The following is a 142,472-nucleotide window of genomic DNA, read 5'->3' as shown; positions in this document are numbered from 1 at the left end:
GTCACTTGCCAGTCAGGACCCTGGACAGGGTCACAATGTCCCCAAGTCCTAGCCAGACTGCAGGGATCCTGATCAACACTCCTCTTCTGGAGCTTCTACAGTCTTTGCCAGGTTAAAACCAGCCCTGGGCTCTGCCTGCTGCACAGGTAATGGCAGCTGGGATGAAAACTGAGACTCAGAACCAATAGGATGAGACATTCTTACAAGAGAGATGTGAGGCCAGGGAGGGGCTCTTCCCTGAAGTCCTGAAGACGCCCCAACTTCTAGTTCTTAGACCCCCAAGTTTCTAGTTCATAGACTCCGAAGCTTATACTTCTTTCCTTCTTGGGAAATAGCTTGTGAAGGGGAAATAGCTCTGATAGGGAATTAAGTTTGCATGGATTGAATCGTCCAAGGAGAGTGAGTTACTTTAATTGCAAGTTGTTTTTTCCATCCCTTCCTCCCGACCTCCCCCACCTAATCATATAAATGACAAACTTTTGCAAGTTGTAGGACTGTCAGGTATTATTTTTTAAGGGGCATATGTTATACATATTATTCAGCAAGTTGATTTTTTAAAAACATCACTTTATTGAGGTGTGATTGTGCAAAGTGCACTTAACACTTCATACATTAGACATATTTTTATGATGGTATATTTTAGAGCTACCTTACTTCTTTTTAAATCCATATATTATAATTTATTTAACCAAACCCCTATGGTTAAATACATTTGGGTGGATTGTCGAGCCTCATTGAATTAAATAAGTCAAGTCAAGCAATGTGCAATATTGCCCATTCAGGCTGGAGTTGCAAAAATGCTCTATTTTCTTCCCTTTCTCCTAAGTCTATATAACTCTGACCCTCATTTTTCAACAAATGAAAAAGTAATTAATCCTGACTGTTGGTCAGAAAAATGCACCTTCTAGAATGCTCTGAGGAGTCAGGCAGAGGGCAGCTTGCCAGGACAGGTCTTCCAGTGGGAGTAGCATTCTGAACTCTTGAGTGTAAGCTGTGGGCAGTGTTTACTCCACTTTGAGCCAGTCAGTTGTCATTTGGCAAAGAAGGGCAGCAGACAGGGATCTTGGCCTCATTGCAACATTCCAATTGCAAAGGCCTTTTTTAAAGAACTCCATGCACATCTCTGAGATATGAAGGTGCAGAAGGGGCTTGGTTGTGTTCTCACCCAGCATTTTCATCAGATTCTTCCAGACTGCAAGCATCAGAAACCCTGGTGAAAGATAAATACAGCAGGAAATGTGTTGGCTCATGCAAATGAGGAGTCCAGGAACTTCAGACATGCTGCACCCAGGTGCTTAATTGACACCACAAAGACTCTCTCTCTCCATCTTCCAGCTAGGCCTGCCCTTTTTCTTTTTTTCTTTTTTTCTGGGCAGATTTTCTCTATCTCACAAGCTGTCCACCAGCTGTTCCCATCTCTTCTTTACAGCTGAGGATCTTAGCAAATGAGAGAGTTTCCAGACATCTCTAGTAAAAGTCTCAGGGGAGACTCCTATTGGCCTGGCTTGGGTCATGTGTTTATCCTTGAGTCAATCACAGCACCTGGGGGTGGGGACATGGTTGGCCAGGCATGGTTCACAAGTCCCCCCAACTGGGTGTGGGGAGACTGCCCCACCCAAGCCACATAGAGCAGGATTAGTAGGGGAGACATGACTTGCCAAAGTGTGGCTGGACTGACAAACAGATACTCATGATGCCTGGCCCCTGTCAGGTTACACTTCTGCAGATGAGATGCCTGTTCTTTGGATACAAAACTGGATGTGGCTAGACTCCAAACTGATAGCTCTGCAGAGCAGTCAGAGCCTGCTCAGACCTGTCTTAGGTTCCCACTTCCCAGTTCCCCTCAGGTCAAAATGGTGGTTAGGGGGTTCTCATCCAAGCCCACACCCCTGGGCCCCGCCTCTCCCTGACTCTCTGCCTTCCTGGTTTAGGCTCTGCAGATCCAGGTTCTTAGGAAATTTTGTGGAATGTTTAAGAGTTACTGAAATTCATTTTTGGAATATTTTCATGGAGAAGGAAATGGCAATCCACTCCAGTGTTCTTGCCTGGAGAATCCCAGGGACGGGGGAGCCTGGTGGGCTGCCGTCTATGGGGTCGCACAGAGTCAGACACGACTGAAGTGGCTTAGCTTAGCTTAGCTTAGCTTAGCTTAGATAGTGTAAACACGCACAGCTTTTCTGACCTGGGAGGACACTGTAGAGGATCAGCACTGTCTGAATTCGGCTTGCATGGGGGTAAGTATAAGTGGGCCTTTCTCGGGGCTTCAGGACCCCGTAGCTTAACTCAAGGTCCTTTGTTAACGTCGACCTTGAGATCTGCCTTGACTCCTCTGATTCCCATCCTGTGGCCTGGGTCTCTGTTGCCCTGGGAATGCTGGTCCCTTTGTCCTTGCTCCGGCCCTTACCTGGCTTTCAGCCTCTCCGCTGGGAACCTCATCTATGTCTCTGGCTGTGGGAGGCATTCTGGCATTCAGCGGTGCTTGCAGGGCATAGTCAGGATTTGGGAGACTCAGAGGACTGGGGGCCCTGGAAGACCGCATTCTGAGATGGTCTTCAGGACATGGCCCAGCTTGGGTGTCTGAGCAGATATGCATACGGATGCTGCCTCATCTCATTGGACCCTCAGGGTAGTTTCTGCTGACCCTGCCTCGGTCTCATCCCTCTCCCCTTCCCTGTACAGCCCCAGACTGGACAGCATGGTTTCTCTCCAGGCCTTTGTCCACAACGTTCCCTCTGCTGGAATGCTCTCACCTGCCTGGCCCATCAGTACACGTCCTTCAAAACTCAGCTTCAAAAGAGTAACCACTTCACTCAAGTGAGATTCGACCGTTACTAGCATGTGAAGACGTGCCGTAGCCTGTGTACCCGCAGCTCCGAGCCTCAGGGCTTCTGTGAGCCTGGAAGGCACCAGGGAGTTAACATCACTGCCCGCCCCCCCCGCACCCGCCCTGCAACCCATACCTTGAAATAGGCCTCAACCAATGACCGACAGGAGTTGATGTATAAAAGCCCACCTCCCCGGCGCCCTGAGTGGGATAACTCTTGAGGGCATGGTTTGTGTGGTTTCTCAGAATCTCCCCGTGGGATTCAACTCTAGATGCCCAGGGTGGCGACTTGCTCGTGGACATACACTTCAAGAGCCTCCTCCTGCACGCTGTCACTTCTTCACTCCCTTGTGAGTTTTCCTAGGATCGCCTGCTGTGATGGACTGAATCATGTCTCCCTACCTTCCCAAGTGACTGTATTTGGCGATCAGGCCTTGAGGGAGATAATTAAGATTTAAACGAAGTCATAAGCCTGGGGCCATGACGATGTCCTTACATTGAAGGGAAGAGGAAGACACACCAGAAATATTGCTCTGCGTTTCTACACACGCATGTGAGGTCTCGGTGAGAAGGTAACCACCCGCAAGGCAGGGAGAGAGGCCTCGCCAGAAACGAACGTGGATGGCACCTTGACCTGGACTTCTAGCCTCCAGAACCGGGAGAAAATAAAGGTCTGTTGTTATGACACCAGTCTATGGTATTTTGTTACAGCAGCCTTAGGAGATGAACACACCTGCCAACAAAACTACTTGCTCTCACATCCTTGTCTCAGGGTCGCCACCTAGGGAACCCAAACTAAAGACAGGTGCACAACTTCACTAGGCAGCAGGGAAGTGCAAATTATTCCACATCTGCCCGAATGGCCAAAAGACAAAGCGTGCTTGTGCTAGTGAGAATATGAGGCTGCCATATACAGCTGATGGAAGTCCAAAATGGTAAAACATTTTGGAACATCATTCAGTTCAGTTCAGTTCAGTCGCTCAGTCATGCCCGACTCTTTGCGACCCCATGCATTGCAGCACGCCAGGCCTCCCTGTCCATCACCAACTCCCAGAGTTCACTCAAACTCACGTCCATCGAGTCGGTGATGCCATCAAGCCATTTCATCTTCTGTCGTCCCCTTCTCCTCCTGCCCCCAATCCCTCCCAGCATCAGAGTCTTTTCCAATGAGTCAGCTCTTCTCATGAAGTGGCCAAAGTACTGGAGTTTCAGCTTTAGCATCATTCCTTCCAAAGCATTAGGGTCTAATAAAGCTGAAGATGTGTATATCCTACAACCTAGCCATCCCACCCCTAGATATACCCCCAGCAGAAATATGTACATTTGTTCATCAAAACTCAGGTGCAAAAAATGGTCAAAGCAGCACTAATTTGTAATAGCTCCTAGACCGTAAACAACCCACCTTCCATCAACAGTAGAATGGATGAACCCATTGTGGTCTATTCAGGTAATAGAACACTACACAGCAGTGAAAAAGAAGAAATCTTGTTACATGTCACAACATGGATGAATGTCAAAAATAACAATGTTGCACAAAGAGGCCATACACAGAAGAGGGCATATGGCTAAGATTCCAACACAAGATTCAAGAGCATAATATTCATATAGAAAAGTGTACAGATCATAAATGTACAACTTGAAGGATTTTCCCAAAACAAGAACACCCAGGCAGCCTGTAGCTATATCAAAAAAGGGAACATGACTGCTACTCCAGAGGCTCCCTTTTCAGTCACTGCCTGCCCTCATTCCCCCAAGGGAAACCACTTTGCTGAATTTTGGCACCACTAAAACTGGAGATATATAGATATATATGGATATAGATATAGACATATAGGATCTTGAAGGATGGAATCTTGTTTTGTACATTTTGTTTGTAAGATCATCCATATGATTTTATTTGTTGTAGTTCAATTTGAAGAAAGAAAGTGTTAGCTGCTCAGTTGTATCCAACTCTTTTTGACCCCCAAGGACCCCACCAGGCTCCTCTGTCCATGGAATTCTCCAGGCAAAAATACTGGAGTTTGTTGCCATTCCCCTCTCCAGGGGATCTTCCTGACCCAGGGATTGAACCCAGGTCTCCTGCATTGCAGGCAGATTCTTTACCATCTGAGCCACCAGGAATCAATTTACTCATTCATTCTACTGTTGATGCCCTTTTGCATAGTTTCCAGTGCTGCTATGAACATTCTAGTATATATTTAAATTTTAAAATTTTATATTGGAATATAGTTAATTATATTTACTTCTAATTAGTTAATTAACTTCTAGTTAAGGGAAGATCTCTTGGAGAAAGGAAAGGCTACCTACTCCAGTATTCTGGCCTGGAGAATTTCGATATGCAGAGTACATCATGAAAAACGCTGGGCTGGAAGAAGCACAAGCTGGAATCAAGATTGCCGGGAAAAATATTAACAACTTCAGATATGCAGATGACACCACCCTTATGGCAGAAAGTGAAGAGAAACTAAAAAGCCTCTTAATGAAAGTGAAAGAGGAGAGTGAAAAAGTTGCCTTAAAGCTCAACATTCATGAAACGAAGATCATGGCATCTGATCCCATCACTTCATGGCAAATAGACGGGGAAAGAGTGGAAACAGTGTCATACTTTATTTTGGGGGGCTCCAAAATCACTACAGATGGTAATTGCAGCCATGACATTAAAAGACGCTTACTCCTTGGAAGGAAAGTTATGACCAATCTAGATAGCATATTGAAAAGCAGAAACATTACTTTGCCAACAAAGGTCCATCTAGTCAAGGCTATGGTTTTTCCAGTAGTCATGTATGGATGTGAGAGTTGGACTGTGAAGAAAGCTGAGCGCCAAAGAATTGATGCTTTTGAACTGTGGTGTTGGAGAAGACTCTTGAGAGTCCTAGTCCATCCTAAAGGAGATCAGTCCTGAGTGTTCTTTGGAAGAAATGATGCTAAAGCTGAAACTCCAATACTTTGGCCACCTCATGAGAAGAGTTGACTCATTGGAAAAGACTCTGATGCTGGGAGGGATTGGGGGCAGGAGGAAAAGAGAACGACAGAGGATGAGATGGTTGGATGGCATCTCCGACTCGATGGATGTGGGTTTGAGTGAACTCTGGGAGTTGGTGATGGACAGGGAGGCCTGGCATGCTGCAATTCATGGGTTCGCAAAGAGTCAGACGTGACTGAGTGACTGAACTGAACTGAACTGATAGTCCATGGGGTGGCAAAGAGTCGGACATGACTGAGCGATTTTCACTTCACTCACTAATTGTGTTAACTATAGTTAATTACATTAATGAGTTTTCTTCCCTCATAGCGCAGTTGATAAAGAATCTGACTGCAGTGAAGGAGACTCAGGTTCAGTTCTTGGGTCGGGAAGATCCCCTGGAGAAGGAAATGGCAACCCACTCCAGTATTCTTGCCTGGAGAATCCCATGGACAGAGGAACCTGGCAGGCAAGATTTGGTCACGACTTAGCAACTAAGTCTACCTACCTACCTATAGTTAATTAACAATGTTGTGTTAGTTTGAAATGTAAAGCAAAGGGATTTAGTTGCCCATATACACATATCTACTCTTTCTCAAATTCTTTTCTCATTTAGGTTATTACTGTATTGAGCAGAATTCTTTGTGCTATACACAAGATCCCTGTTGGTTATCTATTTGAAATACAGCAGTGTGTACATGTTGATGTCAAACTCCCCCCACAAGTGATCATAGTTGGTTCTCTAAGTCTGTGAGTCTGTTTCAGTTTTGCAAATAAGTTCATTTGTATCATTGTTTTCTTCAAATAAGTTCATTTTTATCATTTGTATAAACAGTATATGGGGTATCCCTTATACCCCATATAAGGAATATCATACATTTGTCTTTCTGTTTGTGACTTACTTCACTTAGCATGAGACTATTATAAATAATGTTGCTATGAACAACCTTGTATATATCTTTACATGAACATATCTAGGCATTCCTTTGGGGTAAATACCCAGAAGTGGAATTGCCAGTCCATTGCTTGCTTTGAGTCCATTTTTTTCATCTTCTGCTGTCCTGATTCTTATGGAGGATAACCAAGGAGGCCCCTGGTTTCTTTTCCTGGATGAAATCAGTGGCTCTCAGTTTCTCTTTGTGGCTGGGCCATGCCTGCCTTGTCCAGGTGCTGTGAGGCTTTAAGAGCTTCTCAGGATAAAGTCCAGGCCCTTTGACCTCTTGGCCCAGTTCCCAGCATTCCTGAGGCCAAAGATATTTATCCCAGAGGAATGTTGATACTGAAGACCCAGCCCTGGCTAACTGTGGGCCAGGTGCAGAAACCGGGCAGTGGGTGAGTCTCGGGTCAGGGCTGGGCCACACAGGGCAAGGGTGAAGTGGACAGGGCACAGCCCAGCCTCAGAGGCCCCTGGCAGGGGGCAGCAGGCTTCTGAATCACTCTGGACCCACCTGAGCAGGAGCTGGCCTCCTTAGTGCCCATCTGCTCATCTCTGGAGTTACTTCCTCACCAGACTGAGGACTGAAGGAGATTGAAGATCCTTACCAGGGGCCAGTGAAAGCGAAAGTCACTCAACCGTGTCCAGCTCTTTGCAACCTCATGGACTATACAGTCCATGGAATTTTCCAGGCCAGACTACTGGAGTGGGTAGCCTTTTCCTTCTCCAGGGGATCTTCCAAACCCAGGCACTGAACGCAGGTCTCCCGCCAGTGGACACTGTCAACTTATTTCACAGCCAAGGAAGCCAAAGCTGAGGATGAGGGGCTTTTCTGTCTCCAAGGATTTGAGCCCAAGTCTGGCTCTACAGCCTGTGCTTAATCTGCTTCATGATGCTGCCTGTCTGAGAGCTGACATGGTGTGATTTGAGGGAAGGCCAACCCCTAAAATCAAGCCATGTCTTTTCCGATGCTTGAGTTCCCACCGTTAGAACTTGATTCCTCTGGGTTAAGTAATGTGTGTGCATATTAAGTCACTTCAGTCATGTACGACTCTTTGCGATGTCATGGACTCTAGCCCACCAGGCTCCCCTGTCCATGGGATTCTCCAGGCAAGAATGCTGGAGTGCCATGTCCTCCTCCAGGGGATCTTCCCGATCCAGGGATTGAACCCTCATCTCTTACATCTCCTGCACTGGCAGTCAGGTTCTTTAACACTAGTGCCATCAGGGAAGCCCACCTCTTCTGAAAGGCGTGGGGAAGCGAGATAGGCCACATCTAATGTTTTGTGTGCAAACGATTTCCTGGCAGAGTCAGAGAACAGGGGTCCTCTGAGATGCTGGGATCCCTCCATTCACTTCCTCAGCCCTACCAGGGCCCTGTGCCATTTCTTGAATGGGAAAGACAGAGAGGCACAGAACTGTACAGATGTGCCATCTAGGACCTTCCCCAGGCAGACTCCCTGCTCTGCCAGGGCCCAGGCCACAGGTGCTGAGCAGGAGAGGGCCAGCTGGGAGCCCTGTTGTTTTCCATCCAGGGTCTACCCTAGGGCTTGCCAGGGCACAGGTGTTCCAGGCCCACTTCTGCAGAAGGGAGGGAGGTGTGGGTGTGGTCTTGGGCCCTGAGATAAACCCTATTCCCATCAGCTGCTGTGCTCACACCCGTGCCCTCTTTACCCTGGGGCACCTGTGTCCTCATGTGCCAGCCTGACGCTGTGCACAGCACAGGAGCTGCAGTCAGGCTGGCCTCCCACCTGCCAGGGCTCCTCCCATGGGTCTGGACCTGCACGCGTCTCTGGGCCTCTGTGGCCGAGGCCTCTTTGCAAGAAGGTCCTCCTGGCTTTCCAGGACTCACAGTCCCCGTGGCTGCTGCCCTTTGGTCTTGGGTTGGGGTCCCCAGAGAAGACCTGGCCTAAGATTCGAGGGCATGGAGTTTATTTTCGAGGTGATTCTAGGAATCCATAAAAGATGTGGAAGGGAGACAGGAAGGGCAGCCAATACAGACAAGTTAATGAGCAGCAGGCGGAAACAGGGCTCAGTCCCTCCAGAGACCTCCGGGAGAGGGTGTGGAAGCAGCCTTGGAGTTGCCCCACCCATGGTGCAAGTGAGCTGGTGTGTCTACCCACCACCCCAATCCTTTCTGATTAAGGGCTGTTCCTGAGGGGGCTCCGAGGACATCTTCCAAGCCCTTGGGACAGAGCCACAGACTCCTAAGTGCCAAGAATGTGGGCAGGGCTTGTGACAGAGAGAAAGAACCTGGGGGGAAGAGCCTGTAAGAAGTGCTGAGTCAGGAAGGCTTGAGTCCCAGCTCTGCTGCTGACTCACCTTCTGTGAGGGTCAGTTGCTGCATCTATAAAATGGGAATAAAAATACTGATTACTTTTCAGCTGTGTGGTGGGGATCAAGTGCGTGGCTGATGCTGGCACCAGGTGGAGACTGATAAATGACGCTTTTCCTTCCTCCTCCAGGGCAAGGGTCAGGCTGACTCACCCAGTCTTGGGGCACCCAACGACCTGCCGTGTTTACCAAACGTTGCTGCGCCCAGGGGCTCTCCCTTCCTTCTCCTCTTATCTCAGTTTCTAAAATCAGATAGTGAGTGATATCTAAGCTGTGCCAGGTTGAGGTGGGCTCTGGGGACCCAAGAATGTCTGAGCCTTCCCTACCCCAGGAGTTCACAGTCCAGCTGGGATGACAATTGTATAGCTGGGTGGTGGCACAGTTGTGGATTTGGACCAATGGGTAGAAGTCTGTGGGTCAGGCCTGTGGCAAGGAGGCAGTGCAGGCTAAGAGAGAAGGAGAGGAGCTGGGGGTGGGAGGCAGAAATTGTTCTGCGAGGAGGAAGGAGGTAGGCACGTGTCGGAGGTTATATTTTGAGGTTCTGTGAGAAACCCCAGGTAGGTATGACTATCTTAGAGTTATAGGCCACGGAAGGGAGAATGAGAAGGGCCTTGCCTTGACTGGTTGCTGTCAGAGCTGGTCTGACATACTCACTCCCTGACTTCCACTCAGGCCAGAGTTGGGGCCCTCTGGGCCCAGAATGATGTCTTGCTGGATGGAGGTAGGGATGGAGGTCAGGTGTGGACAGCCTTGGAAATGGAGGCAGGGGCTCTCTGTTCTGGCCTCTCCCTCCCTTGCCTTCCTGAGCCCTGTGTGTACTTGGGATTCAAGCCCTCCCACCCAGATTGGGGTGGAAAATCCTGTACTCCCATGCTTCTTGTTCAGATTCCCTATGCATTTTGCATCTATGATATAGCCATTTTTGTTTTTAAAAGCAGTAAGCTTTATAATGACTTACTAATTACTAAAATAATTAGTCTTCCTGTAATTAAAGCAATGACACTGTCCTTCTGCTGGTTCTTCAGTGTGGGTTGAGGGGAGAGGTCCTGGCCAGGTGGGATGGGCCCTGAGGAGATGTCATGGTTTGCAGACGCTGAGGTGGCCCCTCCTGGGTGCAAATGCACTCTCGTGTGTATTCACTTCAACAGAGTTACACTGTGATAGTTCCGTACATACCTATGCCCACATGCACACTGAAGCCCTTCTAGACCCTTACATGTGGACGCACTCCATCCACACTATGGATACTCTATGCACGTGTTTCGACATGTGCTCAGACACAAATGCACACATCAGTGTGTATGCTTGTGTCACTTGTGCACCCACACACCTGTAATCTCTAATCATAGACTTGTGCGCACATCCTGCAGGCTCGCTTGCACCCTCACCCATGCACACGGGTTTAGGCACATGTGTGCACACACATCTAGGCTTCCCTGGTGGCTCAGATAGTAAAGAATCCACCCCCAATGCAGGAGACAAGGGTTCGATCCCTGGGTTGGGAAGATGCCCCAGAGAAGGAAATGGCAACCCACTCCAATACTCTTGCCTGGGAAATCCCACGGACAGACGAGCTGGGTAGGCTACAGTCCATGGGGTCGCAAAGAGTCAGACATGACTGAGCAACTAACACTTTCACAGGTTCATGCAGACACATCTAGGCAGCCACAACCAGGTGAAGATTTACAAGCTCAGGGGCACTCAGGCACACATGCTTGTATGTGTTGACATGCACAAGAATGTGCACACACATGGGTTGTGTATGGACACTCATCACCTGAGCTGCGAACCTGAATGCCCAGACTTGAGCAGGAGGATCCCCGGTCGGTATACAAGAATGCACTTCACACGTCGGTGTGCCCTGTGCCTGTGCTCACACAGCCTCACATTAGCCAGGCAGAACTCCACTGTGCCAAACTCACCATGTGGCATCAAAGTCGTCCCGAGGGAGCCTCCCTTTTCCTGCCTCCATGCCCCTCCCCTGCCCTCAGCCTGCCAACTTGGGGGTGACTCATGTTGGTGGTGTGGCAAGTGTGGAGTCTCCAGAGGGAGCAGACTCGGCATCTACCTTGTAAAGGGATTCCCCCAGCCTGGCAGCCGGGAGCCTGGAGTCCAGAAAGGACAGTGACCTGCCTGGGTCTACACAGCAAGGCCTGGCAGAGGCAAGACCCAGATCTAGTCTTTTCCAAAACGTGAGTTTGGATGGCAGGCTGAGAGGGAACCAGGATGTCCCAGGCTCCCCCATTTGGAACATCTGCAGGTTCAGGTGCCAGAGTCCCCCCCCACACACATGCTTTCCCATGATGACGCTGTCCCCAGGAACGCCTATTCAAAGACACATCGATTAGGGGAGGCTGGGGCCAACTGAGCAAGAAGACTGGCCAGCCCCTCCTCCATTCTTGGCTCCCTGAGGGCCAACCCCTGAGTTGGACTGAGAGACGGGGCCCTAGAGCCAAATAGAACCCTGGAGAGCCGTGCTGGAAGGCCCTAGAGGAGCTCTTTGCACCAGGGGGCAGAGTGAGACAGTGGAGCACCTCCAGGCCCCTCACCCTCTTCATCCTGGGTGGCATCAAGCAAAGCTCTTTCGCACATCGTATTCCTTATGAAGAAGTGGTTTTGCTATCAGGGCGGCAAACAGTAAGAGTCGGATAAAACCCAGTGCTGGAAGGCTTGTGAGGAAATCGGCACTCATACCCATTGGGAACAGGAATGCAAATTGGAATCTCATTCTTGGCAGAATACTTAAAATGTGCTCACCCTTTGACCTAGAAATTTCGTGTCTAAAAATCTGTCCTCTGCAGACAAAGATGTATGAACAAGGTGCTTACTGTAGTGTGTTCATGAAAATAAGAAATGGAAGCCATCCCAAAGGCTTCAGTGGGTGGATGGTCAAGTAACAACTGCCTGTCCATGACAAGGGCCACGTGGAGCTGTTAAAATTAAGAGGGGGGTAAAAGCCTTGTATTGGTCTGGAAAGATGCCTTTGATGTGAGAAAAAATGTAGTAAAATAGAGAAACTTATGTTGTTGCGCATAATTTTTAATACCTCTAAAACGTGAGATAGAAAACATATACCTGAATCCATAGAAGAAGCCTATTTACCCCACTCTCAGTTGCCTTGGAGTAGGGGCCCTAGAAGAGACACTTTATTTTAGATGTTCCTGCAGTCTTTTCATTATTTTAAAGCCACAAGCCTTTGTGTATATATTGTCCTATTTAAATTGCTTTGTAATTAAAAAGGAAGTGTTGAGATTTCTTGTCTAATTATTTAGTGGATGGAGGCCTGAGGAGACAGAGGCCCATTCAAGGTTCCCTGCAGCCTCCACGGCAGCTCTGACCTTGACCTCACCCAAGAATGCTGCCTCAGTTACTCAGTGTCAGCGCCTTGGGGCCAGGAGGGCAGCCACGATTCTGTAGGTGGGGGTGGGAGGAGAGATGGGCTCTGGGGTGCAGGCCAGAGATGTGCAGCAGAGGGGTCAGTGCCCACAGCCCCCCACCAGGTGTGGAGAGATGTCCCCATTGCTGGAAGAACCCCCCGTGTGCTGAGATAGTCACTTTTTATCGCTGGGTGTCCAGACACTCTTGATCTAGCTTCAGGCCCTGCCTGGCAGACCCTGGCTCTGACACTGTCAGAAATGCTGCTGAGGAAAGCCACCCTCTGTTAAGTGCCCTGTGGGTATCACCTTTGGCACAGTTGCTGTGGGCGCTGACCTACACTATCTTACTTTGACTGAAGAGGAAGTGATGCTCAGTGGTTAAGGCCATTGTTTCTGCAGCCAGACTCTTGGGCAAAGCCCACCACTGCCGCTCACTAGCTAAGTGACCTGCATGGGTTACTTGACCTCTCTGGATGTCAGTCTTTTTGTTTACATGATGATAAGAGAGCACCTCCCCATAGGGTCACTGAAGGCTAAAGTAAAGTGCTTAAGCCAAAAAGTGGAAACAACGCAGACAAATGGATAAACAAAATGTGATCTGTGTGTGTGTGTGTGTGTTCAGTTGCTAAGTCAGGTTCAACTCTTTGCAACCCCATGGACTGTAGCCTGCCAGGCTCCTCTGTTCATGAGATTTCCCAGGCAAGAATACTGGAGTGGGTTGCCATTTCCTTCTCCAGGGATTTTTCCCAACCCAGGGATTGAACCCACATCTCCTGTATCTCCTGCATTGCCAGGTGGATTCTCAACCACTAAGCCACCTGGGAAGCCTGATCTGTCTCTATTAGGGAATATTATTCAGTCATGGAAAAGCATGAACACCTGCTTCAACATAGACAGACCTTGAGGACATTGTGCTAAGTGAAAGAAGCCATACACAAAAGGCCACATATGTTATGATTCCATTGATAGAAAATGTCCAGAACAGGCAAATCCATAGTGACAGAAAGTAGATTCGTGGTGTACAGAGGCCGGGGAAGTGAGATCTGGGGAGCAACTGCTAAAGGGTGAGGTATTTCTTTTTGGGATGATGGAAATGTTCTGGAATTAGATAGTGGTGATGGTTGTATAACTGTGAATATATTTTTTAAAAAAACCCCACTGAATTGTACACTTTAAAAGAGTGAATTTTATGGGGTGTAAATTATGTCTCAATAAAAGATATGCAGCAGAAAAGAATTAGGAATGAATATAAAATTTGTATATAAATGTAGCACACAGTGTTTATTGCATTGGAGGGAAATGGGACAAACTAAAACACACACCTACGGAGTAACAGATGCATATGGTACAGCCTTATGGTGATATGTTATAAAGCCATGAATAAAACCTTGCTTTGGAAAATTTTTAAAAATTAAGTAAACTACTTTGGACAGCAAGTGACACATGAATGAACTCCAGGACACGACTATGGGGCTTCTCAGGTGGCCCTAGTGGTAGAGAACCTGCCTTCCAATGCAGGAGAGGCAAGAAACATATGTTCGATCCCCGGGTTGGGAAGACCCCCTGGAGAAGGAAATGGCAACCCACTCCAGTACTCTTGCCTGAAGAATCCCATGGACTGAGGCGCCTGGGGAGCTACAGTCCACGGGGTCGCACAGAGTCGGACAGACTGAAGCAACTTAGCCTGCATGAATGCAGGACAAGACCATACAGTTAGTGCTCTTAGGCCCATACAGCCGATGAGAAACCGAGGCCCAGAGAGGGGTGGGATGTGGCTGCACTGCCCTTCTCCCGCTCTGCTGCTGAGGAAGGGCAGAGTCTTGGCTTCGGGCCAGTCTGAGTGCCCATCTTGTCCTGGGTCTGCCACTTTCTAGCTGGAAGGCCCTGGTGCAGCCATCCCTGCACCATTCTGAGCCTGCCTTGGAGGGGATGTGCTTCCATGGAGTGGATGGATAGGGGGGCTAGGAGGAAGCTGAGAGCATGTCGCCCAGCTGCCAGTGCTGCAACACCACTGGGATGAAATGAGCAGAGACCCCAGGGAGACGGGATGCCTTCCTCCAGCCCCATCTGCCTGGAGTAGCGAGTCACATGTCTGCGAGGATGACCTATAGGCTGAGACAGGAAAAGCCCTATGAGAAACTTCAGGAGGAGGCAGTTCAAGCAGAGGACAGGGGTGTGGTCTTTCTTCCCTAGTCAATGTCCCAGGGCCTGTTTTCAGTCGGCTGTCCCCGGGAAAGGTATTGCTCCGCCCTGGGCCTCCATGTCCACGCTGGGCTGGCTCAGCAGTGCTTATGACAACATGCTTGCGGGGCCCAGGCTGCCTACATCCCAATCCTAGCTTCCCTGCTTGTGCTTTTTGATTGCAGGATCCCGGCCAGGGAAATTCACCCATCTGAGCCTCAGTTTCCTCATCTGCAAAATGGAGATCGTAACAGCTCCCCTGTCACTGGTCCTTTGTAACGAATAGATGAGAAGTGAGTATAACAGGCTTTGCACAGAGTCTGACACACAGCCTCAAGGGCTGTTGGCTATTATTACTATTATCTCACTATTTGCTGTGAAGGGGCTGGAGGACACGTGTGTACCTAGAGGCAAGGGGCTGGCCCCCTGGGCCCCTGTCTTCAGGCTTCCAGCCTGCTGTCCCCAAGCACTGAATGATAGACGGGCTAGGCCCGTGGCGTCCTGGCAGGCCTGTCCTGGCAGCTGCTCCCACAAGGCGAGGCCCTCTGAGCTTTGGAGAATTAATTAGGCCACATTCCTCTTCCAGGGTTCCTGGCGGGCCCGCACATGGCCCCCTTCCGAGCTGCTGAGGGCTCTTGGCTCCGGTCCCTGGCAGGCGGAGGCAAGGCCCACACTTTGTCTCTCCTGCGAGGGGCTGGGAGGCCCCCCTTGAGCTGGAAACCCTGTCCGGGGAGGCAGGAAGAGCCAAGGATAAGCCAGCTGCCCAAGGCCAGCTCCTGTCCTGGCTCTCCCCCCTGATCAGCCACCTTCGCTGGCTCCCCATCACTCAAGTTCAGATTCCTGGCACTGGATGCTGTTCCCAGCCTGGCCCTTGCCAATCAGGCTTGCTGCCTCTTTTCGGATTCTTCTATGCTCCGGCTGTTTCCCTCATCCCAGGGTGTGCAAACCCTACTCCTTCCCCAAGCTTTCCCTGTGAGCCCACAACGGCACTGGGATGAAATGAGCAGAGATCCCAGGGAGACAGGAAGGGCACACAGCTGGAAGGAGAGCCCGTAACCTACCCACCTCCTGTCCCTTCACTTTGCCTTGTCTGTCTTTCTTGCCAGCCTCGGGAAACCCCAAGGGGCACAAGCGCGGTTTGATCCAAAGGTGTGCTTCAGGCCTGGCGATATTCTCCAGGGGGACATTGTCTGAGGCTGTCACGGGACTGAGGGTGAGGTGACAGTGGCTGTGGGTTTCCCTGCTTGTAGCCACCCCCACCCCCGCCCTGCTAGCAACCCCTCTCCAGCCCTCCCCATGCCCCTCCTTCTTTTGTCCCTGATAGGGTCTGAGAATAGGCTTCCTGGGTAGCTCAGCTGGTAAAGAATCCACCTGCAATGCAGGAGACCTGGGTTCAATCGCTGGGTTGGGAAGATCCCCTGGAGGAGGGCATGGCTACCCACTCCAGTATTCTTGCCTGGAAAATCCCATGGGCAGAGGAGCCTGACGGACCATGAGGTCCCAAATAGACAGGATTGAACGACTAAGCACAGAGAATAGCTCCCTTCCTACACACTGTTCCCCCTGCCTGAACACCCTTGTCCACCCCCTCCTTCACTTGATCAACTGTCACTTCCTCCAGGAAGCCTCCCAGACTCCCCCACCCGAGGGGCTCAGTCATACTGTGGATCTATCTGCTTAGAGCAGCAGGACAGCATACAGGCCAAGAGCCTGAGATTTAAATCCAGCTCAGCCACATGCTAGCCATGAGACTGGGTGAGCTGCTTAACCTCCGTCATCTCTTTTCTCAATTGGGAGTAGCAGTGATAGAACCTGCTGTGTAAGCTTGCTGCAAGGATCCAAAGAATCCATGTGCAAGAAGAACTTGATGAGCACTCAGTAAATGTGCTTTCACTTCTGCCTTCATAGAAACAGTGCTTTATTGAAAGGTTCTCCTCTTGGCCTGTGAGGGCAGGGGCTGTGTCTGCCTTGTTTACAGGAGTCTCTGAACGGTGATTGTTCATAATTGTTGAACGCATGGATGGCCACACTCCAATGATTCATTGCCCTGATAGGCAAATGACTTTTCTCAATTGAAATCCCTGAGGTTCAGAGAGAGAGAGTGAGATGGCAAGAGTGAAACTAATTCCTTGGGGTTCTTTGTTGAGTGAGAGAGTGGAGGGAGAGGCAGTCCAGGACAGGAAAGGGCCAGTCTGTAGCCTGGATACGTATCAGGCTGCATAGTCCTGGACGTGGAACCCCACTCCCCTCTGACTCTGCTTCCATGCATGCACATAACCCGAATAAATCTGGGTCACCCTGTGCCCCCTTCTGGCCTATCTCTGCCTGGTGTTCCAGTTAAGAGGAACACAAGTTTAACTCAGAAAGCCTTAACCAAACCTGTAAGTATTTATGGAAAAGGCAGAAAAAGGCAGGCAAAAGGGACAATTTTGTCCCATAAAATCCAGATACACTTTCTAAAATGTTGACGCCTTTCTTCCCAGGATTCAGTTTGATTTGGCAACAGTTCTTCATAAAATTTCCTCTGCTCCTTCCAAACTCTATCTCACCTTCCCCCACACTTCTGAGGCCCCTGCTACGTGGAATGTGGTTTAGAAGCAGGCTCAGACTTTGGGTATTCATGACCCCTCACTCTGCAAACTTCTCATTTGGGGAGAAAGATATGGCTGGCAGAGGGCTGGAGTGCCGGGCCCAAGCCAGGGCCCCCATTTCCTGAGAATAAGGATCCTGGGGGTTATGGTACCGCCTTGCCTTTACCTGCCTTCCGGGCCTCCCTCTAATTGTCTCTTACTTAATCGCTTGGCTGCTTTATCTCTGAACCCTGGCCGGGACAGTGAATGCCTAATTCCCTGGGCCTCCGACACACCTTCAACCTACATTCCTCGACCTGGTCTCGATCACTCCTGCCAGGCTGGGGTTGCCCCACACCGCTGCCTCGCAGGACCACGGGCTGTAGCTTTGGGATTTCCATGGGGGCAGGGTTATTTTGAACAGGATGCTGGGGAGTGAGATTCACCTGGCATCAGGCTCAGTGAGATTTGAGAGGTGTGCTGGAATCCTGGGTAGGAAGTGACTGGGTAGCTCCATCGCCAACCCCAGCCACCCAGGCTGGATACATAAGGACCAGCGGTTGACTTGCTTCCTTGCCTTCTGTCTCCCTATTCAGGCTTCCCTTGTGTGGCCCTCTGGCATTTTTTCGAGGTCTGGCTTTACCAGGTCCCTGCTGCCCACAGAACTTTCGAGGGTCCCCATGGCCCATGAGAGAAAGGGCAGGCTCCCTACTTTGGCCTCCAGGGAGTCCCGGTTTCATCTCCTGTTGCTCTCCCCCGACCATGCACCAGCCACATGGGGTCCTCCGTGGGGAACGCCTTTGTCACTCCCATTGCCAAAATCTTCTACCCTTCCCATCTGCTCTGTCTGGAGCTCCCTCTCCACTTTCCTTCTATTGATGTGAGTCTCATTCTCCTTAGGCTATGGGAGTGGCATCTTAGTCATGCATCTTTCTCTGACCATGCCTCTTCACACCAGCCAGCCCCAATCTCCCCCCAACTCAGGTCCTGCAGCTTTGTGCCTGTCCCTCTTGTTACATCATCACTTCTAATGGCCTGGCTTTCAGCCTTTGCCTCTCATCAGGCCCAGGACTGAGCCCAGCACCATAACTCATCCATTTAGGGTTCACAACCAGCTCTACAAAGCGGAAACTACTGTTTTCCATTTTATAGGTTAAAAAACTGAGGCTCAGAAAGAGGAAGATTTGTTCAAGGTCATACTACAATGGTGATCCACGAATTCAATCAACAAATATTTAGTCAGTACATATAGACATGTGTATTATACACTCTGGGTTCAAATCCTGAGGCTGCCACTTACGTGCTGCGAGACCCCAGGAAAATTAGTTGCCTTCTCTGTGCGTTAGTTTCCTCATCTGTAAAATGGGAATAATAAAAGTACCCATATCGTGGGATTGTCATGAGGATGAAGTGAGTTTATCTGCATAAAATGCCAGCAAACAGTAGGAGTTCAATATGCGTCAACATGTTCTTCTCCCAGGAGGGAGTTGGGGCTGGCTCCACGGACAAGGCCGGCTTAGAGTAGCGTGTAAATAATTATTTTTCAATAACTGGCTCAGGCCACAGTGTACCATTCCCAGCAGAGGCCGGCCAGGGGAAAGGGAACAGCTTGTTCGCAGGGGTTTTTGGCAGCAGTGGAGGCTGTCGGTCTCAGGAGCTGCCAGCGGGGGTAGCTCTGGCTTCTGGCTGTCCCTGGGACTCAGGTGAGCAGCTTCCTGGGGTCTTGGCAGGATCGGCCAAGCCAGTGCTAGAGCCCTGGGCTTCTTTAGTGAGAGAAGTGTTGAGTGCCCCCAGCAGGGTCTGTCCAAGCCCGGGGTGAGGGACAAGGACCAGCCTGTGACTCCATCACAACAGCCATCCCTGGCCAGTAGGGCTGCACACAGCCTTGCAACAGCACACAGCCCTCACTGGACAGGTTTGCTCTGAATCTCAGGGGTGGCAACTAGAGCAGAAGTGGGTCCTCGTAGTCTTGGCTCCTATGAAACATGCTCTGGGGAAAGGCCTGGCCAACACTGACTGTCCTGATAGAAACACAGGTCCTAGAACCCTGGATATCAAAGCTGCAAATGGCTGTCTAGGCACATGATAGGCAAAAGTCCAGAGAGGGTGGGTCAGCAGCCAGTGATGCCCAGCCGGGGTACAGGGGTGTGGAACTCAGGGCTCCACACCTTCCTCAGGCTCTTTCCCCCCTGTCCCTTTGTTTCCTTCACTTCTAAGCAGCCCCTTCCTGAAAAGTGCCTCCCAGCTCCTGCTCAACCAAGACCAAATGCTAGAGCATTATTTTGTTGTTTATTACAAACATAAGTTCGCAGGTAAATAATTGAGAGTCTAAAAAAATACGTTAAAATAAATAATCGGAATCGTCAAATTTCTTAGAGCAAATAAGTTATATACAGACAGGTGAAGTAGCGCGGGCCCTTCTCACCAAGAGTGTCCCGAGGGTATGAGGGGAGAATAAGGACATTGGAGAGGGAGGGCTGGAGGGGACAGACCGGGGGCAGGGGGTAGGGGGTGGCCGGGACTTCAACCCTGGAAGGACTCATTCGGCCTCTGCGGCTGGCTTAGGTGTGAGTGCCCACCACTGCATATTGTTTCTGGTTCACAGCCACCAGACAGGACACCTCCAGGTTAGCACATTCCGCATGCCATTCCTTTCAGCAGGGCCTTGGAACTGGAGCCAGTGTGGGAGGCCACGCTGCAGCCTGGGGCCTGATGACTTTCCTGGTGTCACGGAGCTGCCTTGAGCGAGGCCCCCTCTCCAGGGTGAGGAGGCCAGAACTTGTGCCTGCTCCAGCAGCTGGGTTTTCTGGCCCAGGAAACAGGTCGGAAGGTCTCCCAGCTCTGGGATGCCCCTCTCCTCCTGTATCCACACAGGCTTCCTTCCCAAAGTTCTCCCAGAGTCGAGAGCTATCTCTTCCTCTGCCTGGAGTGTGTAGATCTGGTCTCCCTCGTCGTCTTCTGCTGTTGCCTAGCAAAGTGGATCTTGGTTCCAGAAATAACCCTGAAATGGAAAGAGGTCACTTGAGCATCTCTGGAGATACAGATCACTTGAGAGTTCCCCATGAGAGGCAGCAGTCATAGGGCTTGGATCCCTTATTCATGGCCAGGAGGTCAGAGGGTGGTCACAGCTGACCCTGAAAACAAGGCCTGAACATCAAGGAGAGGCCAGGGCAGGTTAGAAGCTTTTCTGCCCACAAGGAGCTTTGACAAAACTGATGTTCAACATCAAGTGCCACCAGGGTGACTGGACAGCCAAGAGTAGCCCAGTGGCTCTCCCCTAGTTGCCCTCTCACTTCCACACCTCTATTCCTGCGGCTCCTCAGGCTGTTGACCTTCCACTCACCCCATACTCCATGTCCTAAAATTCCCATTCTTCAAGGTCCAGCTCAAGGCAGTCCAATCCAGATACGTATGGGTCCTAACAGTCCTTTGAATCTGGCTGAGACCCTGGTGGGGACTCTGCCATCATCTAGGTGGCCTCACTCTGGCTTAAGGCATTCTAGCCTGGGAACTGGGAGGCTGGTTCCCAGCTTTGGGAACTTGGGCAAGGGTCTCAACCTCTCTGAACCCCTTCCTTGGTCTGTAAAATACATGCAGGCCTGAATTGGTGTGAGGGTGAGTACAGACTGGCAAAAACATGCTTTGCTGATTATGGAATGCCAAGTACTTGCAAAGTCTTATCTTGAAGTTTTTCATCGTAAGACATGTCCTGGGTTTCCCTAGTGGCTCAGATGATAAAGAATCTGCCTGCAATGCAGGGCATCCAGATTTGATCCCTCGGTTGGGAAGATTTTCTGGGGAAGGGAATGGCTACCCACTCCAGTACTCTTGCCTGGAGAATCCCATGGACAGAGGAGTCTGGCGGGCTACAGTCCACGGGGTCGCAAAGACTCAGACAGGACTGAGTGACTAACACCTTCACTTCATTAGTTTTTTAGAAGGCAGTTCCTCAGTGTATCCTGGGTCCTGCCCAGCTCGCCATCCTGTCTTTTTGCCTATGTTTCCGCCTCCTCACAGAGATGTGGACCCTTGAGGGGCTAGGCTGCACCCCGGCACTGGGCAGCCCTGAGGAACCCTCAGGGACAGAGGTTGGGGAGGGCTAAAACCTTCAGAGCTCCCGTAGGGCCTGGGCTTTCTTGAGGCTCTTCATGCATGTCAGCTGCTCTAACCTATAACGAGCCTGTGAGATGGATAGCACTGGTGTCCCTGCCTCACAGAAAAGAACCAGAAGCACAGAGAAGTTTAGTGAGCAGACCAAGGTCACAAAGCTTGCTCGTGGCAGGGCTGGGGCCTTCTAGCTCAGATGCTGCCCCTTCAGCCACCCTGCCACATGACTGGCTATTGGTTTCTGTTCTCAAGTCAGTTTGGTTGGACAAACGCTCATGGGCACCTCATGGGTGCCAAGACTTGAGCTGAGCCATGCTGTAGCTACCAGGGAGACAGTCCAGTCTGGGACCCAGGGAGGGAACAGGTTGGGTAGCATCTGTTTGGACCCCAGCATGTGGGAGATGCTTGATTCAGACACAGCCTGAATGAACACCTGGGGACCTTCCACAGTCACAAGCCCTGAAACCCTCAATGAAAGTCCACTTCCAGGCCTGGTGGTAACAAAGAGCATAGTGGTTAAGAACACAGGCTATTGAGTCAGCCAGACGCTGTAGCTTGCTGTGTGACCTTGGGTAAACACCTTCACCTCTCTGAGCTTCTATTGGGTGCCCCATAAGGACCCAAGGCGTCATATGGAGAATAAGGGAAATGTGCAAGGCATACAGAAGGCACTCAATCAGTGTAGGGGCCCCTCACCTCAGGCGCTGGAGGAGCTCTCCTGCCGTGGCCCGCGTCTTGCCATCCTGGAACGCAGCTGCAGGGGACCCACTGCGTGGGACTGCCACCGCATCCGTCCTGAGTGAACAGCGTTAGGGCCCAAGTGAGGGGCTGTCCAGGGCCCCAAGGCTGCCTGGCTGCAGGCCCAGCCCAGCCCCCCGCCCCAACCCGCCCTCAGGAGCAGATCCATTTCCACCCTGTGCACCTGGGATCCTGCTTTTCCCAGGTGGGGTGGAGCCTGAGGAAAACTGAGCCACGGAGAATGCGTTCTCAGCCTCAGAAAGAGGCAGCGGGGTGGCTGGCTTTCTCAGACTCTGGCCGCCTGCAGCCAAGCAGAGCCCTCGGCAGGGAAACTGAGGCAGGCTGCAGCCACGGCTGAGGTCTCAGGGGAGGAGTTTCCCATAGGCTGTCATAGGAATGGGAGGTAGGGGAGGGTGATGTCACCATTTGCTTTCCCAATGCTCTGTGTGGAGGGAGGGAGGTCCAGAGGGCTGAAAGGCTGGCAAGGCGCTTTGTGACAGCTCGGGGACGGTGCCATGGCCTCCTAACTCCAGCTATTGCTTCTCCACTGAGAAAGTTCCAGAGCTCCCTGAGCCTCAGCGACTAAGGCGGAAGGCCCAGCTTTCGTCTGACTGGCCGTGTAGCCTGACAGGACAAGTCCTGTTTCCTCTCTGGACCTTTGCTGCCACAGCCGTCACCTGGGAGGATTCCTCCTGCCCAGGAGTGGGGACCCAATGCTCTTAGAAGCCCCCAGAGCTGGGGGTAGTAGCAGGGGGAAGACTCAAGGGTGACTGGCTCCCTGCAGGAAGGGAGGCTGCCCCACAGCCCAGGGCAGCCTCTGGGCCCCCAGGACCCTGCTCCCCTCACCCCTTCTCCACCATTTAGCCATGCCTCTGCTGGCCTCCCAGACACTCTGGAAAAGGGAATGGTAACTCACTCCGGTATTCTTGCCTGGAGAATCCCAGAGACAGAGGAGCCTGGCAGGCTACAGTCCATGGGGTCACAAAGAGTCGGGCATGACTGAGTGACTAATAAATGCTACTGCTGGCCTTCCAGACACCCTGCCCTCCAGAGCAGGCCCAGGCCAGCAGCCACCTCTGGCCCCTTGCAGGCTGGGTGCCCACTTACCAGGGCCTTTGATGGCAGAAGGTGGCACAGGCGGGGTCCCTGGCACTGTAGCATTCACAGCGTCTTGGCAGAGAGCGGCGCCGGCGTCTTGGCGGGTTTCCCAGGCCGTAAGGAGCTGTCTGTCTGTGGGCGGGCCGCCAGCAAGGTAGTGGTGTAGGGTGGAGAGAGACAGAGAGAGGATTAGATAAACCAGGACCATTGGCAAGCTGGGACTATCCACACTGCACACTGGAATAGCCATCCATGCCGCCAGGGTGGCAGCAAAAGTAACCAGCTCCTGCCCTCAAGAATTCCCACTGCAGCTTCCTCCTTACATGCCAGGGAGCCTTGGGCAAGACCCTTACCCTCTCTGGGCCACTGTTCCCTCCCAACTCCCCTGGTCCTGCTCAGTAAGACACTCAGCATGGGGAGGAGGGGTGGAAGCTGTCCTCCCTGCCCCCTCCACTCCCAGACAGCAATTTGAGCTGATGGAGTCAGGCTGGTCCCCCTGTTCTCAAAGACGACCCCCAGCTAATCTGGAAGGAAGGGAGAGAGTACCCTCTCACAGAAGTGAACACTCAGGCTCACAGCTCAGCTGTCTCCATCCGGTCACCACTTGCCTGGAAGGGTGACCCAAGTGTTTCTTAGAGTTTTGACTTTAAAATGGTGAGTGTGCCTGACCTGCACGTGTGCGTGTGTGTGCATAGGTATGTTAGATTGAGCTGAGATCAATTTCAGATTCAGTCTGAGGCGGGCCAGGTGAAGGGCAGGGCCCTGTGCCCGGTCGGACCAGCACCTCGGACGCCCGAGCTAATTTTAGACATTGTGGTTGGAGCTGCAGAGACTCCAGGTAGACCCAGCACGCAGGGACTGGCAGGGTTCCCGCCCTGAGCCAGTGTTTGGATGCGGATTAGCTCCACACACGCTTACGTGCCGGGCTTCTCTTGTCTTTTGCAATTTGGAGAAGAAAAAAAAAAAAATACAAACACACAGAAACTTCAACTTGAAGTATGCAGTGGCCCGGAGGCAGTGCGGGTGCAGACAGAACAGACAGCCCTGGGACCCCACCCTGGCTCTGCCAGGTGACACGGGGCAGGTTTCTCGCCTGTCATTTGGGGACAGCAGCAGTCCCTGCTTCATTGGGGAGGATGGGGGTGCGTTCACGAGGTGATAACGCACCAGCAGCGCTTGGCATAGGGCCTGGCGCAGTCAAGACATGGGTGCTGTCATTAATCCTATTATTCTTGGAAGATTATACAGAGGCAGCATGGCAGAGCTGCTGTGCGCTCTGGCATCTGCAGACCTAGGCTGGAGCCTCCTACCGACCACTTGCTCCTTCCTGTGTGACCTTGGGAAAGGCACCCAACTTCTCTGAGCCTCAGTACCCTGATCTGGAAAATGGAGCCAACACTTTCTGACCAGGCTTTTTGTGAGGATTCTCATGAGACAGCCCTCTATCTGGCTCAGGTAGCCCCCACGTGGGAATTGAAGCAATAGCTGATTGCTATTGTTGTTAGCCCCACACTCCCAAGAGAGAGCTGCAGTGTGCCAGGGCTGCCCCAGCATGCCAGCATCCCCCACCCCTGCCCCCTGCAACCCCTCTTGGATCCCTCCAGCAGCTCACCCGGGAGTGTTCACCCAGATGATGTCCAGGTGGCAAAAGTAGACGCACTCCTTGTCGAGCCAGGAGCTGCAGGAGCAGCGTCGAGTCCGCAGGTGGGAGCCTCGGGCCCGGGGCAAGGGCGCTGGTTGCTCTGGGATGGGGGTGGTAGAGGCCTGGCTCTTGCCTGCATGCACAGGAGGGAGAGAAAGTGGAGAGGTGGGTCAGGGCGCCTGGCACAGCGGGGATGGGGGCTCTTCGTCTTGCATAATCGAGGAAGTTGGCATTCTCGGGGCTCAGGAGCCCTGGGCCAGCCTGGGGAAGCCCCAGCAGCTCTGGGTTGGAAGGACCGGCAGCTGCCCTGGGACGGCAGCACCTCTAGTAGCACAGCCTCCTGCAGCCCCCAAGCCTCCTGACTCCTGCTCCTGAAGGCTCCCAGCTGGCTTGGGGGGCACAGAGCCCCAGCAGGAGACACAAACAGCCTCGGGGCTGCTGCTGCTGCTGAGGCCGTGCGGGGTGCTCACCTTCGTGCAGGGCCACGAGCAGGGCTAGAGCGATGGAGCACAAGGCGGTAGGCATCGCGACCACGGCGGTAGAGGGGTGCTCAGGCTGGGCTGGAGTGCGGAGTGTGCCTGCTGCCAGCGTCCTGCTGCCAAGCTGAGCGATAGCTCATTGCCTCGGTGCCCTGGCTGCCTCTTATAACACCAGGCATGGCTCCGCCCCTGCCCGTCCAGCCCTGCACCGGTGGGCAGGGAGCCAGGGACACCGCCTCCTCCCAGGGCGCCCGGCCCGCCCCAGCCTCTGCGGTAGGGAGGAGGGCGGATGAGGGAGGAAAAAAGGGGGAGGGTGCTCCCTCTGAGCCTGGAGTACCTCCTGGAGCCCTGAGGCTCCCCTGCTGTCCCCAGGGACTCCTTTCAGTCCCACTGGATCCCCTCAAGTCATCCTCCAAATGCCCCGAGCCCCTCCCCCACTCTCCATGGCTCTTGCCCTGAGCTCAGAGTTGGGAGGGAGAGGTCCCATGGGCAAAACTCTCCCTTTCCTTGGAGGAGACCCTGCTTTCCTGTCTGCCTACTGCCAACCAGGTGGAGGGTGTCCCTTCTGCTGTGCGGGAGGTAAATGACCTACTTGAGGCTGTGCGGACTTGGGAGAGTCAGAGCCTTCTCTGGGCCTGCTTTCCTCAGAGAGGGACACAGTTTACCCCTGACCTCTGACCAGCCTGGAGCCGCCTCCTTCCCCCCTCTCCCAGGAAGTGCCCTTCTTTCCTTCTTCTTAACCTATGTGGTCCACAGATTTCCTTGATGCTAAGAAGGGGCCTTCAGAGCCCTTTCCAGAAGGGTAGCTTGTGGGTATGTACACCAAAAGCCCCTGGGAAGACCTCCCATCTTGGCCAGGACAGGATGTCTTGGCTCACCTCTGCGACTTTCTGCAAAAAAGGCATAGTGGTGGAAGGCCTCCCTGGGGGCCAGCATCCTGCCCCTCCCCCTCAGCTGGCTCAGAGTCCCTGCTTCTCAGGGACCCTGTCTCCAGGCACAAGAGGAAAGGCCCTCTCATTTCTCAGAACTCCCAGAACCCGTGCTCTCATGCCTGACTCATGACATTGGGCTTATCTCCCCAACAATCTCGAGGTCCAGAGCTCCAGAGAAGGCCAGCCCTGGAGCCCTTCTGGCACACAGTAGGAGACTCTGAGTGAGTGCTGTCCGAGGGAGGGGGCGGTGAATGAATGAAGGCCTGGATTTGAACTGGAGAAATTCAGGAGCCCACTAAAGCCCAAGTTTTCGTTCCTGTGTTCAGTTGGGATTTTATCATTAGACATTTAGGACGGGGGAAATATATGATGGTGAAGAAACAGCTTTGTTTCTTCCCAGGGCATGTGTGTGTGTGCGCGCATGTGTGTGTGTGCGATCCCTGTAGAGCACAGCAGAACCAAGGAGGGAGATACCAGTTAGCATCCCCTTCCTTCCCTCCGACTGGCTCAGGCTGCAGTGGAAGCAAGGAAAACATTTCAGAGCACCGACTGTGTGTGCAGGGCACCAGCATCCTCTCTCCTTCACAGCCTCACACACAGCTGTCCTCATCTGGGTACCAGCTCCACTGCTGGCCGGGAGGAAACAGAGACTCTGACCGGAGGCCAGCTGGGTCAAGGTCACACCGCTGGTGTACGCAAGAGCCCACAGCGGAACTTGGGTCTTGTTCTCTCCAGTAAACCACAGTGACTCCCTGTCCAGTGCTCACACCCTCCCCCGTGTGGTGCCTCTCTAAGAATTTAGAAGAGTTATTTCTGGAATGAGGTGAGCAATGCTTTCAGTCATTTCTATGAGGCTCCAGGAGAATATAAATACGGAATTAAGCAAGGTTAGGGTTGTGGTGGCGGTGGTGGAGAGGGGGAGAAAGAGGATTCAAACTACTGAACTGTGAAGAGATGACAGAGGAAAAGCAGGTCAGCAGGGAGAAGGAGGGGGTCAGGGAAGGGAAGAAAATAAACAGGGAGGCTGATAAAGACAGGTAGGGAGAGAGAGAGAATAAGGAAGCAGAGCGCAGCGAGAAAGAAAGAACTCGGATTTGAGAAAGTAAAAGAGAAAGACCATCGGAGTGAGAGCGAAGGTTCTAACCTGTCTAATCTTTACACAAATGCAAAGTGCCTGCTCAGGACAATAGGCAACCAGAGGCTCCAAGTCTGGGAAACACAATAGAAGAATTAAAGAGACCAGGAGACAGGATCCCTCTCTGCTGTGAAAGGAGGATGACGACAGGACAGGGGCTACCGCCCGGCCTCACAGGGTCAGCTCAGGAGGCTGTGCCCAACTCCAGCTCCCCTCCTTCCCTGCCCACTTCTCCAGCGGGGCGAGCAGGGCTCCTGTGAAATGGAGACACCGGACCTGGGAACCTGAGCGAGCCCAGGTCTTAGCGGGTGAAAGTGTTCCGGGAACAGCACCACCTCACTGGCAAGATTGGTTTCCACGTAGAGAAAACTAAGCTGAGTTAAAAACAGCAGTTTTCTTTATTCCCTCTTCCCTTGCCTTTGACATGAGCATGGTTCGTCTGCACAAACCAACTGCTCCGACACACACATGAATTTCCTTTAGTTCCTGGCCCGTGGGCTTCCCAGAGGGTTCAGTGGTAAAGAATCCGCCTGCCAATGCAGGAGACATGGGTTCGATCCCTGGTTTGGGAAGATCTCCGGGAGAAGGAAATGGCAACCCACTCCTGTATTCTTACCTGGAGAATCCCATGGACAGAGGAGCCTGGCAGGCTTCTGTCCATGGGGTCACAAAAGAGTTGGACACGACTTAGCAACTAAGCAACAACAAGAACAACAAGAATATCCAGCCCCAGCCCGCTAGGCCTCTTAGTCTGGGCCCTGACAGTCACCTCTGTGCCTCCTGGCTAACCTGGCTGCATGGACCCTCAGCCCCTTTGCTCTGGCTCCTACTCACTGTCCCCGCCAGCTTCTCTGCTGCACTGCCTCAACCCTACCCGGCCCCGCTCCCTGCCTGGGCTGGCAAAGCCTGCAGACTGAGGGACAGGGATTCACAGGAGGTCACCCTGTCAGAAGCTGGAGGAATTGTTTTGCACACAAAATAATTTGCTCCACTTACACTTGGCACCAGCCTAATGCAAGAAGCAGAGATTTGTGGGGAGGGCGGACTGGCAGAAGAGGACAGTTGGGGTGTATTTTGGGGTGAAGAAATACACCATGCTAGGAACTGCTTTCTAGAAATTCTCTCTGGTTTTCACGCCCATTGGGCAGATGAGATAACTGAGGTCCAAGAGGAGGAGCAACTTGCTCAAGACAGTGATGGGCTGGACACGCTCTCTGGGCTACTAATCCAGACTCACCTTTTCCTGCACACCAGTGTAGTTCCCAGGGGTCCAAGCTGAGCCCCCCTGGGTCCCTTTGAGAAGGGCTGTCAGGAAGGATCCCACTGGCAGGAAGGCAGGGTCATTGGGATGGGCCTAGGCCACCTTCCTGGGGACCCCAAAGCTCCTTTGATCGCCCCTGTACTAATGATAAATTTGGTCCCATCGACTAGCTGTCCAGTGGCATGGGATGGAGGGTGCGCAGGAGTGAGGGTTAAACATCCTTCTGGTGATGCCCAACAGGGCAGGAACGGGCTGGAGCAGCTCCCTGATGTCGTAGCAGTGGGCAGCTTTGTCCCCAGCTTTGCTACTCATGCTGTGTGGCCTTGGGCAAGTCCTGTCCCTTCCCTGGCTTCCCTGGACAGCTTTCCTCTCTTCCCATCGACTGTGAGGGGCCTGCTCAGCTCAGATAGCCTATGACAGGCAGAATCAACCTGCCCTGTTTCCAGCTCCCAAAATGCGAGCTCTGCAGACTCCGTGACTTCATTGTTATCACTCCTGCTCCCAGCCTGGAACCCTTTGCTCTTTCACTTTCTGGAAAACCAGTCACTTCCCTGTTGTCACCTGGCCCCACCAGCTTTCAGGAAGCTCTCCTGTTTGCAGCCCCAGTGGAAGGGACACAGAGTCTCAGTCGCAGGCACATACCGTGCAGGCAGCGTAGCAGAGCGGGCAGCTGGGCAGATGGGGCTGGCCAGGGGGGATGTCTGGCCCCTGCAAGGAACGGGGTCTGGGGAGGGTTTGGCCCCGTAGCCAGCCTGAGTTGGGGATTTCGTGACTGAGGGAGCTTAGACATTCCCATAATGACCTGTTCCTAAGTTATGTCCTCAGGGCTATAGGTCAGGACTGCCCCCACTCAAGCCTAGGGCCACTCAGCCTCAGGGCCTCCTTCTGGTGGGTGGTCTGGGCCTCCTGCCATCGGCCGCAGCTCACCCTGAGCTGGCAGGGCCTGCCACCACCCACGGCATTGTCCCCATGCTGGGTCTCAGTCCTGTGGGACCAGCTCTCCTGGTCTTCGCGGCTTCCCTGGGAGGACACCCCCTTCTAAATTCTCCTCCTCCTTACAGCTCAGCCCATTGGAAAGATTTGTAGCTCCCACATGAACTACTTTTAAAGGAATAATTCATGTGCCCAGTCTGCTATTAACCTAAGGGTAATCAGAACAGGGTCAGCGAGGCCCATGGAACTGCTGGAATTGTAGCCAAAACCAGACACTGTTCAGTCAAGGCACACTTGTCAAGAAGAATGTCAGTCCCACTGAACTTTTTGAAGTAAGGAAACTAATCCAGGGACTGAGCATTCAAGATGGAGGTCTCTAGACTTGAAGTTTTGGACTTTTCTTCAAAGTGCTAAGGGCCCAATTCTGCACTTGGATACACATGCATTTAATATATTCTCCATGTTAGGTGGTTACCTACATTATGCTCATTAATTGTCATAACCTGCCTAAGGGGTAGGTACTATAATTCGCTACTATTTTATAAATAGGGAAACTGAGGCTCATACCTTGTCCAATGTCAGACAGCTAGGAAGGCGTAGAGCCAAGGCTGGAAGGCAGATCTATGTAACTCCAAAGCCCTAATCCCGAGCCCTGGGTGCTCCCTTGGTGAGCCTATTCTAATTACCCTGAGATGAATAACAAACAGGACAGATCAATCACTCCTTGACAAGTACAGCGTATGGGGAGCCTCTGGCAGCAATGCTTCTGCAGAGGTCACCTCCTTTGCTCCTAACCAGGGAGAGAACTCTGTGCAGCCTGGAGGAAGTGGGAAGCCTAGGAACACACCTGCATCCATAGGGGGGTCACTCCCACAGCAAAAACACCTCACGTTGCCTGTGCCTGCGAGGTCACTGACTGAGGACTAGTCACAGCCGATATGTAGGCATGGGCAGTCCATACCTCTCTCACCGGACACCCACAACAAACCTGGGATGCAGGCTGGGCTCATGACTCTCACTTGACAGGTAAGATCTTTCCAGACAAGATGATCACTCTGCAGCTAAAGAAGTGAATTCTTCAGGGTCACACAATGAACAAGAGGAAGGACTGGAACTTTCCCCTTATACTCATCTGCTGTGGGACCAAGAACCTAAATCACACATTCAATGATTCCCCCCCGCCACATCTATTCACCTCCTCATCCATTCATCCCTCCCTCCATCCATCCATTCAACCTCCCATGTCTACAGCCAGCCAGCCATCCTTCCATCCATCCTTCCTTCTATTGATCCATCCATTTATCCATTATCTGACATTTTGTCCATCCTTCCGTCCATATGTCTACACAACCAATCTCTCACCCATCCATCCTCCATCATGACAGATGTGGTTAGAGAGACTGGAAAAGTCAAAGAGCTTTGAAAGTCATGTTAAACTTGTCCTGGAAATATCTGGTTATTTCTGGGGGAGAGGTGTCTCTCCCCCAAAATGATGAACTCACTGAGACACAATCTTCTTTGCAATCCCAACCCCAGGGCCTAGCACACAAGCATGGGCACATGGTCCAGGCCCAAAGCTGGAGTGAATATACAAGATGACTCAATCTCATCAGACAAAACTGCCCTTGCAGGGACACCAGATGAAGAAGATTTATGTCCCCTTTTCTGCCTGATAACATCTTCAAAATGCTCTAATGATGAAGGCTGGGACATAACTTCTGAAAGCAAAAGACAAGCAGCCAGAGAGGGAAAGTCCCTTGGCCTACACCTAGATGAGGAAACTGAGGTCCAGGGACAAGGAACAGCCCACCAGAGATCCTGGAGATCCAGAATGCCTGGATTCTCCTCTCTGACGCCCCTGCACTTGGAGGGGCTGGAACCCCAGCCTTCTCCTCCCTCCACTACCACCAGCCAAGACACGCAGCTGGTGGTTTTGCAGAGTCACACCCACCCTGTTGCTTAGAACCCATACTTTCTGGGGCGCACCCAGTGCCCCACCAGGCGGCTGTCTTCCCTCTGGGAAGGGGTGAGCCACCCAGAGGTCGGGCCATGCAGAAATACAGTATTTCATTCTTCATTTAACAGCTATCCCCAAGTGCCTAGTTGCCTCTGACATCAGGCTGGTGAGGTCCGGGGTTCCCACTGTGACTCTAGGCCTACATTCCTGAGCAAAGGTGTGCCTAGGATACCTCCTTGCCTCAAGGCTTTGGCCCTGCCCGCCCAGCTCCTGGGAATCCTGAGCCATGAAAGACCCAGGAGGGGCCTCGCTGGGCTCTGGCAGGCAGGAGGGCGGCCAGGAGCTAAAGCCACCGCCTGGGGCAGGCTCAGGGTGTGGGGGTGAGTCAGGGGCCAGCCCACCCCTGGAATCTCTGAGGCTCCGCTGCCCTGGCTACCAGCTTCACAGCCCTGTGCCTCAGACTCCAATCCTCCACTTACCCCCAGTGCCCAGCACTGTGTCAGGCCCTGTGGAGCTCAGGGCAGGGGCAGCCAGTCTGTGCTTTCATTTTGCTGCTCACCAACCTTGTGGGCAAGGGTATAGCACTGTTTAATTTCCTGAGTATCGGAGGCCGCATCCATCCGAGACTCCTAAGAAAAGAAGGCCTACCTCATAGCTGCAAGGAGGCCTTGTGGCGGAGCCCGTGGAAGTCTCGGCCCATCGCCTGGCACAGGAGCTTCTGTCAGTAAGCCTCTGCTATCCCTCCCTCCCTCACCTCGGGCTGCAGGGTGTGTGAGGGCCTCTTGGTGTGGACACACTCCTGCAAAAGAGTGATGTGTGCATGTGTGTGTTGCGGGGATGTTAGTAGAACCTGCATCTGTACACCATGCTCCAGCTGCACCGTGAGCGTCCCTTCCACTGCCCAGGTCACACAGTCCCTCCAAGTGCCCGAGGCCAGCCTGGCTTGCTCCACTCACCCACGTTTGCCTTGGCACAGTACCTGATGCCACAACAGACCTGAGGAGTATGGAGACTTGGGTCAATGTTGCCTTCCTATGGAAACCAGGCTTCTGGAGCCAGGACCTGGCCTGGTGTCAGCGTGAAGCATCTTGTTCAGTCCAAATGCCCACTCTGGCATCAGGCCTGCTTGGGACCTGACTTGGACCTATCTTTCCTTCCTTTTCCCACCAGTGCTGACCAGGGTGCCCACAGCCTACCAGCCCCAGAGGCCTGTCACTTCCTGAATACACTGCACATTTTCTTGCCTCCCAGCTTCTGTGCAAGGTGGGCTTCTCCTCCTTCCGTTCTTATTTGATTTATTTTGCCCAACCTCAAGGCCCATCACAAAGGTGGCCTCCCCCAGGTGTGTGCGTGCATGCTCAGTCATGTGTGATTCTTTGTGACCCCATAGACTGTAGCCAGCCTTCCCAACTCCATCCAAGACATGAGATCTAACTCATCTCTGAACACCCACAATATTCTCATCCATAGCCACCTTTGCAGATGGCACTAGTGGTATAAAGAATTTGCTGCCAATGCAAGCGACATAGAGATGCAGGTTCGATTCCCTGGGTCAGGAAGATCGCCTGGAGAAGGGCGTGGTAACCCACTCTAGTGTTCTTGCCTGGAGAATCCCAGGGACAGAGGAGCCTGGCGACAGTCCGTGGTGTCGCAAAGAGTCGGACACGACTGAATCGACTTAGCACACACGCACATAACCACCTCTGGCTAGGCTTTATTTCATGTTTCTGAGGGCTGGCTAGTAGCCAAGGGCTCTGATTCTGGTGTCAGAACCCCTCTTCCCCATCACATATGCCCTTTCTTCCTTTTTTGAACTCCAGTTTGCTCATCTGGGTATAATCACAGTAACGTGGCTGTGTAAGGATTAAATGAGGAAGAGCTCCATCGGTGGTAGCCATCATTTTTACTGACTATAACTATTTACGGGCTTCCCTGGTGGCTCAGAGGTTAAAGTGTCTGCGGGTCAGGAAGATACCTTGGAGAAGGAAATGGTAACCCACTCCAGTATTCTTGCCTGGAGAATCCCATGGACGGAGAAGCCTGGTGGGCTACAGTCCATGGGGTCACAGAGTCAGACATGACTGAGCGACTTCATTTCCACTTTCATAACTATTTACAGAGCCTGGTCACACTTTTGCTCTCACTTCATCTTTACAGCGTAACCCTTTGAGGCATGTCAATGCATCTGCTTTCAGATGCGACTTCAGATTCTGAGAAGTTAGAGAGCTTGACATGTAATGGTTGGGGTTTGAATTCAGGTCTGTTTTACCCCAGGGTCAGTGTTTTTTCTGTCCCCTCACCCTTCACGTATGCGACTTCCCCCAGCCTCTGTTCCCTCATTCGGATCACATGCTCAACACATCACCCATTGAACTGGAAATGAGGAGATCACAGAAGTTTTCTCCTGGGTCCACTCCTCCTCCACTGGCCCCATGGCCCAAGGAGCTGCCTCCCAAGCATTACAGGGAAAGATAGAGACAAAGATAGTCCCCAGGGCGCAGACAAGCTCTGAGACTCTCCCTGAGTGCTCTCTGAGACCGGGAGGTGAGGGCATCCCTGGTCCAGGGAGGCAGCTCCCAGGCTGGGAAGAGGGGGACACAGAGGTGCAGGCTTGGGCTCAGCTTCCAGCGGGGTGGCTGCAGACAAGCCCCTTCCCTTGTCTGAGCATCAGCTTTGTCCTCTGTAAAGGGAAGCGCTTCTTGGGTGGCCTGGTAAACTGTGAAGCCAGCCCCAGCCAGAAAGACCTCTTCAGAGAGCCTTCTGGACCCACTGAGGGAAGTGGGGTGGTCAACCTACGGAGGGGACGCTGGAGCTTTCCAACCTGGGAAGCCCTTCCCTGATGCTACTCCATCATCCAGTGAAGAGCCAGACCATTACTCTCCATCTCCCCATCATTCATTAAAACCATCCTGGGATCACTTAACGCCTGGCACTTTTTTTTTTTTAATTGAGGTATAATTGCTTTACAATGTTATGCCAGTTTCTGCTGTACAATGCAGTGAATCAGCTATATGTATGCATATATCCCCTCTTCCTTGGATCTCCCTCTGCCTGCCCCCTCCATCCCAGCATCCCCCCTCCGTCACCACAGAGCACTGAGCTGAGCTCTCTGTGCTATACAGCAGCTTCCCACGAGCCCCCTGTTATACACGTCACTTTAAGATTTAATTACATCTGCTGTTTATCCACATAAACATTTACCCATGTTTGGTCCCTGGGTGCCAGACATGGCTTGACCTTTTACGTGTCTTATCACATTTAGTCACCACAGCAGGAGGGCTCTCTTCTTGTTCCCATTTTGCAGGTAAGGAGCCTGAGGCTGAGAGAGGCAAAGTGGCTTATGCAAGGCCATACAACCATCTGAATCTAGCGCCACCTGCATTTTCAAGCAGGATCCTGGCCTCGGTGATGCTGTAGGAAATCTTCATGGGATGCAGCTGGTTTCACTGTTGCCCTCCTTCAAATGGAGGTATCTTGTACAAGGTCACCCATCTAACAAGGAAGGAGCTGGAATTTGAGCCCAGGTCAGTCTGAGCCCTGGGCCTGAGGCCTCAGTCTCAATTCTAGATTTTCCTATCAAGGCCGGAGAGTCCCCGAAAGCAAGTTCTGTGGATGGACCTCAGGGCCGAAGTCTGGGGACAGCAGGAAAATTGCCCTCACCCCTCAGCCTGGCTCCTGGGCCGTAGGGAGCGGAACCTTGGGAGCCTAGGGGAGGGGAATAGTCTGTTTACGCAGTGAGCATTGTGCCGGGTGGTGAGGTGAGCAGTGACTCAGGGTGGGAGGCCCTGAGAGGGTGGGCAGGCAGCGGGAGCAGCCCCGGCCAGGCCAGACCATTGCTAGAGTTCCCTGGAGGAGGAGGTTTGGGGGAGGCAAGGCTGAGTCACTGCAGCGAGAGCCGACAGGGAGCAGGGATGGCCCAATGACCTCACGCTTCCATCTGAGCCTGGCCAGGAGCATCGCGCCCAGGTGGGCCTGGTAGGTCCATCCTGGCAGGATGGGTACCCTTCTTCTTTGGCCACCCATAGCCAGGGGGTGTCTGTGAAACCAGAGGGCTGCCCTGCAGGTTTCCTGAGGCCTGGTGTTGCTGGAACCCCGAACCCCTACCATCCTGGGGAAGCAGCTGTTATAGGGCACAGACCAGGGTACGGGAGACTGAGCCTCACACAACACTGTGCTGTGTGACCAGGCCAAGCAATTCCAGCTCTCGGAGCTTTGACTTCCTCCTCTGTCTTACATTCATGTGAAGATCTCATAAGTTGGTGACTGTTGTCCAAGCCCTGGCACAGAGCTGGTGTCTTAGGGTGTAGGGAAAGAGTGTTAGTAGCTCATTCATGTCTAACTCTTGTGATTCCATGGATTCACCAGGCTCACCAGGCTCCTCTGTCCATGGAATTTTCCAGGCAAGAATACTGGAGTGGGTAGCCATTTCCTTCTCCATGGGATCTTGAACCCAGGTCTCCTGCATTGCAGGCCGATTCTTTACCCTCTGAGCCACCAGGGAGGGAAAGAGAGAGGCAGCCGTCACCAGCCGGGAGGCCACAGGAGAATGAAGGATTGCAGTAGGTGGGCCCTGAAGACCCTGGCAGGGTCACATGCCTATATCCTGGCTATTAACTGTGCTGCCTTAGGTGAGGGCCTTTTGATCTCTGGGCCTCATTTTTCTCATGCATCAGATAAAAATAGTAACTCCAGACTCTAGGGAGGATACTGGGAGTTCCACCACCTTAGGTCAGTATCAGGGAGGGAGAGAACAGGAGCCATCCCTCTGGGGCCCAAAGCAGTGGGAGAGTCCCCCCACTAAGCACCTGGAAGACACACTGGGAGCCTTTAGAGGTCACTGCCTGCCCCCCACTCCGGAACTCCCCAAGGCTGGTCCAGAGAGGGTGAGTGTTGCCAACGTCACACAGAAGCCAGTTGAATGGATCCACCATTCAAGGGGAGGGGGCCTTTATCTCCTCAGATAAGAGGCCCTGAATGGGCCTGGAAGGCCTTGTGGCCTCAGATTTGGGTGACGCCTGGGGGTAGGAGGAGAGGGCCAGAGCTGGGCTGGCTCAGGCTGACCATAAAGCACCCACTTCTCCCAGTGCCTCAGCCTGAGTCAGCCTGGGGCTGCGGCTGCTTCTGAGTTCATCGCCTGCCTGCCCGCCTGCTGCCCAGCCTTGGAGCTCCCCCCCAGGCACAAGGCAGGTCCGTAATAATGACTCGGTGATAATGACAGCTGTGTGGGGAGCTGTGCCCACGCGCCAAGCATTCTCTCTGCCTTCATTCATTTGATCTTCCAAACAGGCCTGGGAAGTGGGCAAGGCAAGACCTGGGAATGAAGAAGTTCAGAGAAGCTACAGAAGTTGCCCAAAGGCCACACAGCCAGGAACAGAAGAGATGGGTCTTCAGGCCCCAACACCGTGCCTTTTGCCATCATGCAGTAGACAGGCTGAGCCTGCTCTGCAAGACCTGGGCTAGGTCTGTGGGTCTCTGTCCCAGCTGGGATTTGGGGGGAGGGCCCTTGAAGGCATTTTCTTGGAATAGGGACCCAGGAGTGTCTGTGGGATAAGGGCCAGTGTGTGTTCTGTGTCAGTCTTCGTGTCGGCCTAAAGGGGAGGACAGACAAAGAGCTACAGGACCAGAGGAGTGAGTGCCTGACTCTGCCTGAAAGGTCAGGATGGCTTTCCAGCAGAAGAGACATCCAAAAGAGGCTATGCAGGTGAAGAAGGCCTTCCAGGCAAGAGGTATGGTGCGGAGAAAGGCTGGGAGGCCTGAAAGAGCATGGCATGTGCTAGGAGCTGGACCGAAGAGTGTGAAAGACCCAGAGATGAAAGGAGCTTGGAGGCCAGTGTACAGGCCTTGCACACCCAGCCGGAGCTGACCTCTGCCTGAGTTTAAAGTGGAGTCACTTCCTGGCTTCCCAGGTGGTGCAGTGGTAGAGAATCCTCCTGTTGATGCAGGAGATTCAGGAGCCATGGGTTTGATTTCTGGAATGGGAAGATACCCTGGAGCAGGAAATGGCATCCCACTTCAGTATTCTTACCTGGGAAGTTCTATGGACAGAGGAGCCTGATTGGCTACATATAGTCCATAGGGTTGCAGAGTCGGACACAACTGAGCTACTGCGCATGCAGAGTGGAGTCCTGTGCATCTCTGCCACGGCGGCCCAGACCCACTGGGACCCAGACCAGGCCTGGCTTGGGTGGTGGTGGTGGTGGGGGTGCTGAATTCCTTCTAGGGCCTTCTCTGGACTATCAGACAAGCCTCAGATGGCAGACACCACAACCTGGGGAAGAGCTGCCCAATTTATTTTGGTACCTGAGAACAAAACCACCTGGTGGCCACCTCATCCCTACAAACTCAGGGCAAGCCTCTGACCCTGACACAGGACAGATCCAAAGAACTCCACCTTCTCTGAAATCAGGCTGTCAGGGGAGAGAGGCCAGGCTGGCAGAGGGAACATGGCAGGGCCCCTCCTGCTCCCTTACTTTCCCAAGGAGTACAGGTAACTCCGTGCTCCCCAGACCCCTGGGGAGGCCCAGACGAGTATGGCTTGGCCTGGCTGGTGACCCCAGGCATAGCTCGTCTCCTCTCGGTACTTTGGTATTGTCCTGGATGACCAAAGGTGGTTTGAAGGCTTGTTGAACCAAACCTACCTTTTCTTCCACGGATCACACTTGAACTTTCAGTGTAATTTCCCTGACAATCCCTTGAGGGCGTCCTTCACAGTCACCCCACCTTACAGGTGAGGGATTAGGGGTTTAGTGAGGTGATGTGAGGGACCTGGGCTCAACCACCAAGGGTCAGGGCACAGTGAGAACACCTGCTGGGCACCAGACATTTCAATTGGCACTTTAGCATATAGGGGATACATGCAGATTCTGGAACCTTACAATTCATATTTAAATCCCAGCTCTGCAGCTGGCTAGCACTTGTGCCTGGGTGAGTGCTCAGTCGTGTCCGACTCTTTGCAAACCCGTGGACTGTAGCCCACCAGGCTCTTTGTCCATGGATTCTCCAGGCAAGAATACTGGAGTGGGTTGCCATGCCCTTCTCCAGAGGATCCTCCCCACCCAGAAACTGAACTCATGTCTCCTGCCTCTCCTGCACTGTGGGCAGATTCTTTACCACTGAGCCACCAGGGAAGCCCACTAGCTCCTGACCTCAAGCAAATCAGTGTCTGTGCCTTAGTTTCCCTACCTGTGAAATGATGATGATAACAGTATTTCCTCATAGGGTTGGTGTAAGGATACGGGAAAATAACTCATATCGAATGTTTAAAATGGTAACTGGCACACCCCCATTTTGCAGATGGGGAAACTGAGTCTCAAAGACAAGCAGTTCCTGCATCCATGCCTTATCCCCAGCCTGCCACCTGTGCCTGATCATGCGCCCACCCCCATGGGGTGGCCCTGGCTATCGCGGGGACCGACGTGTCCCCCAGTGCCTCTTGCTTTCCTGCCTGTTTCGGGAAATCCTGGGACCGGGGGCCCCTGGAGAGCACGGAGCAGGTGAGTGAGCAGGGGACCCCAGGCGGCTGTGTCTGGCCCGCCCCCCGCCTCCCGACCAATTTTGGGCAAAGCAGCCGCTGTGGCTGCGGCGGTACGTGCAGGCGATGAGTCAGCTCGCAGGAATGCGCAGGACGCTTTGTTCTCTGCTCTGCCGGCTCTGCGAAGGAACGTGCTGGGGCCCGGGTGTGGTGGGCCTGACATCACCGATGGGCAGCGCCGCCACGTGCCGCTGGGGACTCAGGGCTTAGCTGCCCTGCTGGGGACCCCAGGAGACCTCAGGAAGGCCAGCCCCCTTCCCAAGTCTCAGCGGCTCTGACTCTAAAAGGCCCTGGCAGCCGGAGCTCCCCGTGTGGGTCACAGGACAGCAACCCCTGGGGGCAGGGCCGGTGGATGGGACGAGAGGTTGCTTAGCCACAGCGAGACCCCCAGGGTCCCCTGGGGACACTACGTGGGGTCCAGGGCCTGTTCTCTACATGAAGCTGGTATGGGAGAAGTCCTGCCTCCTTGTGTGCCTCCCCCAAGTCACTCCCCTTCTCTGGACCCGGGTCTGTCCAGCTGACAAGTGGGGTGACGCTGGCTTCTTGTTTTTTTTCCTTCTCTGAGTCCTGCGCTGGACGATGAGGTCTCAAGTCCAGGTGTGCCTTGGGAAGGAGTGCAGAGGCCTAGAGAAGTCTTTGGAAACTTCGGCGGGGGTTGGGGGGGGGTTGCCGCCTGAGAGGCATTTTGTGCCAGGTCATGCCTTGATCTAAGTTAGATGCTATTGGATGATGAGAACAGCCTTGAGTGGAAGGCATTGCTGTTTGAAGAACCGGAGGCACAGAGAAGCGCAGTCATCTGCCCCGGGGGCAGTGTGCCTGGGTCCCTGTTCTTCCTGAGAGTTGGAGGGCAGGCTCGGCTCCCCAGGGCAGCCCTGGTGAGTGTGGCGTGACGCCTTGAGGCTACGCATCTGGTTGTCCCCAGAAGCAGCAGTGGTGACAAGCCAGAACCCTTCTGCCCTGTGTGGCCTTGGGCATGTCACTTGCCTCCTGGTCCGCCCATGTCGGCACTGTCGTTTTCCCATTTTTCCCTCAGCAAGTAAATGGCCAAGTCTGTAAACAGAACCTGCAGGGGGCAGGCAGCATGGCCAGTGGAGTATAGGGAAGGTCCCCAGATGGAGTTTTTTCAAGCACTGACTCCCTTTTTCCTTCCCTCATCCATGAGGTCCTGAGCACCAGGGCCTAGCCTGTTCCTCTCCAGCAGTTCCACCCAGCAAATAGCTAAAGCTGGAGGGTGAGGGACCTGGTTGGCTCGGGGGCCTTTCACAGGAGGCCGCCGCTTGTCACCCTGGCCTCAGAGACTCAGGAACTGGAGGCTGGTCTCCGCTGGGGCCCTTGCCAGTCCCTCCCCCTGCTCAGTCTCGTCTGGAACCCTTTGGTCTCTGCTCCTCTTAGGCCATGTTTTCTATATGAAGGTGGAGAATGACCTCTCTCCACCCCAGGGCTGAACTTGCAGAGGCCATGTCCCACCTTCATGCCTGCCATTTCTTGGAACCCTGACATGTTCCCCAGCTTCAGCTGGTCCCCAGGGATGGCTGCTGCCAGAAGAGGCCAAAAGCCCGGACGGCTCTCAGCCTCCCCCTGCCATCTCTATATAGCCGTGACCTGGGAGAGCCCTCTCTGCCACCTGGGCTGGAGATCCCTGCATGTGGGACAGTGGCTTTCATGTGCCAGCACTGCTTCAGCCTCATGTGCAAACCTCTCCTCCAGGGTGTGAGATGTGCCCCTTGACAGAGGCCACATGGCCCAGTGGTTACGTACTGGTGTCTGGAGTCAGCCAGCTAGGGGATCTGGGTAGGTGACGCCGCCTCTGCCCCTCAGATTCCCCATCTGTACATGGGAGCAGGGGCCCTTTTGTAAGCACTCAGGGAGTTGCTCGATGCAAGTGCCTTACCTAACATACACTGGCTGCTGAGTCAGTATGAGTCCTGCCTGAAGAGTTCTGGTGACTTCCACATTGTCTCCGTCATCTCTGACTTGAGCCAATGATGACAGTAGAGGCTGTCATACAGAGTGAAGTCAGAGAAACAAATATTGTATATTAACATCTATGTGTGGAATCTGAAAATAATGGTGTAGGTGATCTCATCTGTAACACAGAAGTAGAGACACAGATGTAGAGGACAAACATAGGGGCACCAAAAGGGGAAAGAGTGGGGGATGATTTGGGAGATTGGGACGGACATATATACACTGTCGATACTATGTATAAAATAGATAATGAATGCAGAGTCCATCATGAGAAACGCGGGGCTGGAGGAAGCACAAGCTGGAATCAAGATTGCTGGGAGAAATATCAATCACCTCAGATATGCAGGTGACACCACCCTTACGGCAGAAAGTGAGGAAGAACTAAAGAGCCTCTTGATGAAAGTGAAAGAGGAGAGTGGGAAAAGTTGGCTTAAGGCTCAACATTCAGAAAACTAAGATCATGGCATCAGGTCCCATCACTTCATGGCAAATAGATGGGGAAACAGTGGAAACAGCGAGAGAATTTACTTTTGGGGGCTCCAAAATCACTGCAGATGGTGACTGGCAGCCACGAAATTAAAAGATGCTTACTCCTTGGAAGGAAAGTTATGATCAACCTAGGCAGCATATTAAAAAGCAGAGACATTGCTTTGCCAACAAAGGTCCATCTAGTCAAGGCTATGGTTTTTCCAGTAGTCACATATGGATGTGAGAGTTGGACCATAAAGAAAGCTGAGCACCAAAGAACTGATACTTTTGAACTGTGGTGTTGGAGAAGACTCTTGAGAGTCCCTTGGACTGGAAGGAGATCCAACCAGTCCATTCTGAAGGAGATCAGCCCTGAGTGTTCATTGGAGGGACTGATGTTGAAGCTGAGACTCCAATACTTTGGCCATCTGATGCGAAGAACTGACTCGTTGGAAAAGACTCTGATGCTGGGAAAGATTGAGGGCAGGAGGAAAAGGGGATGACAGAGGATGAGATGGTTGGATGGCATCACCGACTCAAATGAACATGAGTTTGAGTAGACTCCAGGAGTTGGTGATGGACAGGGAGGCCTACCATGCTGCAGTCCATGGGGTGGCAAAGAGTCGGACATGACTGAGCGACTGAACTGAACTGAATGAAAATCTACTCATTATTAGCAGGGAGTAGGGAGCTCCATTCAGTGTGCTGTGGTGACGTAAATGGGAAGGAAATCCAGAAAAGAGGGGATATATGTATACATATTGCTGATTCACTTTGCTGTACAGAAAAACTAATGCAACATTGTAAACCAACTATATGTTAATAAAAATAAGGGAAAAAAACCCAACAACTCACTCCTCTTCTGTTGATCTCTGTGGTCATAGATTCTTCTAGGTCATAGATTCTCCCCATAGATTCTTCCGGGGTCATAGATTCTTCCCCAGTGAGGAAGAAAGACCCCAAGCCAAGAATGACCCCTTCCAGCTGAGACCAGGCCCCTGCAGCCCAGAGACCCAGTGCTCTGCCAGGCAGCAAGGCTGTGCAGGTGGAGCCGGCTGGCAGCCTTGGATGGAGAACGGTGGTCTGTGCAACCCTTCGGCCTCCGAGTCCTAGAGGCTGAGGACACGGGGTGGTGAGAGAGGAGGCTGGAGCGAATTAGAGTCTGCACATGCCTCCCCGCACTTCCTGGCACCCTAGGGCTCCACCTCGGCCTGGAACGCCTGCCTGGATTCCTGCCCGTGTGGTTTCCCCTGGGCCTCTCCCTCACGTCCGCTGGCAGAGCATCCCCAGCTGTCTGCATTCCTCTGCCGTGAAGACGGCCACCTCAGGGTCAGGCCTGGCTAGGACACCCCTGACTGTGGGAGCGTGCGTGCTGGTGAGGTGCATAGGGACACACCTGTGGGCACCAGCCTCTCTGAGCTTGCACATAGCTGTGCCCTGTGTGTCCATATATGCATGCATGCGTGTGTGCAGGAATGTGGAGAAGGGGCCTGTGTGGATACGCACGAGTGCATGAAGAGTACAGGGGGAACTTGCGGATCTCTGATGGCCCCAGGGACCCGTGGGCGTGAGCTCGTGCATGATGTAGGGGCTGGTGAGTGTTTCCCATAACTGAGAACTCTTGCTTGTGTGAGGGTCATGCACCTCTCCTGGGCTCAGCTCATAGCCACTGAAACTGGAGGAAACAAGAGATGGGGCTCAGGATGAGCTCAAGCATAGAGTCCATTTGCCTGGCTGAGCTGAGTGTTTCGCACTTGTTCCCCTGTTTAACCCACACACCAATCCCAGGAGGGATAAGAGGGGAATTTGAGGCTTGGAGAGGACCAGTTACTTGCCCAAGGTCACACAGTCTGTAAGTGGTGGCAAAGTGAAAGTCACTCAGTTTTGTCCGACTCTTACAGTCTATGGAATTCTCCAGGCCAGAATACTGGAGTGGGTAGCCTTTTCCTTCTCCAGGGGATCTTCCCAACCCAGGGAGCGAACGCCTGTCTCCCACATTGCAGGCAAATTCTTTACCAGCTGAGCCACAACGGAAGCCCGTAAGTGGTGGAGCCAACCTTAAAATCCATGTCTGCCTGACTCTTGAAGCTTTCAGGCAGAGCAGGGAGCTGCTGCAGGGGTCACAGAACAGGAGAGACCAATGCACCAGGCAGCTCAGGGCTGAGCTCTTCCCTTGGAAGGCAGTAGACTTTGAGACACCCACCCATGCCTCTTGCGCCCAGGCCCCCACCTGCCCCAGTGGCTGTATCATAATAAACATGCGTGTGGAGTCATTGCTCTGGGTCAGGCCCTGGGTAAGTGCTTTGTGCTAATCTCACCTAATCCACCCCAACACTCTGAGAGGTTGGTATTATTATTAGGCTGTTATTATTATAACGACATGTAAATAATACATCTACATATATGTGCCTGTGTGCTCCACCACTAAGTCATTTCTGACTCTTTGTGACCCTATAGACTGTAGCTTTCCAGGCTCCACTGTCCATGGGATTTCCCACTCAAGAACACTGGTGCCTATATGCATGGTAAGTCACTTCAGTCGTGCCTGACTCCTTATGACCCTGTGGACTATAGCCCACCAGGCTTCCTTTGTCCATGGGATTCTCCAGCAAGAATACTGGAGTGGGTTGGCATTCCCTCCTCCAGAGGATCTTCCCCACCCAGGGAACTGAACCTGCATCTCATGTCTCCTGTATTGGCAGGAGGATTCTTTACCACTAGCGCCACCTGGGAGACCCAAATGTGGGAAGACACACGTGTCTACATGTATTAATACATTTGTGTATACGCATATATGTACACGTATATACGTATACATATACATGTACATACATACAACATCATACTTGTGTTCAACTTTTTGCGACTCCATCGACTGTAGTCCACGAGGCTCCTCTGTCCATGGAATTTTAGTATTATAGACAGTATTATTTGGGCTTCCCTGGCTGCTCAGTAGCTCTAAAGAACCCACCTGCCAATGCAGGAAACACAAGGGACATGATACAACCCCTGGGTCAGGAAGATCCCCTGGAGGAGGAAATGGCAACCCACTCCAGTATGCTTGCCCCCAAATTTCCATGGACAGAGGAGCCTGGTGGACTACAGTCAAAAGGGTTGCAAAGAGTCGGACACAGCTGAGTGACTAAGCACAAGAATCCTGGCGTGGGTTGCCATTTCCTTCTCCAGGTAATCTTCCTGACTCGGGGGTCGAACCCATGCCTGCACCACTGAGCCACCCAGGGGAGCCCCAAAAATACTGTATATATTATTTATTATATAGAATAATAATTCTAATTATTCTCATATTAGAGATGAGGAAATTGTGGCGCCAACATGTTAAGAAACTTGCCCCAAATCTCATGGCTGAAAATGGTGGAGGGGGATATTGAGCCCAGGCAATTTGGCTCCAGAGTCCCAGTGCTGAAGCCCTACACGTGCGGCTCGGGTCAGCATTTCCTAGTGCTTGAGCCTCCCACTTCATCCCCTTTCTACTGGGTGGTCTCCAACTCTACCCTACATGCAGGCTGAAGGGCGTTGAGGGCCGGGGGTACCAGGTCCCCATCTCACAAATATGGAAACTGAATCTGGGCTGGTGTGGTGCCTGGGCCTGATAAATTGACTCCCCCAGTGCAGCCCTAGCGTCATCAGCTCCTAACCTGCTGTGGGATGTGAAGCGGGTGCCCTGCTCTCTCTGGGCCTCAGTTTCTGCCCTGCCCCCAGAGGGCAGGCAGGAAGGGCTGTCCTGAAGTTTGCAGGTGGGGTGTCCTGGGAACAGGCGGGGCAGGCCTGGCAGCAGACACTGAGGGGGCAGGCGGGTGAAGGTGAGACTGGGCCAGGGCTGAATTCAAGGTTCGGAGCCGGTTTTCCCAGGCTGTATCTGAGTAATCCTGTGTCTATATTTATCTCTTCCTTTCTTGGTTGAGCAAACAGAGACTGATGCCAGCCTGGCCTGCCACCCCCCAGGCCGGCACGTTTCTCTCACCTGCTGGGTGGCCCTGGGGAGTACCGCAGTCTTGGCTTTGAGCTTGGCTTGGCCCACGTAGGACACACAAGGATGTTGGAACCCAGTGACTTCCGTGACAAATCTAATTGACAGTAGCGGCCTGGGATGCTCTGCAGGGGCCGCAGCATGCTTGGGCAACCCTGACCAGGGCCTGGGCCATGTCTGTGCATGGGGCGTCTGGGAAAGCCCTACCCAATTCAGGAACAAAGGGCCCCCTTGGACTTCCCTGATGGTCCAGCGGTTGGGAATCTGCCTGCCAGTTCAGGGGGCGTGGGTTCGATCCCTGGTCCGGGAAGATTCTATATGCTGCAGGGCAACTGGGCCTGTGCACCACAGCTACTGAGACTCGTGTGCTCTAGAGCCCGTGCTCCACAACAGGAGAAGCCACCACTATGGGAAGCCCATGCACCGCAACGAAGAGGAGCCTCCAGTCGCCACAACCAGAGAAACCCTGTGCACAGCAACGGAGACCCGACACAGCCAAAAATAAAGAAAGAATAAAAAAGACACAGATTTCAAAGAATGGGTCCTCTTATCTCAGACAATGACTTTCTCGCCTCCATTCACTCTTCAGTGTAAATGGCAGCCCCTGGTCCCTCCAGGATCTGAAATTTCTAGAGCTCTAGAGTCAGACCGCTCTGGGGCTGAATCCTGGCACTCTGGTTTCAGACAAATAACCTCTCTGTGACTTGATTTCCTTGGTTGACAAACAGGGCCAATCGTTTCTACTCCTCAGGGGTCCTGTGAATTCATAACACTCAGGTGTTATGCACTGACAGATGGGATGGGCTCCACTGGGCAGGGGTCACTGGTCCCTACCTGCTTCCACTATCCACGGCCCAAACCCATGGCAGTGACAGTGGACCCACAAAAGACCACCAGGGGGGCTGTACATGCCTGACTCTCACAACATGCACTTAGTAATGGATGCCCCAATTCTGAGAGGCGCATGCAGCCTTAGACCCTGGATGCATTAGATGAGTTGGGACTTGGACCCTGAGAAGATCTCAGAAGGGACCAGGTACTCACTGCGCTGAGCCCCATCTCCATGGTGAATGGGGACGGACAAGCAGTCAGTCAGGCCAAAGGGATGATGGGAACAGAAGAGCATCTTACGGAGAGATACAGCTCAGCCTGGACGAGATCTGGGCTCCATCCCTGACCCCAGCCAGGATCTCTGATGGCCGGCTAGGTCTTTGCCCCGATTCTGGCCTCTGCCCTGGCAGTGCCACCTTCCTGACCTTGGGGAACCCTGGGCTCGGTGCACGTGCGCTGCAACCCTCCCTGCTTCCAGATTGGATTAGGCAGAGTCCGAGGACGTGCCGGGCTGGCAGGCTCCCGGGCGGGGCGGCCGCCGACACTGGGGCTGCCCTGTGGTGGCTCGAGATAGGGCTGCAGCAAAGCCTTGTATGGCTCTGGCAGAGTAGCTCAGCGGCAGCACCGATTGGCTGGGCTGGCACTCCCAGCCAGGGTTGCCCGGGCCCCAAACCACGGTAACCAGAGCCGCCGCCGGGAGCTAGTGGATTAGCATGGTTGCCTGCCCACCCCTCTGTCCGCCACCAGGGCTGCTCTTTTCCTTTCCTAAAAAGGCGAGCTGGTCAGGTGAACTCGGACCTGGGGTAAGGAGGGGTGGGCGGGGTGGTCCAGGTGGCTCTGCTGAGGGTTCGGGAATCCTAGCTCTGGCCTTGGGCCAAGCTCTTCCCGGCTCTGGACATCAGCTTTCTCATTTATAAAAGGGGGAGGTTGGTAGCTGGGTCTCTGTAAAGTGGCTGAGGCTGTGATGGAATTAAAGGATATGCCTGCTGGGGTCCCCCAACCCAGATTTCAGGACTAAGAGGTAGCCAAGAGGCCCAGATTCGCTTTCCATAGTACCAACCACTCCCTGAATGTGTGGGCCTGGTTTTAAGTCTCTGCTCTGCCCCTGACCACCGCCCTTATGAGCAGCATCATCTGTCCAAGCCCCAGGCTTCCTCCTCTACAAAGTGACGAGGTGATAAGTCTCTCCCTGGGCCAGATGGCAGTGGTGAGCCCCATGCAGGGCAGCCCTGGGCTGCTCCCTCCTCAGTCGCCCCCATCCTTACTTGGCTCTTCTTGCTTCCTGTTTCTCCCTGCTCATGCCCATCTCAGGCTAGCCTGCCTTCTGAGGCCATCCTGCGAGCCGTGATTTGTCCCTGGGAATCTCTAGGAGTTCGTCTCCAGGTCCTAAGCCCAGAGAGGGTCTAGGCCTAGGGAGAGGGCCCAGCCCCGGATGGGGAGTGGCAAGGCTCGGCCCAAGCCTTCCTGAGGTTCTGGGTCAGGCGTGACCCGGGTCGATGGCCCTGCCACTTGCCAGGGTGCAATCTTGGGCTCTACTCTTCTGTGAAGTGGAGGTAGGTGCCTTATCTCCCTCACTCCAAAAGGGAAATTGCCTTGTGAATTCCAGAGAGGCCATGGGAGGCCTGGTGTGAGTGACAGGTGGGCCTGGGCACCAGCAGCAGGCTGGGGAGTCAGGTTCTTCAGAGAGTTTGCATGCACTTGGCGTGCTCTCGAGCACTGGAATCCCAGCCCCTGTGTCTGATGGTCCTTTCCTGTGCCTTCAGCCTCAGACGTGGGGACCCATGGGGCTGCCCTGGATGGCTGCTGAGAAGCCAGGCAGCTGCCGGGAAGAAGCCTTGGCCTGGGCCTACCTCCTCCCCTGGGTTCCTGGGGAAAAGGAGGTGAAGAGTCTGAGATCCAGGGCTCCCCTGGGGCCAGAGCACAGGGTGGAGATGAGAGGGAGGAACTTGGGGCTCCCAGAGGCGCTGCGCTAGAGTCAGTCTCACATAGCCTCTAACCAGCCCTGCATCTCTGGTTGGTGGGGGTCCTTTTGTTTTTAATATTTCTTTCTTTCTTTATGTTTATTCATTTGGCTGCACAGAGTCTTTGTTGTAACTTGGAAAGTGGATCTTTCCGAGATCCACTCAGGATCTTGGATCTTCTTTGCAGCTTGTCGGATCTTTAGTTGTGCCATGTGGAACCTTTAGTTGTGGCATGGAGATGCTCAGTTGGAGCGTGTGGGATCTAGTTCCCTGTACAGGGATCAAATCTGAGACCCCTTGCGTTGGGAGCACAGAGTCTTAGCAACTGGACCGCCAGGGGAGTCCTTGGTGGGGGCTCTTTGGAACTTCCACTTTCTTCTCTAAAAACGGGGACCGTCTCATCTCCCTGGGTTGTCACTGGGGACTGTAAATTGTTGTTTAGTCAGTCATGTCTGACTCTTGTGAGACCCCATGGACTGTAGCCCTCCAGGCCCCTCTGTCCATGGGATTTCCCAGGCAAGAATACTGGAGTGGGCTGCCATTTCCTTCTCCAAGTGTTCTTCCAAACCCAGGAACTGAACCTATCTCTCCTGCATTGGCAGGTGGCTTCTTTACCACTAGCCACCAAGGAAGCCCGAGGACTATAAGCAGGGCTTGTAAAATGCTGGAGGCGGGACTTGGCTCCATTCTGTGCTCTTCTTCTTCTGGGCCTTTTTGGGATTCCACTTTCCCACTGGTCTCGACTGAAATTTGGGATCTCCCCAAGGACTCGCTCCCAGACAGCTGCTCCTTGCCTTCCACACCCCATGATCAAAATGCTAGGGGCCATCTTTCCTTCCGGTCCTCCTTCCACACCATTATTTTTTTCACTCCCTGTAAAAACCCAGCACCTTAGAGGCCGATGCCATGAGGCCCTGTCCCTGCCCCCATCCCATCGTTGACATCTGCTCAGCCCTTGGGTGTTTCTGACACTGAGAAGTCGTATCCTGGTGTGAATGTTACACATATTCCTCATCTCTGTCACTAGGCACAGCCATATGACCTGCTTTGGCAGGTGAAATTTGAAAGGAGAGATGTCTTCTCCCGTATAGAGCATTTAGTTGTCAATGCAACATTTCACAGCTCTCTCCTTTTTTCTGCCTCTGAGGTCATAGGTACATGGGATAAAGCATCCATCAGCCTAGGTTTCCAAATGATGAGGATGAGTACAATTCAGCTGCTGACCCACGTCAGACATATGGCAGAAGGGAAAAGTTCAACTTTCATTGTTTTCAGTTCCAGAGTTTCTGGGTTGGTTGTCTCTGCAGTGTGACAGCCCATATCCTGGATTATAAAGCCTAGCTCACAGCCTGCGTTTCCAGTCCAGCCCTGCAGTCAGCAGAGATGAACATACAGGTCACTGGCCCCATGGATACTTGCTTCCCAGCCTTTTCATCTCTTGTGCCCAGCACCCACGCCTGTGCGGTCCACACTGCCTTCACCCACAACTGTCCTGCCTCTGGAGTAATGAACAATTTCCAACATTTTCTTCTCTGTTGTCATCCAAAATCCCCAGTCACTTGACCACTGGCTTTTTTCTGTGTCAGCCAGCCCTGTTTGCATCCTTCCCAGCCTGTGAATTCAGGGCTATCTGTAACCTCACCTCTTCATCAGCCAGTTCTCTCACCTCCCATACTCCACGCTTCTGTCCCGTGGCCGGGTAAAACCTCCACCTGGAATGGATCCATTTGGCTGCTCTCTCCATGCCTTTGAGCACTGCTGAACAAACCACACCATTTATCAGGAGCAGTGCCACGCTGGTGATTCTCTTTCCCTGGCCAGCTTTCTTCTGCTCCCCTCTCAGGCCATTCACACTTTCTCAAGTCTTTGGTCCACACACCCACCCTCCACACCCCGCTACCCCGTACTGGAGCTTCCTCTTCCCCTCTCGGCAGGTGACAGAGAAAATTCCTTGGCAGAAATGTTCTCAACTTCCTGTCACTGTTGTCACTTGCCCCTCTTCCCTTGGGTCACACTGGGAGAAATTTCTGCATCTGGTACTTACATCTCCTCCTGATCAAGCAGGCTGGGGTCTCACCACCTCATTCCCATCTCGCTTCTTCCCTGGACTCCTTGCCGCCCTCCAGCTGCTGCCCCAGCTCTCCCCTGCCCTCCCACAGGTCCTGGGAGGATGTCTGGGTCTGCCGCCCCACTTCCCTCTTCTCCTTCCTCCCCAGCCGCCACCCTCTGCCTCCACAATCCATTCAGCACTGGCAGTGTTTACGAAGGGCCTGCAGGCCAGGCGCTGGACTAGGCCGGCTTTTCCCCAAGTCAGCAATGATCCTCCGGCCGCTGAAACAGGCAGGTCCTCTTAGGTTCTTAGTGCTAGACTTGCGTCCAGCATCTTACCCCGAAGCCCTCTCTTGATTCGTCCACGTACCTCTTCTTCTGTCTGCTCCTGTCACGGCTTCCCCTCCACTCCACCTCCACCTGCAGCCCTCCCCACAACCCGCCCAGGCTCCAGAGCCCACAGGAGTTTTAGGACTTACTCTGTATGAGAGCTTTGTTCTCTCCTGTAGCAACAACTATGGCCACTGGGACTGAGGAATTAGTGATGTCATTATTTGCTTAAGGATGGCCTCTCCCATTAGAATGAAAGTTCTTTGAAGGCAGGGTTGTCTGTTTTGCTCGCTGTTGTATCTGATGATTAGTCCCTCACTGGTGCAGAGCAAGTCATTGTTACATACAGAAGGTGGGGACCTATACCTGTCTTTTTCATCCTTGTAACCACAGCACCCTGTGTGAGGTCTGCTCAGAGGACATTTGTTGAAGCCTTACCATGTTCAAGGTTCTATTAACCATGCTGTATACATGCCTCCCAGGTGGTGCTAGTGGTAAAGAACCTGCCTGCCAATGCAGGAGACATAAGAGCCGCAGGTTTGATCCCTGGGTCAGAAAGATCCCCTGGAGGAGGGCATAGCAACCCACTCCAGTATTCTTGCCTGGAGGATCCCCATGGACAGTGGAGCCTGGTGAGCTATACAGTCCATAGGGTTGCAGAGTTGGAAACGACTGAAGTGACTTAGCACTTAGCACATACAGTCTCTCATTTAGTCCTCACAGGAAACCCTCTACTTCACAGAACAGGAAACAGAAGCCCAGAGAGGTTGTGTAACTTGCCCAGTGTCACACAGGAAGTGAATAACTGTCACGATCAGATTCCAGGTCTTACCTTGCAGTGAGCTCAGTGGTGGCCCCTCAAGGTAAGTCCATGTCCTAACCCCTGGAACATGTAAGTGTGACCTCCTTTAGAAAAGGAGTGTGTGCAGATATACTGAAGTTAAAGATCTAGAGATGAGATCATACTGAATGAGGGTATTCCCCAAGTCCAATAACGAGGACCCTTAGATGGGACACACAGAGAAGGCAGAGGCAGAGATGAGAGTGATACTATGACAAACCAAAGGTCAAGGATGGCCTACAGCCTCCAGAAGTGAGGACAGAGGTCTGGGACAGATCCTCCCTCAGAGCCTCCCAAGGAACCTTGATTTCAGACCTCTGGCCTCCAGAAATGTGAGAGAACACATTTCTGCTGTTTTAAGCCATTTAGTTTGTTCATTTGTTCCAGTAGCCCTAGGAAACGAATATAGACCCCAAACCACATGGCCGTGTTCCCGTGCCTCCTGCCAAGCCTGGAAGGGAGGGCCCTTGGAATCCCAGGCTGTGTGACTATGGCCTGGCCACTTGCTTTCCCTGGCCCTGATTTCTCTGTAGCAAAAGAAGCACTTGGGACTCCGAGTGTCCTTCCAGCTCTGACATTCTACAGCCCTAAGAAAAATCATGAGCCAGGCAAGCAGGGCTCTGTTGGGATTTTCAAATTTATTCCAACGTGCTGTTTTTTTTAAAAAATATCCTCAGGCTGAACACTCAGCCAGAGCTATAATAAAGGCAATTATTATACTTGTAAAAACTTCTCATTCACAGTACAGATGTAATTTACAACAAAGGTCACACATCAATACTGAGCAGTATTTTCTTTTTGTACATCAGACTCTGTGCTTTAGACCTGTGGGAGTTTTTGTTTTTGTTTTTCCTTTTGCACTGATATATATACCATACCGACATTGCAAGATGCAAGTTGAGAAACTGGAGTTTAAATAAAATTACAGGCAAAACTACCCCATCCCAGTGTGGTTGCTGTACATATCTACAGTACAATTTTTGGAATGTATTGCCATTTAAGAACATAGAAACTCTCTACAGACAATTTCACATACAGAATACATACACCTTTTAGGGGGAAAAAAAAGGCAAATTTCTATCTTACAGAGAGCGTGTTATCTTACATTTGCCTATACATTTCTTTTTTCTGTTTCTTTTCTCTTCCTTTTTTAACACTAGGCTTAGTAAAGTGATCATAAGTGCCGAAGCGGTTTTCTGATGGAAAGCAGACAGGATTCGCGACTCAGGAGCAGAATTGGTGCAACAGGTCTTTGGGAACTTTCTCCCCTTGATCAGTGCTGCAGATCTGTCTCCAAGGACGGCTGCCCAGGCGGGACTTTTACTTTGAAGAGGTTTTGTCTGGAGAAAGGACTAGAAAGCAATTCAGCTCAGTTATCTTGCTTATTCTTATTCAAAAGGGTTGGGTGAGGATGGAGCAGAAATTAAATCTTTTAGACTCGTTAACACAGAGAGAGGTGGAGGGACTGCTGGGTCTGGAGGTGATGGAGGTGGGAGAGTGGGCAGTTCGCTGCTGTTGACTTCCTGGAGGGTCTTAGTGGTCGGGGCCTTGGCGGGTGGTGGGGCAGGGGGAGTAGGCTTGTAAAAGGTGCCTTGGAGAGGAACAGGTTAGTGCCCAGAATGACCCTGAGCTTGTCCTGAGGGTGAAGGGCATCCTGGAGGGTACGCCTGGGGGCCAGCTGGCTTGGAATGCCCATGACAAGGGCTGGCTCTGAAACCCCAGCAAGTTGGTCTCCAGCCCCCAAGGCTGCCAACACCCAAGGACCAGAGCCGGCCTGTATCAGGAATGACTATCCTGCACATTTCGGCAGAACAAGCGACAGGTGTCTGTGCCAACAATTAGCACTGCTTTCTCCACTGTGTCCCTTAACAGGGACAACAGTGTCACAGCAAGCTGAAAATGTGCACGTGGCTGGGAGCAGGGCAGGAGGAGAGGAGGGTGTGACGTGAGTCTGTCCCTTATCATGCAGGTGTGTGTGTGGGCTGGGAGCTCTGTGTTTGGGGGAGCAGGAGTGGAGTGTGGCAGAGGGGGTGAGAGCCATGCCCAGTGACACACAGCCCAGGCGGGTGGCATCAATTCCGTTTCTCTGGGTGCCTGTGTAGGGCAACCGCCTTTTGGCTAGATTGCTTGCACATTGTGTCTGTCATTGAGAAATGGGTCTCTGGTGACTCCTGGTCCCCATCCCCTCTGCCTGTGCCTGACTCTCCCCTGCTGGCCACCACCAGCCATGACTAGGCCTCCAGGAAGGAAACCTTAGTAGTTGGCTGTTTGAGTACCAGAGGAATGATGCCCTGGGGAGAGCTGTGGGGCAGGGCTTGGAGGAGGGGCCTGGCTACCCCCAAGGCCAGGGGCTGCTCTAGCAGAGCCCCCTGTTTGCTGCTCTGTAGGTTGGGAGCTGGAAGATCTTGCCCAGGAAGATTTCAAGCCTGGGCTGAAGCAATGCCCTTTATGCAGCTCCCAGGCCTCGGCCCGTGGTCTCTAGTCCTTAGGCAGCCACCTTCCCATGCCCCTCACCTCCGCCCAGGGGTAAGGTTGGAAAGCAAGGGTGAGGAAAAACCCAGCCTCTGGTCAAGTCTGTGACTGGGGCCCAGAGCTCCTTTCAGCTTTCTGCCAGGACCCACCAGTGCCAGCATAGCCAAGGCTGGGCTTGTTAGCCTTCTTCCAGGGGGACCAAGAGCTTCAGACCCTGGGCCAGGCAGCCAGGAAGTGCTGGTTAACCCTAGCTTCAGCACCCTGGAGCCCAGCTGCCGGCCTCCCAGGGAAGCCCTTCCCTGTTGTCCCCTTTTGGTCTTAGCCAGAGGGAAGTGAACCAGGTGGCCTGGCTAGTTGTCCTGGCAGCAGAGTCCAAGGAGGGAAAGGTCCTGAACTGGTGGAAGAGGGAATTACGCCCAAGGGTAGGAGCCCACAGGGGCGCCTCTGCACCTTATGGTGTCCTGTCTAAACAACTTCAACAGCCCAGGAGCCCCCTCTGGCCACAGGAGTCATATAGCCTGGCTGAGGGATGAGGACTGGCCAAGGAAGTCCCTGCTCTGCGGCATTAGCACCTAGACTGGCTGGGCTATGACCATGGTCCTTGTGCTTTCTCCTCCTGGTAGAGATGAAAGAAAATCATTTCTGGAGGTTGTGGAAAACCCCACCTATCCTAGGGCTGGGTAAACGAGCTAGAGTTCAAGTTCTATATTTCAACTTGGGATTTTAATTTCTAGTCCTGTTATTATTATTTATTATAATTTTTTACAAAGCAGGCTTTTGCCCCAGAAAATAACAGGGCAGCTTCTTAAAGGAGGAGATGGGGATGAGGAATGAGGCACTAGTTATTCTTGATTGCTTTGGAGAAGAACTGAAATGACCTCGGACAATAGGAGGCTAGGGGAAATATCAAACACCATTCTCTTTCTAAATATATATATATATACATATATATATGTATATATACACATATATAATTTTATTTTTTAAAAGAGATTTAAGCCAACCAATAGGAGGCCTGGGCAGTTCCCACCAGTCATGGTTCTGGGTACTTCCTGGGGATAGTAGAGGCCTGACAGTGTGTGACACAGCAATAGGAGGACCGGTCCTGCTGCAAAGAGGTCCAGAAGTGAGTCCTTGGAAACTTCCAGTGCCAAGTACCGGAAAAGCCCAGTCATGGAGGAAATAGAGCCCTTTGTACCCCAGGGACCAAATGTGAAATGAAGCCCAAGCCTGGCCTTGGGAATGGCAAGGCAATGCACCTTGGATCTTGACCCCCAGGGGTTAGGCCTTGTCCCTTCAGCCTTGTGGGTAGTTACTAGAACAAAGGCGCAGCAACGGCTGGGGCCCTGAGAGCAAGGCCGAGGTCAGGTGCTCAGGAACCGGGAGACGGGTGGTCAGGGCTCCTTCCCCAGTCCAAAGGTTGAGGGCAGGGTGCAGAGTAGAGGTGCCGGGGTGGGGGGATTTGTCTACAGGTCAAATGCCAGCATGGGATCACGATTCAGACCACCAGGGTGTCTGGGAGCCCTGGGGACCCAACCAGCAACTACCTTCTACCTGCTCCAAATAGTTTGTGTTGAAATCCTAGGAAAATTTACCTTGTCTTTGGAAAAGGAAAGTTGGAGTTTTCTGGGCCTGCCCATGGAGTCTCCCAGCCTGTCCCTCTGCCTTGGGCCGCTGACCCTTCTGCTAGCAGCCAGGGGAGGCCACTAGCTGGGGTGGGATGAAGCAGCAATAAATAGGAACCATAAACTCTGTACACAGGAGTGCTTGCTTTTACATTTACTTATATATTTTTAAAAGTTTCTTTTTTTTTTCCTCTGTCTCTCCCTCAGTGCATCCCCTTTCTTTCAGCAACTGACTGCCTCTTGCCAGCTTTGTGGGTGGCTACTGATCACAGTGGCCCAGGGTGAGGCCCCATCTAAATATTCACAGCCTCCGTCTCCTCGTGGGTTTTTTTTTTTTAAATGTCTGTGTGTGTGTGTGTTGTTTGTTTCTTTTCAAGCAACAAAAGGTCATAGAAAAAGGCACAGGTAACTGCATACGAGGTGGGAAGATAAGACAGACAGGGGCTGAGCAGAAGCTGCTTGGAAAGATCAACAGATGGGACACGGAGCCCGTGACAGCAAGATGACTCGAGGAAGTCGGCTGGAAATGTCTGTTGCCAAACACCAGAAACCAGATGCTGAAGTGGTCAGGGGGAGGCTAAGTGCTCCGGGGCCCCCGGTCCTCGGGCTGGTGTGGAGGTGCCCCGGGCCCCCCACTTCCCGAGGGCTGGGGGGAGCCCTGACTGGTCCTGGGTTCCCCGGAGAGGTTCCTCCTCCGGGCTGGGAAGCGAGCAGCGGTCTCGGCCAGGCAGCCCACGGAACTGCTGCGGTCCAGCGGTGGGGTGGTGGAGGCCGCAGGGTTGGCCGGCAGCCGCGGTGACTCCAGGCGGGGGCTCCGGGACTCTGCCCGGTGGCCTGGGGGTACCCGGGGTGAGGTCTCCGGTGGGGTGCAGGGGCTGTGCATCAGTGCGGGCTCTGTGGGCACTTGGGCCACACAGGGCTCCCAGTCGGGAGGTCTGCCCAGGCCCCCTCTCGTCCTCCCCCTCTCCATGGGGTAGTCCGTGGCCTCCAGCTCCGAGGAGAGTGTGAATTTGGAGACCTTGGCCACGGGGGACACAGAGGCTGACGAGCTCTCGGTGGGGCTCCAGCGGCCTCGCTCCTGGGCCTCCCGGGACCCCGTCAGGTCGCTTCCGCCCCCCGAGAAGCCGCTGACCCAGGCTGTGCTGGGCCCAGGGAGCAGGATGGGGTGGGCCCCCGGCCGGGCCTGCACCATCTGGATTCCGCCGATGGGAATTAGGGGGCATGGGGCGCGGGTCAAGCGCTGGGAGTGCAGAGGCAGGTGGCTGAAGATGTTCTCCGTCCGGGCCGGGCTGTGGCCGTGGAAGTCATGGGGGGCCGAGAAGGGTCGGGAGAAGAGAGGATGAGCGGGGGCAGGTGAACAGGACGGACTTGGCGACTCAGCCTTCTGCTAGGGTCAGAAAAGAAGACAGAGGAAGGCAAGGGTTACCTGCTGGGCACCTGCAGACCCTGAGGACTAGAGTGAGGAGGGGGCTCGGTGAGATCACAGAGCAGGTCCTGGCTGAGCTGGGCCACCATTGAGTCCCAACCCTTGCCTACGGTGGTGCTCTGGGTGGGTGCCCTCTCTGGAATGGGCCATCCCCAGCCCTACAGTGACCATAGGCACACTCAGGAACCAAGGTCGCCACGCTTCTGGCTGGTGCATTCGTCTTCAGAGAATGGGGCTGCCCATTCTGTTGGCTCCCATGTGCTGGCCCTCTCTCTTGGTTCTGTTGCCTCTCTTGTTCCTCAGACAATACTGACCCAACTTTACCCTTGAACATGAGTTCCCACCCAGGCTCTTAACCTCCTCCCACCACCAAGAATCTGCCTGCAATGTGGGAGACTGGGTTCAATCTCTGGGTCGGGAAGATCCCCTGGAGAAGGGAAAGGCTACCCACTCCAGTATTCTGGCCTGGAGAATTCTATACAGTCCATGGAGTCACAAAGAGTCGGATACAACTGAGCGACTTTCACTTTTTCACCACCAAGAATTTTAACTTGAGCCCCAAATTAAAAAACAAGTTAAGATTCCTGGATGGTGCTACTCCTGGAGCTCGAATCTCTTGAGTGATGGTGCTGAGCTGCTGGCGGTCGTGACAGCCAGTGACAGAAAAGGTGTTGGGAGGGGAAAAGTAAGCCGACGATGATAACGGCGTCGGTGCTGGGGGTCGTGACTGTGGTGGTGACAGTGACGTTGTGACAAGGGTGATCAAGCTTATGGGGGGGGGCGGGGCTGGAGTGTACTGACAGCAGATGGCCCCGGCGATGTGACGGTGATGGTGTTGGCTGAAGTGACTCGGAGGGTGCTGGTGGCTCATGTTGGAGATGTGGAGATTTTGGTTGGGCTCTGCCATCTGCTCAGAGAATACGTGGATATGGGGTGGGAGGAGATGGCATGAGTATTTATGCCACTATCTAAGGCCACACTGCTCGTAAGTGACAGAACCTGGATTTAATTCTGGGTAGTCCAGAATTAAAAAACTACCAGGTAGTCCCTGGTAGCTCAGACGGTAAAGACTCTGCCTGTGATGCCGAAGACCTGGATTCGATCCCAGGGTTGGGAAGATCCTCTGGAGAAGGGCATGGCAACCCATTTCAGTATTCTTGCCTGAAGAATTCCATGGACCGAGCAGCCTGGCCGGCTACAGTCCATAGAGTTGGACATGACTGTGCAACTAACACTTCCACGTTCACTTCCTTTTAGTCCAGCTCCACAGTCCATGCTCTGCTGCTTCTGACACACGACTGACTGGTTTCAAGCACCCAGCACAGTGCCTGGTGTAAGTGGTGCCCAATGCATGCCTTATTGGTAACCGCTGAACTGGCAGGGGTGCAGCTCCGGGAGTGATGCTCAGGGAGGTGTGAGCTCGCGGCCCCCCACCCATCAGCCACTTGGGGGACAGGAACTCACCCACGTGGAGGTGCAGGTCTCCGCTGGGCTTCTGCCGAGAAGCTTGTGAGGTAGAGGCGCAGGCGGGTAGAGAGCCCGGGGGGCCAGCCCTGAGCCTGGGCCACGCTCAGCACCCGAGGGGCTGCCCGGCCCCACCAAGGCCCACTTCCCTGGCAGCGCTGACCGTGGTGGTGACTCGGCCTGGCCTGGAGACCATCTCCTGGTGGGCGAGTGTCTGGGGGGGCCTGGGTCTGCAGCGCCCTTGCGTTCGGGGGGCAGGCGCGCTCGAGGAGGCAGTTCCCTTCCCAGGGGGTGGAGGGCAAGAGGAGACAGCTCGAGTCTTGGGGACCTGCAGGGGAGAGGGCCCGTCTGGGGGCCAGGCGGGCTCGGGGCTGAGGCCAGTGGCTCGCGGGCCGGTGAATGTCGCTGGGGAGACAAGTCGCTTTTGGTTAGTGAGTGTTTTGGGGTGAGTGGTAGGTGGCTGCCTGCTTCTTTGCTTGGGGACCACGGCCTCCTCGGGGACAGGGCCTGGGAGCTCAGGGCCGAGCCTATGTCCTTCTCCACAGGGCCCCGGGGAGCCGGTGCCAGCCGGGGGAGGCACAGGATGCTTTGGCTGGATGTGGAGCAGCTGCCGGGTGCCGAGCGCTCGGCGTCTGAGACTGAGCTGCCCCGGGTGGCCTCTGTGGGCTGAGGGCCCTGAACAGGTGAGGAGTCTGCCGGCAGCGTGGCTGGCGGGCCAGGCGGGGGCGCCTCCGAGGACGGGCCTGATGGCTCGTCCTGGCTCTCCTCCTCGTCCTCATCCTCGTCTTCGTCCAGGTCCGAGTCCGAGTCCGAGTCGTCCAGGTCTGAAAACTGGTGCTCTGCCACGGCCTCTGCGCCCTCTCGCCCTTCCGAGTCCTGGAATGGGTCATCACTGGTTCCTGAGGGACAGACAGGAGGCCCGAGGTTACAGCCACCCCCCACGCTGCTCTGTGCCACAAACCCCACCTGACAGCCATGATCATTGAGGGTATGGGAGCACTTTGTAAATAGAGCAAAAATGACCTTGTATCTACCATGTTAAGGTTCAGTTCTAGGGCCTGCATGTGCATTAATTCCCCTAATCCACAAATAATCCTGCCCGGTCGGCACTACTCCTATCTTCATGTCACAGACAGGGAATTAAGATGAGAGGGTTTACCTTACCTTGCCCAGGTAAAGTAAGTAATAGGGCTGGCATCAAACCACAGCAAACAAGACAGGCCTTTTCTTTCTTTTTCTTTTTGGTTAGTATTCAGTCCTGGCTTCACCAAGAGCAAGTTAAGTCACTCTGCTGGGCCTCTGTCTCCATCTTTGTCAAATGAATATGACAGTCTCATCTCATAAGGTTTGCTAGGAGGAGGAAACACAAGCCTGGCGCATATCAAGGGCTCAAATATTAATAACTGTAGCCACTCAGTGCATTCATGGAGACATCTATTATTCTGGGACACAGCAGCCATGCTGGCAGGTCCAGCAGCACTGGGCACGGTCAGTTTACTTACACACCTGCCACTGTGGCCACGCTGCTGATGCCTGGCACAACAGCATCTGGCACGTGGCAGGCCCTGTTCTCTGGGAAGGTTTGGCTAAGCTGACCTCAGCCTGCAGAGAGGGCCTCTTCCCAGCCACTCATGTCCAGAGAAGGTGCTTGTAGAACCCCTGGTGCTCCCAGCTGGGGAGGAGAGTAGAGCTTTGAAATACCAGCCTCCTGGTCTGACTTCTGGTGGGGCAGCCCCACCAGCGGGGTCAGCTATAACAGGACACAGGCCAAGTTTGGGCATCTCTGAAGTTGGCAGCAATCAGGACTCTGGGGAGAGCTCCACTAACATCTTGCCCACTTGGCAGGCTCCTGAGGGTTTGGGTCCTGCTGGCCCAACACTAAGCTCATGTCAGCACCCACTCAACTACTATCTAAGAGCTGGACACACGAGCTGACTCGGGTCACTGGTACAACCATGCTTCTGGACCCCACTATGCCAAGCTGCACTGAGACCAGAAAGCCCAGCATTTGTGCTTTCAAACAGCTCAGCGCTCAGCAGTAAGAGGCACACAATGGAAGACAGTCAGCATGCAAGGGGATGTAGATCAAAACCTGTGGGGTGGAGCTGGAGCTGTCAGGTGAAGGGAGGCCAAGGGCATGACTCCTGGCAGCTGGGAGCAGAATGGCCAGAAAGGGGGAAGGGGCTGGGGACCAGAGAGCGGGGTCGCGAGGGGGGAATAAAACGTACCTTAAAGCTTTGCCCTAAGACTTCAGCCCCAGGAGTTCACCTAGCCTCACCTCTCGTCAACCTGTGGGGAAACCCATGCCCAGAGCAGGCAAATGTTTCCCCAAGGTCACCCAGAAAGTAACAGCTGAGTCAGGACTAAGGTTTATAACCCCTACATCATTACACTGCCAGTTTAAAAATGTTTTTATGCACGGAGAAGCAGGAAATGGTCTGGGTTTGAATCACAGTCCCACCCCTTCCTTACTGTGCAATGTTGAATAATTTACTTTTTCTCTCTGGGTTCAGTTTCCTTGTCTGTAAAATGGGTGGGGGGAGGGGTAATAAAAGCCACCTCATGAAGCTGCTGGGAGGATTGTGAGGGTCTGACACCTAGGAAGTACCCAATAAACCTCAGCTCTTGTCACCCCAAGTACCCCACAACCTCAACACACAGGCAGCACGGCGAGCATGTCATGCTGCAGTTGAAGGTCAGAGGGGTAGTGCTACCAGTTAGGGAGTCAGGATCAGCGGCTCCTGATACTAAGCAGGAAAGATCCTAAAGTCTCTTTGTAACAGATGAAGACGCTGCGGGACAGAGGGCTGATGCCCTGCCCTAGGCACCCAGCTCAGGAGTGACGGAAGCCAAGAGTCCCCTGCCCAGCACAAGGTTCGCCAGGCCGCCCACATCTGGGCTCTTGCAGAGCTCTACGGGAGGCCCCTGCGGATCAACCATTCCTAATGCCCCTCACTGTCAATCTCCACAAAGTCCCGCCTCTCTGGGGCCAAGGGACGGGTGGAACGAAGCGCGCCGGGGCGCTGAGGGGGTCTGGCCACACGGTGGCGCTGGTGCTCAACCTTCTCACCGTCAGGGGCGGGGCTGCGGCGCCGGCCTGGCCACCTCCCAACCACTTCGCGTCTAACAGACAAGCTCCTCCCCGAATCTTCATTATCGCGGGAAATGGCAACTGCATCCTTCCAGTTTCCTAGGCCATAAACCTCGGAAATCATCCTTGGCTCTTTTATTCCCGTGCGTTCACCCTCCACCTCCCCCCGCCCCGCGCCCTGATGTGTCAGCAAAACTTAACAGCAGGTTTCTCCGCCTCCCTCCGCCCACCCAGTCCAACACGTGCTCAGCCTGCATCACTGCCTCCAGCCGCGCCCCCTACCGGCCATCCTCTGCACACAGAGTCAGGGCAGTCGCTCCAGCAGGCGGCTAAATCCATCCCTTGACCTTCACAGCCACAGCGGTCTCTGATTTCCCCGGACTCTTGTCCTCAGGGGCTCTGCACCTGCTGCTCCACCTGCAGGGAGAGCCCTTCCCCAGGCTCCACATGGCTTCCTGACCCCCTGCCTCATGTTCGCGGCTCACGTCACCTGAACATTCCCTTCCTGTCGTGGATGCTTCGTTTCCTACCCAAGGCCCTCGCCCTATTCCACATTTGTTCACTACCTGGCTCCCCTCGAGAATGCAGGCTTCCTGAGGACAGGAACTATATTTCATTCATCGAAGAATCTCTAGCACCCAGAGTAGGACGTAGAATAGGGCTGGTGCTGGCAGGAATTATTTCTAGAACGATTGCACTGATTTCATGCATTCTCAAATAAGGTCATCTGGTCATCATTTTTGGCCTCACTGGGAAAATGAAGCTGAACTTACCCAGTGGACCCATGGTGCGGTGCTAGAGGACACACCCTGCCTCCCACCCAGGCAGGGCTCTGGGCTTGGGTGCAGCTACCCTGTCCAGCCCACCAGGCACTGGAGTGCCATGGTGCCACATGGAGTGTTTTTTGTCTGACCTCAGGCAACTTCCATAATCTGTTTGAGCTTTACTAAATGTCTTCAGTTTAAAAAGGAGTGACACAAGTTTCTACCACAGTTATGAGGACTTAATAAGACATCTGTAAATGGCTTGATGTACTTTCTTGATCAACTCAGTAACCCCACATTCTCATTTTGGAGGCCACAGCTCCGAGTTCACTGTATTCTGTTCAATAAAGCTGATTCATTTCACCTAAAAGGAAATATGATCTAACTTGTTTTTAAGACTGCACATACATTCCCAAATCAGATAAACAGAAAGAAATAAGACACAGGAACACACACCTTTTTTTTTCCACATTCTCTTGACTCTGATTTTAGGGGATCTGGTCAAAGGTTTGCTCACTGCAGAAGGAATATCTCTGGTTGCTTATCTACCCCTCAAAGCTGCTCTGGCCTCCTACTTGGATGCTGAGGCCCGACAGGGCCCATCCAGATATGCTGGCTTGGACTCACCTTCCACTCTGCCTTGTCTTCACAGAAAATGGCCTTAATATGGCTCTGATCTTGCTACTGGGGACTGAGGCTGGGGTGTGGGGCTGGGATGTGGGATGGGATTGAGAGGTGATAGGGGCTGTCAGGTCTGCCTGGCTTTAGGTCTCTTGAAAGCCCCTAGCTCTAAAAGACCTGAGCATCAAGCCCATGTCCAGAGGATGGAGGTGTGAGTGTGGGGTGTGGAGTGGGGACCTCACTGCGTCATTGTGAGGATTTGCCAAGATAACCACGGCGCGTGTCTAGAGCATGCCTGACAGAGCGGATGCTCAATCAGTGTTGACTATAGTTCCTCATGTAGTGATGTAACCACCATACATTCACTGAGCGCCCACTGGGTGCCGGGTGCTCTACCTGCGTGACAGACAGTGGCACAAGTGCTCTGGCTCCAGGCGCGTGCTGTAAGAAGGAGGGGCGTGGGTGCCATCATTCTGTAAACCTAGCCTTTGCCTCTTTGTATTTGGGAAGACTGGAGAAGAGGGTGAGGAAGAGGGTGAGGAAGGAGAAGGGGAGTAGAGGCAAGGAGGACAGAAAGGAGGGGGAGGGCGGGAGAGGGGGGCAGGGGAGGGAGGGGAAGGTGGGCAGAGGGGGAGGGGGAGGAGGGAGTTGGCAATTCATTACCTTCTTCGGCTTCCAGCTCCTCCAGCACCCCCGTCTCTTGGCACTTTTTGCTGTGGGCCTTCGACTTCATATGCTTAGTCAGATTCCCTGCAAAGGAATGAGAACAGACTCAGGCATTGATGGAGGGCAGGGGGCCAGTGTGGCGCCTGGCAGGGCAGGCGCCAGGACAACGCTCTGCCGCTCTGCCCGGGTGCTCAGGTCGGGGGGCGGGTGCAGCCCCGGCCGCGGTGCAGGATGGTACAGAGGAGCTGGGTAGGGTGGGTGAGGGGCTGTGAGCAGACAGAGGATATAATGAGGAAGTGAGATACTGGTTAAAAAAACAAAAGGAGATTAAAAGACAAGTCATATGCAAAAGTTTTTTCCTGCCTTTGATTTAACCCTGGGCCCAGGAGCTGGTGACAGGATTACTGACCATTTCAAATGCTGGGATGAGAGCAGGAACCCAGCCCACGAACTAGCATGGGAGTGGGTGCTGAGGATGTCCTTCTGGCTGAGGACACTGCTAGGCCAGCCCACAGGGAGGGATCTTAGGGTTTGGAAGGAGGAACCAGGACAAAGTTACTGCTGTTAATAGACATGGAGAAAGGGCAGAAGGTGTAGCAAAGTCTGCTAGACAGGGACCTAGGGGCCACAAGGCTGCGGTCCAAGTCCTGACTTCCTTAGAGAGTCATGTCCCCTTCCTGGGCCTCCAAAGTCACTGCCATGCAGACATGGCCAAGGGTGGTGGACACAGGGAAGGCTGAGCAAAGGCTCCGTCCTCCCCATGACTACAAAGCCCTCGAGGGGTGGCTGTCTTCTGTCCACAGTGGGCTGAAGAGCAGAGGCAGCAGCTCTGTGGAATCAGGGGAAACTCTGCGACACCGATTCTTCCTGACATGTGCACAGCGCTTCACAGGTCACAAAGCCCTATGGGCAGGAGCGCTCTACGAAGGACCAGAAGAGGAGCCCCAGCTTGCCTCAGGATGCAGGCCAGATGCCTCAGGATGTTCCTTTGGGCTCACCAATCGCCTCCAACTGTGATGTGCTCACTGTTGCTCTAGAGATTGCTATATTTCCAAGCGGTCCTTCATATAATAAATCACAAGGCCCTTGAGTCAGGAACTCTGTCTCACTCATCTTATTAGCAGGTTTGAACAGATGGATGGAAGAGAGAAGAATGGACTCCAGGAACAGATGCATAGAAAGATTGGTGGACAGATATATGGATGGATGGAGAAGTGCGTAAGAGGGAATATGGAGTGACAAACAGGATGAAGAGGAAGAATCCAGACAGATGGGTGGGATCCTCGGTGAGCAGATAAGCAGATGGATAGACAGATGGAGGATAAAAATAAATAGAAGGATAGATGGAAAGTAGATCACTAAACATACAAGAAGATGGAGAATGGGAGAGGAGACCTGGGCAAGTGGGAGAGGGCTGGTCGGATGGAGGGATGGAGGCAGCACACCTAAGTGGGAAGGCGGACAGAGCGGAGGACGAAAGGACGGGCAGGACGGAAGGGTGGATGGTGGGAGAGGCAGAGAAGCAGACAAGAGGGGAAGATGGGAAGGCAAAAGGCGAGGAAGACAAGCTCCTAGGATGAGAGGATGGGAGAAATGGACCAACAGGAGGATGGGTGGGTGACTAGGGAGAGAGCACCCATGCAGGAACCAAAGGGTTTTTCTTAATTATTCTGAGAATTTTAAGGAACAGGAGCCTTAAGCTGAGGCTGCCTGAGGTGTGCCGGTCAAGGGCAGCAGCGATGGAGAGAAGCTGTTTCCTGCCCCTTCCCTCCTGCCCGTCCTAGTCTCCATCCTTCCCTCAGGTTTTCTTCCTTTAACTGGACAGAAACCTGGATCTTCTACTCCTGGCCAAATGGGGAGCAGTGCCATGACTTCCAGAGTCATCCCAGGGCTGGAGGACCCCCAACGTCCCTGTCCAACATCATGGGCCTCTGGCCCCACTGTTGTGAGTAGGCAAAGCCTGAGCAGGATGTCAAGGGGCGATCAAGGCAGCTGCGGTGTTTCATAGGCCAGAGAGACCAGATGTCCCCTGAGGTTCTGAGACCAGCCTGCCATTCCCTGAATACCCCAGACCCCAGGGGACTATCCACACTGCTCATTTTGGCTATGACATTATTGTTGGACTTGTTCTGTCTGGAAGGGTTTGGTCTCTTACTCAACCAAGTTAGGTGCTGAGCACACTATGGGTGCATAATAACCATGAGTGGGAAATGTTCTTCTCATCACAGAAGTAAAGTGATGGGAGGAACCTCACAGACCATGTGACCCATCCCCTACCAGGCCCAGGGTCTTCCTGCTTCTGTTCTGACTCCTGGCCCAAGTCCTAATGATGCCCCTGGACGAGATAATCAGCTGTCTCAGGTGACGGGATGCTCTGGGACAGCTCCTGTTCACCATCACGGAGAACCAAACAGCCAAAGCCACATTGCCAGCTAGTGCAGAGCCCCGTCTGGAGCCAGGTCTCAGAACAGGCCAAGACATGTAGGAGCTTGGTGGCCTTGGGTCTGAGTCTGGGCTCTGTCACTTGCTAGCTATGTGTTCTTGGGCAAGTGTCTTAACCTTTTGAGCCCCAGTTTCTGCAACTGTCAAGTTGTACCTACCTCAGGGGGATGCTGGGAGAAGCTGACAAACACCTGTAGAGCGGCAGCAGAGCATGCCTGGCAGAGAGCAAATGCCACTGCGTGGACCCTCCTTCCTCCCCATACTGTGTGTTCCCCACCACCCGTGCCCCCCAACAATCAGTGTCTGTTGAGCACCTGGGAGACTCTGCCACAGCCACGCACTGGTTGTGGAGGAGAGAGAGATGCTGAGATGATGGCTGAGATGTAAGTGCCTTCACCAGTCTGTCTGGGCTCAGCAATCCCAGGAGAGGGTGCCAGGCAGCCCCTGGATGCCAGCTTCTCCTCTGCCCCTGCCCTGGAGGCTGCAGGGAGGAGCTGGGAGTCTGCATGGCTGCCAGGACAGGCCGTGGGGACATAGGGGGCGGATGTGCAGCCCTGAGTGTTACCCAGCACCCTCCCTGAGTATCCCCTCTGTAGGCCTGCCAGCTCCTCTGTGAATTGAAGGAGGCGAACCAAATGGCCGCAGGTATCTTTTTTTGGCCTGGACACCATTTCCTTGTCAAGGGTCAGAGCCTCAGCTTTCCAAGCAGAGTTCACAGCTTTTCACATCACCCCAGCCCTCTCACCCCAAACCTGACCGTCCTGGAATGAAGGAGGAAAGGCAAGCGGATGGAAATGATGGGCGTCTGGAACACAGGTGGATCCTCCACCAAGAGCATCAGCTGAAGACCGTGTCTACCCCATTCGGCTTTGGGCTTTGACCAACCACCCTCCCTCAGCCCCTGAGGGCTGCTCCAAACTGCCAGCTCTGTCCGTAAGCGATCGACACAAGGGCCTGTACCCAGCACAGCCCTTCTGCTGGCCTCGGGGAACCTTCTCAGAAGAGGACACAGGGCCCCAGACCTCCACAGGGACATCCCAGTTGGTCTTCCCCGGCCTCACTCACTGAGACAAGCCGGTGCTGCACCCAGGACCGGAGCTGCTGTCACAACGTCTGACACGGAGACAGAGACACAGACGGGCAGACAGAGACGGACAGGAAGGCTCCCTAGCCGGTGCCGCCAGGTAGTGGCGACGGAGGGCCCTGAAGACCACCGGGCCCAGCTTCATCTCTCATGCAGCCTGGTGAGTCTGAGCCCGGGGACGAGGGGAGGGAGGAGACGGAGGCAGCTGGACAGAGGCAGGAGCCCTGAGAAGAGGGTGTCTCCTCTGGTATCTGTGCTGATGGCTGAAGGGTCTGGGGAGCTTCAGCGTCTCGTGGCTTCCCTCACTCTCCTGCCTCGTGCAGAGAGAGCCAAGAGTGAGCTGGCTCTGCTTCCATCTGTCACCGCCCATATTAGTCCCGCTCTACCTCCCAGAGTTTGAGATTCCACTATCTCAGATGCACTCACTGCTCTGGCTCTGGAAGGCTTTTGTCTTTCAGAAGGTTCTAGCAGCCTTGGCAGAGAGCTCAGCACATGCCCCATCACAGGGTGCGAGGAAATCCTTCTAGCTGGGGCCTTTAGAGCTCCACCCCCAGGTTTCATCCCAGGCTCTGCCCCATGGGCACTCAGTGGGCTCAGGGGGGGACCCAGGAAGGGGCTGCAGATACCTCAGCTATGTGGCTTCCAATGCAGAAATCTCCTGGAAAAGGGGTGTTCCTGCCAGGGACCCAGACCTCTTTCAGACTTGGCAGAAAAAGACCAGGCCTTTGCTCTCAATAAAACCAGAGAGAATTGAATAGAGGTTGCTCTGGGAGACTGCTCTGGCTGGGGACTTGGCTCAATGGATCTTTCCAGTCTCACACAGAGGATGATGGCTCCCCGAGGTGGTGGGCAGCTCTGCGTGGCCTTGGACTGGGGGTCGGGGGGAGGGGGCGCTCTCAGGACTGGGCTCCTCATGCTGAGAAAGGGATGGTATGGTCCCCTGGACAGCCTGGGTGTTGGGCCAGCAGTGATCCACTCTGGAGGCCACCTGGTTGGCCACCTGATTTTGCCAGTCCGTCCAGACAAGGGGAAGAGAGAAACGTGGTGGGGGTTATGCCCCAGAGGCAGGGGTCCCAGCTGATAGTTACAGCTCCAGCTTTAACAGTCATTTCTGGCTTGGGCGGGGTGGGGAGGGGACTCATTTTCTTTACCTTCATGGCGGGGCTTGGACAAAAGGCTTTTGGCGTTCAGAGTCAAAGACCATTCTCTGAATTGTTGGTCAATGGCTATCCAATTGTTGAATTTCCACCTCTTTCCTCCAGAAAGTCCCAACGGGCCCCCTAAGGCCAGAGGAAGTGGGGCTGAAGGGGGCGTGTGGGGCATGGAGCCCACGACTAGGACCGAGGCCCGCTAGGTGACCTGTCCTGCACATGGCGGGCTGCAGGCCTACTGGTCCTCTCTGGGCCCTCTGGGCTGCTGTTGATGAGACACCGAGAAAGAAAAGGGTCAGGGCAAGGAAGGAGGATGGTCGCCTGTATTCAAACCAAAACCCTGGCGGAAAGGTTAGAGTTCCACTCGGGAATGATGGCGCCGAGGACAGAGGAGGACAGGATAACGGGGTCAGGAGACCAGAGATGAGCACCCAGTCAGAGAGGGGGCTGTGAGCGAGGGGGTGAGATAAACTGCCTCCAACCTAGCACTGAGAGAATGGAAGGGATCAGGAGGAGGAAGAAGGAAGACTCAAAGTCCGGAGGGGCCTCCTCAAAGCCACTCAGCCTCTCTCTCTCGGAGCAGCTATACCCACAAAAGGAAGGCTAATGGGCACCAAAGCCAAACCTGCTGTCAAGTTGCATCCACTGAAAAACCACGTGGCCCTGGAGGGGGCTGTCGTGGAGGCCCCCAACTTGCCCGAAGGAGAAGGCAGGACCTTCGTGCCCAAATCCTGAGCCAGGAATCTGCCAAGCACAAGAGGTTGAAGCCACCAGGGTTACTGAGAGCCCAGGCCTCCCTCTGAGGCACCTTGGTCTACTCGGCTACCAGGAAAGAAGAAGTGGGGCACAATGCCTTTTCTGCCCTGTAGGAGCAGCCCGTGGAAGGAGTAGAGAATAGCTCTGTCCAAGTCTCACGGACTCAGCCTCACTGGTTCACGCCTGGGTCCTGGGTGGCTGCCCGCATCATCCAACACAGCCCTCTGGATTCACACCCTCACTGGCCAGTCTGGCTTCCTCTCACAGGTGACTGCCAGAGCCTGAGCTGACCCTGAGGTGCTGCGTGGCCTGGGCAGGAATGACAGGGCTGCCAGTCAGGGTGAGGGGAGAGCCGGGCCCAGTGCTGAGGGCTGCGGAGAAGCTGGGCGGAGCCGGAACTCGGTCTGAGTGGTGAGGCGAGGTGGAGGCAAAGTCTGGCATGAGAAGTGACCATGCGAGTGTGTTAAGTGGCTCGGGGTGGAATGGATTTCCAAACTCAAGAGTGGCAGTGACCAGTGTGGATGCTGGAACTCATCAGGCCGGTGGATAAAGGGCTAAGGAGGCATGCAAAAGGAAGCGGGGAGATGAGATCAAATACAAAACCAGGAGCTGTGCGCTAGAGTGCCACCGCCTGGCCGTGGTGGGAATCGCATGGGTGGAGGGTGGGTGGGGCCAGTGTGGGCTCTAAGAGGACAGGCTGGGCAGCCGATGGTGCCGTTGACCCGTCTGCAGCGGGCTGCTCTGTAACTGCGAAGCCCGGAAATCAGGGCTGCTCAGGCCCCAGGCAGAGAGGCCCAGGCCCCGGGCTCTGTGCTGGAGCTCCCAGAGGGGAGCTCCCTGCAGCGGGCAGGGCCAGTGCTCCGCTGGCCGTCTCTTACCTTTGGTTTTAAAAGCAAAGTGACAGTGCTTGCACGCATAGGGCCGGACGTCAGTGTGGGTGCGGATGTGTTTCTTCAGCATGCTGGGCTTCTTGCAGCGAATTCCACACTCCTCACAAACATATTTCCCTCGGCCGCGGCCTCGCACATACACATACTCTTCGTTTGATTTGTACCTATGAGCAACAGGCGTCATGGTAAAGGAACAAAACAGGAGGAGAGGAGGCAGGTTCCCACCTCAGAAGATGCACGCGCTTCCTGGCCACATCCGGCTCTTAGGGGCGGGGGAGAGGGGGACGCGGAGCAGAGAGAACCAGGGGTGGGGGATCCGCCGTGGAGCCCTGCACCTGCCCTGACCTCAGACGGGGGCGGGGGGCGCACCCCCTCCTCTCCCTCAGAGGCAGCAGGCACTGGTGCTCCCGGCCGGCCGGGAGGGAAGCCGCAGGGGCACAGGGGGTCTCTGGCCCAGATCCAGCCTCAGCACCAGCTTCTGCTTCCAAAGAGCAGCCGCTCTGGGCCACCGTGTAACAAAGAGACTAAAACAGATGACAGCCACAGCTCCGGCAGCCACCGCTGAGCCAGTGCTCACCCCTTGCCGGACACCTGCCCACACTCAGTCACAACCTCCACGGAGAGCCCGAGGCTCCCACAGCTAGAAAGGGACACAACTTCTGAATCTGCCTGCCCCAGAGCCTGTCCATCCCCCACGAGGGGCGACCAGCACCGAAACAGTCCGCTCGCAGGCCCGCCAGACGCTCATGGAGGGTGCTTTATTTCCCGGTCCTCAGAGTCAAGACACCCGGGGCCCGAAGCTCTCTCCCCAGTCTTTTCCATCTTGAGGCGAGCGGGAAGCTCTCAGGACCCAGATTCCAGCCACCTGGCCTCTCTCCGGGGATCACCTGGGGTCCTAGCAGGAAGTACCCAGAGCTTGCAGGAGCTCCTGGGGCGGCCGGCCTGCCTGCTGGGCCTCAGGGCTGTGAATCAGAATGCTCTTATTTCCACTTAGAAGGAACCCATGAGTCCCATAAGTTCACTCGATACTGTCCTTGTCCGAACGCCACGTCGGCCTAACACTGTAGATGTGCGAGTGTCTTGACAGGGATGGGAAGGCTGCAGCAGGGCCCATGGAGGGAATCCTGGCATAATTCCAGGAGAAGAGCTTTCTGACTGTGAGACCCAGGGTCCGAGGGCATAGGCGCCTTAGGAGAGGTGCGGCTTTCTCAGCCTGCAGAGTCTGCCTCCTATGCCAAGCAGAAGGCCTGCCTGTGCCCACACTCACCTGTACATCTCCCTCCCACCCAGGAGGTTTGGCACCCAGCCTCTGGGTGCGGCTTCAGAGAGGCAGGGAGGGGACCTGGGGTAGGGGAGGGTGAGGAAGTGACAGCGGCTGGGACTCAGTCCTGCTCTGCTGGGACCATCAGCTCACAGCTGAGAAGATGTCACCAGGATGGGCCTGCAGGAGGGGACTCTGAGCGAGGGAGCCAGCAGGCAGAGGCACAGTGATCACCAGCGCTCACGCTCAGATGCACGCACACACCACACCACTTCCACTCTGCCCTGCTCAGAGATTCCGTGACAGCCTCTCCCCTCTCACTTCCAATCACGATGGAGCCTATGGGTCCCCTGTCTTTCCCCCCCTCCCACCCAGGCCTACGGCTGCCCCAATTTCTACCGCATGTGCACTTCCCTCTGTGCATAAGACAGCTTGGAAGCAGGCAGACAGTCCATCGACCTTGGCTACTCTCAGCCCCTTCCTTCTCCCTCAATAGCGAGTTTAAACCACAGGTGGGCGCCCAAAGGGAGACACACACGTACACAGAGGAAGGACTCTGCTCGAGCCCCCAAGGGCGGTGCGTGACTTGGGGGATGGGGTGAGAAGGCAGGTACGCAACCCCGGACGCCACTTTGTTGCACTGCATGGAAGGTGCCAACCTGCTGGGGACACAACCTTGGGTTGGGAGAGGCTAGAAAAGACGCTGAGAGATGGGAGGCAAGAAGGGAGGACCCCAGGCAGGGACCCCAGCAGCACAGGCATGAGTGTTAAGATGCCTGGAGAGTTTGGTGGGCAGGGCAGACTGGATCACCATCAGCCTTGGATGCCATGCCAAAAAACTGAGACTTGGTTAAAGCTGTCTTAAAGGTAAACGTAAAGTCTCAACAGAAGATGCTTCCTTGGTGCCATGAGGAATGGTCTGCAAGAGGAGAAACTGGGTACAGGACATGCATGTTGTACGACAGGGATTCGAAGCCTTCTGGATGTAGAATCCATACACCCTGGTGGCTGTCTGGATGATACAGGAGGCACCAGGCAGGAGGAACAAAGATTTCAACTTAGCCAGCTCAGGTGGTACCAGCCACGGGCTTCGAGAGAAATGGCACAGGATTCTAGTCCTTAACTACCGAATGTGAGATGCTCCTGAGAGAATTGAAGAAATGTCCACACACAACCAGAATTCCGTGGGACTCAGGATGGGACGTGTAGCTTTGTGAGAAGGCAGGTGACTATTCAAGAGAGTATGAAAACAGAAAAAGGACAGTGAGAGGGCCCAGAAAGCACCCAAAGGTGAGGGTGGGTAGAAAGATGGTGCCAAAAGCCACCCCTAAGCAGAGAGATCCTGATAAGGAACCAGAAGAGAATGTGATTGGGGAGCCAGAGAAAAGAGGTGAGAGAAGGAGGCCATCAGCAGGGTCCAGGTGATGGAGATCAGGGGAAGGGTGGGCCCTGGGCTCCCAGGACTTGGATAGGGCAGTTCTGGTTGGCCAGCCTGGAGCCTCTGACTTCTCTGCTCCTCCAAGGCCAGTACTGGGGTTGTGCAGCTTGGTGGTTCCCAAAGGACCAAGTCCAGGGACAGGTGTGGGGCAGCTGTCCGGTGTTGGCTGGGCCCTCCTCCCCTTCCCAGCCCAGGCTCAGTCCCTCCAGTCTGTGCTGGAGGTTGGATGGTCCCTTATAGGGATCACCCTATAAGATCCCACCCCTTCCCCAGCAGCTTCAGGTCTCCACCTTTGAACACATCCACCACTGTGCACATGAGCTCAGTCCTCTTGGTACCAAGCAACAGCAGCTCCCGCCCCTCAGGCCCCAGCCGGCTCCAGCGACCACTCCATCTGCTTCCCTTCTCAGCCCAAGTCTGGAAAGGGCTGTCCTGCTGGCAGTCACGCCTCCTCGCCACCCCATCCCAGCTCCCCTGCTGACTGGTTCCTGTGAATGTCACGGGCTGCTAAATCTGACTGACAGTGGCTTTATCCTGTCAGCCCTGTTGTCTACCATCTGGAGATACCTGCTGGCTTGGTGACTGGGTCTCCTCGGCAAGTTCCTTCTCTGCACCCCCATACTCCCCGCCGGTGCCAACCTGCACGCTTCTCCCCTCACACCTGCCTCCAGGTGAGCTCCTCCACACACACCTGACTTTCCCCCTGGAGGCTGAATGTCTCTCCAGCTCTGACCGCCCTGCTGCACATCCAGCTGCCCTCTCGGAGTCTCCCGAGTGGTCTTCAGGCACCTTGCAGCCCACGTTCCCAGAATCCTGTTTCCACGCCCCCCACATGTACCACTGCCTCCTGGGTCCCCGCATCAGTAAATGGCAGGCACACCCGGTGGTGGCCGGGCCAGCATCCCTAGTGCCCCCACATCCTTCAGTCTTGTCGGTCAGTCCATCACCACGGCCTGTCAACGGCACATGGGACATGCGTTCCAGGGAGGCCCACCTCCCGGCGGCCACAGGCCAGACCACCATCCTCTCTCCTACCTTGCTGCATACTGTCTTCACAAGACAGCCAGAGGGGACTCTCCCCAAATACCACCCATCCTGCCGCTCCTCCCAGCCCAAGGGCCGACCCGCTGCGCTCCGGATAAAGCTCCACCCTTACTCAGCGGGTGCTGAAGGCCCCGGGGCACCTCCTGGTCCAGCTACCCCTCCAGCTCTTCCCTTCACAGCACTTCTCTGCCAACCACACCGAATGTAATCCTGTGCCTCTGAGCCCCGTTCCTCTGGCCTTCCACCTCCCCCTCCTCTTCCTCCCCCGACCCTTGCCACCACCTGCTACTGTCTGTCTGTCTCCTTCAGGGCTCTGCCAATAGGCCCCTTCCTTCAGAGCCCTCTCTCATACACCCATGGGCCTGGGGGTCCCTCCCACTCCTCCTTCACAGCACTGTCAAGCTGTGTGTACTGTTGTGGCCTCTGACAGGGTGGTCCCCATTAGCCCCATGGAGGGGGGGGCACATCTGCCTCATCCACTGGTGCAGGCCCTGGGCCTAGCACGGTGCCTGATGCCCCGTAAGTGCTCGGTAGGCACTGCTGGACAGACGGGAGCCAAGCCAGGGCCTTCTTTCCTCATGTCTGCTAGAGACCCTCAGCCAAGATGCTCTCATGAGTCCCTGAGCACAAGTTCAGCCTGACACTGTGGGCTCCCCACGGACGCAGCACACAGCCAGTCCCTCCCAATCACAGTGGACTGGCTGCCAGAACTCTCCCCACTTTCTGGTAGGGACCGCTCTGTGCATAGAGAGGTCAGCGTGAGAGCCAGGTCTGAGTCCTGGCTCCTGCGTGAACGTGCTGGGCGACCTTGGAGAAAGCACTTCCCTTCCAGCGAAAACAGTCAAACTTTGCCCTTAGGTGCACCAGTCACTGCCACAGGCCTGAGGTCATTCAGCCCTCCCACCAGCCCTTGGCCACTGTTCCCGTTTTATTCAAATGTGAACCAAGACTCAGGGAGTTCAAGTGATGTGGACAAGATCACACCACCAGGGACTTTTCCACTTTGTCCCCCTGTCCCTGCACAGACGCTGCCTGGATGCTTTTAGGTGACGCTGACCAAGGTTTCCTTAGCACCTTCCTTCTCTGGGGTGCCCAGGGGCCTGCAAGACTGCAGACGGAGGGAAACAGCACTGCTCTCCTGCAGCCCTCCTGAAAGGCTGCCAGCGCTGGGTGGGACCGAGGGTGTTGACAGCTGCAGAAAAATGCCCTGCAAAGAGCCAGGGAAGGAAGCCAGAAATGCATGGTGGGGCGCCCAGGGGCATGCTCCTGCTTCCCAGGTCTGCTGGCCCCTCCACCCTCCAGCTGAGGCAGCCCTTCGGCCGCAGAGGAAGTGCCCTCCCAGCCCCCTGCCTGTGCCTAGCCTGCAAGACAGTTCGCTGCCTGGGTGCAGCTGACTCACGGCTGTCTGAGCCCCACCACCTGCCTGTCTTCTGCTCTGACGAGCCAGGGATGTCAGCCAGTCTGGAAAATGCTTGGTTTCATCTTAAAAAAAAAAAACAAGCTGTTTCTGTGGATTCCAAAATGTCTTAGAGAGACCTTGAGCTTGACTGCCTGAGGCCCAGGGCTGTGGGGGCCTGAGGTCACTACTCAGCACCAGGGGTCCCGAACCATCGCCTGGAAGCAGCTTTCCTGCTCCACTGCCCTGGGTCAGGAGGGGAGTGAGGCTCCCAGGAAGGGAGTGGAGCTGCCAGAACCTTCTGGGTCTGTTTTCATTCTTATGCTGCAGCTCTGAGACTCACGGATTCAAAGGAAAAGACAGAGAATCTTGCACAATCCCTTCATCAGGGGAGTCTTATTATTTTCATCTGACGGAGAAGGAAACAGAAGCAGAGATGTTGTGTGTCTTGCCCAAAGTCACAAAGGCAGCTTGAAAGTGGTGAAGCAGGAACCGGAACCCAGCTCTGACCCCAGTGTTCTTACGGACGACACAGTCTGACCCCCTGCCTTCAGCAGCTTCCCCTCCAGTCCTGCCACTGGAGATGCTGAGCTGCCTGACTCTGACCATTTAGCACGTGACCCCTTGGGTTGTGGCTCCAGCCTTTTTGTAGGCATTTCTGAAACCTGAAGTTTTCCCCCAAGCACTTGAGAACTCAGTGCACAGCTCTGAAAGGAGATGGCATATCCCTCTGCTCTGGATTCCAGGAGAGGGGATGTGGTGGAAATTAAATGGCATCTCAGGCAAGGTGATAGGTGAGTTGTTGTTCTTGGACTCTGCATAAGATGAAGACTCAGCAGTGAAGCTGCCTTGTGAGGTATTGAGCAGCCTCACAGTGCTGTTCACCCAGAAGCCAGGCCGGGAGGCCCTGGAGCAAGAGAATGAGTGGTTATGGCAGCTCAGAGACAGAGGGGCTTTCGGGGCTGTAAAATGGGTATATTTACCCTCTGAAAAAAAGCAAAAGTCCCTCAGTTGTGTCCAACTCTTTGTGACCCCATGTAGCCCACCAGGCTCCTCTGTTCATGGGATTCTCCAGGCAAGAATACTGGAGTGGGTTGCCATTCTCTACTCCAGCGGATCTTCCTGACCCAGGGATCAAACCTGGGTCATATGCATTGCAGGCAGATTCGTCACCATCTAAGCCACTAGGGAAGCCCCGTTTATCCTCTAAATTTATCCAATAAACAGAAATACTGCTTCCTGACCAAATAGGGGGCTCAGGGCACTAGAAGGGAGGGAGTGTGTTTGGGGAGGAGCGCTGAGCTGGCCACACGACTGAGTGAGACAGAGGGGGTACAAGGAGGAGGGAGAGGTTGGGGCTGAAGTGAGCTAGAAGGCAGGGCACAGTCTCTCTAAAGGGAGAGTGGCTACACTTCTCCAGCCAAGTGTTGTATGAGGCTGTCAGATCTGGGTTTTCAAGAAAACCACCAATCCAGATTAAAAATAAAAATAATAATATTAGCATACCCTTAGATAGCTCCTACTGGGTACCGAACACTAATTTAAATGCTTTGCATACCTTTCCTCATTTAAACCACAAGGTAGCCCCATGACACACGGAATTTAATATCCTCCTATACACATAAGAAAACGGAGTCACAGAGAGGCTTAGTAACCTGCCTGAGGTCACAGACAGCAAGTTAACAGAATCAGAATTTGAACCAAGGTCACATGTTACAAAGCTCAGGCACTTAAATGTTATGAAATTCTAAGACTTAAAATCTCCTCTTTAAAAAAACAGTTTCAGGCAAGCAAAATGGGAGATGCAGATTTAGCCCAGAGCTAAACTTGTGGCTCAAAGTAAATTCCCCAAGGTCATGTGGCTAGTAGATACCTGTCTTGACCTTTAAACCCATGACTTCTCTTTCCACCAAGCTTCATTTTTCTCTTGAATGAGGGGGATAAACTCAATGACCTCGGTGTGACCTTCCTAATTTGAGCTCTGAGGAGGCTGTTCTGAATGTATATTATTGATGTTTTCATGTATTGTTAATATTTTATCCTAAAAATTCTCAACTCTCCTCCAGATTTGGATATTTTAAAGTCTTGTCAAAATTCTGATTTTATTATGACCTTGTAGCCAAATATGCTTTCCCCCAGAGGCACACAGCCTGGGTATGATCATGCAAAAGGAGAGGAAGATGCCACCAGAAATGTGCACACTGTTCCTCTGAGGCTACCCTTGTTTGCGGGCAGCCTGTGTCCCATGAAGCGAGGCTCAGGGTTGGTTCCCGGCGGTCACTGGCCCCCTGGAGGTCCGGCCACAGTGAGCCCACCAGCTTGTCTGCCGTGACTCATTGCTCTCTGGGTGAGGCTCAGAAAGGAAGGGATGTCTGTGGAAAGAGGAGCAAGTGCCAGGTGGCACGGAGCTGTGTATCTGCTAAAAATATTCTGTTGCCAAGAGGTTGGGAACACACCCTTTGGTGACAAGTATACTGGGGAAGCTGAGCTGTGGGTCATGGGGGAAGTTCACACCGGGTTCTGGGCACACTACAGACTCTCATTTTGTCAGGGTTCTGCAGAAATCATGTCACACCACTACATCTGGGGTGGCTGTTGTTTAGTTGCTAAGTCATGTCTGACTCTTCTGTGACCCCATGGACTATGAATTGCCAGACTCCTCTGTCCATGGGGTTTCCCAGGCAAGAATACTGGAGTGGGTTGTCATTTCCTTCTCCAGGGATTGATTGAGGGTCTCCTGTATTGGCAGGCGGATTCTTTACCACTGAGCCAGTAGGGGTGGGGGGGCATTTAATGCGGGGTCCAGGGACAGACCTGCTGTGCCAAGAATTCCTCGGCACATGTGTAATACAAGCATAGGCTCAGAGCCTGACAGCACAGGGTCTATTTTAAGCAGCATTCTGTGTATTTACTCAATAATACTTACAAAGGCCTGGTCTGAGCCTGGCTCAGAAATGCAAAGCTAAATAAGACTCTGACCTTGGTCTCCAGAATGAATAACAGGTACTTAAAAGATGGCAACATAAAGACAGAGAACCTGTAATGCAGACAGCTCACAAAGTGCCATGGAGGATCGGGTGGGTCTTAGGTGGCTTTTGTGAGGGAATCGGGTCTCACTGGGGAGACTCCTGTTTTGGGAGTCCCCATCTGGTGCAGGGTTGGGGATGGAGTGGGCTGGGAGGCCTGGAAGCTGGGGGATGGTGTTGTAATTGTATGGAGCCCAAGATGGGGCAGAGGCAAGGGCAAGAGGAAAGAGGACACAGATTCCAGGACACAGATTCTGTCCAGGCCACCTGACAGAGACATGAGGGGAGGGCAGGTCAAGAAGCCTTCCTTTACACTTTTCAGAAGCACTCCCACCACGGAGGCCAGTCCATGTCTCTTTTGCAGGCTTGCATCTGTGCCGTTTGGGCGGTTTTCTCGATTTTTCTGGTCTGATTTGTCATTCTAGGGGGACAACAGCAAACAGCATCAGCTGCCCTGAAGACAGCAGCTCAGGGGTCTGCACACAGCACTCAGGCCTAAAGAGAGGAGGCGGCTTTTATTCTAAAGGAATCAATACGATAACTTGAGATGCTGTGCAATGAATGACTGAGGCAGAAGCCTAAGAACCACCGAGCAGGCACCCAGCCTGGGTTGAAACCAGCTCAGGCCCAAAGAATGCAGCCAAGGCCCTGTTTCCGACCAGACAGTGACATTAGGGAGGGAGGCAGGATGCCAGAAACTGGGCCTGTCGCGTTCAGAGAAGTGAAACTACCAACAAAGAGCGCACTTCTTAAAGGTGCCCATTTACATGGGGGAGCCCCAGCCTTTAGCAGGCCCTGACTTGCAGGGCCTTTCATGCTGTGCTCAGGATTTATGCAAGGGGAGGCTGAGCAGCAGGGCTCTGGGCCCCCATGTCCTCCATCACATTGAGCTGTTTTTCAGAATAGGAATCTATTTGTAAAAAAGAGTTCCGTGAATTTAAAATCAATTTGAAAATCACTGTTAAAGCACATTCATGCTGGGAAGGACCTAAAAACCTTCAACTTCCTGGGTGGGAGGGGTCTTGTGCACCCTCTGATGAGGTCATTCTGAGGGCAGCCCATCCACACCCTCCTTGGGCGTGTCCACCTCTGGCACCTGGGGTCTCATGGTGTTCCAGGTAGCACCTTCCACTCTGGGCAGATCTCCCCTTAACTAAGCTAAAGTTGACCTTCTGTAGTCTGAGCACAGTTTCAGTGTAAGCCCTCTTGCACATGAGGGTCCCTAAAGGATGCTGCTCTACCCAAGATTCCTCTGCTCCAGGCTTCAAACAGATGTGCTCAAGATGGATTCCAGATTCCTCCTCAGACCTTCCCAACCCCTCCAGGTTGTCCCTCTTAAGATGGGATGGCCCAGAGCACCCAGAGGCCTCCTGTTGTGACTGGAGCCAGTCCAGCCTGATGCAAGACTATGATTGGCTGGTTCTCCCAGCTTCACTTCCTTGTTCCCCAGACAGGAAGCAGGTCAAGACTGGGGAAGTGACCAGATCCTGGAGATTGGATGCATGTTTTACTCTTTACTAAAAAGCACAAAAAGAACGTCAGCCAGGATCAGAGGTGTTTCTTTTGTTAGGGAAAAAGAAACAGCTAGCATTTGTGGAGTATTTACTCTCTGGTAGGAATGTATCATAGGAATTATAATCAAGCCTTGGTGTGACTCTATATGGCAATTCTGTATGGCAAGAAGCAGGGATGGAAGCTGGTTTAGACAAACCTCAGGGGCCAGTACAGAAGCCTGGCTTGTGTCCTGCAGGCAGAGGGGATGGGGACAGTGTTCTGTTACAGCTGTGCTCTAGAAGCACCCCCTGAGGCTGGCATGCAAGGGCAAGTTGAGGGGAGCCTGACCAAGGCCATCTGTGATAGCAGCTGATAAAATATGTGTAGACACTGGGTGCCTGATCAATGCCTACAGGCCAATGGCTATGAGGCGCCATGCCACCATGCCCTGCGGAACCTCAGGGTTTCCTCAATACTCAGAGATTTGTATGCCTCAAGTTGCAAATAAGAAAAGGCAGTGAACTATATCAGATTCCCACAATGAATGTCAGGTGTCTCTGTGCTGGGGAATAGCTGTGAGGTAATGACAGCAAATTGCCAACATCCGCTGGATCATGGAAAAAGCAAGAGAGTTCCAGAAAAACATCTACGTCTGCTTTATTGACTTTGCCAAAGCCTTTGACTGTGTGGATCACAATAAACTGGAAAATTCTGAAAGAGATGGGAATATCAGACCACCTGACCAGCCTCTTGAGAAACCTGTCTGCAGGTCAGGAAGCAACAGTTAGAACTGGACATGGAACAAGACTGGTTCCAAATAGGAAAAGGAGTACGTCAAGGCTGTATATTGTCATCCTGCTTATTTAAGGGTGTACCCTGCATCTCATGATACAGAGTACATCATGAGAAACGCTGGGCTGGAAGAAGCACAAGCTGGAATCAAGATTGCCGGGAGAAATATCAATAACCTCAGATATGCAGATGACCCCACCCTATGGCAGAAATTGAAGAGGAGCTAAAAAGCCTCTTGATGAAAGTGAAGGAGGAGAGTGAAAAAGTTGGCTTAAAGCTCAGCATTCAGAAAACTAAGATCATGGCATCTGGTCCCATCACTTGATGGGAAATAGATGGGGAAACAGTGGAAACAGTGTCAGACTATTTTTGGGTGCTCCAAAATCACTGCAGATGGTGATTGCAGCCATGAAATTAAAAGATGCTTACTCCTTGGAAGGAAAGTTATGACCAACCTAGATAGCATATTCAAAAGCAGAGACATTACTTTGTCAACAAAGGTCTGTCTAGTCAAAGCTATGGTTTTTCCAGTAGTCATGTATGGATGTGAGAGTTGCACTGTGAAGAAAGCTGAGCGCCGAAGAATTGATGCTTTTGAACTGTGGTGTTGGAGAAGACTCTTGAGAGTCCCTTGGGCTGCAAGGAGATCCAACCAGTCCATTCTAAAGGAGAACAGTCCTGGGTGTTCTTTGGAAGGACTGATGCTGAGGCTGAAACTCCAGTACTTTGGCCACGTCATGTGGAGTTGACTTATTGGAAAAGACTCTGATGCTGGGAGGGACTGGGGGCAGGAGGAGAAGGGGACGACAGAGGATGAGATGGTTGAATGGCATCACCGACTCGATGGGCGTGAGTTTGGGTGAACTCCGGGAGTTGGTGATGGACAGGGAGGCCAGGCGTGCTGGGATTCATGGGGTCGAAGAGTTGGAGACGACTGAGAGACTGAACTAAACTGAACTGAATGACAGCAAGGCTTTCCCAAATATTTGAAGGCACCAAGGTAGCTACAGCAACCCATCAGACCCCTTTTCAAGAAGGGGTCAGCTGGCATTACTGGCTGCTTCAACCTGCAGAGCACACAAGGGGGCTGTGTGTTCGGGCCCCAGACTTACAGACTCACTCAAATCTCACAGGCGAAGAGAAGAGAGTTCCATTCTAGTTGTCCCATGATGGCAGGCACCTTCTTGGCTCTTGTTCTGAGGAGATCTGCTCTCTACCAGCTGGGAGTAGAGGAGAAACCAGGCTCATAGAAAATCTGTCCAGAGATGCCTCGGGTCACAAGAACAATTAATGCAGTCTCCTGGGAGGTGGTTCAGTCCACAGGCAAAACCAAGACAGGCAGGAAGATCTGGGTTCATTTTAAAAAAGAATATTCCAACCCCAGAGCTACAAACTTGGAGCAAAGCAAGCTTGAGTGGTAGTGAGCCCCCCACCATGGATAGTGTGTAAGCACAGACTAAGAGTCAGGTTTGGGGCAAAATAGATTCCTATGGTAGAGAGGCTGGATTTGAGGTGGGCCTAGTTGGGATCTAAATGGAGAGTACCCAACCTGGTGTTCCAGCTGCAAACAGCCTGCAGGGGGATAGGGTGAGAAAACAGGAAGGAAGGATGTGGTCATGGCTCAGAGGGGGAAAGGACCTGTTTGAGGCTGCACAGCTACAGTGTGGTGAAGTTGGGATACACTTGCTTTGTTTGGGATGCTGCAGGGTGCAGTGGTTAGGCATGGGTTGGGGGGTGGGTAGGGTCAGACTGCTGGGGTTCAAATCCTGCCTCATTGCCACCAGCTATGTGGCCCTGAGCATGTTCCTGCCCCATGGCAGGGTTGGTGCTGATGACTCAGCAGCTCGCTGCGGCTGTGGTATGGCTTTATCATACCTCTTGGCTGAACCCCTAGCTGTGTGATCCTGGGCAGGTTACTTAACCTCTCTGTGCCTCAGTTGCTTCATCTGTAAAATGAGGATCACGTACTGTTTCTTGACTTGGGGGTAACTGGACATAATTTGTATAATTATACAAAATTATACATCATTTTCTAATAACTCATAGAATGTACTTTTATGACTTGGATTGTTTTTGTGTGTATGGTCTGTTTCAATTTTTAAAATTACTGAAAGTAATAGTATATACTCACAGGGTTAATTTGAGGTTAACTTTGTTAGTCTAGGTTATGTGCTTTGAACTGTGCTTAGCACATAGCAGGGGATCAATCTGTATCTGATCTGCTGTCTAGCGCTCTGCCTTGAGAGCGCTCATCACAGTTAGGTTTAATTTTCAACAATATAAGGAGGGACTTCAGTGCTTAAGACTCTGTGCTGCCAATGCAGGGGGCGTGGGTTCGATCTCTGGTCAGGAAACTAAGATCTCACATGCTGTGTGGTATGGACAAAAGATTAAAATAACGTAAGGAAAACAAATGTCCCCAATTTTGATAGACTGAAGCATGGAGATGTCCTTCCCTCCCAACTCTAAGGGGAGGCCATGGTTTGGGGCTAGATGCCAGTGGTATGTCCATCCCCGGCATATACCGATCAGCTGATACAGGAAGCAGTAGGGCTGAAGCTCCATCATCCCCTCCTCCACCCCAGCCACAGGCAAATTTACAAAGGAATTCAGAACATGCTGATGAGGATGCTGAAGCCCTTGTAAGCCCTCTGAGACCACAGGAAAGAGGATGATGGTGAAGACCAAATTTCAGTGATGAAGATGGAATTGCTGACTTGGAACATGAAGCATTGCAGCATCTATACATGGATACTGAATACATGGCTGAAGGCATCATTTGGTCCTCCCACAACACATGATCCACCAGACAGGGAGTCTGTACCACTCATACTCCAGTAGTCCATGCGAGACAGCATTTGAAGTGGAAATCAATGTGATGAAAGATCTGTTCAGTTCAGTTCAGTCGCTCAGTCGTGTCCGACTCTTTGCGACCCCACGAATCGCAGCACGCCAGGCCTCCCAGTCCATCACCAACTCCCGGAGTTCACTCAGACTCACGTCCATCGAGTCAGTGATGCCATCCAGCCATCTCATCCTCTGTCGTCCCCTTCTCCTCCTGCCCCCAGTCCCTCCCAGCATCAGGGTCTTTTCTAATGAGTCAACTCTTTGCATGAGGTGGCCAAAGTACTGGAGTTTCAGCTTTAGCATCATTCCTTCCAAAGAAATCCCAGGGCTGATCTCCTTCAGAATGGACTGGTTGGATCTCCTTGCAGTCCAAGGGACTCTCAAGAGTCTTCTCCAACACCACAGTTCAAAAGCATCAATTCTTCGGCGCTCAGCTTTCTTCACAGTCCAACTCTCACATCCATACATGACCACTGGAAAAACCATAGCCTTGACTAGATGGACCTTAGTCGGCAAAGTAATGTCTCTGCTTTTGAATATGCTATCTGGGTTGGTCATAAAGATCAAGACCCAATAAAGAAAATGCAGGGTCAATAAAAGCCTCAGTGAAGTTAACCAAACTGTCAGATTTATATCAGGATGATAGCGGTGCAAGATGGCGAACAGATTTAGAAGAAATTCTGAGTTTAAGAATAAAGAGATTTGGTTATTTGTACTTGAAGAACAGAAAACAAGGCTTCCCTGGAGGCCTGGCAGACTGGACCATGTGAGCTTTATGTTTACAGGTAGCCTTTCAACAACTTATCACCTTCAATGACTGACTAAAGCTGCAGCCAAATGAGGGTCCTCACCACTGGAGGGTGGGGCTGAGGTCACAGGAATGGTCCCTGGATGGCTCGAGCGCCTGCTGGCCGATCACATCTCATCTTCTCTATGGTTAAAAGCTTTGAATGCTTTGGATAGTTCCTAGCATGATAGAAGGTATGGGCACTTTGCATAGAGGGAGGCAGGGTGAGGGATGTGGCTGTTGAAAGCTTCCAGAGCTCATACATTTAGTTCAGACTGTTGCCACCACTGGCTCGGTTATCCTTCAGAAATGCCATGTCTATGAAAACTTGTCAGAAGTTAAAAAATGTGCTGACCAGTTAGCAGAGAACATCTCATCTGCTTCCAGTCCAGTGAACCTGGCCATGATCAGGCACTGGACGTGAAAAAGCAAACCCAGGGAACGAACATGAGGTGCTGGCCGCCAGAGATACGGCTCTTCTGGAATCATCTAATGTAAAGGGGAAGTGGACGCTTCTAAACTTCCCTGAAGATATTTTTCAAGGACTGGGAGTTACACCCCAAGCACACAATGGGCCATCTCCTTGAGGCCTTCCTCGTGTTCCACTCTCCTTGGCCCTGCCCAGCCCTCACCTTTTGGAGCTGGTTTCCTCACTTCTGTTCATTCCACTGCTCACCCTGGGGATGCAAGTCTCAAAAGATAACAGCTTCTGACATGGCCTCCAAAGAGTCTTCTTTATGAGAGGGGAGAGGATACCTCCCCCTGCCAACTCCATCCTTCACCACGGGCCCTGGGGTAGCCCTACCACCACCAACACCACCACCATCACCATCATCTCTATCCACAAACATTCAGTGGGGTTCACTCAGGGCCTGGCTAGGGGCAGGTGGAGGGGCAGGAACAGGATTCAACTGGGATTTGCCATGCAGGTGACTGAGAAGCAGAAGATGCAGAAAGCAGGGTCCCCAGTTAGTGGCAGGGGGCTGTGAAGGGAAGAACCCAGGATCTGGAGCCACAGAGGTTTGAATTTGAATTATAGCGCTGTTCCTCACTACCCAAGTGACCATAGTCAAGTTCCTTCGCTTCTCTGAGTCTCAACCTCCTTCATCTGGAGAATGGGTGTGTGTGTGTGTGTGTGTGTATGTATATAAATAAATAAATATATATATATGTACACTATTCAGCAAGGGGTGATGGAATTAGAAATTATATTTGTGAAGGGTTTAGTGCTGAGTTCTGTACCTGGGGCACAGCAAGCCTTCAATAGGCCACGGCTGCTATTATTGCAGAGAGGGTGGGAGAGGTTGATGGGAGGGTAGGCGGGTGCAGGGGAAGGACAGGATGGCAAGGGGACTGTTGGAGGGGACAGGGCTCAGTCCAGGCGGCCACGTGCTGCATTTCAATCAGTGGTCCACCAGAGGTCAGTAAGTTGCCTGAGGTCCCCCCTCTAATTCACACAGGAATCAACAGCAGAGGGCTTCCCAGGTGGCTCAGCGGTAAAGAATCTGCCTGCCAAGCAGGAGACTCTGGAGACAGAGGTTCGATCTCTGGGTCTGGAAAATCCCTCAGAGAAGGAAACGCAATCCACTCCAGTATTCTTGTCTGGGAAATTCCACAGTGGAACTTGGCAGACTTCAGTCCATGGGGTGGCAAAGAGTTGGACACGACTGCGTGACTAACATTGACAGCGGAGCCAGGACCACTCCCATCTCCAAAGTGGGGCTGGGGCTGACGGAACTGGGTGTGGCCTCCTCAGAAAGGAATGCTCCATCCCGATGAGTCCACACCTCCCTGCACCAGGCCCTGCGCCAGTAGAGAACTGAGTCAGCTCACAGCCCCTCCTGGAGGCCTGAGGACAGCTCTCTAGCATGCTGGCCCTGGAGCATCACTTACGTCTGCCGTTCACAGCACGTGAAGGGCCTTCCAGAGCAACCGTCGGCAAGAAGGCAACCCTGTGGTCAGAATGACACCCAGATGAGATGTAGAATCAGCTCAGAGCGGCTGGATGAGAACAGAGCCTGCTAAGGTTTCCCACAGCTCTCCTTGGTGTTTGCTGAGACTGGAGGCAGGTACCACACGTGTCCTCCAGCCTTCTGGCTTCACAACATCCTGGGAGGCAGAGATGGCTGTCTGTGCTCCAGAGATGGAGAAACTGAGCCCAGAGATGCACAAAGACCTGCCCTCAGCCACACAACTAGTGAGTGGCACCACAGCATGCCAAAGATCACTCTCAGCAGCCCACTGCCTACATTTCAAAATTTACAGCTGTGAACTATAAGTGCATTTTATGAAAAGGCCTTCCCCTGCCCGTGGGCTCTAAGGCTGGCTATGAGTGGGAACATGCATTTTTCTGAACCAAACAGAAAATAATGTAAGTCAAGATAAGGTGAGACAATGGGTCTGGGGGCTTCGGAAGAGGAGGCAACGTATGGCAGGCAGCAGCAGGGTGGGGAAAGGTCTGGGAGACTCCATGGAACAGGGCCATTTGACCCGAGCTCTGAGGACAGTCCACTGTGGGGATACGGAGGTAAAGAAGAGGTGAGGTTCCTCCAGGTGGAGGGAACAGCAAGATTAAGAGCAGAGGCAGAGAAGTCTGGGATGTCTGGAAGGTTGGGCTGGGGCACCTAGGGAAGTAGTCTGGGGCCTAATCAAACACGGGGTGCTCTGGAGGGGACTGGGGAGCCAGTCAGGGTTCTTTCTGAGCCAGGCTTTCTGGCCAATTGTCTAATGGAGTTATAGGAATAACAGGGGATTTAAAAATAGCCCCAGTGCATGGAGTGTCTATAAAATTTATAGTTACTTTTTCATTTCTGCGTTCCCATTTAAAAAAAGGGATGAATAATATGGCCTTTTCCATTTAATGGAAAAGCAACAGAGGTCCTTCCACAGCCCCACTGACACCTGTGACCCCATGACCCCATCACAGGCCCCTCCACAGCTTACTCATCTCCCACTCACTGCAACTCCTGTCCCTCTCCAGCCTTGCCAGCACCGCAAGCCTCTAGCCTTGGGCCAGTTTGTCCATCTGGAAAAATCTTCCCTCCTCCACTCTCTGCCTTTGTTACCTGCCCCTCACCCTCAGCTCACTGCTGCACCCTGAGCGGTGCTTCCCACGTACCGCCCAGCCTCCTGGTCAACAGCTACGTGTGCAAAGCCAGCCCGGAGGGGCCAGGAGCGGAGCTGTGGGACTCGCCAAGCTGCCACGTTTATGTGTTCAGTCCTCAGAACAGCCCTTGGTTGTGTCAGCAGAGCTCTCCCCACTCAGCAGATGAGAAAGGGGGCACTGAGGGGCTGAGCAACTGCGCCAGGTCACACACCCAGCAGTGATGGAGAAGGACCCGGCCTCAGACGCCACACTCCTGATCCCTCCCCGCCGCCACCATTCCTGCCTCTGTCCTGCCTGACCAGCGTCCTTCCAGGCATGCCAGACTCCATCTCTGGACACACTGGTTCCATGCCGCTGGGGCAATGCGATCGAGGCTTTCTCATTTAATCCTCACCTCACCCCAGGAGGCGGCGCTGTTCCAGTCACCCCCCAGAAGAGGAGCAGCTGCACAGGTGGGCCAACAGTTTGTCCCAGATCAGACAGCTCATCGGGGCAGAGCCAGGGTGGCTCCTGGGTCTGTCGGGCACAGTGATCTTCCTCGAGACCGTAGACAACAACCCAGACCAGCATGCCCAGTCTCCCTCCCAATTATCCCCCAACCCGGCCCACCCATCAGAAGTGATCTTCCCATGAACTGCATAAAGGCCTGCAGTAATGCTTCTCCAAGCCAGGTGCCTCGGGCCCTCCAGGCATCTGAGCTCAGAGACAGGCTTGCCTGAGCAGAAGCCCAAGGTTCCTGCCCCAAGGGCTCACAGTCACAAAATCACAGGTTTCACACGCTGGTTACGTCTTCCTGACACACATTAGCATAAAACATGACAAATGTAATAAGGAGCATTTGTGGGAGCCGCCTGAAATCACCCTGGTGGTTTGTATTACAGCCTGCAGGAGGTTCTCACCGGGTAGCGGCTATGCAGTGGGCCAAAGTGGGTGGGAGCCAAGGGCCCAAGAGTCCAGGGAGGGGACAAGACACATGAAGGATTCTTGGGAGGATGGAAGCAACCTTCCCAGCATGGTGTGGGTGAAAGCACCCTGATTCCTTGAGAGGAAAGGGACGGCACCCAGCCCCACCCAGCAGGTGGGGTGTAGAGAGGGGTCCCTATGGTACATGGCCAGGCCTGTGTGCACTGTGTGCCTGCTGGAACCCCAACCTCCTCCTTACTGCTTCCTGCAGGAACCCAGTGCTTGAGCCCATCCAGGAGTCTCATGGATGTACTAGGATGTCCAACACCTGGGGCGCCCAGCTGGCTGCTTTCAGTGTGTTGTCTCTGCTGGGATGGCCCTTCCTGGCACACTGGGCAGAGGAGACCCAAGGAAGAGGGTGAAGGGGGAGGATTCTTTGGTGAGGATTTGAGCAAGCATGATGGATGCCCTGTCCTGCCGGACCCCAGGCGAGGCCCCACTGCGTTCACAATAGCCTCTCCCCAGCCTCAGGTAAGGGCTGGCTGACTAAAGGCACTCTGGCCCCTAGAAGGGGGAAGGAAGAGAGCCTGGACCAGCATGGGGACATCCGTGGGTCACTGCTGGGCCTTTTCCTACAGAAACAAGACTCCACGGGCATCCTGCTGGAGTCCAGGTCGGGGACGGCCCAGCCTGTATGAATCCAAAGCACGCTGACTCCTGCAGCCTCAGCTGGAGCTCCTGGGTCACCGCTTAGCCTATGGCTGGCTCCTCAGGGACCCTCTGTTCCCCTGGTCCAGACCCATCCAAACCACCACCTCCTCTCAGCCCCTCCCCTCCTCCCTCCCGACCCCTGACCACCCAGGAGGAGGAGGACACACGTCCTCAGCTGCCCTCCTCATGGGAAGGGTTCGCCACTCGTCGGTGAAATCAGAACCGACAGAGGGCAGACACTGGGAGGTGACGAAGCTCAGAAAAATCGTGGTTGGTAGGGTCTGGGCCCGAGCTCCCGAGCTAAGCAGTCTCAGACGCTTCCGAGAGACAGCCCGACTGCTCCATCTGCTGATGTTTAGAAAGTTGATGGGAACTGGTCTCTTCCTCTCTGCTAGAGGGCGGCTCATCTTCTTTCTGAATCAGCCTGGGCTCAACTGGACCGGCTGGGTGAACACAGTGTCCTCCCAGGCCCTTGAAGGTCCTGCCTCCCAGCTGAGCAGCACAGCCAGCGGACCAGCCTCTCCACCCTCTGCCCTGCTGGCCGTCTCTATTCCTCGCAGCCTTCCCCGGGGAAGTGCCCTGTCTGCTCCTGGCTCCAGTTCCCAGAAGCCCGGCCTGCCCCTGGCTGGCCGCCTCCTGGCCCAGGTCTGCCAGCTGTATTGCCAGTGGGTCCTAAGGCCTCGCCCACAGCCTGGCTTCTCCCTGGCTGCCTTGGGTTTGTTTTGCCTCCTGTGTCCATCCTGTCTGCTGTCACCATGCTCCTGGGAACTGGCCTGCCCAACACGCCCACCCCCTGGTACCCAGGCTCCAGCCGTCTGCCTTCTGCTGGCTGCTGTGCCCTGGGACCCACCTCCCACCAGCTGGGCTGTCCTTTGGCCTGCAAGCCGCCTACGGTGACAGAGGACGCCCGTCCACAGCACAGATCCAACATTCTGCTTGGAGTTCAGGCCCGGCTCTTTCTTGGCCTTGGCTGATTCTGCTTGTTCGGAGATCTGCCCGACGGCCCCTGACAGCCTCTGCCCTTTTAAACTCTTTCCTCAATTCCTGGCTTCCCTGGCCTCCTTTCTTCTGAGCCAAACTACTTCATTCTAGAATCTTTTTAAAGTATTTATTGTGAAACAATCACAAACATGTTGTAAGTGTAGTTCTAAAAAAATTCTTTTTTTCCGGAACTGTTTAAGAGCAAATTGCCAACCCCATGAACCATCAGCCCTGAATTCTCCAGGGTATGCTCCTTCTAGCCAAGGCCACATCAGGCCTCTCTGTCTGGTCGGGCTCTAACTCTCCATGTAGGGTCCACCCCATGGCGGAGGGAGACCCTCCTTAAACCGCTAGGGTGTGTCTCCCCAACCAGGCCACCCTGTTAGCTCTTGAACACAAGGGATCCTCTGGAGTCAAACGTCTCTTTTCATGGGAGCTGAAAGTGCGTCAGAATCCCAGCCTAATTCACCACAATGCCACCTCCCTGCCATCAGCATGGCCACGGCGAGGTGGCACAGATCCTGTGGCCTCATACACACTCAACCACACAGCCTTCCTCCCTTCTTCCTGTTGGCGTGTTCTGAGTGAAGGCCAAGAGGCTGGCTTCTATTATTCCTGTGCTGTGTTAATGCCTCCCTGGGCTGTGGTTTCCTCATTGGCAAAGTGAGGAATTTGGATCAAATGATTTCTAGGGACCCTTTCAAAATAATGATAACAGTGGACTTTGATTAAGTACTTACTACGCACCAAGCACTGTCAATTCTTTACATGTGGCTTCTTAGTTAAGCCTCATATGAACTCTTTGAGATGTAATTGCTATTATCATCCTCTTCCTGCAGATGAGGAAGCTGAGGCACAGAGCAATTACCTGACTCACTTATGATCAACTGGTTGCCATGTTAGAGCCAGGCTTCCCATGCAGGGGGTCTCGCTTCAGCACACCACAGTGTGCTTGCAGAAGAGGGGGACACCAGCTGACTCCTTACCGGAAGAGGCGGTCATGTAAGTGAATACTGACCATTCATGGCAGATTAAGAGGTCCAACACTATGCTGGGTACATGATATACAAACATCATTTCCTTTAATTCTCAGCATTGCTCAATAGGTGCTGTTATTATTCCCATTTTTCAGATGAGAAACCTGAGCCATAGAGATGTTATGTGATTTTCTGATCAGTGGCAGAACCAGAATTTGAACCCAGGTCTGGCTGATGCCAAAGTTATGCTCTCGTCACCATGTTCTGCTCAACTGAGATACAGGGCTCTGCTCATCCCCTCTGTTTGGCAGTGCAGCGGGAGGGGTTGGGCCAGACCCTGGACAGCTGATTCTATTTAATGTGTCTGATTCTATTTAACATTCACAGTGGTACGAAGAGGTACCTCCACTTCCAGGGAGGCACTGAAGAGCATGATTGAAGATACTCAGGTGGGCAGGCACAGGTGGCAGGATGTGGCCTCTGGAGGGTATCCCAGAGGCTGGGCCTTCCCCACTGTGGGCAGCAAGAAGCAGCTGATGCTTGCGGGGGACAGACCACAGCAGGGACCCCTCCTCCAAAAGACTCCAGTCCAACTCTGTCTTAATTTTTCTAAGCTCCTCATTTTTCTGGCAAGCCCTAGAGATTTGATATGTCTATTGCCCCCCTCATCTCCTCACCTGTGTGTGTCCAGGCAAAGCAGTACACAACAGCCAACTCTGGGCTCCGAGAGGAAATTCTTCCCAACAGATATCTTATCTCAGGCCGGGGCACACTGCCAAGGACTCCTGTGCAGGCAGGGGCACCCTGCAGATGAGCTCGGCTTAGGTTTCCTGACCTTTAGAGAAGGCAGCTTCTCTGAGGGAGGGACAAGGACTTGCGGCAGCCCACATAGGCCCTTCACTCAGACCCCTCCCTGTAAACTGTCTCTGAGCAACATCTTCCTCAGTATTGAGTGCAGAGCTGAAACAGCTCACTGACTGACAAGAGCTGGAAAGACCCTGTATATCACATCATGAGAGCCAGAGATGGTTCACCCAAGCCACACAGTGACCACTCATGCTACAGACAAGAAAGCCAGGCTCACAAAGAGCAAAGGCCTACCCAAGGCCTCAGCGCTAGTACAGACAGAGTCAGGATGCAGCCCCCAGTCCCGGACTCCAAGACCCAAGCCCTTTCCCACATCCTCCAGTTACCAAGGGAGAGACTGCAGTCCAGAGAGAAAAGGTGATTTCCCCAAAGTCTCCAGCTCTGGGACTCACCCCACTTACCTCCCTCCCTCCGACAAGGAGGCCTCGTTTCAAACAACGCCCAAAGATGGAAAAGGTAAAATTTCCTATGATTTGCAGATAATAAAATTCAGGGGGACCCATGCTCAGCCCCAGAGTCAGACTTTCCACCTGCCCAACCCATGTGTCATTTCTCTTTTTTGATTTCACTTTCATTGTCCACAGATTAGCCTCCAACTCTCACCTTCTTGATACACTGTTCACACACAGCTGTCAGAGACAGAGCCTGGCTTACACCTTCAGCAGCTCTTAGTGCCTGGGGAGAAAGGCCACGGGAGCCTGGCGAAGATCACAGTCATGCTGGAGAGGGAAGGAGGTGGGAGGAAAGGAAGATGGAAGGAGGGAAAGAACAGTGAAGGAGGAAGGAAGCAAGGAAGGCAGCGGCCCCTTTGCTAAGCACTTCCTATATGCCACAGTAAAGAGCCCATAGAATCTTACCATTTAGTTCTCACTACGGAGCCTACTTTAGGGACTAGCCAGTAATTGCCAGAGGTGGGCCTAGAATCTCATTCTGTCTCAGGCCAATGCCCAAAGACTTCCCAGGCTTTCTGGAACACCAACACCTCCCCTCTGTGCTCCTCTGAGCCCAGAAGTTCAAGGAAGTGCCACAGGGGCCCCAAGGACCTATCGGAAAGGCTACAGGGTGATCTTCTCAGAAGAGCTATTTGGAAGAATGCGTTCTGTGCCTGAAACATTCTAAAAAACAACCCTACTAGTCGCCTGTTATAAAGATGGTGGGGACACAGTATTTATGTTTCCTTTCCCTTTGCTTTTGTCTCTTGGCATAATAAACACACAAAGAAGAGAAGAGCAGGAAAGGATACTGGCAATGCAGTTTTGGAAGCTGGAAAGAGATGGATGACTGAATAAGACTTTGCAGACTCAACAGAATGGAATCTAAGTTGACAGCAGGTTATATGAGAATGAACTCGACTTATGCCACAGGGCCCCTCAAGGACTCTAGAGGTGCATACGGGGAGAACCAAGATAAGGACAACTAGTGGACAGTCCTATTAGAAGCAGTCAGACCTCACCGCTTTCTCAACTCCAGCAGCCAGGAGATCACTCCTGGAAATGCCTGGAGGTTTATTTTCTGCAAAGGGTGAGATGGAAGGCCTTTGAGGGGGTTCAGGCCAGGTGATGGCAGGATGGGGAACTGCAAACAAATGAAGGGATGAAGTGAGTGCACCCCTGGAGGCTGAGATTCCCCTTCACTCTGCCTCCCACCTTTTTCCTTTCTGTGGCTCTCAGACTATGGGAAATGAACCCTGCCACCTTCAGATGGGAGGCTGGAGTCCTCATCCAAGAAGCAAGACACAAGACTCTGCCACTACAGCCTCCCCAGCAGAACAGCCTAGTCTCAGGGAAGCCTTGCTCTCACACTCTGGTGCCCAGGCAACTTTGAGCCTCCCACTCTTAACATGCGAAGACACCAGAGGTTATCAGATACCTGAGAGAAGAGACTAAACAAAGACAAGGGTGAAGGGAACCTGAAGGACACAGAAATCAAGGGGAAAAGAGCACTAAAGAAAAAACAACGAACATTAACAGCTTCCGAGCGGCCTGGAATCAGTCAAATAAGAACAGGATACTTGGTACAAATGAACTTATTTACACCACAGAAATAAGATGCTACATCTTATTACACAGCAGAAATAAGATGCTACACTACATCTTCACAAATGGAGAAGACAAACTTATTGCTACCAGGGTGGCAAAGGGGAGGAGGGATAAACTGGAATATTGGGACTGACACATACACAGTACTATATATAAAACAGATAACTAGTAGGGACCTACTGTATAGCACAGGGAACTCTTCTCCACACTCTGTAAAGACCTAGATGGGAAAAGACTCTAGAAAAGGGTGGATCTATGTATACGCATCGCTGATTCACTTTGCTGCACAGCAGAAACTAACACAACACTGTAAATCAATTATACACCAATAAAAATGTTTAAAAGTCATTCAACTTAAAAAATAGAGAATATTTTAACTAACAAAAGTACATAAATAAAGATATTCTCAATAAAAGAGAATAGGATACTGCTAATATAAGAGGAACATGCAAGGAAAATTAAGAATGTGATAGCTGAAATGAAAACACGAATGGTTGGAAGACAAAGTAGAGGTCCCCGGAAAGGAGAGCAAAAATACGAAGAGATGGGGATTCTGGCAGAGAGGCATAGAAATGAGAGGAACGAGCCAGGACTTACTCAACGCCTGAATAACAGGAGTACCACAGAGAGGAGAGAGAAAACCAGAGGAGAGAAAATCCTCAAGGAAACCATTCAGGAAAGCTTCCTAAAGCAGAAGTCCTTGACTTGCCAGATTGAAAGCATCAGCGAGTGATGAAAACTGCTCCACACCGAGACCCAGGCTTGAGAAGTCGCCACTCTAAGCAGGAAGAGAAGACCCTCAGACAGTCACAGAGGATGGAACAAGAATCAGGATGGATCTGGAATTCTTGAGAACAACCCAGAAGCTTGAGGAAAAGGGAGCAATGCTTTCAAAACTCTAAAGGAAAACGACTTCCAACACAGAATTAGACACTTGAGCCAACTGAGGAACACAATAAAAACACTTCAATCCATTCACTCATGCAAAGCATTGAAAACGCTCACCTCTCACAGGCCCTTTCTCAAGAAGATCATGCTGAAGGATGGTCTCTGTGAAAATGAGGATGTAAACCAGGAAAAAGGAAGATGTACGGCTATGAGGCGATCAAGCATAAGAGACAGGAGAATCTCTAGGGTGAGAGTGAGGGAGCCGTGGGGTGGCAGCTGTGTTCCAGGCTGAGGGAGGAGCCTGTGTGGCCTGGAGTCCACAGGATCCCTCAGGGAGGGACTGTGTCCGCAAGATGATTTACAGAGGACCCGATGCATCTGAACGTCTTCAGGGGAGAGTTGGGAAGTGAGAATTTGGGGGTGGAATGAACAATAAATATACAGACAACTGGGGCTCCCCTGGTACCTCAGCTGGTGAAGAATCTGCCTGCAATGCAGGAGACATGGGTTTGATCCCCAGGTTGGGAAGATCCCCTGGAGAAGGGCATGGCAACCCACTCCAGTATTCTCGCCTGGAGAATGAACAGAGGAACCTGGTGGGGTTTGCAAAAAGTCAGACATGACTAAGCAACTAAGCACAGCACAGCATATAGAAAACTGATGAAGTTAACACACATACAACTTTTACTCCTAGAGAAAATAAAAGTTGTATATGAAAGCAAAAGTATCATATAACATAGCTGGGAAGCATAGATGGTATGACTCTGATGAGAGGATGCAGGATGAGGGGTCATGTGTGGACCAGGGAAAGGCTTGTGAGTCACTAGCTAGCACCTAAAGCTGAAAAGCCCAAGAGTAGCAACCCAGGCACATTATTCAGAGATACGAAGGCTAACCAAGATAATCAGCTAGAAGAGATGAAAGTTATTGCTTCTGGGGTGGGGGTGGGGCAGGGCAGAAAATGTAGGGAAAAGGAGGGTACTATCGTCTTCCATAACAAAGTTTATAGAGATGTTTGGCTTTTTCAACTCTGTGCATGTACAATTTAGATAAAAATAAACACAGTGGCTAAGACTCAGCGCTCCCAGTGCAGGGGATCTGGGTTTGATCCCTGGTCAGGGAACTAGATCCCACATACCGCAACTAAGAGTTCATATGCCACGATGGAAGCTCTCACACGCCACAACTAAAACCTGGCACAGCCAAATAAATACGTGAATAAAAATGTATTTTAAAAAATAAATAAAAAAATAAAGACTGAAAGAAAGAGGGAGAGTGTGTGCCACTGTTTGCTAAGAGGCCGCTTCCCTCACAGGAGAGAAGGGGATCCCCCAGGACAGGGAGGAGGCAGGTGGAGACTCAGGCAGATGTGGTCCAGGCCCAGGGGATGCCCAGTTCTCATTGCAGCCGCCGGTGGCCATCGCATGCTAGGGTCGGGGGGGACTCCACTTCCCCACCCCCACCCCCTCAGCTGAGCCTCTTCCTGCTTTAGACCCTATAGCTAAGGGCCAAATCAGCTTGAGAAACGGATTCTCCTTTAAATTTTAATAGGATGCATTTAGGTCTTCCCTGACCATCCTCAAGACTCTGGGGACTCTGGCCCCAGCAGACTCAGACACTCAGTCTGCCCCTTGATCAATATGTCTTTTCTTTTCTTTTTTTTTAAACTGTCGGTGACTTGGGTTTCATAGAGACATAATCAGTTTTGTCTCATGCCTGGAGTGAGTGTTCCCTGTGAAGTCCTTTGAGTGCTCAGTAGAATGATGCTAGGCCAGCATGGAGAGTCGACCTAACTAGACTGCTTTACATCTGAGATATCTATTTGGAGGATAATCTTTACAAAGGAATAACTTTCCCAAGAATCTAAGTGGTTTCCTAGAAACAGACATTTCCTGGTGTTTTTCCCCCCCCCCCCCAAAACAGCCATTCACAGATCTATTGTTGAGAATGTAGGTATCTAGGAACAGTGAGAAGAGGTCTGGATGCGGGCTGAGAGGACCCTCCCCTCTTCCCCCATCCAAACCATCAGTTCTGCCTGCAGTGTGCCAGCATCTGTCTCCCCTCACCCCGCACCATTACTCTGGAAGCACCCCTTCTCATCAGTGCTTGGCCCCACGCCTTGCATCTCCTCTAGGACTCTGCCTGCCCTCAGCCCCTTCCCTCCCAGCATCATCATCTGCCAAGCCCTCCCCCGCCCACCATTACTGTCAATCATTCCTAGCAGCTCAAGCCTAGGGAGGATCTCTCCACATAAATATCGCCTGCTCAGCCTCACACACGTGTCCGGGCCCCGCCTCTCACCTCCTTGTGATTCCCTCCTTCCCTCCATAACCAGACTCTTGGGACAGGTTTACACACGCCACCTTCAGAACTCCATCTCCCAAAAGAGCTCCCGTCAAGGTCACCAGTGACCCCCACGTGGCTATATCCCATGGACACTTGCCTGGCTTCCCTGTCCTTGGCCTTTAAATGGCCCTCAGCACAGCTGACCTTGAACTCCCTCTGCCCTTGTCTTCCAGGATTTCTCACTCTGCCAGGTCTCTTCTATTCTTTTGGCTTTTCCTTCTCAGACTCTTGCAGCTTCATCTCTACCTGTCCTCTGGCACATCCCGGCTCCATCCTGGATGCCCTATTCTATTCTTTCCATTTCCCCAAGTGATCCCCCATCCAGTTGCATCCTCCTAAATAGCATCTATGCACTGAAAAATGTGAATATCTATGCATATCTCAAATGTATCTTTCCTGTCCTCTGCAGGCCAGGCTCAGCTATCCAGTTGCCACATGCCTTCCTGAACACTTGGATGTCTGACTGGCATCTCAAAATGAACACTGTCCCCCAAGCTTTGATCCCTCCTTCCTCAAACCTCTTTCTTACTCTCCTTCCCATCCTTGCCCATCTCCGTAAATGGCAGCTTCATATATCCTTGAGCCAGAAACGTGGCAGTCATTCTCCACTCCAAGCTTCTCATCCTCACCCTTTGTATTAGATTCACCAGATGTCCTCTAGCTCCACTACCATCTCCACCGCCACCTCCCTGGTCTGGGCAGTTGAATGTCGCACCTGTACTTTGCAATATCCCACCCTCCTCCTCTGTGTCCACAAAAGCCCAGGTCATATTCCCTAGGAGAGATGGAACAACAGGGTTTGGGAGAAATAGAAAGAGAACTAAACCCAGTGTGGGCACATGTGATAGGAGCTGGACAACTTGCTCCTGGCCCACAGGAGCAAAGCTGGCCACACGCAAAGCTGCACTTCTACACTCCAGGGAGAAGCCTGAGGATTCAAGAGAGATCAAAGCACTGAGTCAGAAAGAAGACATGGCCCTGATGACCTGGACTCACCCAGGAAGGACAGCGGCCTGTCTCCAGAGTTGGGTGCCCAGGACCACTCCTCTCTGGCCCCCAGGACAGAAAGGATCTACTCAGAGCGGGCACTGGCCAGGAAGCTGGTAACCCATGAGCCAGCCCTTTTTGGAATCATGTTTCATTTTTTACCTGTAACACTTGCAGGGCAGGTCAGCAAACAAACAGCCTTGGCTCCCAGCCCCAGGTGCTTGCCCCATAGCCGAAGCCACCTGACTTCACCTTCCCAGGCCAAGTCTGACTTCAGGTTGGTGGCTTGGCCCTGACTCTCTGTCCTTCCTCCTTCCCGAGACCCAGAGTCTCCACTGCACATGGATTCTAAGGGCTGCTGAGTTCAGGGACACCGCCCCTCATCTGAGGTCTCAGGTAAAGAGAGAGGCCTTCAGTTAATAAACATTCACCAGCGCGGCCTACATGCCAGTCAGCATTTTCAGCACTGGGGATACAACAATGAATAAAGCACAATGCCTGACCTCTCACAGGGTGTATGTTCTGGAGGGGGAAACAGAAGTAAACTAGTGACTGGGGAAAAATAAAGCAGGGGAGGGAAGCTGGATAAGAAATGCTGGAGGAGGGTACACAGGGGATGATCTGGTAAGGCTTCTCTGAAGGGGGACGGAAGGAAGTGAGGGAGCTGCGGGACTCCGAAAAAAGTGTTCAGGGCAGAGGGTGCAGCAAGTACAAAGGCCCTAAAAGCAGCATGTCAGACAAAGAGATCTTAGGCTGGGGCACAGGAAGCAAGGGGTAGGAACCTGCCGATGCAGGGACACAGGTTCAATCCCTGGTCTGGGAAGACTCCACACGCTGTGACGCAACTAAGTCTATGCACCACAGCTACTGGACCTGCACTCTCGAGCCCGTGGGCCGTAACAGGAGAGGCTACCATGGGCAGAAGCCTGTGTACTGCAACTAGAGAGTGGCCCCTGCCTGCTATAACTAGCGAAAGCTCATGTGACAACCAAGCTCAGTCAATAAGTACGTAAATAAAAAAAAATTTTAAGACCTATTTAAAAGAAAAAGGAGAAGCAAGGGGTAGAGGGGCAGGCAGAGGTCAGGGAGGATCTGGAGCTAGAACACACAGGCTGCTGCTGCTGCTGAGTCGCTTCAGTCTACTGGAGGTCTGTGAAGGGTGCAGAGTGGGAGTGACAGGGTCTGCTGATGTTAAACTGGATCGCTCTGGCTGCTGGGTTAAGAATACATGATAGTGGGTAAGAATGGAAGCAGGAGATTCTAGCAGGAGACTGTGACGATCCAGATGAAACTCAGCAGCGGTTTGAGCTGGGACGTGGGAGAAATGGGCAGATTCTGGATATGGTTTCACAGAGTGAGTTGACAGGATTTGTTAATGGAGATGAGACAGAGCTGTTCTGAGCCTAAGGATCTGGTTCCCAAGGTGGAAGGAGATGCTGTTGGTGGTACCTGTAGGGCTTGGTCAGCATATACTGAGTTTGAGGTGCCCTAGTCTTCCAGGCAGAGGTGCCCATGAGGCATCAGAAGCAATGGTCTACAGTTCAGGAGTAAGGTCCTAGCTGGAGATTCACATTTAGCGTCCTTGGTGCAGGGATGAAGTTTAGCCAAGGAAGTGGACAACACTGACCAGGGAGACCATTCAAGGCCACAGGAAACTAGTCCGACTGACCAGGTGCATGAGTCACCAGGACACCCAGACTGCCATCTGACTCACCTTTCCTCTCTGCCGGTCCCGGTCTCATATACCCTCCAGGCCTACCCACCTCCTCCAGGAAGCCTTCTCTGGCTACTTTGGGCCCAGGGGTCCCTGCCTGCTCGGAGCATCTGAACACTGATGGTCCACACCTCAGCTCCAGGCCTTCTGCTACCCCTGAGCCAGTCTCCTTGAGAGCAGGATCATAGATGACCCTCTTGGCTCTGGCTATCTTCTGGTACAGAGCACTTGTAAGTTCTGTGACAACCCCAAACTTTCAAGTCCACATTTGCAAACCCTCCTGGAGGGTGACACCAGCCCTCAAAGAACCGTAAATATCGAGGGGTCACCAGAAGCGAAGGTGGGAGGTACAGTGGGGCCCCTGATGGGACAGCGGGGCTGTGGGAGAAGATGACCTGACTGGTGGCATTGCATAACCCCATTCCCCCTACCAAGGTGCTGAAATTAAATTTGACAAGTGGAGAGAGTGAGGGTGATGTTCTTCACAGTCAACAGAGTGAGATTATCCTGGAGGGGATCAAAACAATGGACACAAAAATGAAAAAATACTCTGATACCCATTTTTTTAGCACCATGAACTGTGCTGGTCTTTACATAGGGCAGCACAGGATCCCCCAACAACCCCAAAAGTATGCAATTATCCCCTTTTACCTATGGGAGGCAGAGCTGGAGAGGGGAGGAGACTGTCCCAGTGGAACAGGTTAGTGGGAGAGCCACTCAGGGGCAGGGATGCCGGACCTGGCAAGACAGGGAGATTCTGAACAGAGAGGGTGGGACTAAGTGATGACCTGGATGGAATGGTGGGGATGGGTTAGAGTGGGGACCCCTGGCCAGGCTGCAGGAAGAGAAGAGGACTCAGACGTGGCCTTCACCTCTCAGCTGAAGGTAGATCGTGTGGCAGAGACTCTGGGAGGCGGCTGGAGCTGTGAACTAACTGGGCTGGGGAGAGGCTCCTGCCAGCTGCCCTTTCGGGGCTCAGAACAAGGGAACTGCCTCGGGGAACCAGATCTCCAGTCTGGGGGCTGTTGCCTCTCAAGGCAGAAGCAGACCCCTTTGTTCACACCAGCTGACATTCAGCCGCCCCTGGGACCCCACAGATGGTCCTTGAAGCTGCGGGGAGAAGGCTGTGACTGATTCACCAATCCTGGGGTGAAGTCTTACGTGGCCTTTGGAGGATCCGATGATGTGCGAACACGGAGACACAAGGGGGCGCTCTAACCAAGTAGCAGAAGAGGAAACCCGCCAGTCCCCAGGTGGAAAGACAGTGCTTGGAAAAACCCGCTGGTCTAGTGTTTCTCAACGGAGCAGTTACGGGAACTCTGAGCAAGATATTTCTCCCCTTTGGGGATGCGTCCTTGCCACTGCAGGATGCTTGCCATCCCTGACTCCCCTCCCTATTGCTGTGACAACACAAGTCCCCAAGTTCAGTTTTCAAACACCCCTCCTGGGAGACCCTGCTGGTCAGTGCCGAAGGATGCCCACCAGTGGTCTCCGGAGCTGGGCTTGGTCTCATCTCCCAATGCTCCAGAGGAACCTGGCACCTCCCACTTTGATCTTGTGAGTTGGGCACTTGCAAGTGCTGGAGGACTGTAGGCCCCAGTGACATTCCATGTTCCTGGGGACATGGATTCCTGGGGACCCTCCTCCCTGGGAGGCAGGTTTTCCTCCATGCTGTTATCCCTCGGGATTGGGTAGGAAGAGGGCTGCATTGATGACACTGGGGACACAGACACAGGACCCTGAGACAGACACCACGGGACCTGCATACAGACACCCACATCCCAGGGAGCACACACGTGGTCACACAGAACACAGCTCGCACGACACTTCCATAGAGCAGGCCTGGAACCAGGCAGCCTTCTGGGAGCCCCGAGAGCCCCACAGCTGAGAATTCTGAGATGTTTCAGTCCTTAGGTTTACGAACACAAAGCACCAAAGGTGAAAAACTAGGGGTGTTCCTCTAAATGTTTACAAACCAACGAGTCCTGGACCCGGCCAGTCCAAGAAGAGACCCAGAGATCGGTATGTACAGCTGATGAGTGCAGTGCGCCACCAGCCCTGTAGACATCCCAGTTGGCAGAGCCCATGGACACCAGACCTGTCACCATGGCTGCTTAGGCAGGACAGAGGTGACTTCTGCAGAACATGCACCAACGTAGGTGGCAGTCCGCACAGGACCCGGGAGGGTCACTATCAACCCCAACGTGGGGTCTAGGAACCCAGCCAGCATCTGAGGCAGGAGGGGCTGGGGGAAGACCCAGACGGCTCCAGTCCCCAGCATACACCTGGTGTCCCCGAGCCCCCACCAAGGAGCCATTGTTCCTTAACAGAAGTGGCCAGCAAGTCCCACAAAGATGGCACTTCCTGGGAGGTGGAAAGCCCAGGGCTCCTGTGGGCACAGTCTTGCCCAATGAGATGCTCACCACCTCTGAACACAGACCACCATTCTCAACACAGAAGGCAGGCACCACCCCCAGCCTGCGGGCGGGCGCGAGCACTTACTGCATGGAGAGCAGACACTGCAAACCAAACATAATTCTTACCCTCCTTCGAAGATTTTGATCCTCGCCGGCTCCCCTCTCTTGGAGGCGGGAGCGTCCTCCTCCGGCTTCCCTCTCTTCTCCTCTTCTTTCTCCACTCTAGCTATCTCTTTCTGTCCTTCCGGGGAAACCAGCGAAGGGAGGCGAACCTGGCCCACCGCAGGAACGACAAAATCACTGCTGGTTAACACGTCGTCACAGAATGATGCCCACGCTTCACCGTGGCTCACTTCATTCATTCTCCCTCTGCCCAGTGACGAGATGCTACTAGCCCCGCTTTACAGAAGAAGGGAAACGAATCCCCAGAGGGGAAGTCAGAACCGGGACTCTGCCCAGGCCTTCCCACGAGAGCTGCGTTTCCTCTCTTTTTTCACACTAGTCTAGGGGCTTCTGGGGACAGGTCCTCATCTTGGTCTCCCGGGCCATGCCAACCTCAGAGAAGGTGTGTGAGGAATGCTGCATACAGAAACGAAGACTTCACCTTTGAAGATTAACTGGCCCAGTTCTCCTTTATACATCAGAAAGTCAAGGCCACACAGCAAGTCAAGGGCATTTCTAGGAGCAGAAAGCAGGTCTCCTGAAGGCCCAGACCCCACCCCCGACTGCTGCCAGAGCTGGACACAGAGAGGCTGTGCTGCCCACTGATGGGCATGTGTCTGGGGGATGGGCATTTTAGGGAGTCCATTCTCTTCATGAGCTATAGGCCTTGGTGTTAAGGGCTGGCTGGATAACCTGTCCCCTAGATCCTCTCTGATGGTGGCAGGGATGGGTGCACCTTTAATAGGGAGCAGTGATGCTGGGCTGGGGGCTGGGGGCTGGGGCTGGCAGTGATATTCTCATCCTACTCCATGCCATTCCATTAAGGTCAGGAGGAACTGCCCTGTTTATAGCCAGGAGGAGCAGCAACTGTGTCCCCTGGTGCTGGGACAATCTAAGGACAGAAGGCCCTGCTTCAGCCACCACACCTGCTCCTACAAGGGGCTGAACAGAAAAGTAGCTGATTGGAAATCAAGGAATCTGAGTTCTTGCATTACATAGGCCACTGCAAACTGAGCCAAACTTGGGTGGATTACTTCACCTCTCTGAGGCTCAGAGTCGAGATTAGACCATCTTAAAGATTCATTCCAGGGTCAGCTTCAATGATTCAGTGACTCCTGACAATCTCTTCAGAATTGGAGATGGGGAGTGGAAACCAAGAGAGGGTATGTGGTGTGCCGCTTCAGCAGAAGATCGCTGATTTTATGCAATACTCAAAGGTTTTCAGAGCCTGCTGTTTTCACTTCCATGTCAGCCTGGCATCTGGGCCACCCATGGAATGACCAAGAGGCCTCCCTCAGGCTGATAAGTGCCTTCTGTCTTACAGCCAGCTGTGATGTCAGAGCCAAGTTGGAGGAGGCTGGTGTTGGTGGCAGCAGACACTCTACCAGGAAACATGGTTGGACTTGAGCAGGGGACCAGGGATCCACTTTAAGTTTTAAAGATAATAATGTGAGTAACTGCAGATAGTGATTATCAAGTTTCAATGTGCCAACCACTGTTCTAAACACACCTTGCATATTTTAACTCATTTAATTATCTCCGCATTCCTATGAGCTAAGTATTTGCTATCTTACAGCTTTTTATCTCTGTCTTACCAATGAGGAAACCAAGGCACAGAGAGGTTAAGTAACTGACCCAAAGTCAATTAGTAAGTAAGTAAGTGAGTGAGATCGGGGAACTCAAATTTGGGCAATCTGGCACTGAAGCCCTTGTTCTTAATCTCTTTGCATTAGTGCATGCGGTTGTCAAAATTATCTCCAAGGAGAGAAAAGGAAGGAGAGACGGGGAACAAAATGTGGCTGCAAAGTGAACTCTTGTATAAGCTTGGGTTTCTCCAAGGTTTAGATATGAAAAAAAAAAAAAGTATGTGACCAAACTCAAACCTGACTGGGTGGTCTATTCCTGCATAAAGATGGTTAGGAAGAGCTTTGAAATCGTGATATCACCCCAAGGGCCTTTTCAGAGCTACTAACAGTGAATGGAAGCTATGGGATGACAAATGTCAGGTCAATATAATAGGGAACTTTCTTAAAGCACTGTTCAAAGATGGGTTGGGTTGTACTAAGGGGTGGTGAGCAACCCATCACTGGAATGCAGGCAGAGACCAGAGAGAGGGATGACTGTAGAAAGGCATCAGGCCGTGAGCTATGCAGTTACAGTAATGTACCAGACTGGTGAGCTTCCGGTAGGAAACACGCGAAGTTTACGTGTTTAGGTGAAAGTCTTCAATCATGTCTGACTCTTTGCGACCCCATGGACTATACCATCCGTGGAATTCTCCAGGCCAGAATACTGGGAGTGGGTTGCCATTCCCTTCTCCAGGGGATCTTCCCAATCCAGGGATTGAACCCAGGTCTCCTGCATTTGCAGGCATATTCTTTACCAGCTGAGCCAAGTAAACCAAATGAGATATTCCAGGAAAAAGTTGCAGCTCATTTTAGGAAAGCAGCATATTAAACAAATGGTTGTCAGACCCAGTTAAGCCAAATTAATTCTTTGTTTTTCTTAAACCACCTTTCAGTGTTCAGTCATTAAAACAGAGGAGCAGTTCAGATCATCCAAAAGAACTTTAGAGTGAGATCTAGTTTTGAATCTAGGCCATTTACTATGTTTGGGACCTTGTGCAAATTATCTGACTTCTTCATGCTTTGGTCTCTTTATCCATCAAATAATGATATAGAAACCTGTCAATGTGGTTGTGAGGAAAAAAGTCATGTTGGGCATAGTGCTTGGTACATAGTAGGTGCACAATAAGTTCTAAGTATGACTATAATTACCACAGCATCTTGGGAGTAGCCACAGCCAGTAAGAGACACTGGAGAGAAAATCAGTCATGATGTTTATAGCAAAAGTGGAAACCTCATTTAAGGATGTCTATAGACTGATGAGGATATTTAGAGAATAAATTTGGGAAACAGTTTGGAGCAGAATATCCAGGCGAGCTAAGGAGAAATTCAATGCACAAGCATCACTCACTCAAAGAGGAGGATGCAAATACAGAAGTTAATGAACATAGTTTGTTCATTTATCTACAATCAGGATTTAGTTTAGGGGGATTTACTTGGTCAAAGGATCTGTTCTAAAGACTTACTAATGAAGATCTTTAAATTTGCAGTCACTTTTACAGTCTTCTTTCCTCAAATAATTGAAAGAAGAAAATAGACTCTCTGGAGTCAGACAGGTCTCGGTTCAAATTCTGGGTTTGCCAAATACTTGCCATGTGCCCTGGACCTCTCTCACCGCCTGACTCTCAGTTCCCTCGTCTACAGAATGGAAATGGTACTGCTACCTTACAGGCGGCGATGAACATCAACTGGATTCAAGTGCCCCGAACAATGCCTGGCACAGTGAGGCTACTCAACCAATAAGACCAACTGTTTTTCCACAAATATCAAGTCAGCATAGCACATCATGACTTGAATCCTTATGCTGGCCTTGTCACCTGACAAGGTGACACCAGGATATGGAGGCGTCACCAGTCTGAAACAAACTTGGAATTATCAAATATCAATCTTCCTGAACTTACAGAGATCAAGATTTCATGCCTCCTATTGCAGCCTCAAGTCAGAGGCAATGGAGGAGAAAACATGAGCATAGCCAGTGTTGTGCAGTACCATCAGCAAAGATGAGTCAAGCTGTGGAACTGTCACCTACTGGTAAAGAGGGATACTACAGTTAAGGTCTACTTGCTCTTCTACTCACAGAAAAGAAAAAAAGAATATTTCAGGAGTCTTTTTTGTCAAACTCTAGACTCTCTGAGAAACTCTCAAGTGGCACCAGAGAACAGAAATAGCAGATGCAGAGAATAAGAAAAGCAGGAAAAGACTAACACTGTAAGGAAGAAATATGTGTTGGAGTGGCATAAAATTCTCAAACTGTTGCAGGCATTCCCATCAGCAAGGTTTACCAACTCAGTCTTTTGGATGAGATTGTTTCTTTGATATTTCAATAGAAGCTAATGGGAAAGTGGGTCACTTTAAAGTTCACTTTATTGAAATGCATCTAGTCCAATGATTTGAGGGACACCGACAAAGAAATCCAATAAATAATGTGGCCAGTCACAGCTGATAGAGAAGAAATCTGTCCACTCAGTTGGCTCTCATTTTGCAAATGGACCTTGAGGAGAATGTGGCTTTAAAAGCTCAGCAAAGGCTTTTACAATCAGGGAGTAGGAGAAAAACAAGATTGAACTCACCTCTGTCATGCGGGGCTTACGGGAGCTGGATGGCACAAGCCTTCCTGTCTCAGGATGTGGAGCTGTGGCCATGGTGTATGTCTCTTTGCTCACCTTCTGCTTAGACCTCAGGAGGGACAAAGCAGCTTTAGTGGAAACCCCTGGAAGGTTGGGGTTGTACAAACTTATGCACCAACCAGCGTAAACAGAGGACCTCCTATCTGCATGCTGGATGTGATTTGGCTTAATGTAGTTTAAATAGCACCAACTGACATTAGTGGTTGTGTGGAGGCTGGGGAACTGCAGTACCTTCTTTGAGTCCGTACCTTCTTGTAACTTGGCTGGTCTGGGGGATGTTTCTGACAGAGGTTGTGAGCTGGGAGGTGCCAGTGGAGGGAGGTCAGCTTGTTCCTTGGAATCTTCTTTCTTCACACTTGATGGGAGTAATCCTCTTCGGTGAGGTTTACCAGATGGTTGGGCATATTCCTTCAAAGCCTCTGAGCCTGAGGCTGTCACATGGGGCAATGAGGGCTGAGGAAGGGGAGGAATTTCCTTTGGGTCTGATAGATCTGAAGACAGGCTGGAGAGTGTTTCTAGTTCCCTCCTGCCCTGGCCCTGGCTGCCCAAGTGGGACTTCTCTGATCTCTTGCTATCCTCAGTGCTGCTAAGCACCACGCTACATGGTTTCACAAGTTCAAATTTTTCATCTGCCTTAGAAGCCTCCTCTTCCTTCACCCTTTTTTGCTGCTGGGTTTCCATGGTAAGTTCAAGGCTGCCAGCTGGTGAAAGGACACGTTTGCTTCCTCCCACTGTTGATGAACTCCCCTCCAGGCTCAAGACACTTTCTGATGCCAGGGAAGTGCCTTTTCTTTCAGGTAATGTCACAGGCACTCTCAGGAATGGAGTCGGGAAACCTCTGCTCTGTTCTTCACTTACTCCAGCCAGTCCGGGCCCGACCTCATACACATCTGCCCCACACACAGACGTCCCCTTGCATGAGGGCTCCTCAAACTTGGGAAGGGCCACAGTTGCTGAGCTGCCTTGGGACTGGGTAACCAGGATCTGGGAGAGAGTGGTGTACATGGCACTCCCATAGGACGGCATGTTGGTCTGGATGCGGACGGGCACAACTAGAGACACCATGGTGTCTGGACAGGCAGGCAGGGCCAGTGGAGGGGCTGATGTGGGTGCTGAGCAGCTGGATGGGGGAGCCACAGTGGGCAGCTGGATATCACTGCTGTACTCTGTGCTGGGGGAGAGGCCCAGGGTTCCTGTTGCCAGTGTGGCCAGGCTAGTTTTGATCTGGGGCACGTGGCTTTCCACTTCACCGGGGAGCTGAAGGGTGAACTGGGATTGCAGAGGCAGGAAAAAACCAGAAGAAAGTGCTGAGGAGGCAGGGTAAGGCATGGGGAGAAATGAAGGGGGTTGTCGGAATGGGATGTTGGCTGGGTGAGGCATGAGCTGGGGGAGGTGGAGTTGGCCCGGGTGTAGAACAGCAGGTTGGAGAGGAAGTGGGGGAGCTTGAAATAAGGAGGGAGGAAGCGGGGGCATGGAGTAAGGTGTGCAGAGCAGGCTGGACATGGCCTGGGTGGGGAAGAACTCTGAAGACTGTCCTGGCTCATGCTGTAGGAGGTGCTGGAAGGAGAGAAGGGAGACGGGTGGGGGCAGGTAGGGTTTCTCCTGCAATGGGAGCTGAGCAATGGGGTGGGGGAACACCTGCAATGCTTCTGTGTAGGGCGGGGTGGCCCCCAGCGCTGGTCTGTCTTGCACCTGGCTCTTGCCTCCCGGGTGCCCGCTGTGCGAGGTGGCTGCAGAGGAAACTGGGGGCAATGTGCCTTTGGCCAAAGATTTACTGGATGAGGGTTTTGGTTCCTCACCCTCCTGTCTTCCCTTGGGGGTGGCCTCTGGCTCGGTTTCGGGAGGCCTGCTCAGAGAAGCCTGTCTCACCAAAAAGCATTTTCTTCTTTCTGGTGGGGCTGCTGAAGCCACTGGAGCTGCTGGAGTTGGTGCTGAAGGGCCTGTCAAGGACAAGCTGCCATAGTCGAAGGATTTGCTGCGTGTCTCGGTCATATGGGTGGAGTGAGAGACGTTGGGGCTCTGTTCTGAGGCTGACCTCCGCATCTCACGGGCATGCGGGTGGTGGCTGGGGACGGTCAGCATGTGGGTGCCCAAGGGCTTGGAGCGTGTGTCTGATGAGGGCCCAGCGGCTTCAGCTTTTCCATGGTCATCTCTCTCAAAGGAGGCAGAGCGGCTGGACCCGCTCAGTGAGACACTGCTCTCCTGGCTCGGGCTGCGAGACAGAGGCACGGAGGACTCAAAGCTGGACTCCCCCGATGACTGGGCCATCTCTGCCAGGCGCAGCCTCTTCTTCTTGGGTGGCAGCTTCTCAGCTGGGAGCTGGGCAAGTGTCTGGCTACGCTGGGGCCACTGGAACTCCTCTGTCTTCTCCGGCTCCTTAGGGGGTGGCTCCGGCTCTGTGTCTGGCCGGTCGGGCTCCTCGGTCACCAGGATTTCGGGAACCTGAATATTGGGCTGGCGGACCAACCTGGGCTGCAGGGAGTGGGCCGAGCGTCCGTGCGGGGTGGGCGGGGGTGATGAGAAGGGGGCCGCAGGCTTGTCTTCCCCTTCCAAACCACCAGGCTGCTCCAGAGAGTCAGATTTCTCAAAGGAGCTGGTGTGCTGGATGACAGAAATTTCTTTGGACGTGGTTCTCCTCTCCTTCCCTGATTCTGAACTGGACCCTGGCTTGGGAGTCCTTGGCTGGAAGCCTGCGGATCCCTCCAGGGAGGGCACTGACTTACTTGGCTCTGCTGGTGACTTGCTGGACTCCAAGGGAAGGTTCCGCACAGCCTCTGAAGGCCCAGGGCTGCCGAACTGACTCTTTGTGGACTCAAAGCCAGGCGGCTCCTCCTCATCCCCGAGGCTCTTCTCTTTCCTCCTTTTCCTCAGTGGAGTGAGTTCCAAGGTGGTCCCCAGTTTGTAATGCATCATCTGGGACCAGGGCTCATGCTCAGCCTGGCTCTTTTCAGCCTCCGAAGACACATGAGCACCCACGGTGACTGGCTTTGCCATCTGAAGCTCTGAGCAGTAGTACTTTTTATGGGCCTCATAGTTGTCCCTTTTCTTGTACCGAGCACCACATATGTTACATTCATAGATCACCCCTTTCGTTTTCAAACCCTTCTTGGTCTTTTTGGTGAGGTCGCTTTCCCTGGGTTCCGGTTCATCTGCAGGCTTGGAGGCTGTGTCTTTGCTGCTGGGCCCTGCCTCCTCAGAACTGTACTCTCCGCCCAAAGGTAGTTCGATGGCCGGCTGGCGCTTGAGCATCCGGGGGTGGGAGGTAAACAGTTGACTGCTGCGGCTCAGGGCTTCCGAGTCGGCGACGTGGTCGTCGAAGGAGTAGCTGCCTCGGAAGGTGTGGTGGGGGGTACTGAGGGTGCAGGTGGCAGAAGGCATTGAGTGGCTTCTCAGCAGAGGCACAGGGGGGGTGGTGCTGGGCGGGCGCTGGAGGCTCAGCAGTGATTGTTCGGGCTTCGCTTTCTCGCTATGGGAGGCCAGCGGCTCCCGGTAGAGGCTGGATTTGGGTGACTCCATGCTGCTCCGCCGCGACAGTGAGCTCCTCCTGGGCTTCACGCTGTCTATCTCGCTGGTGTCCACCACGGCCTCATTGATGGTGATGAGTTTGGTGATATGCTCAATCACCTGCGTCCGGGGCACAGACAGAGGTACCAGGCTGGGCTTGTCTTCGGTGGACAGGGGCAGGAGGGGCTGGGTGGAGGTGGCCGTCAGCATGGCAGTCCGCTGCCCGATCCTCCCACACTTGCCAAAGATGATCTCGGCGTAGGACCTGGCGTTGGTGTTTGGGGGGCTGACCTGCTGTTCAGCACTCTCAGAGCGTGAGAAATATCCAGATTCAGTGCTGCCTTTGCTGCCCGGGCTCAGGAACGCCTGCTCGTCAATCACCTTCTTCCTCTCGCTCAAGCGGAGGGCCAGCTTCTGCTTTATCGTGTGGGTGTCTTCAGGTTTATGGCTCAGGGGGTGTTCGGATGAGGGTTCCGCAAAGGGAGCTGGGTCCTCGAGCGATGGGGCTGAGCTGGACTGGGACAGGGAACAGCGTTCGTGGCTGGAACCCTGGCTCCCGGAGCTATACAAACTGCTGGACAGGAGTGGGTGTTTGGGCCTCGGGGAGAGCTCTGTGGGGTGTGTGGAAGTGGTGCCCGTCTCCTCTTCCGAATCTGTGCTTTCTCCCTCGGTGGGCTCCTCAAACTCTTCCCCAGGGATCCTCTCCATCTCCAGCCCTGGGGGATACATCTCGCCACCCATTCCCGAGGCCAGGCCGGCTTTGATACGGTGAGCATGGGACTTCCTGTGCTTGTAGAGGTTACTCTTGGTCTTGAAGGAGAAGCCACAGGGGCCACAGGGGTAGGGCCTCTCGCCTGTGTGTGAGCGGATGTGTTTCTGGAGCACACTGGGCTTGGCACAGGGGCGGCTGCAGTATTGGCATATGTACTTGCCGGGCTTCTGTGGTTTCCTCTCCTTCTTGTGTGCCTCTTCCGTGGGCTTCAAGGAGACCTGGGAGGGACGGGGCACAAAGACTTTGGGGATGCCAGGCAGGTCCTCGGGAGGAATGATGGAAGCATGGGAAGGGAGGAGCTGGCTTTGAGGATGGAGCGCAGGGGTCACAAAAGAGCCCGAGGGTCCAGGTCTCATTGGGTCGACCAGCTGCCATGTGGACCCCTCCAGGAGATGCTCGGGTTTGCCGGGCGACATGAATGCTGGTGTCAGAGGGTGCTGCGGAAGCTGGGAGATGTGGGCCGAGGCTTCGATGGAGGACCTCTTGGGGGGCTTCTGCGGCTGGCCGGTTTTCTCCTGAGAGCCTTCCCTAAGAACCGATGAGGGGCCTGGGAAGGGCTGCGGGGCTAGTAGCTCTTGGAGGGGGCCCTCTTGAGTGGCGGCTGTGCTGCTGCCAGGGTACGGGGCGCTAGATGAGACACTGGTCTGAATGGCCTCTCCTTTGGTCAGCCGCTTCCGGGGACTTCCCTCAGCCTTCTTGGTGCCCTTGACACTTTGTTCAGGATCCATGACCTCCACAGGACTTCAGATGCTATTAAGGGAGGGTCGGAGCAGGCTGCATTTATGAATACCCCAAACGTCCCAAGGAGGCGTCTGGCTTGGGTAACATTGGTCGAGAGCTACGGAAGTCAAACCCAAGGTGGTTTGGGGAGTTTTTAAAATTTTTTTCCAAGTGTCACTGGCTGCAAGTGGACTCAGGGCAGGTCATTAGAGCCCAGACTATTCACATCGGTGAGGCATGGCCATCTACTTCACAGACAGAAAATGCACCAGCACTTTCTGCCTGAATGTCTGTCGTGGAAACGTCATGAAGGATGTCAGAGTCGCCATCATATTGTTTCAGTTGGCAGTGGCAAGTGGCCCCCCACAAGTCCCCCGTGTGCTATGCGATCCGTGGACGGCTAGAGATGGCTGTGTGCCTGGTCCAGGCATCCCTGGTCCCGGCACGAGAGAAGCCACGCTGGGTGCCGTGGGCAGCTCCGTCCCACCTCTTCTGCCCTTTCGTCCGGTGCTGGAGATGATCAGTCGCAGAGGGGAAGTCACGCTCTTCTACTCGACCAGAGCACACACAGAGAAATACACAAAGAGAAGAGAAGAGAGGGTTACTGAAACTCATCCACAGCTCATGCAGCTCCGGTGAGACCTGGCGTGATCCCTAAAGGTTCACGAGGGAGACGCAACCCAAACCCATAGCCCCGGACCCTGTGCACCAGAGCTCTCTTGGCACCTCCTTTGCCCACATTTCCAGAGGCACTGGTGACTCTGAATGTCCACTGTTGTTCTGAGGACTGTGGCTCTGTGGGGCGTCAGGAGCACAGTAGACTCTGGGAACGATGGGGCACTTAGGAATGCCAGGCTTGGATTCCAGTCTTTGCTCAGAGAGCAACCCTGAATGGGTTTCAGCTCCCTAAGCCTCAGTTGCATCACGTATGAAATGAAATAATGTCTATGAAATAATAGCAATTCCTGGCTCAACTCCATCTCGAGCTGCAGTGCATCCAACGTGAAGATGGACATGGATGCCACTGGGTGAATGCTGACTGGTCCCATGGCCAGTGCAAGAGTTGGGGCTGATCGGTTATCTGGAGGTGAGCTTTCTATGAGCGGGACTGTTCTCAGGTTAGTATTTCTCTCTCTATCTGGCCCTGGGTTCTGAAGGTATCCAGGCTTATGGCTTTGCAAACCGTTGCTAACCCACCTCCCAAGCCTGGTGTTTAGTGAAAACACTGAAACCACCATCCCTGCGGTGGTTCACAGTGTAACACAGGGTGACCACCACAGCCACTAAACAATAGCTGGAAGGTCATTCTGGAAGCTTCCTCCACTTTCCAGCCTCTTTTCGTCTAGTCAGTGGCCCAGGGATACCCTAGAAGTGGCTTAGAATAGAGGTCCTTGTCAAACTGAGGGGTAAAGCTGGTCAGAGTGGAGCCCCAAGTGTGTCTGCTCTTCCAGGGTCAGCTAAAAGTTGGCCAGCCACGGCTTCCTGGGCTCTGAGGGCGTTGCAGGGCCCTTTTCCCCAAGAGCACAGCCAGAATTTCAAAGCTGGAAGTTGCTGTGAACTTTGTCCCGCCAGCCATCTTACTTTCCAGTGGATGAAACTAAGGACTGCAAGGGGAGGGTGGCCTGTTAAGTTCCTATGTTCTTAAGAGGTAGGGCCCGCACTTGAATCCAGGCTCTCTACTGCCAGATTTTATTCCCCAGCCACCTAGCAGGCGTCCATACCCGGGGTGAGGGTCTGGGAGAGCGACTGATGCGTCTCTATAACCTTCTTCCCTCTCCTGTAGGCATGCTCTGCCCTTGGCAAACTGACCACAGGCACCTTCCATGACCTCACCTTTATTTTCATTGGGTGTTTGCTGATACAGTCTTGAAAAGTTCCCACTTTCTACTTTCCTAGAATACTCTGAAAGACTCAAATAATTGTTGCTCAAATGGCAGGACCGCAGACGTAGTGACATGCCATGGAAGGGCAAGGAGTTCAACAACCAGCTGAAAGGCATATTCTATAAATTTATTCCTTTTTTGTTTCCTTTTCATCTTGGTTCTATAAAAAGTTCAATATCACTATAATAAAATTTTATAAATATTTTTAAAAGAATGACAAGCTATAAATCCAGATTTTAAAAATCTGTAAATAAGAATGACAAATCAGAACAAAGGAAAGTGTAGATAAGATAGGAGGTCAGGACTGGTGAGATGGAAAGAGCACTGACATAACAATCACGAGGGCTTACAGTGCTTCTACAGTTCAGCTATACACTGATATCTGAGATTCTTGGCAGCCAAGGAGAAAAGGGAGACATGGTCCATTGTAGAGTCATTATAAACCCACTCCAGTGTTCTTGCCTGGAGAATCCCAGGGACGGGGGAGCCTGGTGGGCTGCCGTCTATGGGGTCACACAGAGTCGGACACGACTGAAGCGACTTAGGAGCAGCAGCAGCAGCAGAGTCATAACCGTGAAGAAGAAAATATGTAAGTTCCTTGCAGGAGGCAAAGCATTAACTTTTTCATATGGTACTTCAGACAGGGTCAGCGAATGATGGATGAGATCACCTATGTCTTCAAATAACATCCCTCCAGCAAATGCTATGACCAACCTAGACAGCATATTAAAAAGCAGAGACATCACTTTGCCAACAAAGGTCCGTCTAGTCAAAGCTATGGTTTTTCCAGTAGTCATGTATGGATGTGAGTTGGACTATAAAGAAAGCTGAGTGCCGAAGAATTGATGCTTTTTTTCCTCCAACTGTGGTGTTGGAGAAGACTCTTTAGAGTCCCTTGGGCTGCAAGGAGATCAGACCAGTCAATTCTAAAGGAAATCAGCCCTGAATATTCATTGGAAAGACTGATGCTGAAGCTTAAACTCCAATACTTTGGCCACCTGATGTGAAGAACTGACTCATTGGAAAAGACCTTGATGCTGGGAAAGATTGAAGGCAGGAGGAGAAGGGGATGGCAGAGGATGAGATGGTTGGATGGATTACTGACTTGATGGACATGAATATGAGCAAGCTCTGGAAGTTAGTGATGGACAGGGAAGCCTGGCATGCTGTAGTCCACGGAGTCGCAAAGAGTCAGACACGACTGAGCAACTGAACTGAACTGAACTGAACTGAGCAAACACAGTGATTGAGTTTCTTCAGTGGAAGGTCACAACTCAGCAAAGGCTATTCTTTGAGCAGTCAAAGGCCTCCTCTGACCTAGGCAGAGAGCATCCTCCCAAAACAGGATGAATGTGGGAAAGACAGGGAAACTTCATTCCATCATATTACTGTCAATAAGGTGGCCATGTAAGATGTCACCCAAACTAGGGCACTTTGGAGAGTAAAAGGGGTACAATTAACTATTCTGGAGGAGCAACAGGAATAAACCAGGTCATCTCAGGCAAACCAGAACGAATGGTTACCCTTATGACCAACATTTACCTTGTGATCCAAACCAGGCACAAGAGCCATCTCTGGGAGTCTGGCATAAACTCTGATCTCTGCTATGAGGACTGAACTGACACCATGGTCTCCTGTGGATCCTCAAAGACTGGGCACCTAGTCTCATTCCCTCACTTGACAAATGAGGAGACTGAGGCCTAGAGAAATAGGGTGATTTTCCTTAAAGACTGCAGAGTGATGGTGGATGAGGCAGACCACCCTGGGCCACCACCCGCTTGCTGGCCAGAGTTCACCCCCACCTCCAAGAATAACTGGACACCATAGCCTACGGCTCTGTGGCACATCTGACACCATAGTCTATGGCTCCCTGTTCTGTGAAGGCACCGGGTTGGCCCTACAGGAGGTGGCTATATCCCTGGCGAGGAGTGACCACAGTGTCCAGAGGCTTAACAGTCAAGGGGGGCCTTTCAACTTATGTCCTAACCTCGCTGTGGCTCTTGGATGGCAGAAATGGGGAGAAGACTGAGGTTCGGGAGTCTATCCTGGTGGCATTACCCCAGGCCTTGCTTATCCAAGCTAATGTGGGCAGAAGCTCGGAGTCATGGAAAAGTCAGATGAGGCAGCCAGCACCTGCAGTGTAGACAGAGAACTGGGCTGGTCTGTGACTCCTGGGCTTGGCTGTACCTGTGTGAGGGGAGGAGGCCCCTGGGTGCTGTGGCTGAATAATAAAGCATTGACTCTACTAACTATGTCTATTGACCCTTTCATGCAAGGATCTCAATGTACCCCCCAAATACTAGCTAGTGGTGAGCTTCGCTTCTTCTGATGGATGGATGGGCCCCTCTGCATGACTGAAGGGGAGTGATCAGCCTGAGTGACAGTCAGTTGGCCAAGGAGGGCCCTACACTGTCGAGTCCTGTGTTTCTCCCTTTACCAAGCCACAGGGGTGGGTGGGGAAGTGCCCAGAGGCTGGGGCTTGGAGCAGTTCCCAGGCCAGGCAGGAGGGTGGGGTGGATGAGGGAGACAGCCAGGTGACTGTTGTGTCATTAGGTGACTCACTGGGCCAGCACCACCTGCCTGGGGTCAGCACCTGCCTGGCTGCACCTGTGAGCAGGGCCCTCCTGCTGGCAGCCTCTGGGGCAGGAGCAGGCAGGACACGTCAGCACCATTGGCCACCTAGGTCATGGAGTCAGGGAGGCCTGAGAGCCGAAAGGCCCACCCCTTCATTCTGCACAGAGGGCACCTGAGCTGCAGGAGACAATGACCGGCCCAGGCAACACAGATCCTCAGACTACTGGGCCAGTGCTCTCTGCTGCCTTGTTCCATACCTCATGACACATCAGAGGTCCTTAACACAAGAGGCAGTGGGAGGGGGCAGCTGGGACTGGCTGCAGAACTGGGGAAAGCCTACAAGAACTAACAAGGCTTCAGGCTTGGAATGGGTTACAATTCACAGTGGCATCAACTTTCTTTTAATTAACTCTTTAACCCCTTTAGAAGGACCATTTCCAATCTCTGTGACCAAGTGATGCTAAGAAAATGGTTCTTTTCTACATTTTGTGCTTCTGAAGGTGTGTGTAAAATTTTAATACTAGCTAGAAGTAACAAAAGGAAAAGTTGCCTCTGCAGAGAACTGGTGAGCATACCTGTAAAAATCACCAGTGACATGAGGTCAGAGGTAGGGGGCTTTCCCTACAGGCCCAGAAGCTGGGCCAACAGGAGTCTGAGCCTCAGGCCAGGTGAAAGATGGATGTCCTCTGCTGATGGTGGCAGAATGGACCTGGAGTCCTCCTTGCCTGCTACTAAGGTCACAGCCCTCAGAGCTCTGGCTTAGAAACCAGCTTAGAACCATGAGAAGAACCTGAGTTTTAAAAGCCAGCTGGCTAACAGACAACTTGGCTCTCACTTCTGGAGGCTTCCATAGGTCTAGCTAGTAGGATATCCCAACACGGAAGAGAGTAGGGTGCTGGGGCTGGAGCCACGAAAGCCTCAGGGGAGGGGGATGAGGGGCAGGCAACAGGACTGAGGCCTGAAGTTCTGCAACCAACTGGACACCTCTTCTGGATCCAAGGCGTGGGGACAACAAGGCTGTTGCCCAGAGTGGAGCCCCACAGAGGGAAGATAGGAGGTGGGCTCTAGCAGGTGGCCAGCTTCACTAGTCCTGGTAGGAGGCCAGCCTGAGTCTGCATGAGCTGTAAACTAGGGAGCTTGAATCACCAGCCAAGATAGATGAGACTCAAGCAAGACAGGGACAGAGGCCTGGTGTTCAGAGGGCTATTGGGTCAATCTGTCCCAGACCTGGGGCATAAAGTTCTTATAATTTAGTTACATATACCCATGGATGCATGCACCCCAATATCCCAAAACAGGTAAAAAATTTACTGACCATAAGTAACAAAACACACTGATGTTAAAAACACCAGGAAAGTAAACCTTTTGCTTACTTTCAGAAGCTGAAACACAGCACAGAAGGCCACAGCCTAGATGGAAGGCAAGCAGTGTTTTCATTTCATTTAAGAACCCAACATCAAACCAGTGGCTCTTCTGAGAATCTGTGTGTATGACACTGTGTCTGTGTGTGTAGGAGATGGGGCAGAATTCTTACGCAGCAAACAAAAGTGAAAGTGGCTGGGGGCTCAGATGGTGGCAAGAGAGGGTAAGTGTGAAGATGTGGGTCTGGAGCCTAACAGGAGAGGTTGTCAGAGAGCCAGTGAAGGAAGTCTGGACATAGAGTGGCCAAATCCAATGGTGGGGCTCTGGCTGGTAACGGGGAACACGGTGGAGCCTGAAAACATCTCCCACTAGCCACTCCCCTTTTTGTTTTAGCAACTGAAGCCCCTGAGCATCAGCTGAGTCTCTCGTCACCCACCTAGGATACATCTACCAGCATCCTTTGCAGCTAGTGCTGGTCAACAGCTGTAGCTTGCAGGTCATGGCCGGAAAGAACAATGTCTGCCCTCCACATCCTCATTTGCTCAGGAAGGAACCTGGAGGCAGTAGTGGAGGTGAACCTGACTATATTTCACAAGCCTACAGCTTCCATAGTGATTCCTCTAAGGGGTCTGAGCAAAGTAAGCTGAAAACCTTCTGGAAAGGATTCACCATTCTAGATGCCATTAAGAACATGTGTGGTTCATAGGAAGGGGTCAGAATATCAATAGGAGTTTGGAAGAAGTTAATTCCAATCCTCGTGGATGGCTTAGACTTTATGGAGAAAGTAACTGCAGATGTGGTAGAAATAGCAAGAGAACTAGAATTAAAAGTGGAGTCTGAAGATATGACTGAATTGCTGCAATCTCATGAGATTTAACAGATGAGGACTTGCTTCCTAGGGATGAACAAAGAAAGTAGTTTCTTGAGATGGAATCTACTTTTGGTGAAGATTTTGTGAGGACTGCTGAAACAACAATAAAACATTTAGAATATTACATAAACTTAGCTGATAAAGCAGCAGCAGGGTTTGAGGGGACTGACTCCAATTTTGAAATAAGCTCTATTGAGGGTAAATTCCTTTCAAAGAGCACTGCATGTTATGGAGAAATTGTTCGTGAAAGGAAGCAGTAAATTAATGCGGCAAACTGCATTGCTGTCTTACTTTGATAAACTGCCACAGCCACCCTATCCTTTAGCAACCACTACCCTGATCAGTTGGCAGCCACCAATATCAAGGCAAGACCCTCCACCAGCAAAAGATTATGAATCACTCACTGAAGGCTCAGAAGAGGGTTGGCATTTTTTAGCAATAAAGTATATTTTAATCAAGTTATATACATGGATTTTTTTTTGACATAATGCTATTGCATACTTAGTAGATTACACTATGTGGTGGTTTAGTCACTAGTCATGTCTGACTCTTGCGATCCCATGGACTGTAGCCTGCCAGGCTCCCCTGTCCATGGGATTCTCCAGGCAAGAATACTGGAGTGGGTTACCATTTCCTTCTCCAGGGGATCTTCCCAATCTAGGAATCAAACCCAGGTCTCCTGCACTGCAGGCAGATTCTTTACTGACTGAGCTACAAGGTAAGCTACAGATTACACTGTAGTGTAAACATAACTTTTATATGCACTAAGAAACCAAAATATCTGTGACTCACTTTATTGCGGTGATCTGGAACCAAACCCACATCTTCAAGGTTTTCCTCTAACTGGCACACAGCTGATGCTCAAGAAATAAGAACAGATGTTGAATCTAGAAGTCAAAGCAGGGTCTCCAAAGAAGTCAATATGATGCTGAGCCACCCAGCTAGTGGTACAGCCTTTCTAATTTCCCCAGACAAAAAATACATCGGTTCCCGAGCTGGGCAGGATAGTGGGGTCAAAGGCAAAGGCAGGAGGTGCTGCCACGGATGGTGGCAGATTTCAAGGACCTGACGGTCTGGGACACTTATCAAATTGAACCTTTCATACCAACCTAGGGCTTAAGCTAGAACGGAAGACACTCATGGATTAAGTCATTACAATCTTGACACGCAGATTGGCTGGCCCATCCCCCTGCCTCCACGCTGCACTAGATGGTTCTCCTGCTGAGGCTGGAGATTCTGGAGCCTCCAATGTACCTTGTGGTCACTGGTTTCCTGTGAAATAATGACAGGTCAGTGAGACCCAGGGCAGGGCAGCTCTCAAGGGGCCTGAACCTGGGCTTCCATTACGGTCCAAAGGATGAATTGCATGAGTACATCCTGTCTTCAGACTCACAGCACTTTGTACCCATCATCTTTATTTGCTGTTGGGAAGAAACTGAGGCCCAGAGGAAAGATGCAATCTGTTCATGGAGAGCCAGCAAGGAGGTGTTCAGGCCAAACTGGAGAAAATTCGTGAGCCCTCCAATTTTCTGTTTGGGGCCATGTACTCTGAATGGCAGGGATGGCTTGATGCTGATTAAGCTTCCCTGGGAGCTCCCCAGGGGCAGACAGATCTAGGCTGCAGGGAGGATGGCAATTTAGGCACTTGAAGAGAACCAGTGGGCAGAACACCAGGACTCCTCACCATGGCTGGCTTGCTTCCCAAAATACTCCCCACCTTTCTCAGGATCTGTGAGTTCCCTCCAGCAAGGGCAGAGGAAGAGGCCTGGGGTCAAGAGGCCTGCCATGGGACCCCGTTACTTGTAGAGGAAGCCCCTGACACAACTCTGCTGTGTCCCTAGCATTTTCTTGCTTTGTCCACCTGTGAGAGGTTGCCTGCACTCCTTGGCACCTGGCCCCTTCCATCTTCAAAGCCAGCAGTGGCTGGCCGCATCTTTTCACACTGAGTAACACTGACTGCCCTACCTCCCTCTCACCCATAAGGACTCTTGTGATTATGCTGGGCCCTGCCTAATCTATAGGGCTTCCCCGATAGCTCAGTTGATAAAGAATCTGCCTGCAATGTAGGAGACCCCAGTTTGATTCCTGGGTCAGGAAGATCCACTGGAGAATGGATAGTCTATCCACTCCAGTATTCTTGGGCTTTCTTTGTGGCTCAGCTGGTAAAGAATCCACCTGCAATGTGGGATACCTGGGTTTGATCCCTAGGTTGGGAAGATCCCTTGGAGAAGGGAAAGGCTACCCACTCCAGGATTCTGGCCTGGAGATTAGATAATCTATAAAAATCTCACCACTTTCACATCCTTGATTTAATCACATCTACAACATGCCTTTTTTCATGAAAGGCAACATGTTCATAGGTTCCAGAGGTTACGATCTGGGCATCTTTGGGAATCATTATTCTGCTTATCACAGTGCTATCTCAGTGTTTTTTAAATCTGTATTTCTTGTTCTTTAGTGAGGCTTAGAACTTTGCATAAACTTATTAAGCAATTATTTCATTCAGTGAATTATTTTTCATATCCTTTGCTTATGTTCCTAGTGAATTATATATTTATTTATTTATGCAAACTCTTTCAATATTGGGGATAGTAATCTTTTCAATATGAACTACAAATACTTCTATCATTAGTCTTTAACTTTGCTGAACAGGAAAATTTTGTTTCTATGTGGTCAAATGCATCATCAATCTTTCCTTTTACGACTTTTAGGTTTTGCGTCCAAGATTATTTTTTTAGAATGTCGCCCACTTTTCTTCTAGTCCCTTTATGATTTTTTTTCTTTCCTCTCTCTCTGTCCCTCCACCCCTTTGTTCCTCTGTTCCTCCTGCCATTCTTCCCTCCCTCCCTTCCTTTCCATTTCTATCATGGCTCCATCTGGCATTTATTTTTGTGTAAGGAGTGAGGTAGAGATAAAGCTTAGTATTTTTTTTTTAATATAGCTAACCAGTTGTCCTAACAGTATTATTGAATAGTCCACCCTCACTCTGCTGAAATATCCTGGGGCATCTCAAAGCACAGGTTCTAGCCCCACTCAGATCCATTGAGACAGTATCTATGGGAAAAGGGCCCCAGAACCTATATTTTTACAAAACTCCCTATGTAAAAATCTGACATAAGCTTCTCTACAGTCCACTATTTGGGGAAACTGATGGAACTCCTCTAATTACCTCCTCTAACTGATCACCTTGCCTCTAGGTCCTCAGAGTTCCTCCACTCCACCCCCACCATTTATTGCAGAATGCAAAATCTCTTTGATTGCCAACCTCACCAGGCCTCTCCCTCTGTCAAGAACTCTCAATAGCTCCCAACCACAGGGAGATGCAGCCAATGGTGTTTCAGCCTCATCACAGTCAGGCCCCTCCCAGCCTCCTCTCTCCACCCTGTACTTTGACTTTGCATCAGCTCAAACCCACATGCTCTGGACCTCTCTGCTTAATCATATTGCTGTTCCCCAGAGAACAGGCAGAGAAGGGAGCCTAGGAGGCTAATTCCACAGAGGAGTCAGGGAATGCTTCCTGAAAAAATCTGTGCTTGAACTGGGCCTTGAAAGATGGGGACAGTGTTGAAAGAAAAGGATTCTAGTCTAAGAGAGGGGTACAGCACATGCAGAGCTCAGGAGGCTGGAATGTGGTCGCAGGGACTGCTGCATTTGCGGCCTCTCTTCCCTCCCAGGCTTGGGGCTCCACATATGCAGGCAGGGGCTGCACACCATGCTAGAGGTGGGGCTCAGGGCAGGGGCAGAAGTTTTCACAAGTTCCCTCCTAGGCCCTAGAATGACAAGAAAAAGCCTCAAGCTATGGACACTTGGTGCTGCCAAATAGATCTTCCAGCTGAGCGGGGGTGAGTGCTGGCCCTCAGAAAGCAGGTAGAAGGCACAGCCTGGTTCCATGGGGGTGGCCAGGAGCAGGCTGCTGGGCTGGATCAGGTTCCCAGGGTGACCAGTCCCTCACAATAACTCTCCAGCCCGGACTCACTCATGGAAGAACAGGCACTGCCTCGAGTCTGATGGATTGCCTATGCTAGGAAGAGAAAGTTTCCCACTAATCCAACAGGTCAAATAGTGCTACTTCCCTGAGAAGCCTGAGACATCTGCCTTGGATCAGACCTGGGTCTAAACCAGTTCATCAGCACCTTCCTGGGAAATTTGTCTCTCTCTGGACTGGGCAAAGGCTGGGCCTTATTTACCTTTGAATTTCAGTGCTGGGCACTGGACTCAGCCTTAATAAAATATTTAAACTACTTTAAAAGTACTTAGGTGAGTATCTGCTGCATGCCTAAGCTATACTTAAACATGAACATATTGATCCTCATACAGGTCTCCTTTTGCAGAGGAGAGGCCTGAGGCTCATAGAGATGAAGCTATTTGCTTCAGATGATACAAGAAAGGGCAGAGGTAAGATCTGAACCTTGAGTTTAGACCACGGCCTAGAAAACCCCCAAGAGTGCTGACCTTGGTCAGAAGGGCCCAGGTGGGTTCTGCTTTCCTTCCCAGCACCCTAGTTCCTCCAGGAAGTCTTCCCAGTTAACCGCAGCCATCTCCACTTGCACCAGTCTCCTCCCTATGTGCAATCACTCTGCATGACCCTGTGAAACTCAGGGCTGAGTTTCTTGATACATGCTTTTTATCAGCTATGAGTGGTAGATTATTCACTGTCTGGGCAGCTCCTAAATCATTTCCTTTGGATGATTGTGTTCCTACTTTTCCCTTCTTCTCCTCCCTTCCAATTCCAAGACCCAGACAAGGTTTGAAATTTATGCACGCTGGTTGAGAAGCAAATTCTATTTATAGCAAAGAGAAACCTAGGTCACTCCAGGTGAGTTGTGTCTGGCTAATATTTGTCTTCCCGTTAGAAAGCCTAGGGATTGAGGGGGAATTAACATCATGGGGGAAGCACTGGGCTCAAGAAACATCCCCAAGAGAGGAGAAACAGGTTTTACAGTCAAGACCAAGCAACAATGCAGTGAGAACTCCACTCTGCCCGACCTGAGGAAGCCCAGACTTAGCACTGTTTATTTATAGTTGTGATAAGAACGAAAGGATGGTCCTAACAAATGCCTTGTATCTAAACCAAACAACCGAACTTTTAATACATGTCAGGGCCATTCTTAGTGTTTTACACAATAACTCTTGTCAGGCAAGGATCATTATCATCTGCATTTTACAGATGAGGAAACTGAGGCACAGAATCACAAAGTTGGTAATGGCAGAACTGGAACCTGAGCCTGGGCCATCAGTGACCTCTGCCATGGAGAACTTCAAGGCAGCCGGGGCCATGCCAGCCTTGCGGACAGGACTCAAGATTGAGTCGCTCCCTCCCAACACTTCAGGTCACCAGACACTGTTCCTAGCGAGTCCCTCCCATCCTGCGCACTAGCCTTAAGGAGAGCTTTTTTCTCCCCTTGCACTTAAAAAAAGTATCTACTGTGTTTAACTCTTGTTCCCACTGAGACTAAAAATGAACTAAGGTCAGGAACTGTAGCCTGAACTCAGCAAGGGCCCAGTGAAATCTAGATGATTGTAGTTAATTAATCTATGAAGATATCTACTGTTAAAGGTCTAGTTATCTATCCACCCACCTATCTTGTTATTTATTTATAACCTCCTTGTTCCGGTAAGGATTAAAAGAGCCTCCTGGACACCTGTGAGAACTTCCTGAGCTTCTGAACTTAACTCAACCTGCTTATCTTCAATGGTCCAGGAAGTACTCATGGGTGAAAGAGCCTGAAATGAAAGCTGAGCACAGTCAGGCAGACTTGTCTTCCAGCCTTTCACATCCTGCCAGTCGCTCATGGATGCTGCTTAAGAAACACCGGAGCTCCACGTTTGTCCCAGTGGCCTCTCTCTCATTGCCATCCAGCAGGTCTAGCTGTTCCTTTGACGTCCTCTTGTTTCTACACAAATGTCCATGGTACAAAAGGAACACCTGCCTACAAGCTTCCTAGGTAGTTAACTAGGTCCTTTGGTTCACTCTAAAGGGTGATATACAGAACACGCTACAACACACAATACACATTATAGAGTAAATTCTATAAGGACAAATGACCGGAGAGACTGGGCAACCTATTCCCAAGTGGACAATGACGAAACAGGGACTACCTATGGCCTCCACCGCTCCTGCCCACATGGCAAGATGGCCATAACTGCGCTAGTAACGATAAAGCAGTTACAATGGTTGCTTTGAAACTCATTTATTCATTACTCAAGTACCACGTGGGCCTTCTCAATGCCAGGCCAGTAATATGGAAGCAGACATAAATTATAGACCTTAGCATCCATATGAAGCTACAGTAATCAAGATGGTGTGGTCTCAACCCCAGAGAGAGAACAACAACAACGCAATCAATGGGAACAACAGAGGGAGGAAACAGACCCCAATATACACAGTTACCTGATTTATAACCAAGGTACGACTGCATTTGCTGAGGGAAACGGTAGTCTTTTCAGTAAATGGTGCTGATGCAATTGGATCTATGTGGAAAAGAATAAACCTTGGCTATATGATATACAGAAATTGATGTGGAAAAGATGACTGGTCTGAATGCAAAAGATTGAAAAATGAAGCTTGTAGAAGAAAACACAAAAACATACCTTCATGAACTTGAGGCCAGCAAAGATTTCTTACACAGTTCACAAAAAGCAAAATCACATAATATAAAAGAAAGGATTGGTAAACTGGGCTTTATTAAAATGGAAAATGTCTTCTCATCAGAAGATACGAGTAACAGAGTAAAAAGACAAGCCAGAGACTGGGAGAAGATATTTGCAATACATATTCAACAAAGGACTCATCCTTTTAGAATTTTAAAAAATCCTAAAAATTAATTTTAAGAAGGCACACAACCCAACTAAAAATGGCCAAAGTTAACCCCAAATGTAAGAGCTAAGTGCTACAAATCTCAGAAGAAAACATTGGGGGAAATCTTCATGACATTGGATTTACCAACAATTTCTTGGCTATGAGACTAAAGCACAGGCAACCAATGTGAAAATAAACTGGATTTCATCAAAATTTAAAACTTTTGTGTACTGAAGGACATAATCCAGAGTGATGAGGCAGTCTACAGAATGGAAGAATATATTTGCAAATCATATATGTGATAAGGGGTTATATCCAGAATATATAAAGAACTCCTACAACTCAAGGAAAAAAAGCCAAACTACCAAATTAGAAAATGAGCAAAACACTTGAGTTCCTCCAAAGAAGATAAACTAATGGTCAAGAAGCACATGAAAAGATGCTTAGCATCACTTATCATTAGGGAAACACAAATCAAAATTATGAGATACCACCTTACACACATTAGAAGGGTTACTATAAATTTTAATAGAAACCCAGAAAATAATAAGTATTGGCAAGGATATAGAGAACATATACAATACATATACATAACAATCCTTATGCATTGTTGATGGGAATCCAAAATGGTACAGCCTCTACAGAAAGCAATCTGGTGGTCCCTCGAAAATTTTTTTTATGTACAATTAGCATGTCATCCAGCAATTCCACTTCCAGATACATACTACAAGACAGATTTTCAGGAAGATACTTGTACACCTTTGGGCTATTCACAGTAGCCCAAAGGTAGAAATAATCCAAGTGTCCACTGATGAATGAATGGATAAGCAAAATGTGGTATATATACATGCATAGACTATTATCCAGTCTTGAAAGGGAAGGAAAATTTGATCCATGCTACAATATGAATGAATCCTGAGGACATTATACTAAGTGGAATAAACCAGCTACAAAAAGACAAATAGTAAACAATTCCACTTTTATGAACTACTTAGAAGAGTCAAATTTGTAGAGACAGAAAGAATGGTGGTTATCAGTGGTTGGCAGAGAAGGGGCAAGCAGATTTGTTGCGTAATGAGTATAGAGTTTCAGTTTTGCAAGATGAAAAGAGTTCTCGAGATTCACTGATATTGCACAACCATGCAAAAATACTTAATATTACTGAGCTTAGAAAGGGTTGAGTGAAAGTCGCTCAGTCATGTCCGACTCTTTGCGACCGCATGGACTGTATAGTCCATGGAATTGTCTAGGCCAGAATACTGAAGTGGGTAGTTGTACCCTTCTCCAGGGGATTTTCCCAACCCAAGGATCGAACCCAGGTCTCCCACATTGCAGGCAGATTCTTTAGCAGCTGAGCCACAAGGGAAGCTAAAAAGGGTTAAGATGGTAAATTTTATGTTACGAGTATTTTACCAGAATTTTTTTAAATGGCAAAAGATTTCAACAGGCACTTTTTAAAAACAGATTTTTTATGTGGGCCGCTTAAAAAAAAAATGCCTTCATTGAATATTTTACAATATTGCTTCTGTTTTATGTTTTGGCCATGAGGCATGTTGGACCTTAGCTTCCTGACCAGGGATCTATCGCTCACTCCCTGCGCTGCAAGGCAAAGTCTTAACCACTGGACCACCAGGCAAGTTCCTCAACAGATAATTTACAAAGAGGTTATCTAAATGGTCAACAAGCATATGAAAAGGTGATTAACACCATTACTCATTAGGGAAATATATATCAAATCTGCCACACATTCACCAGAATGACTAACAGGAAGCAAAATGACACGAAATGTTGGGAAGAATGTGGAGCAAATGGACCTCTTCCAGTACATTGTTGGTGGGAAGGTAAGTAGATGCAGCCATCTGGACAATTGAATGGCAAAATCTTCAATGGCAAACACACACCTACCCCATGACCTAAAAATTCCACTCCTAAGAATATTTCTTACAGAAACGCAAATATATATATCTGCTAAGAAAAAAAACCCACAAGAATGTTCATAGTAGCTTTACGTTATGAAGCAGCAAAAACCTGGAACCAACCCAATGCCAACAACAAACAGAGTAGATAAATAAATTGAGGTATATTTACACAAGGATTATCACACAGTAATTAAAAAGAATGAAGTACTGCTACAGACAAAAATGGCTCTCACAGATAAAATAATAAGCAAAGGAGTTCAGATGCAATAAACTATATACTGTATGATTCCAGTTTACTAAAGAACTGGCAAAATTAATTTTATTGTACTAGAAATCAGAATAGTGATTAGTTCTGGTGGGGCAGGTGTAAGTATTGATGAGGAAGAGGCACATAGGAGTTTTTGGGGGTGATATAAATGTTCTACATCTTGATTTGGTTATATATATTACACGAGTCGAACCTTTTTCAGCAAAGGTCCATATAGTCAAAGCTATGGTTTCTCCAGTAGTCATGTATGGATGTGGGAGTTGGACCATAAAGAAAGCTGAGTGCTAACAATTGATGTTTTTTTAACTGCGGTGCTGGAGAAGACTCTTGAGAGACCCCTGGACGGCAAGGAGATCAGACCAGTCAATCCTAAAGGAAATCAACCCTGAATATTCATTGGAAGGACTGATGCTGAAGCTGAAGCTCCAATACTTTGGCCACCTGATGCAAAGTGCCTATTAACTGGAAAACATGCTGATGCTGGAAAAGATTGAAAGCAGGAGGAGAAGGGGACGGCAGAGGATGAGATGGTTGGATGGCATCACCGACTTAATGGACATGAGTTTGAGCAAGTTCCAGGAGATAGTGAAGGACAAGGAAGCCTGGCATGCTGCAGTCCATGGGTTCACAAAGAGTCAGACATGGCTTAGCAACTGAGCAACAAAAATATAGGTAAAATCTATTTGAGTTGTAACTTTGTGATATGTGTTCAGAATTATATATATTATGCCTCAATTTTAAAAAAGACATGGACTTTTGCACTTGAAAAATACAAAGCCTATGAAAAGAGAGACACAAACAAAAATAGATTATAAGGTATGGTAGGCACTGTGATAGAAAGAGGTTCTGAATATGGGCTGGGGATGGGGAGGAAGGACTCATTGCAGGGAATCTTTAGAGGAGGTACACTGGGCTCTGAAGGACGCAGGAGATTTTACCAAGCAGACAAAGGGACTATGGTGAGCAAAGGCAGGATGATGAGGGGGGAACCTTGAGTGTGTGAGAAGGTAGCTCAGAGTGGTTAGAGGGCTGGGGGTGTACAGCGCCGTTAGTGGCGGGAGAGGAAGCTGAGGACATGAACCAAGTCAGTCTTCAGATTTGTTCATTTAAACGAGCTCCCCATAAACACTTGCGGAGTGAATGAGTGAATGAATGAACCTTCCCACAGGTACAGCACATCTGATGCCGGGGGTAGCAGACATGGCATGTTTGCATGGCAACAAGTCGTGATGAGATACATCCCTGGTGCGGTTGTGCAGCCCATTTCTTCTAAGACTGTTAACTTCCCCGAAGTTCAATATCTTCTAGGTCCCAGAATTAGAAAACATCCTCACTCAGTTAACAGTGCTGACTCTGCTGTGAACACGGAGGGATTTTTTTTTTTAATATAATTTACACTCTCCAACTTCTTTCCATACCATCTCACCATTTTTGATAATTATATATTTTAGGTTGTTTTGGCAGTTGCTTTTAACATCTTCCAATGATACACTTAAATTGCTATTTCCTGGTCTGCCAACTTTTGACAGTATCTATTCATTTCTATGCACAATGAAGAAATGTGTGCATAATCCCTCCTTCCTACCTGGTTTCTTCTGTCCACCTTTAAATTCCTGTTAGTTTAAAATTTATTATTTTTACATTGTCAAGTTTCATAACATTTACATTCTCTTCTATATTATCATTGAGTCTAGTCTATAGGTTAATTCCTATAGTCCTTCCCTGAATATTCACTGGAAGAACTGATGTTGAAGCTGAAGCTCCAATGCTTTAGCCACCTGATGAGAAGAGCTGACTCACTGGAAAAGACCCTGATGCTGGAAAAGATTGAAGGCAGGAGGAGAAGGGGATGACAGAGGATGAGATGGTTGGATAGCATCACCAACTCAATGGACATGAGTTTGAGTGAACTCTGGGAGATGGTGAAGGACAGCAAAACCTGGCATGCCGCAGTCCATGGGGCAAAGAGTTGGATATGACTAAATGACTGAACAACAGCAACAACAACAGGTTAATTCTAAAAATTGAAGCTAATAAACAATACAATTGCAAAGAGATTATTTCCTGAGGAACCACTTAGTATGAATAGTCCCCAGAGAAGGAAATGTAATTCTGGGGTCGGACATGACTGAGTGACTTCACTTTCACTTTTCACTTTCATGCATTGGAGAAGGAAATGGCAGCCCACTCCAGTGTTCTTGCCTGGAGAATCCCAGGGACGGGGGAGCGTGGTGGGCTGCTGTCTCTGGGGTCGCAGAGTCGGACACGACTGAAGTGACTTAGTGGCAGCAGCAAGACTTTGTCATAAGAAGAAAAGTCTTCCACAAGTAAGAACCAAGCAGCCCTCCTACACAGTAATATATGCCTTCCTTCACTTCTTGAAATCACATCATCATCTTTTTGGATTGCTTTTTTGATTGACAGAAATAACTCCAGCTTTTTTTCCTTTCAGTAAAACGGATGACTGAGTGATAAACTTTCTGAACACTTACACATAAAAAGTCTTTATTTTGTTTTCAGAGTTTGAGGAGATAGGATTCTTAGTTCAAAATCATTGTCCTCCAGAATTTTGAAAGCACTGGTAGACTCTCCTTGGGCATCTTTTTCTTTTTTTATTGATGAGACTCTGATGTAAGTTTTGATTCTCTCTGGAAGCTTTTTGTTTTTTCATCCTTGATGTTCTGAAATGTCAAAAAGATTGAATGTCTTAATGTTCCTTATCACTGATACCTGTCCTGCATTCAATGTGATTTTTCCATTTTAAAAATCAGTGCATGTTTCTTCAACCCAGGGAATTTTCTTTTGTTACATCTTTGTAACATCCTTCTCCCTCTGTCACTGTCTGTCATCTTTCTTTCCAGATTTCCTATTTAGTGGGTACTGAACATTCTGGATCCATCCGCCAACTTTTTCCCCTTGATGTTTTGCTCTACATCCTGGGATATTTCCCTCATTGGAACTTCTAGATTATCAATTTGGTATTCCTCTATATGGGCTTCCCTTGTGGCTCAGCTGGTAAAGAATCTGCCTCCAATGTGGGAGACCTGGGTTCGATCCTGGGTTGGGAAGATTTCCTGGAGAAGGGAAAGGCTACCTACTTCAGTATTCTGGCCTGAAGAAGTCCGTGGATTGTATAGTACATTCATCTATATTGATTGGGTCAGTTCACCCCCTGTGTTTTTGTAAAAGTCATAGTTTAAATTTTCAATAATTATTTCTTTTTCTCTGATTGCTCCATCTTCATAGCAACTGACTCCTTTCTATTAAATGAGATGAAATACGATGATAATTTATTTTAGGGTTCTCTTACATTTGAAGTCTCTGTTGCCCTTGGAGTGAGCTCTTCTTTTTCTCTTTTTTCCATTTTCTTCTTCTCTTTTTTCCATTTTCTTCTTGGTTTTCTTCTAAAGCTTGGTGACCTTGGTTGTCTATGCTTAATTGCTCAGTTGTGTCTGACTCTTTGCAACCTTATGGACTGTAGACCTCCAGGATCCTCTGACCATGGAATTCTCCAAGCAAGAATTTCCTCCTCCAGGGGTGGGTTGCCATTTCCTCCTCCAGAGGATTTTCCTGATCCAGAGATTAAACCCCTGTCTCCTGTGTCTCCTGCATAAGCAGGAAGATTCTTTACCACTGAACCACCGGAGATACAGATTTATAAATGAAGAACTGCATTGTGAAAATAGTGTATGTGTTCAGTCAGTCAGTCAGTTCAGTCACTCAGTTGTATCCGACTCTTTGTGACCCCATGGACTGCAGCCTGCCAGGCTTCCCTGTCCATCACCAACTCCTGGAGCTTGCTCAGACTCATGTCCATCAAGTCAGTGATGATATATAATCATCTCATCCTCAGTCATCCCCTTCTCCTCCTGCCTTCCATCTTTCCTAGCATCAGTGTCTTTTCCAATGAGTCAGTTCTTTGCATCAGGTGGCCAAAGTATTGGAGCTTCAGCATCAGTCCTTCCAGTGAATATTCAGGACTGATTTCCTTTAAGATTGACTGGTCTGATCTCCTTGCAGTCCAAGGGTCTCTCAAGAGTCTTCTCCAATACCACAGTTCAAAAGCATCAATTCTTTCTGGGTCCTCCTTCTACAAAGTCAGTATATGTGGCATTTCTGGAAAGCTGATTACAAAATTCTTTACACAACAGTTGAGTTGTAACTGGGATTCCATTCTTTTTTCTCATGCCTTTCTGATAATACCAGAAAGTCCAACCCCCATCCTAGGAAAAGATACTCTATATAAAATGTATGCTTCAAATTTCCCTTAAGCAGGCTCTTGCCTGCATCCCCAGCCTCTCCTCTTCCGTCTTTCCTTTATGTATTCTGGCTACTGGGAGCTGAAAAGTTCTCAGAACACATGTCTTCCCTGTCGATCCAAATGCCCTAACGCTTCTAGACATGTGAGAAATTCCTTCAGCTGTCCCCTAAACCCACTGTAATGGTGCCTTGGTTGGGTCATTGTACCCAGATGTATGGTCAAACATTATTCTAGAGGCAGGTCTCTTTTAGATGAGCTTAGTATTTAAAGCTGTAGACCTTGAGTAAAGTGGGTTACTCTCCATAACGTGGGTGCTGCTGCTGCTGCTACGTCGCTTCAGTTGTGTCCAACCCTGTGCGACCCCATAGACGGCAGCCCACCAGGCTCTCCCATCCCTGGGATTCTCCAGGCAAGAACACTGGAGTGGGTTGTCATTTCCTTCTCCAATGCATGAAAGAGAAAAGTGAAAGTGAATTCACTTAGTCGTGTCCGACTCTTAGTGACCGCATGGACTGCAGCCTACCAGGCTCCTCTGTCCGTGGGATTTTCCAGGCAAGAGTACTGGAGTGGGGTGCCATTGCCTTCTCTGTAATGTAGGTGAGCCTTACCCAATCAGTTAAAGGCCAACCAGAACAAAGACTGACCTCTTCCAGCAAGAAGAACTCTGCCAGCAGACAATCTTAGGACTCCGACCACAGCGCCCCTGGGTCTGCACTCTCCCAGCCCACCCTGCAGATCTGGGACTTGCCAAGCCTCCACAATCATGTGAGCTGATTTCTTAAAATAAATCTCTCTCTCTCTCTCTATTTAAGTCCTGTTGGTTCTATTTCTCTGGAGAAGCCTGACTAATACCTCACCCCAGACAGCAAATCCTTTAGCAAGCTTTCTGCGACCCTTGTGCATTCAGTCAAACACTTCTGTACTTCTCACACCATGTTGTAATTTATTTATGAGCTTTTGTCCCCCTAAGAGACAGACTTCTTTTAGGCCAAGAGCCTTTCTCATTCACCATTGTATCCCTGGTACCTAGTGCAGTGGCAGGCATACAGATCAATAGTTCTTAATAACTATGTTGGGCAAAGGGTAGGTAAATTAGTGAGAATAAGAGAGGGTCGAGGCAGGTGGAAGTCGTCCTGGATAAGGGAATCAGGTCAGACTCTTGAAAGAGACCCTGTAAGATGGGCCAGAGAGGGACAAGATAACTAGTTCCCGAAAACCAGGCTCATTGCCCCACTCCTAAATATAGGTCATCACGAGGGCCTCTATGAGTTTAACCTATGGGAGGACTCTGTATGGCAGTGTACAACCAGCCAAGTTTCTCCAGCCCCAGGGAGCTCGGCTTAATTTAATACTGACTAAATTCTAAACTTAATCTCTTGTTAGGAAGTCTCACTTTGGGGCCTGATCTGAGTCTTCCTTTTTTGATGACAGCAGAACTCTGCAAGCACTGGTGGAGGGGCACTGTTGTGTCCTGGAGGGTCACCTTCTCTAACCCATCCCTAGATCACTCAGGCTCTGTCCTCACCAAGCAAGAAGATGTAGTCTTATAATTTTCTGAGACCTCATTACAGAAAAACAGGCTTTTACAATCTGTACATCCTTTTCTCCATCTGCACCAGATGATTTTGAAAATTGCACAGAAGATCATGGACCGAGGGTGCAAGACAGGAGGTAGATTCTTTGGGAATCTGGACTCTGTGTTTCCCCAAAGTCCAAGCACAGGTTGCTGGGTCCCCAGTGAATCAGGTACAAACGAATAAGTGAATGTATAGAACAGACAGATGCTAAATTCAATGGATTATAACATGTCCCAAGTTCCTCCCCATAAAACAAGCTCAGGCCAAGAGCATTTAACTCAGGAAAAAGGAAAAGAGCCAGAAGAAAACATAAGTTGGATATCGTATCAAAGGGATTGGTGGTTTAAGAAAGATGAATCAGATCTTGTGACGAAGAGACAAACTGGGGATCAACTTGGATAACTTCAAAAGCTGACGTTACTAAATGCTATGTACCAGGCACTCTGACAAGCACTTGAAATACACAGTTCCGTGAGGTAGGAATGTTTTTAAGTCCATTTGACAGATGAGGCAACCAAAAGGCACATATTCAATAAAGGGTGGGCTGGGAGTTCAGGCAGACAGGTGGCTCCCAAGCGTATGCTCTGCTTATAACTGCCTCCCCATATAAGTTTCACAGGTGGCACCAGCACATTTAATCGAGGAAATAAGGAAAAAATAGAATTCTGCTCAGGCTGGGGATCTAGAGACACGACTTTGTCCCACCTCATTGAGCCACCAGAGTCAGTCATCTCAGATCTGTGCTATCTGTTCCCATATTTGAAAAAGAGGATATAGACCATAGTTGGGCTTGGGGACCTTACCCACCCTGATATTCTGGATGCTTCTGCTCCCTAACCTGGGTCTGCCAGCTGCTCTGAGGCCCACTCTCCCAGAAGGTCTGAGTCTGGTCCTTCCCGAGCCTTCTGACAAGACCTGTGTGGATAGAGACCAGCTCCTACCCTTTCTGGACACTTGGCTTCTTTACAGCACCAGACCCTCCTGCTGGCCGAGATGCTCCACCCTGAGCCCTATGTCCTTCACCTCTTCAGCTTCCCAAACCCCTACTTCTACTCCCTCCCACCTCTGTCCCCCTCCCTCAGCTCTTTCTGCCTCCTAGCTGGGGCTCAAGGCTCCCCTCAGCCCTGCTGGCTGGTTCCCCTTCTTCCCTTCTTTGTCCAGTCAAATCTTATTTGTCAATATTGCCAGCTCCTCCCTGGGGTCTCCAGGGTCCCTGACACAACCAGATCCCCCCCTTCCTCTGAGTTGTGCTTACACCTCTACTTCAGATAATAATATGAATAATGCCCCCTTTATGGGTGCCATGATTATAGCTCAGTAAAGATGTTTATAGTCATTCTGCTTTCTGATTTTACCAGGTTCTTCCTTGCAGAGACAACCTACTGTTTATGCTACCTCTCCCAGCTTAGACTGTAAGCACAATGTCTGAGCATCACATCACAACAGAAAAGCTCCTCAAGAGCGCCCTCTGGTTAGGGCCTTATCATCGCATTTTGCAGATGAGGAGATAGAGGTTCAGTGAGACCACTGGGCTGGAAAGTAACCAGGAGGGATCCAGAGCCCAGGCCTCTCATTTTCAGACCGAAGCGTCTCGGGGGTACCTTACTCCCTGATATGCACCCAGGATCTGACTCAGTCTCATATTCCTATCTTGTCCCCTCAGCTCTGACAAAATGCTGGTGTTCTGAACTCAGGAACCAGGAGCAGTGTGTTGATATGAAAAATTAATTCATGAGGGCCTAGAATCACCTTCCAAGTAATTCCCTCCAGAGCCTTATGATGCCAGCACCACCCCCTCTCTTCTCTTTACACCTTGAGAAGATGGGCAAAGGTGGGACCTTGAGAGTCTGACATCCTGGTTCCTTTTTACTTCACCCAGAACTTCAGGAGACCCAGGGAGTGGCATTTCTTGTTTGTCATGCAGAAATAGGGAGGCTTCTGTTTGTTGTTCCCTTGAGTCTGGCAGGATTTATGCTATGTCCCCTTCCAGGACTCAGGCCGAGAGACTCTGGGGTGCCTGGAAGGGGGAACTACAGGGATGCCCTGGGGAGGGAGTGGTGGAGGTCAGCCAGGACCACTGACTGCTGAGTCACCTCCCAGGGTTCCAGGCAAAACAGAGCCCGGCTCACTGGCCTGCAGGGACTCCCCATTCCCTTCTCAAGAACTCCAAGTCCTTCTAACGTGCCGCAAACCTCTCCAAATGGGTTTCATAATCGGTTTTGGCTCAAGTGAGTGATTTCTTTTTCTCAAACAGGATCATATCCCTGTCTCCCTGCCCAGGTCACTCCTAGCTCCCTTCGCCTATGGCAAATACTGCTGCCAATTCTTGACTGCTTAGTACGTGCTGGGCTCAAGACAGTTTCTGTTGTATCCCTCACTGTACTGATAGTTTCACATGTCATATCCGCAGCTATAGACTTTAGAGAGCCGAGCTGTGTTTTAATCCCCTTGATGTTCTCTGCGCCTGCCCAATGGTAAACACTTATGGGTGTTCATAAGTGAAAGAACAAACGAATGAGTGAAGTTTTAATCATGGAAAACCTTAGCTAATGGGTAGTTTACAGAAGTCACTTTGATTCCTTTCTGGAAAGAGGGGTATATTCATTTTCAAGACTAGAGAATATAGTCAGGCCTATCTGTCCATGGGATTCTCCAGGTAAGAACATTGGAGTGGGTTGCCATGCCCTCCTCCAGAGGTCTTCACAACTCAGGGATAGAACCCATGTCTCTTATGTCCCCTGCATTGACAGGGGGGTTCTTTATCACTAGCAGCACCTGAGAAGCCCAGAGAATATATTAATCTATTAATAAATAGAATTTTCTAAACTCTGAGTGTCTCTGTCATGAACATGTTCTATTTGGAACTTGCTTTTTGGAACCTACTCTATCAGATGATCTCTAGTATAATTCACATACTGTAAATTTCACCTTTTAACATGTACGATTAAGTGGTTTTTAGTATATGCACGAGATTGTGCAACCATCATTGTGCAATTTCAGAGCATTTTCACCATTCCAAAAAGAAAGCTCACAACCCTTAACAGTCAATCCACCCTCCCCTCCCCTCCACTGCCTGGCAACCACTAATTTATCTACTTTCTGTTTCATATAAATGGAACCATACAGTATGTGGTCGTTTCACCAGCATAATGCTTTTAGCCAATTGCTTTAAAAATATTAGTAGTCTATGGTGCTTCTCAGAGCACCCTGGCCCCCAGAAGTTCTGATGCCATAATGCCAGGTAGATTATGCAATTTGGAGGGGGCACTGTGGGCCATCAGGACAGCATGGGGCCTGACAGCAGATCTGTGGAGACGAGAAGTGTGGGAGTCAGGCAGGAGATGGTGTTACAGCCTGCACAGTCTGGGGTCAGCAGCAGAACCGGCGGGAGAAAGCCAATTACGCAGGGGGCTTGAAGCCCTGCAGTGTACTCAGGGATGCCTAAGGGAACAGTTGCCTGCAAACTCCATTCTCTGGTGGGGAGAGAGGGGTGTCCAGCCCTGAGTCTGGAAGGAGAGTCTCACTTCAGAGGTGACTTCAAAGCTGAACTCCTTAAGGTGTGAATCCCCAGGCCTTGGCTGGTTCAGATCGAGGGGTGCAGGACTGGCCGTGGCCACCGTCTCTGTGTAACCCAGGCAGAGCTGGGAAGCAGCGCCTCCCAACAGGAAATCCCAACGGGGTAGGTAGAACCAACAGTGCTTTGGTCTTAAGCAGCTTGTATAGGAATGGATTAATTCATTAATTAGTTGTTTCATTCAATTTTAACTTGCCCCCAATTTTAACTTGCTTTATTCCACAGAGGACCTGAGGTAGTTTCAGTTCAGTTCAGTTCAGTTCAGTCACTCAGTCGTATCCGACTCTTTGCGACCCCATGAATCGCAGCATGCCAGGCCTCCCTGTCAATCACCAACCAACTCCTGGAGTTCACTCAAACTCACGTCCATTGAGGCGGTGATGCCATCCAGCCATCTCATCCTCTGTCGTCCCCTTCGCCTCCTGCCCTCAATCTCTCCCAGCATCAGAGTCTTTTCCAATGAGTTAACTCTTTGCATGAGGTGGCCAAAGTACTGGAGTTTCAGCTTTAGCATCATTCCTTCCAAAGAACACCCAGGGCTGATCTCTTTTAGAATGGACTGGTTGGATCTCCTTGCAGTCCAAGAGACTCTCAGGAGTTTTCCCCAACACCACAGTTCAAAAGCATCAATTCTTTGGCGCTCAGCTTTCTTCACGGTCCAACTCTCACATCGATACATGACCACAGTAAAAACCATAGCCTTGACTAGACGGACCTTTGTTGGCAAACTAATGTCTCCGCTTTTCAATATGCTATCTAGGTTGGTCATAATTTTTCTTCCAAGGAGTAAGTGTCTTTTAATTTCATAACTGCAATCACCATCTGCAGTGATTTTGGAGGCCCCAAAAATAAAGTCTGATACTGTTTCCACTGTTTCCCCATCTATTTCCCATGAAGTGATGGGACCAGATGCCATGATCTTCGTTTTCTGAACGTTGAGCTTTAAGCCAACTTTTTCACTCTCCTCTTTCACTTTCATCAAGAGGCTTTTTAGTTCCTCTTCACTTTCTTCCATAAGGGTGGTGTCATCTGCATATCTGAGGTGATTGATATTTCTCCTGGCAATCTTGATTTCGGCTTGTGCTTCTTCCAGCCCAGCGTTTCTCATGACGTACTCTGCACAGAAGTTAAATAAGCAGGGTGACAATATACAGCCTTGATGTACTCCTTTTCCTATTTGGAACCAGTCTGTTGTTCCATGTCCAGTTCTAACTGTTGCTTCCTGACCTGCATATAGGTTTCTCAAGAGGCTGGTCAGGTGGTCTGGTATTCCCATCTCTTTCAGAATTTTCCACAGTTTATTGTGATCCACACAGCCAAAGGCTTTGGCATAGTCAGTAAAGCAGAAATAGATGTTTTTCTGGAACTCACAAACGAAACTGGAGCTTAAGTTAAAATTGACACATGGACTAAGGGAAAATGGAATATGTAAGGTCTAGAGCAGAAGGGGGGTGAAGAACATAGATTAGAAACTTAGGAGGCCCATGTGCTGGCTCTGTTTGGGCCCCAGGTCAGGGCAGGGCTTCCTGGCAGTAAAAGAAGTAAGGACAACACAGTGAGCCGTACCTTCCCAGTGTCCTGACAATAAGCACAGCAGTTTCTCAGAGAAAGTGCAGCCCTTCTTGGCATTAAGATCTGAAGGGAATTTCTCTCGTGCTATTTCAAATAGGGAGCCATTCATGGAGTCATTCCTCTAATACTTTTTGGGCTGTGACGCACCAGCTCCAGGCTAGCTCTGCTGGCCTCTAAAGATGCCAGGTGGGCCCCACCCTTTACATCATTAGTTCTTGTTTGGGAAATTCTGTGCCATTTGGTGTCCACTGTGCCACATTTCACCAGAAACACACACCATCTGTACCTTTATTTATATAAAGCTTTAATTTACATTGACTTGAATCTGACTTGTTAAAACACAGCCTCATCATAATAATAGGGATCATAGGTGTAACTGCCAACTCTAGGTTTTTACTGAACTGTCTTAATAACACTAAGAAGTTACTCTTAAAAATAAGGGATTTCATGGTGTATGATTTGTCTAATGTGCTGGTGGATTCTGTTTGGTAGTATTTTGTTGAGGATTTTTGCATCTGTGTTCATCAGTGCAATTTCTGTTTTGTGATATCTTTGTTTGGTTTTGGTTTCAGGGTGGTGGCCTCATAGGATAAGCTTGGGAGTGTTCCTCCTCTGAACTCTTTTCGAAGAGTTTGAGAATAGTAGATACTCGCTCTTCTCTAAATGTTTGATAGCATTCACCTGTGAAGCCATCTGGACCTGGACTTTTGTTTGTTCAAAGATTTTTCTTTGAAAGATTGTAAAATCATAGTTTCAATTTCATTACTGATTATTGGTCAGTTCATCTTTTCTATTTCTTTCTGGTTCAGTCTTGGGAGATTGTATAAAAACTGTATGATCATCTCAGTAGATGCAGAAAAAGCTTCTGACAAAATTCTATACCCATTAATGATAAAAAAAAAAAAAAAACCTCCCCAGAAACTGGGCGTAGAGGAAACCCACCTCAACATAATACAGGCTATACTCAACAAAAGTCAGGAAACATCATTCTCAATGGTGATAAGCTAAAAGCACTTCCTCTAAGATCAGGAACAAGATAAGGATGTGCACTCTCATCACTATTATCCAACATGGTTTTGGAAGTCAGGCCACAGCAATCAGAAAGAAAAAGAAATACAAGGAATCTAAATTGAAAAAGAAGTAATACTGTCACTGTTTACAGATGACATGATACTATACATAGAAAATCCTACGAATGCTACCAGAAAACTGCTAGAGCTCATTAATGAATTTGGTAAACTCACAGGATACAAAATTAATACACAGAGATCCCTGGCATTCCTATACACTGACAATGAATGATCAGAAAGAGAAATTAAGGAAAAAACCTTGTTTACTATTATATCAAAAAGAATAAAATACCTAGGAATAGATAAACCTACCTAAGGAGGTAAAAGAACCATACACAGAAAACTTTAAGACTCTGATGAAAGAACTCAAAGACAACATAAACAGATAGAGAGATATATCATGTTCTTACATTGGAAGAATCAATATTGCAAGAATCAAAATGACTATACTGCCCAAAGCAATCTACAGATTCAATGCAATCCTTATCAAATTACCAGTCGCATTTTTCAAAGTATTAGAACAAAATTTTTTACAATCTGTATGGAAACACAAAAGACCCTGGATAGCCACAACAATCTTGAGAAAGAAAAAATCGAGCTGGAGGAATCAGGCTCACTAAGTTTGGACTATATTACAAAGCTACAGTAATCAAAACAGTATGTTACTGGCACAAAACCAGAAATATAGATCAATGGAACAAGATAGATAGAGATAAACCCACACACCTGTGGTCACCTAATCTATGACAAATGGAGAAAAGACAGCCTCTTCGATAAGAGGTGCTGGGAAAACTGGAAAGGTATTAATACATGTAAAAGAATGAAATTAGAATACTCTCTAACACCATGAACAAAAATAAACTCAAAATGGATTAAAGATCTAGTTAGGCAGAATACCCTTTGACATAAATCACAGCAAGATCTTTTTTGCTCCATCTCCTAGAATAATGAAAATAAAAACAAAAATAGACAAATGGGATCTAATGAAGCTTAAAAGTTTTGCACAGCAAAGGAAATCATAAACAAACACACAACCCTCAGAATTGGAGAACGTACTGGCAAAAGAAGCAATCAAAAAGGGATTAATCTCCAAGATATAAAAACAGCTCATGCAGTTCAATATCCAAAAATCAAATAACCCAATCAAAAAAATGGACAGAAGATCTAAATAGAAGTTTGTCCAAAGAAGACATATAGATGAACAAAAAGCACATGAAAAGATGCTTAATGTCACTAATCATTAGAGAAATACAAATCAAAACTAGAATGAGGTATCACCTCACACCAGTCAAAATGGCCACCATCAAAAAAATCTACAGACAAGAAATGCTGGAAAGGGTGTGAAGAAAAGGAAACATTCCTACACTGTTGGTGGGAATGTAAATTGGTACAGCCACTATGGAGAACAGTACGGAGGTTTCTTAAAAACCTTAAAAGAGAACTACCATGTGATCCAGCAATCCCACTCCTGGGTATATACTTGGAGAAAACCATAATTCAAAAAGATACATGCACCCCGATGTTCACTGAAGCATTATTTACAACAGCCAGGACACGGAAGAAACCTAAATGTCCATCAACAGATGAATAAATAAGGAAAATGTGGTATATATATATATATATATATATATATATATAGCCATTTGCAGCAACATGCACGGACCTAGAGATGGTCATACTGAGTGAAGTAAGTCAGACATAGAAAGACAAATAACATGATACTGCTTATATGTGGACTCTAAAAAAAAGGGTACAAATGAACTTATTTACAAAACAGAAGTAGAGGCACAGATGTAGAAAATAAACTTATGGTTACCAAAGGATGGTGGGGAGGGATACATTGGAAGATTGGGACTGATATATACATACTACTATATATAAAATACATAACTAAAGGACCTGCTGTATAGCACAGGGAATTCCACTCAATACTCTGCAATAACCCATATGGGAAAAGAATCAAAAAAATAAGAGTGGATATATGTATATGTATAACTGGCTCACTTTGCTATATACCAGAAACTAACAGAAACTGACTGTATAGAGCTTTTCCATCTTTGGCTGCAAAGAATAGAATCAATCTGATTTCAGTATTGACCATCTAGTGATGTTCCTGTGTAGAGTCTTCTCTTGTGTTGTTGAAAGAGACTGTTTGCTATGACCAGTGCATTCTCTTGGCAAAATTCTGTTAGCCTTTGCCCTGCTTCATTTTTTACTCCAAGGCCACATTTGCCTGTTACTCTACGTGTTTCTTGACTTCCTACTTTTGCATTCCAGTCCCCTATGATGAAATGGACATCTTTTTTCGTTGTCAGTTCTAGAAAGTCTTGTTGGTCTTCATAGAACTGTTCAACTTCAGCTTCTTTGGCATTAGTGGTTGGGGCATAGACTTGGATCATTGTGATATTGCATGGTTTGCCTTGGAAACGAACAGAGATCATTCTGTCATTTTTGAGATTGCACCTAAGAACTGCATTTTGGACTCTTTTGTTGACTATGCTGCTGCTGCTGCTGCTGAGTCGCTTTAGTCATATCCAACTCTGTGCAACCTCATAGACTGCAGCCCACCAGACTTCCCCATCCCCGGGATTCTCCAGGCAAGAACACTGGAGTGGGTTGCCATTTCCTTCTCCAATGCATGAAAGTAAAAAGTGAAAGTGAAGTCGCTCAGTCGTGTCTGACTCTTAGCGATCCCATGGACCACAGCCTACCAGGCTCCTCTGTCCCTGGATTTTCCAGGCACGAGTACTCTGAGGGCTACTCAATTTCTTTGAAGAGATTCTTGCCCTCAGTAGTAGATATAATGGTCATCTGCATTAAATTCACCCATTCCAGTCCATTTTAGTTCACTGATTCCTAAAATGTCGATGTTCACTCTTGCCATCTCCTGTTTGACCACTTCTAATTTACCTTGATTCATGGACCTAACATTCCAGGTTCCTATGCAATATTGCTCTTTATAGCATCGGACTTTACTTCCATCACCAGTCACATCCACAACTGGGTGGTCTTTTTGCTTTGGCTCTGTCTCTTCATTCCTTCTGGAGTTATTTCTCCACTCTTCTCCAGTAGCATATTGGGCACCTACTGACCTGGGGAGTTCATCTTTCAGTGTCATATCTTTGTGCCTTTCATACTGTTCAGTAGGAACAGTACTGTTCATACTGTTTCATACACCACCCTTATGGCAGAAAGTGAAGAGGAACTGAAGAGCCTCTTGATGAAAGTGAAAGAGGAGAGTGAAAAAGTTGGCTTAAAACTCAGCATTCAAAAAACTAAGATCATGGCATCCAGTCCCATTACTTCATGGCAAATAGATGGGGAAACAGTGGAAACAGTGAGAGACTTTATTTTCTTGGGGTCCAAAATCACTGCAGACGGTGACTGCAGCCGTGAAATTAAAAGACACTTGCTCCTTGGAAGAAAAG

General features: G+C 51.2%; 2 protein-coding genes across 2 annotated transcripts; both read right to left on the bottom strand.

The window, feature by feature from the left end:
• Window positions 1–19,640: 19,640 nt before the first annotated feature.
• EDN2 (endothelin 2) lies at window positions 19,641–25,295 on the bottom strand. Its single transcript, XM_052637916.1, has 5 exons — window positions 25,238–25,295; window positions 24,738–24,900; window positions 23,135–23,257; window positions 21,986–22,084; window positions 19,641–20,183 (listed from the first exon to the last, which is right to left on the bottom strand). Exons 1-5 carry the CDS (start codon window positions 25,290–25,292, stop codon window positions 20,090–20,092), a joined length of 534 nt encoding a protein of 177 aa, XP_052493876.1. The 5' UTR covers window positions 25,293–25,295; the 3' UTR covers window positions 19,641–20,089.
• Window positions 25,296–56,105: 30,810 nt separating this feature from the next.
• HIVEP3 (HIVEP zinc finger 3) lies at window positions 56,106–111,322 on the bottom strand. Its single transcript, XM_052637598.1, has 6 exons — window positions 106,262–111,322; window positions 102,031–102,176; window positions 69,872–70,047; window positions 63,558–63,644; window positions 58,419–59,317; window positions 56,106–56,915 (listed from the first exon to the last, which is right to left on the bottom strand). The coding sequence occupies exons 1-6, from the start codon at window positions 111,320–111,322 to the stop codon at window positions 56,106–56,108; spliced, it is 7,179 nt and encodes a 2,392-aa protein (XP_052493558.1).
• Between the last annotated feature and the right edge of the window lie 31,150 nt (window positions 111,323–142,472).

The sequence above is a fragment of the Budorcas taxicolor genome, chromosome 3, assembly GCF_023091745.1.
Source record: "Budorcas taxicolor isolate Tak-1 chromosome 3, Takin1.1, whole genome shotgun sequence".
Taxonomy (NCBI): domain Eukaryota; kingdom Metazoa; phylum Chordata; class Mammalia; order Artiodactyla; family Bovidae; genus Budorcas; species Budorcas taxicolor.
Note: the sequence above shows the minus strand (reverse complement) of the source record. Positions and strands in the feature narration are given on the sequence as shown.

Bases quoted from the DNA above. Each gene is read 5' to 3' on its own strand.
- EDN2 (XM_052637916.1), bottom strand. From the start codon at position 25,292: ATGCCTACCGCCTTGTGCTCCATCGCTCTAGCCCTGCTCGTGGCCCTG. The intron at 24,901-25,237 runs GTGAGCACCCCG...CTGTGCATGCAG, and splicing joins GCTCGTGGCCCTGCACGAAG to GCAAGAGCCAGGCCTCTACC. The intron at 20,184-21,985 runs GTGAGGGGCCCC...TTTCCATTTCAG, and splicing joins GAGCTCCTCCAGCGCCTGAG to GGTTATTTCTGGAACCAAGA.
- HIVEP3 (XM_052637598.1), bottom strand. From the start codon at position 111,322: ATGGATCCTGAACAAAGTGTCAAGGGCACCAAGAAGGCTGAGGGAAGT. The intron at 63,645-69,871 runs GTAAGAGACGGC...ATTCCTTTGCAG, and splicing joins CTTTGCTTTTAAAACCAAAG to GGAATCTGACTAAGCATATG. The intron at 56,916-58,418 runs GTGAGTTCCTGT...TTCTGACCCTAG, and splicing joins AGACCTGCACCTCCACGTGG to CAGAAGGCTGAGTCGCCAAG.